Source organism: Thermochaetoides thermophila (genome assembly GCF_000221225.1).
Source record: "Thermochaetoides thermophila DSM 1495 unplaced genomic scaffold scf7180000011821, whole genome shotgun sequence".
Classification (NCBI taxonomy): Eukaryota; Fungi; Ascomycota; class Sordariomycetes; order Sordariales; family Chaetomiaceae; genus Thermochaetoides; species Thermochaetoides thermophila.
The window spans coordinates 221,549-326,997 of NW_006383037.1; the positions used below are offsets into that span (position 1 = coordinate 221,549).

Consider the following 105,449-nt stretch of genomic DNA (forward strand, 5'->3'; position numbering starts at 1 on the left):
CTGTTAGGGTTGAGATCCACGGATGAAGCCCGTGGCTTGCCCCCCCCCCCCAAAAAAAAATCCGAAACAGAGCAAGGTTCCTAGCTTATCGATAACTTCAGGGTTAGGGTTGAAATCGGGTAACAGCACGCGATAAGCTTATCGCACCTCAAATCTTTTTATCGCCGACTGCGATTGCGAACGACGGCAGCACGACACCACAGCACCGTCTGGGACAAGATGATGCGTCGAGGTGCCCAGAACTACGTCTGCTGGCGGTGTCTGTGCTCGGGCAGGTCCGAGAAGGCTGCCTTTCGCCGGGAAACCCTCGTGTCGCCCGCGTTACCGGGCTCTGGACCGTCGGCATCACGGCCGTCGATCTCTACTTTCTCGACACTTTCGAGGATATCGATATCGAGGACTGGGAGACTATTGAGGACCGGAAGGATATCCAGGGGCGTCTATGCTGCGACCGAGAGCCCTCTTGTGACCACTTCGTCTTCCCTCCGCCCCACGATCGTCTCAACACCAATCCTTCCCCTCCCCGCATCACGACTCCTCTCGACGACGAACCCCGTCCCCGCCCAGGTTCAAGAGCGCTCGCCCTCCCGCTTTCCCAGGAACAGCATCCGCGGACGTCTGCAAAAATGGGAAGAAGAGAACCCGGCGTCGACCTTCCAGGTTCCAACAGATGACTCGCCCGATACATCAGTTGGTAACATCATCACCAAGAATACCAGCGAGCTCAACTTCCGCCTTGACGTGCCGCAGGACGAAGACGTTCGCACACCGCAGTTCGATCCGGATGACATTATCGACCTGGGTTCCGTCGGCGCAGTGCTGCAGCCTGGCGACTTGGTCGAGCTGCGGGCCAGTACAACACGGCTGCGGCTGCTGGCCATCTGTCTCGGACTGTTCAACGGCCACTGGCACTTCTACACCAGCACGGGCAAATGGCTGACGACTCGCGACATGCGCTTCGGCTTCGTCGTGCGCGGCTTCGTCCAGGACCCGGCCGAGCTAAGAGCCGTCATTGACGCCATCCCGTCGACTTCATCGTCCACTGCCGTGCTCAACGAGCTGCAAGAGCTCAACATCGGCCCCTCGCGTGATCTCGCCGCCAGCCTGCTGCGCCGCATGTACGCGTTCCAGCTCAAGGCCCGCGAGATCCATCAGAGCTATGTTGAGCGTCTTAGCCGCCCACATCTGCTGCTGGGCGACGGTGAGCGCCTGTTGAGCCTGCGCGAGATTGCCGATGCCCTGCTGCCCTCTAGTCTGAAGCGCAACCAGGGCGTCTTCCCTCCCGAGGCCTTGTATGCTGTATACAGCGTCATCGAGCAGGATGATGTGGCCTTTCGGTCTCTGGACCGCACGGCTCGCGTTAACGAGGCATTCCTGTACCACTTCTACTCCTCCCGCGTGCAGAGAAGTGTCTACGAGGTCGAGGAGATGGTACGCAACTACTTCGAGTCCAAAAGATCAGGCTCGAAGTCCCAGACAAAGACTCAAGCGAACTCGGCCGCCCAGCTCGACCGTTTCTTGAAGGCAGCCCGTGAAGTCATTGACAAGACTCGGAAGACGCGCAAGTGGTCTCCTCACGGCATGATCGGAACCTGCTCTTCTGAGCCCTCGTCGGGCTCTTCTTCCTCTCCCATTCCTGCCCTTTGGTCTGATGCCGGCATGACTATCATCGAGTTCATGCACCACTGGGCCGCTTCGGGTGGTTTCAGGCCCGGTTCACGCTGCCACGCTATCGGCGCGTCAGTCCTGCGTGCCTTGGAGCGCTACGACGACGTGTTGTACGACACAACTACCGGCTGGACATTCCTGCAAGAGATCGGCTGGATCGCCCCCTGGGACGTGGCCGCGCGTCATCGTCTGCGCATCCCGGGCATCACGCTCGACCGTCACCCGGCCCTGCCGGCGCCGCCGGTGAGCCAAGAGCAAGCCAAGAAGCTTGCGCTGGGCGAAGACCGCCTGGCGGGCCTCCGCCAGGAGTTTGCCAGGTCGAGTGTTTTCTGCATCGACTCGGCTGACACGCTTGACGTCGACGACGGTGTTTCCCTCGAGCCGGGTCCTGTGTCGGGCCAGCATTGGGTCAATGTCCATGTGGCTGACCCAGCTTCGCGTATTACTCCTGACCACCCGCTCGCCGTACAGGCTGCCATGCGCGCCCAGACTTCCTATCTAGCCGGGTGGTACCAGCGCATGATCGACAGCGATGAGGTCCGCGAGACATTCTCTCTGCGTGCTAACGCGCCAACGCTGACCTTCAGCGCTCTGGTCGACGAGGAGGGCAAGATCCACGACTTCAAGATCACCCCGGGCGTTCTCCGGGACGTCGTCTACATGAGCTACGAGGAAGTCTCCCAGCTGTTCGACGAGGAGTCTACGCCGACTCAAGTGCCGTCCTACGAGCTAACCGTCGGCACCCCACCGCAGCCGAGCCCCCCCACCCGGCCGTTGGCCTCAGTTCGTGACCTCTCCCGTGCCCAGCGCAGCGATCTCCTCACCCTACATCGCCTCGCCAAGGCTCTTCAAAATGTGCGTCTCTCCAAGGGCGCCGTGCCAACTTACCTCCCCCAGCCGCAAGCAACCGTCCGTCTAGACGCGGTCGAGCACACCCTCTTAGAGGCCAACTCCCCCAAGGCTGGCGACAACCCAGGCCTCGTCCTGTACCGGGGCGACCCGTACATCCGTGTCGCGTACCAAAGCCAGCAGTCTCCCGCCTCAACCCTCGTCAGCTCCATGATGCAACTTGCCGGTGAGATCGGCGCGCGCTGGTGCTACGAGCGCGATATCCCCGTCCCGTACCGCGTCCAGCTGCTCGCAACGCAGAACCAGGAAGCCCTGAAGAACTTTACAGAGAACGTCCTCTATCCGAAGCTGCGAGCCGGCATCAAGCCGACCCTTGAGGACTTCCATACCCTTCGTACGTTGGTCGGCGGCTACGAGCTCTCCACAACCCCGACCCCCAACTACCTGATGGGCCTCGACATGTACACCAAAGTCACGTCTCCCCTGCGCCGCTACCCGGATCTCCTGGTCCACTGGCAGATCGAGGCCGCTCTGCTCGAAGAAGCCCGCTTGGGCAAGTCTCTCGCTGTTCGTAACTCTCTGAACCCAGATAACCCCCCTCCCCAAGCTGATCCTTCCCAAAAGCCCGATAAATCCTTTCTTCCCTTCTCCAAGCCCGACCTCGACCGACGGATCTTGCCTCGCCTACGCGCCCGCGAGCGCCACGGCAGGCTGACCGACAACGTAGATGGCAACAGCCAGTGGATCCTGCAGGCCCTCGTCAGGGCACACTTCTTTGGTGAGAACCCGGAGCAGGTGCCCAAGACGTTCCGGTTTACGACGCTAGACACGCTGGGAAGAGCGGCCATGTTCGGACGGCTGAATTACTTCGATTTGTCTGCGGTCGTGGAGCTGGCCGACTTCAATAACGTGATTCGGATCGGCGAGGTCAAGAGCGGGATGGTATTTGAGGTCGAGTTGGTGAGGGTGAATGTGCATCGTGGAAGGGTGTACGTAAGGCTGTTGAGGAAGATCGGGCAGGAGGAGAGGGAGGATATTAGGATCCGCGTGGACCAGATTAAACCTGTGGAGACGAGTCTATAGTATAGGGGGGAGAGGGGGAACGACGTTTTGTAACTATATATATGTGTGTGTGTGTGTGCGTGTGTATAGATGTATGCTGTCATGGAATTTTTTGTATTATAGGGTTATGGCAGTCTCATGGAACAGGACTCCGACTAATGAATCTTCTATTCTTGGAACTTTAACATCAGTTATGCTAATGACGCTCCAAAGATGTCCTGAAATATCAAGAAGCAACGGCCCTGGATTGTTATGATCCGAATCCTTTCCCCTTTTCTTTCCCAGAGCTGACATACCACTTCCGTTTACTGACCCATCTGTCTAACCAACTTGAATAGTCATCCTGCCTAAAACAAAACCCCAGCCAGTAGAACCCATTGCGGACCATATGACACCTGCGAGACTCAGCCATAGCAAAGCATGAGGCTCGGATAGGACATCAGTTCAATATAGTTTCCGTGGACGGGGCCCGTTGCCGCTGATATGGTCGGAAGACCGCAGGCTTCCGTTTATTTTGTCCACTCTTTCCCTCCCTCCACCATATGGTGCAACGGCTGCTCTATGATCCTGATCTTCTGTTTATCAATCTTTTCCCAGTCATGTAACGGAAAAGGAGACCCCCTTGGAGACAACCACGTACCATGATCCAACACAAATCATGCATTCTGGTTGGTTCCTAGCAGGCGTCAACACGATCCCTCCAGTCATATGCGGACTTCGGCAGAAAAAAAGGAACTAAGTAAAAGGGGCACTGCGCCGACTTCAGTAGGTTGGCATTCATAGAACCATCATCCAGCAAGAAGTCAACCACATCCGAGCCGATCTTTAGATTCCAGCAAGGTAACCTCTCCGACCTATCCCAGAATACGACCTCATCTACCGGGATCAACCAGCGTTCTAGATCGATATAGCCATCGAGGACTGGGCCACTTGTTGCCGATGTCATCAAGATGCATTGAACATCGAGGATTCCAGCAACCATAGTGTAACCATCCTCATTGTCTGTGTGAAGATATCCACCAGGTATTTGATATGCCTGCATCCAGTTGACACCGATGAACAGGTGCATGGACAGATGCCCATGACCAAGAAGGCGGTCGTGGGTGTTCCAATTGCTGTTTGAAACCACGACACAAAACTAACCGATCTCTGTCGATTCTCCAGCACAGATCCGTATGGAAGTTCTCCTTCCAAACTCCTGCCATATAGTTCCATTACATCGCTTTCTGAATCGCATCAGCCACGCCGGAAACGGCGACCAACTTTGTCTGACTGGAATGTAAGCCGTCGGAGGGAGTAGTCATCAACTATAGCCCTCCAGAGAGCAACGGGGTTGACCGGAATATCCTCCCACTTATCCTCCCACTTGGGTGACCTGTCCTCGTAGATAACTCTAGAGAAATACAGGTTTTCAATTGTTCAGTTTGTGGTCGCTCATAACTTTCTGTGAACCAAGCACCGTGACCCGGTACCCTCCACCCCAAGCAGTGACGCGGGGTACACTGGCAATTATACTGCTCTAAGCACTCCCAGATAACGTCATGCTTGATAAAGTGGACTACCACGGGGGCCGGCAAACGTTCTTCATAGGTCCGCGCTCGCAAAAAAACACGGGTAGCTGCTCGCGCACCTCTTCTCCTCGCCCTCAAACACATGCTTGATGCTTGAGCCTGCGGACAACAACCGGGCCGACCTGGACTGGCCTGGTCAAAGCTGTGTCTAGAGGTGTAAAGAGGCCGCAGTAAGGTGAGTCGTTCCAGGCTGAAGAGATAGTGAGGCAAGATTTTCAAAACACGTCGGCCATACGGACAGATTCGCGCTTCCAGTCGGCAAGGTCGATGTCGTGCTGGATAATGCAAAGGGCGTCTATCCATAGACAGCGAACCCCAAGACCCCGCGTAACGTGAACGGCGTCCCGAAAAGTTTGCGGTAGATCCTTCAATCTAATCCCTTTCTTAAACTGGTCGATTGTCTCCCTTGTGGTTTTTATAAGCTCTGGTTTGCCTCAACAGCACGAAAGACAGATATATTGTCCATGCATTCCTCTTGAGTCTATCAGGCTAATCTGGTCTGAGTTGCTGAGCCCAACGTCGAGAACCCTTGTTGGCAAAGGAGAATACCTTGATATGTCGGCATACGTTGTCGAACAAAGGTTATGATGATTCACGCATGTTGCGGGCATTGCTTTCACCCATTCAATGGAGATAGCACTGATGCTCTCATAGCACTGCAAAGGAGGAAGGTTCCATGGGTTTGGCAGACCTGTTGGTAGTATCATGAGAGTGAGAGGGCACTTTTATGACGTTGTCCATAGTATACACACGATATAACAAACCTTCAACATCGGAAAGTAACAAGACTGTGTCCAGATGATAGTCTGCTATCCCGATGGTTGCAAGTAGCATCTGTCTCATACATAGAATGAGAAAAAACCACGAAGTTGCTCCCCGTATCAAACGCTATCACAATGTCTGAAATTATCATACATCCCTGGCAACAGAGAACATAGTCCGCTGTACCGCGTGCTTCTGCGGCTAAAGAAGGTGGTCAGACGAGCAGGGACTTGCTGCCTTGACAAGTCCATACCCCCTTCTGCCAGACGTCCCATTTCTTGCAAAGCAAGCTTGTCACTCGCTTAGTTGATATGTAATGTGTTGTTTCAGCTGCCGAGCTGTTTTCCAAACATCGGTCTGATGCCTTTTCGCTGGATCTTGAGTCGTCATGTTGAGATGCGAAACTCTCCTCTAACTCCATGTCGGAATCTTCAGAAGAATGGTAGTTCAAAAAAAAAAAACTGCTTTGCATGGCGCTCCGGAGCAGTCAGAACCGCAATCATCCAAGAATTAGAACATCGTTACATTGGTTGAAAGTGATTCAAGGTCGTGCGACCCTTCCTCCATGGTTCCAGAGCAGTGTATATGAGACCGAGGGGATTTGATTGCTGGGGAAGGAGAGAGAGAGATGCAAAGAAAACAATAAAATCCAAAATACAATGGACAAGAAGAGACTCAGACTACACAGAAACCGCCGCATAACCTATATTCATTTAAGGTTCAGTCCAACTTGTTGGCAGCATTGCGACATCCATGCGGTCCGTGAATCATGCCATCGAGGTTAGGAACCACCCGATACGTAACAAATCCATGGTTTGTGGCGTGATGATAGGATAGAGGTGATCTTACAAGTCTGTATTGCAATGGAGAAGTTAGAGCTAGGAAAAGTACATAACACCCAAGTAAATATAAAATACTCAGTCTAAAACTAGGCATATGAATGCATTATATATGTTCAACACCCCTGGTATCATTATTCTCTACACAGGTTAAATGCGTAAGCAACATGGAAAAGAACATCAACCCAAAGCAAACCATCATCGCATCATCATGAACGAAACCACAGACAAGCCCAAGTATAATCCCATCTTCCCTCCCCTTACAAGCACATCGTTCCAGGACATATGCCGATTCCATATCTAGGTACCGAACATTTCGCTCTTCCAACACAATAAAATCCCCCCCCCCTTCCCTTCTTCAATCCCCTTAAAGCTCATCTCAACCCCCTTACAACGAGGCCAAAACCGCCTGCACAGCCGCACTCCCCGCGTCCTCTCTTCTCTGCACAAAAGCCTTAAAATCAGCCTTACTGAGCCTCGGCTCACCCGGGATAACCTCCACCTTGCCTGCCTTCTCACCTCCCTTGCCCCCTTGCTGACTACCCCCAACAAGCGTCTTCCCTCTCTCCTTGAGTGCCTCCGGCCCGATGATAAACAAGTACCCGACCTCGGTCAACACCTCCAGACTGGTCTCTACTTCCCTCGTGATGGGCCATGCGCGGAGGGTGTCCACGTATCGGGCAATGTCTTTTGTGACCATCAACGCGCCGGTCGCGTTAACCTGGAACTTTTTGAAGTGCTCCATCAGTAGTCTCCTGACAGCCCCAGCCAACTCGCAGGCGAAAATCTCGAGGTTGGCGCCGTCCAGCCCTGCATCCGAGCGGAGTGTCGGCAACAGCTTGGTGGATAGGAAAGTGCAGATAGCTTGGCAAGTGGGCGTCTGAAGGGCGTCGACGAGGTAATCCTCCAGTTCCGCGTCGCGAGGTCGGAAGTCTGTCTTCTTCTGTTGACTCAAGACGCGTGAGATCCAGTTGATGGCTACGTCGAGAGTGGAGCGCAGCACGGCGTTGGTCTTGCGCTCGATCGTATCGGTTGCTTGGCGCAGGGAGGATTCCATTGCCCGGCGGACTGTGGTGTTACCCTCTGCCAGGCGGATCAATACGGTCGTGACGAAGCGTGAGACGAGGTTGGTGATTGTCACTGCCGGACGGAGCGTAGGTAGGTAGGAAAGATCGGGCTCGGTCTTGGTTGATTCTTGGGAAGTGGACATGTCCAGAGCCGCGTCGAGCGCTGTCTCAACGTAGACTTGCCCGACGCTGGTGAGCAGCAGGTGTAGGAGGGTCTGGACGTCTTTGGGGGTGTCGGTGGCAGAGCCCATTTCCAGTGTCCGCCGGACGGACTCAGCCAGCCAGCCGATCATGCGCTTTGCATAGGCAACGTTGAGAGCGCCGTCCTGCTCGGAGAGTTCGATGTCGTTTTTGCTGTTGGATGTGTTGGATGACGGGCCGCTCTCTGAGATGCGAGCGACGCGCAGCATGATGCGCTTTTGGGTTGGGGTCAGGTCGGAGGACTCGAGACGCTCCATGTAGGCGTCTTTGGCGGATGCTAGGAGCTGGGTGCCTTGCTGAGCAATGGCAGCCATGAAGCCGGTAGGGGCCTTTTTGCGGCGGGAGTGATAGAGGGTGAACTTGAAGAGGAGAGAGTTGTACATTTCTTCGAGGCTCTTGCGCTCGCGCTCGATGTACGAGTTGCCCACGAGGTAGGGGATGAAGAGCTCTTCGAGTTGTTGGTCTAGGGTTTGGGCGATGTGTGCTGTGCATGGCTCTGGGTGCTCTGTTAGACCATGTGTCTTGAGGTCCTCGACCAGTGCTGCCAGGTAAGCACGCGATGAGTGCAAGGACCGCAAGAATGCCAGGGTTGAGATCGTAGTCGCCTTGTCCAGCACCATCTCCAGACGCTGCTGGATAGATTGCTGGAAGACACGCTGGATGAACTTGACTAGGACGGTCTCGTAGTAGGGGAAAGCCCGCTTGATGATGAAAGACTCCTCTTGCATGACAATCCGGACCTCGTCGACCAGCGACTGCAGGCTCGGCTCGACTCCTGGCGGCTCGGAGTCCGGATCGGCCAGGCGTTCCCACGTCTCATTGTCAGTGGTAACCTCATCGGCGAGCAGTTGGTCGCGGTCGATGAAGAACTGGTGCTGGTTGACGAATGCCGCAATGACGCTGGCACCGCCATTAAAGTCATGCAGCACGCGGGCGCAGTCCATCATGTCGTCGAAGTTCTGGCGGCGGTAGCTGTTGTTGAACTGCTTCAACAGGTCCTGCTCCAACAGCTCGCAAAACTTCTCGAGAGCCTCGCGTGTATTGTGCCTGGGGCGCACGGCGCCCGTCACGCCGTTGGTGATACCGCCATTGGTGAGGGCGGCAGTACGAGAGTTCGGGGTCGCCCACGATGCCGGGTCTAGGCGTTGGCTGATGCGCATCAGCTGCCGGGCGATGACCGCACAGCGCACTTTATTCTCAGGACCGCCCTGGCGCTGAATCTCCTCGAGGGATGTCAACTGGCCGGTCTCGCTGACCTCAATCCAGCACTGAATCAGAAAGTTGGCATCCTGGGCCTTGCGGCGCTTGCGGTCGAGCTCTTCAAGCTTCTCGCCGATCTGCACGGCAACATTGGCATTGGCGTTCGAGGTTGTGGAAGGACTGTTCGCACTGCTATTCAATGATAGGTCCAGGGCCTCAAACTGGGCCATGGACTGGTCCAGCTTGCGGCCCAGGGTCTCGAGGGTCTGGTCGTGCTGGATTTCGGCGCGGCGTACTTGCAACAGCAGCTCGGACTCCTTCTCCTGGAGCTCTTCGGTCAGGGCGGCTAGTTGCTGTAGAGCATTTTCGAAGGTCCGGATCAGCGGCTTCGGGTCGAAGGCGTGATGGGCGGGGCCGGACCGGCGGTTCGTGGGCAGAGCGGCATCGGTTAGGTGGTCGATGAAGTCGCTGACGATGAAGTCGGGGCTCGAGAAGTCCTCGAGCGTGAAGCTGGGGCCCGTGGGGAAGAGAGCGCGCGAGGCGCTGGACCCGCGGTCCATCGTGTCACCGTTGCAATGGGTGAGAGAGCATGGGACGAAGGTGTGGTGCGGAGCTGTATTGACGGCGTCGCCGGCAAGTCTGTCGATGTTAAAACTCTCGATGTTGATGTCGGACTACCGCTAGCTCCCTGGAGCTTGGGACCGGGCTCTGGACGTCAGAGGCGGAGCGTCGACAGCCTACAGGGGGACGTGGGGTGACTTGGCGGAACCGTAATTACGTTATCGATAAGCTTTCATGGCGAAATTTTGGACCCTACGTTACACAAAAATTACCGATGGGCCAAGTGCATGTGCATCTGACTGCTGCAAGTCAGACCCAACCAGCAAGCTCACCACTTGGCATTCGTCGTCGTTGTCCACACCCATCGCTTTCCAAAGGCCAGCTTACACCACACACGTCACGGCCTGGCTGGCGACACCACATTCTGGATCCGCGGCCCACAAAGAATAGCGACACAATAGCGTCGTCTGGCCGGTCCACATCGCAAACAAAGGGGATAATAATCTCCGACGAAGCACTCGCTGCAGCTAAAAGAAGCAGCTAAAAATACTGCCGAGGAAGCAAGACGCCTGACCATCAGCCGTTGGGCCGGTGCCCCCACGCCATGCCTCTCAACGCTAGGGACTTGGAGACATACCGTCGAGATGAGCACCTGGGCCACAAGCTCCTGACTCCAGAGGAAAGGGCCCGTCTGCTGAAGGTGTGTTCTTCAGAGGAACCCCTATCCCTACCAGTTAGTCTTCTTCCCCTATCCCATGCCCCATGCCCATGCCCATGCCCATGCCCATTCCCACGCCCATGCGAATCAAGTCTGTCCTATCCCTAGCCAGCTTTGCCTAGCCTCTAGCCAGCATGCTCTATCTCCTTTTTGCTCTTCTGCTAACGCCTCCTCGACGACAGCCCTATCTGCCGTCCCCCAGACGCTCGCGGGCCTCTTCACGAGCGCGCGATGCCGAAGTCAAGGGTCGGCTCGGCGTGCGCCGCTTCCTGCGGCGCCAGTTCCACCTCTTCGTCTACACGCTGATCCACGCCTTCTTCTCGCTGTACATGCGGCTGCGGCACGCCTACCATGCCGTGGCCAACCGCATGTACTCCATCGTCTACCACCATCACCGCACTCCCGAGTTGATTCGTCGGGATGTCCAGGGCTTGCGCCGTCTGCCCAGGCACTTGAGCGTCATTTTGACGCTGGAGGATGAGCGCCGCAGCGGGGCTGGGCTCGAGAAGTTGATTAATGAGGCCGCGGATGTTGCGGCGTGGTGTGCCAGTGCGGGCATCCCGCAGTTGAGCATCTACGAGAAGACGGGTATGTTGAGCGAGTAGCTCCCTAGGTATTAGAGCGAAGACTGACCGTCATCTAGGCATCCTGAAGGGCTATCTTCAGGAGACCCACCACGCCATCAACAAGCAGCTCCTGGCCTACTTTGGCCCAGTCAACTGCCCCTCCCTAACTGTCGGCGCCCCCCACACGCCTTCCATCGAAACTCCATCCCTCTCCCGCGGCCTAGAGCACGACCAAACCCCCTCCGACTCTGACACCGAGGTCAGCGTCGACGCGGGCATCCGTCCCACGGGCAGCAGCAAGCACCTCTCTGTGCTCCTTATCTCGGCCGAAGACGGCCGGGACTCGGTTGTCGACCTGACCAAGACGCTGGCCGAGATGGCGCAGCGCAAGAAGCTTCGCCCCGCCGACATTACGCTGGAGCTGGTCGACGCCGAGCTGTCGGAGAGCATCATGGGCGAGCCGGACCTGCTTGTGCTGTTCGGTCCGCATATTGAGCTGGAGGGGTACCCGCCGTGGCAGATCCGGCTGACGGAGATTTTCCATGTGCAGGATAACCATGGGGTTGGGTACCATGTGTTCATTCGGGCGCTCCAGCGGTATGCGCAGGCGCAGATGCGGAGGGGACGCTGAAGGGGTGATTGGGTTAATGGGGATGAGGAGGTTGTTTATTTGTTCCTCGGGGAGGGGGAAGGGGGGGAAGGGAAAGAGAGAGTTCATCAATGGTGATTGTAACTCTTAGACTCGAGCACTCAGCAGTTTTAGACGGCGGTCGGAGTTGGGTCGGGATTTGGGTTCGTTTGTGAGAGTGTTTCGTAGACTCTATTCATTCAGTATCTATGCGCCAGTTATTTCGTGTATGGATTGCTCAGTGGTTTCGACCAACATGGTAGTTGTGATTGTGATCATCTTCATGTCCTGACTTCGATGGTACTTGGAGGGGCTTCAGGAGAAATGTGGGGCCATAGAGCAATGCTCGTCCCTCATTGGCCGGGATCAATTTTCAAGAGACCTCACACAGAAACTGATCACCCCTCAACTCAGAGTGTGAGTGAGCAGGTGAGTTGAGTGAGTGAGTGAGTTGGCCTTCTCCTCCTCCCCCGTCCCTTCGACCTCGACGTTCTCAATATTTCCTCTCAGATCTAATCCAATGAGTAGCCGGATTAGAAGCCAGGCTAACATCAACAACCGAACTCTAGCCATGACTACTTCGCAGTCCACCTCTCATGCTGCGACAACCAATCCCTCATCAACAAGTCCCATCGACGACATTATGAGCAGCCTCTTCCGCCCACCCATAGTGCGCACCGGCACCGCCGCCCTCAACCGCGCGCTCTTCACGAAAAAGATCCCCCTCGCCGCCGCAGCGGTCCACGACGCTCGGCTGATTGCTGCCTATCGCAAGCGTCTTCATGCCTCGAAGGAGCTGCTGGACTTGGACAGGGTTTCGCCTATTGCGAAACATCCGGATCCCGTCCTCGCTGATCAGGGGAAGAAGTGCTTCTTGTTAGAGCCGAATGTGAGGCCGGAGAAGCCAGAGACTTGGGGGCCCGTGGTCAGGGAGGGTGTGCAGAAGGAGGAGCTGGGGGTTGTGAATTATGAGTTGGTGTTGGGGTATGAGTATTGGAGTTACCGTAAGTGATTCCTTGGTATTGAAGTTCTGTCGAAGGGCTGGGCTGACGGGCGTAGGGGATATTATGCTCTCGATTCTCCCGGAGGAACTGCATGGGGACATTCCGGCTGGGTTTAACGTCGCAGGGCATGTTGGTGAGTCTACCCCTGAACCCCTGAGTCACCCGACATTTTCCTAACCACCATCCAGCCCACTTGAACCTCCGTGAGGCATACCTCCCCTACAAGTACCTCGTCGCCGAGGTCCTGCTCGACAAGAACCCGCAAATTAGAACCGTCATCAACAAAGTTGACAACGTCGGCCGCGAGTCCGAGTTCCGCACCTTCGCCTACGAGGTGCTTGCCGGCCCGGATGACCTCAATGTGTCAGTAGCCGAGCACGGATGCACATTCGAGTTTGACTACTCCAAGGTATATTGGAACAGCAAGCTTGAGACGGAGCACAGGCGGATCGTTGGGCTATTCAAGCCCGGTGAGGTCGTGTGCGATGTGATGGCGGGTATTGGGCCGTTTGCTGTGCCCGCGGGCAAGAAGGGCGTTTTCGTGTGGGCGAATGATAAGAATCCCGAGAGCTACAGGTTCATGCAGGTGGCTATTAAAAGGAATAAGGTATGTCTTACTCCTCTCCCATCAAGAGTCTCTTCAGTCTGCTGACCTCACCAGGTCGCCCCCTTCGTCCGCCCCTTCTGCGAAGACGGGCGGACCTTCATTCGCCGAGCAGCCGCCGACATCCTCGCCGCCTCTCAGCGTGGCGAGCACGCCGTTGTCCCAATCAAGACCCCCAAAGACAAACAACAGCCCCCTCAAGATGACACCTCTGAATCCAAATCCCGCTCCCCCTCCCCCAAGCGCAAACCCCGACCCACCACTCAACGCATCCCACTCCCGCCCACAATCTCCCACTTCGTGATGAACCTCCCCGCCAGTGCGATCTCCTTCCTGTCCGCCTACCGCGGCGTCTACCATGCTCATGAATCATTGTTCACCTCCCATGAAGGTCCCCACAAACTCCCGCTCATCCACGTCCACTGCTTCGCAGTTAAACCCTCCGCCGTCGGCGACGACGAGTCCATCCCGCGGCAGGACATTCTCAATCGCATTCAAGAATCACTCAGGTACCCTGTCTACCTGGCCGAGGCAAATGAGGACGCAAACAAGAAATGGGCGGAGGATGTGGAGGTGATGGAGAAGGTTCTGGATGGGGAGAAGGCGAGGACGGGGAAAGAAGGGGCCGTGTTGGTGCATTATGTGCGGGATGTAGCGCCCGCGAAGAGCATGTATTGTGCTAGCTTTAGGCTACCGGCCGAGGTGGCGTTTGCGGAGCCGGGGGAGTTGAAGGAGGTTAGGGTTGATGGGCCGGGGGATGATGAAGAGGACTAAGGGGCAAGAGGGTGTGATGGCTTGTAGAGATGTGACTTGGAAATAGTAAATAAAAGCACAGATGACGGATGAGTGTTTTTTGTTCAGTGTCACAGTAACTGTGCGTCTGTACAATAGTTAGAAGCGTAGACGGAAGGGAGAGACAAAATAAAGGCTCATTGTCCACTCAACCTCTATGTAAGGCCGTGAACTTATATATAGCTCACCATCATATCTACTACACAAAGCCAAATTGTGATAATCTAGGACCATCCTTTTCCGTACGTGTACATGGTCAGTGGATAAGTAAAATGAAGAAGCCAGCCAAGGGTACTAACACTTCAAAACCTCCTCTGACCCTTGACTCCTGGCTGCCCCCTGTAACTTCCTAATAACATACAGATGGCTTTGGCAAGCTTGTACATAACATTTAATAAACTTCATCTCTCTTACAGATCGTGAGAAACATCGAGAACGAGGAGTGCGTTATCACGGGCCCTTCAATGATAGTCTACGCTATCTCAAGCGATGATGAGAAAGAGAGAAGAGACTTAGATGTTCGGACTAAGTCGTCGAAGTACGCATATCACCAACACACAGTACTCCTGAGACTTGTAGTATGTGGAAACACTAAGCGAATCCTCAAGGTACAAAAGCCTGGAGCAAGCAAAAGGTACAAAGTTTCAAGCTCTTTGCTTGGTAGAGCATTACGCGTTGCGACAAGAAACGACAAAAAGCAAGCACTAAATCTTGATAAGTTAAACAACCTTTCAGAGCCACCGATCAATCAATTTCCTGTCAGCACTCCCTAGGAAATTATTTTTGGGTCATATATGCATGGAAGGGGGTCTGAGGAAGATTGTTTCAGTTCAACAAAGTTCAAACTTTGCATCAACATCCACATCAGGATCAGATATCATGGTCTTTCCAAGTCTCAATCAAGCCTAGGAATAATCATGGTAGTTTCATCCACACATTGGGCCACTTACCAACTGCACCATTATCCTGTAGAATAGCCAAAGTAAGGATCAGAGAGCACTTGAGGCGCCAACCTTTCATCAGTTTCAATATCTTGAGGGTATCCATCCTCGTTCATTGTTCATACTATCGGTGAGGAACATGACACTGTTGTCACTCGTCGCGTAGTTTCCCTTTGCAGGAACCTGATAAAACTGAAAGCGCATCAACTACACACAATAGTCTGAGGAAGTATCACTCGTGTCTAACTTTCTCTACAGACAATGCCTTTTTCTCTCGTCCGCATGCAAGGAAGTGGGATCCCTACGTAAGAACCCCCCCAATACAGTCTGCCATCTATCGGCTCAATATCCTACCTAGGGACCTCTCAGACAGGCTGTGCATGCATAAACAAAACCCATGAAGGTATCATCAATCCGGTTAGGCTCGGCTGCTGCCGCAGTGCGTCCCGCGAGATGAGAGCGTGCACGGTGACAGCGGTCCCACAGCAGTGAGAGCATCTAGAAAAATTCTTTCTACAGGCCCTTGTTTGGAGGGAGGGCCTGTCGTTGATAGCAACACCCTTATTGGCATGAACTCTCTCAATCAACTGAGTCGCGTTATCAACATGAAAAGTTTTGTCGCCAGGGTGACGAAGCTTACTCTTTCACTGGGAGCCTGAACCGCTACTTACCCTCCTACCACGTAGGCTGGTCTAGATGACTCTATCACCGCGATTCACATAACGTCAGACTTACCCAGGCAGGCAACTGAAGCACCCTAACACACGATATCACATCACCGCCCTTGACGCTGAAAGAAAAACTTTTCAGCGCTACTGTCTGCTATCTCCAGAAGCGCACCAACAGCCTTGTAGAGACCGGGGTTTACGCCAAAGCGGGACCCGATGTCAACAACGTGGTCGACACTCATCACAGCACACTAATACACCGAGTGGCAGGTAAAACCTACCTGTCTCTCCATACCGCTGTGGCTGCGGCACGTCGACACCACACCTGTCGATCGGATGTGGGCATTGATAAGAGCCCTGGTAGGGCTAGTTGCGGACCGAGCCATACCAACTCAATTTGCGACAGGCGGCTCAAACCGCAACTTGGATAAAGACAGATAAGGATGGCCATCTAGTTCCAGCGTCGTAGCCGCGGTAGCCAGCTCGTCAGAACAACCCTTTTCATACTGGTGCATGATAGGTAGATTGCATAGTGGTGATGATGACAGAAGTCAGAGTTGCCAAGGCAGCGCCAGCGCTGCATACCGACAACATTTGACCGGCCCCATCGAGGGCCCGCAGCAGCAGCAGCAGCAGCAGCAGCAGCAGCAGCAGCAGGGCGATGTGCTTCAGCAGGCCGCCGAAAGCTTGCAGGATCGAGGCCGACAACGTTCAGTGGGTGGGTGGTTCACAGGCGGTAGAAACAACAAAAATTCAACGGCTAAAACATCCAACTTAAACACATTATGGCCTTCATATCATGGGAGGTTGTAGGACGGGTCGGCACAAGGCGGGTTTGTTGCGCGCCGGTCCGAAGGAGGGGGGATGCACCCTCGGTCAGGGCGGCCTGGAGCCGGTGAGAGCGCGGGCCCCTCGCTGTTTTTAGGAATCACAAAGAGGCCTTTTCATGGAGGGTCAGTGTAACTAAGTACGCGTGACCACGGTCTGGCAAACGAGCGCTGTGGAGATAAGGTGTTGAACCTGTGAAGGCACAGATCGCGGCCGAAAACAGGACAGACTCGGCAGAGCAGACAGGGAGATGCAGCATGAGCCTCCAAGAGCGTCCCAACACCGTTGCTCTGGGAAAGTTGGTTTGCCTGTTATGGTGTGTAACAAACAACGGGATCTGCCAAGTAGTTTCATAGCAGCAACCCTAGGTGTACAGTAGAGATTTCATGAAGACTTCATCCTCCCCACACGCTGCATTGCCGCCGGAAAAAGGCGAGGTGAAAATAGTGCGGCTACGTAGACCAGACTATCGGGAGACTCACCTAGGAGAAGCAGCTCTTTTTCCGCAAGGTGTCCACTCAAGATTTTCGCTGCCACGTTGTTCGGAGAAGACCGCCAGCGTGGCAACGGGCAGCAGCATGATGGAAATTCTCGAACATCACTCACCTTCCCAAACTTGATGAGAGACCACCAAACTGAGGCATCAAGACCTGGCCTTTGAGTCTCAAGGGTCTCAAGAGCTGCGGATCCGCTGACCCGCCGTTGATACCGAAACTCCGGCTCTAAACCTCCCTGTTTCGTTATTTGCCTTTTTTTGTTCGGATGCTTTGTCGCTAATTCGAACAACTGGCCTGCCCAGATCGGGCGAGGGGGCCGGGAATCCCACTTCTCACCGCGGGGCTGGATGCCGACGAGGGAAATTGTGTTGGGGCGGTGGCCAACCGCGGTGAACTGTTTGCAGCGTATGACCAAGCCACATCTCGAGGACCGCGGGATGAGACCGCAGAACCCGCTCCGCTGTTTCAAGCACCAGGCACAAAGAGGGAAGGGGAGGGGGGGGGGAAGGGGAACAAAAGCCGTGGATGGCTGGCTCAACGACCACAGTTTAGTCCAAGCAGCACAAGATGATGACATGAGAATTCTAATCCAGCACTTCAGATTAGCATTGTAATCCGTAGACCTTGAGTAGGTAAAAGGATGACTGGGATCCAGTGACGAAAACATGGCCAAGCTTGCGAATGTCCAGTACATCCTGAAATTTTCTTTGGCCAGGATCGGCGAGGCACGGCGTCATACACTAGGGAAAAAAAAAGCCTGCTTGGTGGGCTTGGACTTTGCAACCAGGTCAGTGCTTAGCTGCAACATCGCCGGGGCTTTGCAGAGCCCGCAAATCGCTCACACCGAGCAGTGGGCGCAATGGGCCGGCGCTGAGCCAGCGAGGAAGAGTCAGGTCAGAGACGCGTCAATGTCACTGCGGGAGAGGCGTGGTAGAGGCTACTAAAATGCCGTCGTCAGCGTTGTTGGTATTTTTGAACTTTCAACCGCAAGCGGGAAAAGAGAGAATCGCTAATTCCAGAAAATTGACCTGAGTGTAAGCGATGAGTGGTTAAGCGTTGGCTGTGGCATCGGTTTGTGCGTCGGCTGCCGAGAACAGCCAAGAAAGACTCAATACGCGACCTAGGGGTGGAAATCGATCGGAAATTTCCAGGTTGCCCCACGGGGAAGTGCGTGGCTGTCACAATTGGTCACCTAACGTCTGATTGTTTAAATCGTTTGCTGTTGGGATTGATGCCTGCAATTGCTGCTGCTTGCGCTTGCTTGTTGATCATGGCAATCTTGCGACTGTATGCCTGAAGCCAGATGCGCAATTGCCTTGGGAAATGGGATGACTGATGAAAGGCAATGCGATGACTGAGCGGTATGATCCATGGAAATCAAAATCATGTTGACTAAAGGGAACCGCGACGGACCAAGCAGAGGGCACAGAGCAGGTCACACGCCTCTGTGGGGCTGCCCCTGGCTGCAGGCGAGAGAGAGAGAGAGACGAGACGACGCGGCAAAGCAGGAGCAGAGCAAAGCCGCAAAGAGAGGGCTTGTAGACTGGTACAAAGACGTAAAGAGAGGCCAAGAGAGGCCACCGAAAGACCACAGAGAGTCTAGAAAGGGCCAGAGGTGACCATCCCGCCATTCCGTCTGCCTGTTGTGGTTGTCCAACCACGAAACCTGAAGGTGCTGCCTCGTCGCAACGTGCCAGTGGCCTTTCAACGTTGCCAGCGAAAAAAAGCCAGGTGCGGTCACGGGAACCACGGGCAATGCTGCGCTGCTGCTGCTTTGTGGGCGGATTGAAGCATGCAGTCCCTGCGCCAGTGCGCCCAGTTCGGCCCATGGCGACGCACTACTTGGGGCAGGCATAGTGGATCGCGCCAGGTTCATCGGACGCACTGGATCGAGGGGGGAATGGAATCAGTGGGTGCAATGGATAGATGGATGGTAGATGGATGGTGGATGGATGCGTTGATGGATGCACCCCACGCCTCAATTGTTGTAGAAAAGCTGCACACCTTCTTGGACATCTTTTGCACTCACTTGCCAGGGATTATGGCCACGCCCATGCCCGCGTCCACGGACACCCCCACACGCCCTAGCCCACTCTCACCGCGCCCACCGCGCCCACTGCAACTCCAGAAAGCATTCGCTGTCATCGCAGCGCCCACTGGAACCGCACTGCACCACTATTCCATCCAGTACTAATTGCTAGTCAGCCGACGGCAGCGCGGCAACCCCTCTCACGCGCTCGTTCCCAGATTGGCAGGCTCTCGGGCGCTGCAACACCGGTCTGCATGTCTGTACCGGTGACCTGCAGCTGAAGTCAGAGTGCTGCAACTGGGTGCTTGACCGCCTCCAAATTCTCGGCGCCGGCGTTGCAATTAGACTCGGCAAATCCCACAACTGGGGGCGCCAGGGCTGTCAGGGCTGTCAGGGTTGCCACAGCGCAGCCGGCCACGGCCACAAGGCCCAGATCTCCCACTCCAGAGGTCATTTGCCAGAACTCAATTTACAAACTCTCTGCGAACCCGCAAACTCAGGCTGCATCCGTGCAAACCATATACCGTCATGATCACTGACTACTGGCGAACGGCCAACCGCTTTACGCTCTTACGGCAAACCACAGGACCAGAAGCAACAGAAGCGCACACCTCGCTCTCTATCTGACTCTTACCTCATCTCAGCCTGGCGGTCGCTGCGCGGGTTCAAAACGAGCGCTGAGGTTCACAACGCTGGTCACCAGATCCCAGATCCCAGCACCAGATCCAATCCCAAACCCGAACCTGAAAAGCGAAACCCGCCATTCGAAACTCGGAAAGGCTGCTCCGGGAACAAACCTTGAGTGAAAGTCTCCATCACCCGCACGTTCCATGTCTTCGTTCTCTCAACAACATCTATTTTCCAAACTCCAAAAATTTTGACCTTTTCACTCTGACAACAACTGGCGAGTCTCTCGTTTTCAACCCCCACTGAACAACAGCAACCATGGATTGGGCCGGCGGACAGCTGGCCGACTCTCACTTCGACCGAGGCCGGTCGTATAATGACGGCTCTTACGACAATCTTTCGCATCTGGGAGGATTGCGCCGTTCTCAATCGCAGCCTCGACTGAGCACTGGAATGCGTTCGGGATTCCATCTCTCTTCTTCAACTTCGAACCTCAGCAACTTGCGCCTGGAGGTCGCCGACATGAGCAGCGACCTGCGTCTGGAAGCCTCTAAGAAAATGCGGGAGTCGAGGACGAAGTCGCCGCCGCCGCGCCGTCAGCGGGCCAGCTCCCCGCGCAACCACGGCGGATGGAAGCATTCAGACGACAGCCACAAGGCTCACAAGGGTGGCTTCGACCTTGACGGAGACCAGGATTCATCGGCCACGACCGAGTCAGACAGCGAGATAGAGATGAGGGGGCGCTCGAGGCAGCCGAAGCCCCAGAACGCCGGCAATTCGCCGCAGAGTGAGACGACGGATAATGAAGAGCGCACAACCTCCCCGGCGCCGGTGCCGATGCGAATCATGCCTTTAACCCCAGATCTTAAGGAGAGGGCTGAAGACGATATTGCCGTTCGCCCTCAGCCGTCGCGCCATGTGGACTACCTTTCTCACAATTGGCGTGAGGAGGAGCTGTGGATGTCGTGGAAGTTCATCGTGTCGAGAAGGGGTGACTACGCTAATGCCGCTCGGCTGGAGAACGCCTCCTGGAGGACGTGGTGGAAGAACAAGAACAATTTGAAGACGGTGAACCCGCTTGAGTTAAACTGGTAAGTTTTTGTTGGATGTTCCTTTTATTTTTTCTGCCTGGAGCAAGTGTTAAATTTTTTTTTTCTCAGGCTCAAGGAGGCCGATGTGGGCTGGCTCTACGGCCCCCTGCAAACCGGTACGTTCATGAACAGGAGGGATCCGCAGGAATCGAAGGAGCAGCAGTCATCGACAAGCTCAGCCAGTGCCCGCGAGTCGCAGTCGGGCCCGTTCATCACGAAGCCCATCCTGAAGAAGCGGAGCATGTCCGAAATCATTCTGCAGGAGTCTCTATCGAACTCTACGTTAGTGGCTAAGGCTGCCGCCGCGGCCAAGGCCCAGGGGAGGAAGGGCAAGAAGAGGCCCGGACTTGGACGCTCTACTACTGACTATGGCGCTTACCCCTTCTCGCCGAGTGATAGCCACGAAGGCACCAGTCCGTTCCCGTCGGCGCAGACCTCGGGCATCGCCTCGCCTGCAGGTGAGAAGAAGCACATCCACTTCAATGAGCAGGTCACACAGTGCATCGCAGTCGATATCAAGGGCGACGACGATGACGATTACTACGATTCGCGGTACTACGACTACGATTCCGACGACGAGCGTGAGGGTGGTCTCTTGATGAAGCGGCTCAACCCGAAGAAGCGCTGGCCGACTCCGAAACGCCGGTCTAGCCATCGCCCGCCCAACGGCGAGAGCAAGACCATCGCCATGCTGCCCTCGACCACGCTCAAGGACGAGGATGATTCCGAGCCGTCGGCTACAGTGCATCGTAGTCCGGTGTTGTCGCCCTCGTCTTCGCAGGAGACGCTCCGTCCGTCCAAGAAGTCAGGCATCTTTTTCGCCAACAGCGACGATGAAGACGATGTTGATTCCGTTGTCCTCAAGAAGAGCAGCTCGCGCTCCTCACTCAACCGTATCCCCAGCTCGTCGTCCCTGGCCGAGAGCTCCGGCTCGGGCCTGCGTCGCAGCTCATCTGCGCTTCGTCTTGACCGTGCTGCTGAGCCCCTGAACGGGGCTCGCGCTGGTCATTTGGTCCGTTCGTCATCTGCTGTCGGCCTGGCTGACGCCCGCGGTATGGGCGACATGGGCGGCGTGCGACGGTCGCAGTCGGGCATCATGCGGCCATTGTACAACTTTGAGCGTGACTCAGACGAGGAGAACAGGAATGATGGCGGCGGCTTCTTCCAGCGCATCACCAATATGGTAAATACTGCCCGGGATATCCTCTACATCATTTGGAACGTCGGTTGGGGCGGCGGAAATGATGCCTACGAAGAATACTATGAGTAGCTTATCTCCCCGCCCTCACTCTTCCCCTCCCTTTCCTCTTCTCTTTCTCCTCTTCCTCCTCCTCCTTCTTTTTCTTCACCGTTTTCCTTTCCTTCTCTCTCTCTCTCTCTCTCTCTCTCTCTCTCTCTCTCTCCCCCTCTCTATCTCTTTCTCCGAGTGGTTCGCGCATGGTGATTTTCTAACGTCCGACGGTTTTATTTCCAGCAGAAGGAGGATGCAGCCTTTGACTCCCCGCGACTACGGCGTAACCCGAGGAGTTTTTCTGGTGTTGTACAATCATGACAGCAGCTGAGTGATTAAGCAATGGGGACAAGGTGAAATGATGCCGACGGCTGAAAAGCGTCCTCTCCGGTTGACTACGTACCTAGTCGGCTGCATGCTTCCCCTTTGAGCTTGGACGATGTACTCGGCGGACGACAACACCCGCGACAGTTATTTACATTTTTTCCCGCGGAAGTCCCATTCTTATTCGAATCTTCTCCGAGGGCGTTCAGATCATCATTAAGGTCGTTTTCATTCACTCATTCATCGGCATGGCGGCGAACATAGGCCTCTGTCCGCCCTGGTTTTTGTTCGCATACTTTATTGGGGGACTGGACTGGACTGGTTGGCTGGGATGGCGGTTATCAAAAAAAGAACTTTGACTCACATCATGGATGGCGCGTTAGGGTCTGTTTTTTTATTATGGTTCTTTTCATGGACGGAATACTTGATGCATTGGCTGCGGTGTTTGGAACGGGTTTTGGTTGGCTTTCTCTTTTTCTGTGTTGTCTGTACTAATGATGAAACTGGTTTGCTGCTCTTTTTTTTTCTTCGATTCTTATTAGGCCTGGGTCTGGTCTGGTCTGGTCGGATCGGTCTGGTCAGGTACTCATTATCGGTATGGTTGGCTGGTTGGTGGCTTTTTTGGACTTTTTGAGACACTTATATTCTTGCTCGGATGGAACAGCCGGGTTGTTGTTTTATTAGGACGAGGACGGGTCTATGGCACGGTAATACCCACCGGTTTATCGGACTTGGTCTGTTATATTTTTTTTTTTCCTCTCAGGCTTTAAAGTCATTTTGTGATGGTGAGGCGAGGATTGCATTCGTCATGACACTACTTATTAGTGATTACTACCTTAGCTTGGTAGATAGTTTAATTGGTAGCATGGGCGGTAAGGAGAAAAAAAAAGGGGGGGGGGAATAAAAAGGTCACTGCCAGAGCGGCTCTTCCTCTGTTAAAACGTGATATGAAGTTATTGAGGCCCTGATGAGGGGCAGTGAGGTGATATTTCATCCAGGGTTAGGGTCAGCCCCTCCATCCTCCATCCTAATCAAAGTGGGGCACCCCTCCAGCTCAGGCAAGCAGGCGGCGGCTGAAAACGCGTTGCTGGGGCTGCCTGGCCAATCGACGAGGATCTCCAATCCAACGACCGACATCCATCCAACTCCAACCCAGACCTCTAACCCAAGCTCCTACTTTAACCTTACGGTCCCCTCTACCAACTCCCTGCCATCGCGGTCGCCGCCCGCACTCCAGCTCGAAATTTGAGAATTTACGGACTCGAGATCGGTGATCGTGAAAAACCGAAATCAAAATGGACAAGATCGTAGCGCAGTACAGCCGCCCTGCCTATCAACAGACCGAGCTCTTCGACGAGCTCGAACAGCAGGATCTGGTCACCACCAATCCGCCTCTGTCGCTCAAGTTTGCCATGCCTCCTGTCACTCACGTACGTTCTCCTCCCTCTCTCTCTTCGGCTCCCCTCAAGAAAGCAGTGGTGATACTAACGGCCTGTCCAGCCTTCAGCTTGGCTCCGCGCGGTCACCGACGACCGCTCGAACCCGTCCTGCCCCATCAAGATCGCGCACGGCACCACGACCCTCGCTTTCCGTTTCAAAGAGGGCATCATCGTTGCGACCGACTCGCGCGCCACGGCGGGTAACTGGATCGCCTCGCAGACGGTGAAAAAGGTCATCGAAATCAACTCCGAGCTCCTCGGCACCATGGCCGGCGGCGCCGCCGACTGCCAGTACTGGCTCGCGTGGCTGGGCATGCAGTGCCGGCTTCATGAGCTGAGGCATAAGAGGCGGATTTCGGTCGCCGCGGCGTCGAAGATTCTGGCGAATCTGGTGTATCAGTATAAGGGGATGGGGTTGAGCATGGGAACGATGTGCGCTGGTGTGACTAAAGAGGAGGGGCCGGCGTTGTATTATATTGACTCGGATGGGACGCGGTTGGCAGGGAATCTGTTCTGTGTTGGGTCGGGCCAGACGTTTGCGTATGGTGTGCTGGATGCGGAGTATAGGTACGATCTGACAACGGAGGAGGCGCTGGATCTGGCCAGCAGGAGTATCCTTGCCGCGACACACCGTGATGCGTATAGCGGTGGCTATATCAACTTGTACCATGTCAAGGAGAGCGGGTGGGTAAAGCATGGGTTTACCGATACGAACCCGGTGTTTTGGAAGACGAAGTTGGAGAAGGGGGAGTTTAGCAATGTTACAAGCGAGTTTTAGGGAGGGGGGGAAAGGGCGGGAAGAATGGGCGTGGGATCGGACATGAATGGGATCGGCTGGCGTCGGTAGGGATGGGAGAAATATACACTGGTTTGATGACCATCGTGATGACTTGAGTGCCGTAATGTACAGTGGGTATATATCATTCCTCTTATCTCTCTCTCTCTCTCACATACCTTACTCTACAATATCCTACAACCTCCTCACCCCCAACCCCCCTCCCCCTTCCTCCATATCCTCTACAACTCAACCCCTTGAGGCATCCACTCCATCCACCCGCCAATCTCCATGATCCCCCCTCCCGACTGCGCCGGATCAAACGGCCACTTCCTCACCGGCAATACATCCAACGCCGTCTGCCATCCCCGCTCATACATCTCCATGCCCGTCCACGCCACCATGGCCGCGTTATCGGTACACAGCTGCGGCGGTGGCGCAACAATCTCCACGTCGTCGAACCCCCGCGCGTCCAGCATATCCCGTAGCACTTTGCGCAGGAAGGCATTGCTCGCTACTCCTCCGGAAAGGACCAAGGTGCGGATATTACGCGCGCGGGTCGTGCCAATCTTTTTGGCCGCCTGAAGGTTACTCGGGTGTTGTTTGGACCTGTGCGGGACCGCGCCGCGCATGTCTTGCAGGGCGAAGAGCACGCGGGAAGCGAGGTGCTCAAAGGCGAGTTTCATTACCCCGCGGGCCAGCTCGCGGCGTTCTTCGATGGGGATGGATTCCAGCGGCCGGTTGGGGTCTTGGGTTAGGATCTTCTGCGCTTGGCCTCCCAAGCCGGAGAAGTCGAAGGCCATGTCACGGGATTGAGATAGGGGCGGGGTCAGGGACCATTTGTAGGGCTCAGGGGGGAAGAAGAGCTTGATCTCGTCGGCGCGGGTCGGGGGTACTTCGTACCAGGAGTAGTCTGGTTTAGGGGAGGGGTTGGAGGGGGTTGGGTCGGGGACGGGGAAGGCGAAGCGTTCGAGTTGCGCGGCGTACATCACGTCGTTGGCGGCGTCGAGGATGTCGGGGGGCAGGAGGGTCCGCCCGACTTTGTCCAGCATGTCGCCGACGGAAATGTTCAGGCTGTCAGCGAGGATGGTGTGGGAGGTTAGGCTGTTTGAGAGGACGAGTTGGGTATGCCCCCCGGAGGCGAGGAGCGTGAGGAAGGGGAAGTCGGGGTTGTAGGAAGGGGCTTTTGGTTGGGGTGGTTTTGGGCCAGGGCTGGCGGAGGGCGTGGACCAGGCGAGGGGTGAGAGCGTGGGCTTGCATGTGGTGGATGGCGACTAGGGGGACTTGCCAGGCGACGGCGAGGCCTTTGGCGATGGTCAGCCCGGCGGAGAGGGACGAGAGCATGCCTGGTCCCCGGGTAACTGTGACGAAGTCGGGTAGCCTCTTAAAGGCGATTATATCACCCGTGGTCATCTTTCTATACTGAAAGGACCGCTTGCCTGGCTGGCGGTTGGGAAGATATCGGATGGCCTCGCGAACGAGGGGCGCAACGGCGGCGGTGTGAGACTCGACGGCCGTAGCTGGGTGTACGCCGCCATAGATCTTGTTATCGGAAGTGACCTTCTTTTCGAAGAGTAGGCGCGCGGCCGAGCCACACTTCTCAAGTACGGCCACGCACGTATCGTCACATGAGGTTTCGATGGCCAGAGTAACGAGGGTCTCGGGCGCGGGAGGGTCGACAACTGGGGCCTTGTCAAACGGCCCGTACGGGTCGCGCGGGTCGGAGGAGTAATATCTCCTGGGTATACGGGTGGCTAGCCTGGGGGCAAGCCTGGTGATAAAGCTTCTCATGGTGAGTGTTTACTTGGCGGTCTCATGAGCGGTTCATGGACGACCAGGAGATGATGTTAGGAGTAAACCAGCTCTATTGCAATCAGGTTGGTGTTTATGGTAGTTGAGCTGCCTTAATAGACGCGTATATAGTTATAACATCACAGCTGGTAGCTCAACTGTAGGTGAGCTGAAGGCGGCGATAATTTATTAAATGAGCTGAGCGAGATGGGTGTTGATGGATGTGAGACCATCAAGGTGCTCCGGGCTCTTACCATCAGTCAAATTTGTCGTTGGTCACGACAGCTGTTGACAGCTGTCGCCGACTGTCTAGCTTGGCGTCTTTCGTGAGTACCTATTTCCCCTGACAACACTCCTGAAATAAACAAACAACACTCGAGCTGCAAGGCGTTCAAAGCTGCAAGGTGTCATATCTTTTGAACATTGTCGAGTATCTATTGCCTTCCATGCAGCCAGCTCGAAACCCACCACTCCAATGTGCCACATTGATATCCACAAAATTTTCCAGTGAACACGGCAGCCCTCTGTGATGAAACATCCATGTGCGTGAGTGATCATGGGTTAGTCATCAATAGGCAAAATGTGGTCGAAAGTTTGCGACTCACGTCGCTAGTATGGGAGCAAAAAACCGTGGTCCAGAAGCTATGCAGTGGCGACTATGTATATAAGTTATGTTTTCCGCCCTGCAAGCATACGACCCAAATGGCGAACGGGACGTAAAACAGGTGCATCGAATTGGGTTCCTAGCAAAACATAAAGTACTCGGAAGCTCCGAGGAGACGCGCTGGCCAGCTACCGCTTTGGTCGAGTTTTTAGCTACAAATTTATTTATTTCCCTCCTATCATCCAAACTCTGGCTGATTAATCAGGACGCTGCGCGTCACACCCTCTGGATAGGACAGAGATCCTCAACACAATGCCATTGGTCTCGATGGGGCTTAGTTAAGCAGACTCAAAGATTCTAACGAGGGCATTTTAGAATGAAAAATGAATGTAGTTCACCATCAGACCTATGGAACAAGTAAGTTTTATGGATGTCCTGTCATTAAACGTAGAGATCGTACAAGTGAAATGGCAAGTGCCCATTCCTCTTCCATTGATTCCCCAGGCATCCATCACGTGCTCAGTTTGCCTAAAGTTGCCAAGAAAAAAAAGGTTTCATACATAAGGGTTATGGCAGGTGCTACTTGAAAGAAAGATAAACGAAAACTCAAACCCCAGTTGGTGGAGGGGTTTCAAGGCCGCCTGCCTCATCTGGGGCCTCGAAACTCAAGGAAAGAGTGGACGATGAGCATCATGATATCTGCATTTCGTGATTAAATATTCTAATCTCGATCTTCTATGTACGTGCTTATCAATGCAATGGAGTGCCATCATGCAATCCCAAAGATATATGCACACGGTCTCTATATAGGTACTAATTCTTTTTTCTCAACCCTCGGAGCCCAGCTCCCAATATCATAATGGGGTCCTCCTCAGCTGCCATCAATTATCAATGAAATTCCTCCACGTACATCTGCACCCTCCAGTGCCGCCATCGAACCCTCCAAAGCTGGGGTTCGCATCCTCTGACGCGCCCGGGTTCACCAAATCCCCCGTATTATTCATCTCATTCCTGATCAGCTTCACCCCGCTCAGCTGAATCTTCAAGTCCTCACTAATCCTCCTCGCAAACACAATCTTCCGAGTTACCTCACCGCCATGCGTATCCAACGTTACTGTTACAGGATACGGCGCCGTGCCGGGCTGCGTACTCTCGATCTTCTCTACCTCCGTCTCGTTCAGAGTCGCCGGAAGTGGCGTGATGGACCCAACCCGCGCACCATTGACGAGTCTCGCAGTGGCGTTCCTCCGCGTCCAGATCTCGACTTTGATACGTACTTCGTGCCACGCGACAACCCACTTCGCTTCCTCACGGAGACACCCTCCGTTCAGGTCTGCGCGGTCAGGGCTCGGTCCGTTCTCGCCAATCTCACGGACGTAGATGGTTTTGTTGAAGTACGAATAGAATGCAAACCGCTCGGTCGGCAAACCACGATCAAAGAGACGAAGGGGTTGACGTTGGGGAGTTGGCAAGAAGATGGGAGGAGCGGCGGTCCCGTCGGGGTTGATGTGTGGAGGGGGCATCAGGGCGTCGATGACGTCGCCGAAGGAGGGGGACGAGGAGGTGGTTGCTTGGCGGCGGGCTAGGCGGGTAAGGGATGGAGAATCAGGGGTCGTGGTGTTAGGTCGGAGCAGGGTGATGTAAAAAGGGGTTGGCTCGCCGCCCTTGTCAGGGGAGACGACGCCGTCGGTGGTGTTGCCGAGGAAGAAGATTTCTTGGAAGGGCGGTGCCGGAGGGGAGGGGATGAAAGTTTCGCCTTCGCCGGGGGAGGTCGCTGTTTGCTGGCGCCGGACGAGGGAGCCGTTGTCGTCGGTGGCCGCGCTTGTTGAGGTAGCTCTCGTGCTGGAGCTGCTGAAACTTCTCGTCACGGTAGCGAAGCCGGTCGAAGAAATTCTCGATGTCGTGCTGGTGCTAGCAGGCAGCGGCACCGGCGTAGGCGTCTCGCCATTAGGCACGTTCCACGCCTGCTCCTCGCCCTCATCAACCTCAATCTCAAATACGAACGCCGGCTTGGTTGACTCAAACCCCAGTGCCAACCCCGCCTGTGCCTCCTCCTTGGGTATCGCACACGACCACAACGTCGATGGCTGCACACACCCTGTCCGAATCTCCTCCTCCGGTCCAACAACCGTCACCCTGCCGACAGGCATAGCCGGGAAATCCGTCAGGTTCACCCACCTCCACGGCCCAAACTCCTCCTCTTTCTCCCTCTTCTTGAACACCACCGTTCCCAATACAACCCCCAGAATAATCACCATTAACACCAGCAAGCAGCACAGCGCCCCGCAACAGCAAAACCTCCTTCTCTTCCTCCCCTCCCGTCCCGGCCTCCCGAGCCCGCAGCAACCCCCTAGAAGAGGGAAACACCCGCGTCCATGCCACATCCTCCCCGCCCGATACGCCACCGCATCCTCTTTCTCATGCCTCCTCCTCTTCCGCTCGGCGCTCTGCCATGGCCCGCGCCCATTGACACGCACATCTGCCAAAGGAGATTGCTCTGCCGGAACGAACGATCCCTGCGGACGGTCAGGCAACACACCTGGATAATAAGCCGCCCCCGGCGCCGTAGGCCCTGCGTTTGGTGTGAGGGGTATGTCGGAGAGATTGTCGGGCTGGCCGTTCCCGCCGCGCAGGCCGAGGCCGGGAGCGCGTTGAGAGGAGATTGTTTGGTCGGCGAGACCGGGGGAAGGGGAAGGGGAAGGGGAGGGGAGGGGGATGAGGCGGTAGCGGGGAATAGGATGTTGAGGGCGTGGGGGGGAGTACGGAGGGGGAAGGTCGGAGGGGGTTGGGGAGGGCACGGAGGGGGAGGCTGTTGTTGTGGGTGGTTTCTCTGGAGGATGGGAGAGAGCGGCGGTTTTTGCGAGTTCTGAGGACGAAGGCGGCTCTTGCATTGGCGTTGGGCCCGGTGTTGGGACACTAGACGAGTGGTCCTCTACGACGATCTGCGGCGGCGGACGGGCTTTCAGCGTCTCCTTCTCCAAGGACGGCGTCCCGGTCCTGCTCGATGAGCCCTCCTTGCGTTCAAACATTGTCGAAACTTGCTTCTTCTTGTCATCATCTTTCCACCACTCATCTTCTGCCCTCGTGTCTACTCCATTCCCGGTCACACTCACCGCCACCTGCGCCTGGACCTGTGCCGGCATCTGCGTCTGACTCGGGCCCTGCCCCGGAAAATACACCGGCGTTGGCGGTCCAAAGAAGGGGCTCCTAATCTGATCCCACCAGCCCTGCGGCGACCTCGCCGCCGTATCCGCACTCCCACTTGTGCCCGACCGCTGCCGGTTGATGTTGATGGTTAGGTTGTTATTAGCGGCCATTGCGCGCAGCGACCTGCGCCGCGTGGTTGCTGGACTTTGGCCATCCTCTTCGAAGAGTGTCACGGGGGTGTTCGTGTCGTCGTCTTCGTCGTAGATTGGTGAGCGAAGTGTTGCATTGTCATCAGGGGTTAGAGGAGAGATCTCTCCTGCGAGAGTCTTTGCGGCATTTTGCGTCGGTTGTGTGGTCGTCGCGGTTGTGGTGTTATTCGGAAAAGGGAAATTCCCAAACACCCTCTCCATCAACCCCTCCTGCGGCGACCTCTCCGTTACGACCGACTGAGGCGAAACCATATCCTCGGTATCCGGCGACCAGCACGACTTGGGCATCTCCTCAGGGCTCATCACTCCCCTCTGTTCCATGCCCATGCCCATTCCCATCCCCACTTGTCCCAGAACCACAACCCTCTGGTCCTTCACCTGCAGTTGAACCTGCTGTTGCTGCTGTTGCTGTCTAGCCTGTAGATACCGCGGAAACAAATCAGGTGGTGTCTCTACTACTGCCGTCTCCGGGCTGACGACTACTTCCTGGCCAGGGGGGATTTCAATGCCTATCGGAATCCTCCTCTCATATGGACTCAAATCAGCCGTCGCTGCGCTGGGTGTCCCCGTCGCAGGACTCGCCTCAACACCAAGGGATTTTTGTGAGCTCTTGTATGTAGGCCTTCGCTTCATCCAACTCGCATAACTTGCCCGCTTCGCGGAGTAGTCGCTCCCTGAGAGGGGAGAGCGCCGTCCCTCGAGGGCTTTCAGCGCAGCCAAATCCACAAACTTTCCCGTGCGCATGCCCTGTTGCTGTTGGGAAGGGGGTTGCAATTTGGAGAGGTCGGTGACAAGCTTGATCCCAGCCCGGGCATTCTGCGCCTTTTGGCGTTGTCTCGACCTTAGCCTCTTCAGAGTCGGATTATTTATCCCGCGGAGGGAGATTGGGGAGTTGGTGCCGTTGGTATTCCTTGAAGGGGAGGACATGATCGTTGGCCAGGGCGTAGTTGGTGTCGCGGGCAGCTCTTCTTGGACTTGCCCTTGTCCTTGTCCTCTAGTAGGGGGTAGAGGGGGTTGGGGAGTTTGGGGGCTGGTATTGTTGGTTCGGGGGCTGTTGACGGTGGTGATGATCTCGTTGTCGGTCCAGTCCTCCCAATCGGATTTGTCGTTGTTGTTGGAGTTGACGGAGGAGTTGTTTTCGTCGGGGTAGTTGGAGGGTGATGGCGGGGCGGGGGGGGCGCCCAGGATGTTTGGTGGTGGGGGGAGCATTGTCATGGGTGTCGCTGTTGACTGTAGGTATGTGTTGCTGTAGTTGTAGGCGCTCATCTTGATTATTTGGGTATCCAAGTGTGTAGGTAAATGAACCTTTTAGGAACCGTGGAGTTCTTAAAGGGAAATTTGGTAGGTAGAATGATAGAATTGGAGCCCAAACGAGCGAGCGAACGACTTCAAGCCTTCATTGCGTAAGGCAATGACATCGAAGTGTTGCGTCAGTTAATCAGTCAGACAGACAATCAGACAGTCAGTCAGTCAGCCAGCTGGTAGACGACGTGGTCGATCGATGGATGACTCGACTTCTGCGCGTGGCGACAGCAGCCCAATGAACTGGCTCTTTGCTGTGTGGCTCGAGGTCAAAGGAGTGGCGCCAAGTTAGAAGGATTGAAGGCAAAGTCGGTTCCCGCTCCGAAAATAGAGTTGTTCAGTTCAAGTTCTTTTGCAGCCTCGTGGAATGAGATCACAAAAAAAAGAAAAAAACAATGAACGACTGGATGAACGAGGGACAATAGACTCTTCCTCAGGTATTGAATAGTTTAAGGCTATTGAGAGCGAGCGAGCGACAATGACAATGACAATAGGATTACCAACTTTGCTGGCCTGACTGTCCCCGCGCCACGAGAACAAAGAAGGGAGAGGGGAGGGACAATAGTAGGACAGAACAAAAGTGATGAGTAGGAAAACACAATCCAGAGGAGAGGAGAGAAATCCGGCACCAGGTCGAAACACGCCTCTTGCTCGTGGCGTCGTGTCGTCCTTCTCCCCGAACCCGAATGGAATTCTCTCTTCACGACAAGCCGAAGAGCTCCCTCCTCTCGAATCGCCTCACACGGCCCGACTACATACAGGTACACATGATTTTAAACACCTTAATTCTCCAGCTAACACCAGACCCCTCTAACCGGCTTCCCCCGCCATCACCAATCACTTCGCTGCAGACATCCCCATCGTGGAGCAGTCGCCGTCCAAAGCAGACGATGAAGTTGGCCCGAAGTCAGATTAAGCGCTGGGAGGTCGGCACGCTCTGTGACATGATTGGCTGGGAGGGTGGGCTGCTGCGCATGCGGCCGGCCGTGTGTGTGGTGGGCGGGTAGCCAATGGGAGGGGGGGAGGTTCGATATGAGGGAGGGAAGGCAAGGTACTTTGGCTGGCTGACTTTGGGGGACGGGATCCAAAGGAAGAAGATTAGGAGAAAAACGGATATGTACGGAATTCTAGTTTTAATGGTCTTGCTTAACAGCCTTTCTTTGATTTTGAAGACAAACAAGACAGAGCTGTTGATCTTAGAGAGTGAAGACTGCGAAGCATAGAGCATATGTGGTACCAACTTAAGATGCCAAGCCCCACCTCCCAGCACAGCACGTGTCGTCGCGGCCCGCGTCTGACGGCCAGCCAGCGGCAGAGGACCCACCACGGCGGCTCGAGATGCGTGATGGGGTCTTGCGGGTGAGCTCTTGACGTTGACTCTGCCGACTACGATTTATTCTCTGGTCTGACATTTGAGATCGTCTGAGGCTGATTTGAGGACGGGGTGGCGTCTTCCGGGGAGAGTTTCATTTCTTATCTCCGATCTTGAGAGAGTCTAGGACCCTTAGGAAGGTTGACAGGAATGCTAGAACTGTGGGGGGCTTGCAACGGGTTTGTTCGGATTAATCCGTACGGATGTCGAGAATTTGGAATATTATGATTTTTTTTTGAAGGTGTACGGAATTCCGTACGGACAAACATTTTGATTTTTGAAGAAGCCTAAGCCTGCCCCTGCAACTACGTAAAGCACAAGAAAGCCGACGAAGTGGCTTTTCCGACCTCGATCCAATCCGATCCTTTGGGCTCTGTCCGCAGAATACCTCATTCGCTGCTGTGAAGAGCCATGAGAAAAGTCTTCACCGCCAAAGTTCTTGCGCTCCAACCAACAACACCAAAGAGAGCTGTTGTTAATGCCAAGCCCCTGCCCAAGCCTGCCAAGAATCGCTGACGTCGGCGCCGGGTCCTTGGACTGTTCGGCCTATTGATCTTGCAGGTTTGCAGCTGGCTGCTGTGCCCCCTTTCTGCGATAGTGGACAGCCTTCGGCTTCGGAGATAGTACTTGCTTACCATTGAGTGACTGGGAAACGGCAGTGTAGTAGTGAGGTGAAGGGGTTAGACAAAGAAGATTATGAAGGCAAGTTGCGGGTACCGTAGGTAATTTCAACCGCTGAAACGCAAAAGAAGTTCTTTGCGCACATACTTAGCCCTACTCCTTAGGTCTTTAGCCCAATGCTGCAGTGGGAACGTCACTTTTGGCATCAATATCTGAAAGGGAGTTTGTTATTATTTTTTTTTCGAAGCCTTGAAAAGATGAAAGCCTTCAACAAAAAATAAAACCCCGAAAAGGATTCAAGTGGGGGATCGCCATCAAGCAAAGAAATGAGACGAAGAGTTAGCTAGCTCCAACTCATGACTAGCTGAACTGGGCTATACTGGCCTTAGCAGATAAAGTCCTCTCCTATCAGCCTGTGTGTGCCAAGCTTCAGCCAAGCTGTTGAAGCTCTCACACCCAAGTCTGTCCACTGAGAGATGAAATCACCTACCTACAAAGCTATCATTCACAGTCTTTTGATACTTTTTGAAAATAATCGGACTCTGAAAAACTTTTGAGGCATGATGATGTTTTATAAGAGGGCTAGCTCGGTAGCCCCTGGATCTGGAGATTAGCCTCCACCCCCACGTCTTACAGCACAGTGCTGACTCCAGATCGGCACTGTTTAGATCAGCATAAAATGTTTTGAACAGACAAATTCCTGGAAGAAACACAATGCATTCTGTCGTCTGTCGTCTGTCCGTGTATGGATGTGCTACCCTCTCTCACCTTTAAAAGTTGCTCTCAAAGACAAAGGAAGAAACAAGGGCAGCAGTGACGTGATGCTGCTGGCGGCCCGGCCAAGTGTCAAATGGGGCATGTGGGGCACCCTATCAGACAGGGGGCAAACAAGGGGCCCTCCAAATCTTGGCGCAAACCCTTGACAAGGGCGTGGCTGCGGCGGGCGCTGGCTCCAACTGAATTGACCAGCAAAGTCGCTGCAGTCCAAACCATTGGGTTCTTTTTCAACACCTTTTTTATTTTCTTTTTTTTTTTCCTTCTTTATTGCGGGCACCGAACCTGAACCCATCTCAAAGCCCGCCGGGACAGATGGCTCACATTGGCCGGCACAGGTTGATGCAGCATCCAGATCCACTGTGATTTTTTTCCTTCCCAGCCTGAGACCGCTGGAGTTCAAGGGTCCACAGCCCACCCACATCGGACCTGCTTGCAGCTCAGGGCCTAGTCCGCTGTCCAATTGATCGTTGATCACAACAACAGCGTAGCAGACTCCCATCGCAGACTGCAGACTGTCATCCATATCATCCAAGTCACCAACCAACGGTTGCAGGAAACGCTGTGTTTCATCTTGTCCGTGTCCTTGATCCATTTTCCCGGTGCCAGGTCGTGCAGCCAGTAGTACCACGGGTCCGACGCGAGACAAGGCTCCGTCCGTCGTGAAAGTCGAATTCCATTTTTTGTCCAACCTAATCTATCCGTACACTTGACCACAACCACAGCCACTGCCGGTAAACCATTGTTTCGTCTCCTCTGGATCTGGTTCCGGCCGTGACACCCGCCTCTCACAACCAGCGATCAACTCTACCTATCCAAGGGTCTGCGACCTGCCACTTATCCTAGCGCCACCACCACCACCACCACCGCCAAGCTGGCCTTCTTCAGCCTCGGCGGCGGCTCTTCGTCGTTGTCTTCCCGTGACCGCGACCGACCGCGTCGACGCTCCTCTACCTCATCGCGCCCCCAAAACCTCCGCCTGGGCGACCTGCGGCCCCCCTCGGCCTGGCACCTGGGCCCGCAGACGCCGCAGTCCCACCAGCCGTCGGGATTGTTATCTCCTATTCCGGGTACGTGTCCTTTCATATCAGATACTAATTCGTTCAGTTCTTGTACGACAGAAAGACTGACAATTTTCTAGGCAGCCCCATGACCCTTTCGCGCAGCCCCTCCCCCCTACCCGGCGCAGGCGGTAGCGGAGGAGGGGGCTGGTCGAGTCCCGGTCTTGATCCGCGCACCAGCAGTCCGTCGTTGTCATCAGCCAGCAGGACGCCCGTGATGTGGGAGTCGTCGCGCTCAAAACGCTCCGCTGGTGCTGGCGCCAGTAATGGCAGCAGCGGGTATTCGTACCCGTCGTTCCAAACAAAAAAGCCAGGCTTCTTTGCGCGCCACCTGCGTAAGCTGTCGAATGGCTTGCCGCGGTTCGAGAACAGCAAGTATGCCGATAAAGAGAAGCTTGGACGGGGAAGGTGGTTGCCTGCACGACGATGTGCCCCTTGTCGGGAGGATACGCGGGATTTTGGCAAGGATGGGCAGGAGGAATAAGATTAGACTGTTGGTCGTGTTGCTGGTGCTGTTGTGCATATATATATTCTATCATTCTCGTGGGTGCCCCTCTCCTCCGTTTTTTACCTTCCCCCCTTTCCCCCCCCCCTTTTTTTTTTTTTTGCTCTTCAAGCTTGCCCCTACTAACCGACGCAGCACTGATATACTGGTGGCGCCGGACGTCCTGGCTGGGCGGCGGCTCCAAATTCGTCATTATCCTCGGCGCCAATGTGGGCGGCGGCGTCATGGAGTGGAAGGGCGCCCGCGAGTGGGCCATCGAGCGCGACTCGGTACGCAACAAGAAGCGCTACGTCGCGCGCTGGGGCTACGACCTTGAGATCGTCGACATGCGCACGCAGAAGCGCTACGCCCACGAGTGGCGCGAGAGCTGGGAGAAGGTTGATTTCATTCGCACCGCGCTGAGGAAATATCCTAATGCTGAGTGGTAAGCTCCCTCTGAGAAGAAGGAGGATTCGGAGCTCTCCTAAGCTGACTTTTCCCAGGTTCTGGTGGCTCGACCTCAACACCTACATCATGGAGCCGACCTACTCCCTCCAATCTCACATCTTCAACCACCTCGACCGCCACGTCTACCGCGATATCAACGTCTACAACCCCCTCAACATCACCCACCCCCCGCCCCAACCTTGGCTCGACCCAGAATCCCTCTCCCCTACCGGTGACGGCGACATCAACTCCGTCAACCTCCTCCTCTCACAGGACTGCTCCGGCTTCAACCTCGGCTCCTTCTTCGTGCGCCGCAGCGTCTGGCTCGACCGCCTGCTCGACGTCTGGTGGGACCCCGTCGCCTACGAGCAGAAACATATGGAGTGGGCGCATAAAGAGCAGGATGCTTTGGAGCGGCTCTACGTCGCACACCCGTGGATCAGGGCGCATGTCGGGTTCTTGCCGCAGAGGATGATTAATTCGTTCCCCGAGGGGGCGTGCAGCGATCATGGGAATGATACACGGATTCACTATGATACGAAGGATAGGGACTTTTTGGTAAATATGGCGGGGTGTGAGTGGGGACGGGATTGCTGGGGAGAGATGTATAAGTTCAGGGAGCTGAGTTATTGGTTGAATCGGACGTGGTGGGAGCGGTTTAAGGAGGACTTTTTGGCGGAGATTTGGTTTAGGCTTACGGGGAAGAGGGTTAAGTTCTAGATGGTCGGGTGGTATGGATCCGATGTGGGGGAGGTATACTGCATATGGTGATGGATTGTATACCTATACCTGCCTTAACTTTTTCCTTGTGGTGGATGTCGAGTTCGACTTACTTACCACCTATTGGGTTGTCGTTACATGGTGTGTCTTGCATATACAAGAATGGGCCTTGGGGCTATCTATCTACCTACTTATTACTGCATAGACAGATATATTTTTTTTCAAACTTCTTCATGTTTATGGTTATTTGTCAAGATGTGGAAGAATGAGGGGAAAGGGAAGGGAAGAGCCCCGCGGGGGAGGGGGGGGGTGGGAGGGGGGGAAATGGAGGATAGGAAGGTTGGAGGTTCTCTCCGTGGTGCAGGACTAGATATGTGTTGGATTAGGGGATAGTGAGATGTGTTAATGCATGGCCAGTATGGATTGATGTGTCGTACTTTCGGTTCCTGGGGTGATTTTTGTACAAAGTTCATCGTGCTGGTGTTACAATCTTGGATGATCATGGGTTCTTTATTTTTTTTGGGGGTTTTGGGGGGGGGAGGGAGGGGGAGGAAACGGGGTGTAAGGAGGACAATGTGTAATGTGTTGTTGTTACCTGTAGGAGTTGGGTGAAGCAGTGTTGGACGAGGAAGCAACAAAGCATAGTAGAGCATTTACATGATCTATTGTGCCAACATATCTTATTTGGATAGATAGAAAAGCTTCAATTGTATGAAACTCTCTAAATAAAACTCACAACCATATATCCTCAAGTCCTTTTGCCGACTGATTGTTCTGTCAAAGCTTGGTGCCGGAACAAGGACAACTCAGCAAGAGCAGCAATGAGGGACAGGACACACACACAAACCTGAAACATCCACATGGTCTTTATGATTGCTACACAATCAGTGACGGAGAAGCAACTCTGGGAACACAAGATCCAGTTTATTGAGGTTCAACAAACCACTCGCTGGGTGATAGGTGTGTGGTCATCGTGTACGGTAGTGCAAATTTGCAAATGCTTCATTGATGGAAGCACAGATGTAATCAGCTACCGTAGTCCAAATGTAGGTACATAAAGTTTGACACGCCGTAATCTAATATTTCACAGTACATCTCACAGTATGATAATGAAGTGGTATACTGTGCAATAACATCAGATGCGAAGGCATCAAGAATCACTTCATTCAGGGGCTGGTCTTCCTAGTCTGTCGTTGGCGCTTTGCCGCCCTCTTTGGTACATAATGTGCAGTTGTGATGACATTTGGGTGTCACACTCCATCAAGAATTGACATCTTCATTTAGAGGTATCACCGAAGTAACTGTTCGTCTCTGTCCTTCTGGTGATCACATCATTGACTAACAGGTCGTTCGTTCTGATTACCGACTTTTGTCACCCTCATATTCACATGTTAACACACTCTCTACCTAGGGTCTTATCCGTCACTGCTCTAGGAACTTTTCTTACAGTGTCAGTAAAGCAATCCGTACCAGTGAATATCTTTCTCGGAATGGGAGCAGTAAATCTTTGGCGTAGTACGGTCTTTCCTTTCCCCACACACATCACCAACTATGCTGCCAACAACTTGGACGCTTTTCGCTTGAACGTCCTGAGTCAGAGGAGATATGTTTAGGGCTGCTTCACAAGACGATTGACAATTTCGTCACCCATGAATTTATGTGAACATTTGATTCATTATCCTACAAGATGATTACGAATCCCTTGCTTTGGGTGCCATACGTGCTCCCTTCAAACGCTGACAAGTGCCGATGTCCAGGAACACTTCACGGGTGTATCCATGACTGTTTACTTGATGACTATCATTGTGTGCAATAATTGTTTTTGTTGTACTGTGTGCCGGGCCATCGTCGAGGTGATGGAAGAGTGCGAGCCTCAGGTTGGCTATTATCAGGCCTTCGCATGTCATTGATGGTTCGCGATGGGTATTGTCCGAAAACAATCACATCAATAGTTATAATTGCCTTATGAGGCTATGCAGGATACACCTACATAACAATCGCTTAATTTTCCACTTGCCAACTTTCTTCCTCTTCTCACACAGGACGGCTTCATTCCAAATCGTTACTATTCATCCCCGGAAATTGACCGACTTCAGTCACTCCTCAGCAGACATTGCACTCATCTCACCAGGAGCAGGCCCTTTACACAGTACACTTTAATCACACAGCAATCCATCCATTCATTCTAAGAAGACTGCCATCCAAACCGACCACAGCGATGCCTAAGAAGAGACTCCTCCGCCAAATGTCCCCAACAACCCTCCTCACCCTCCTCTCCCTGGTGACTCCCACCGCCGCAACCTACCGTCTCCTCGACCTCTACAACTCCACCAATTTCTTCAGCTCCTTTACATTCTTCACTTCCCCTGACCCCACCCATGGCTTCGTGACCTACCTCTCCGCAACGGAAGCCAGTGCCCGCGCCCTGGCCGGTTACTCCCAAGACGGCATCTACCTCGGGGTAGACTACACCAACGTCACCAACAGTACCACCGGTGGCCGCGCTTCCGTCCGCGTAACATCCCAAAAGTCATACACCCGGGGACTGTTACTGGCAGATATCACGCACATGCCAACAACACTCGAAGCCTACTCTGGTTGCGGCCTCTGGCCGGCCTACTGGACCTTCGGCCCGGACTGGCCCAACTCGGGTGAAATCGACATTCTCGAAGGCGTCAACTCCGCTGACACGAACAGCGTGACACTCCACACCTCCAAGGGATGCACCATCTCCAACTCCGGCTCTCTCTCCGGTACAACGCTCGTGCGAGCAGACTGCACCGGCAGCGAGGGCTGCTCGCAACAAACCTCTCTGGACGGGACGTACGGGCGGGGGTTCAACGACGCCGGCGGCGGGGTGTACGCGGTTGAGTGGACGGAGGAGTTTATTAAAGTTTGGTTCTTCCCGCGGGACCATGACCTCACGCCTTCGCTGACGGGCAACCCGCCCGAGGAGGCGCCGGATCCGGAGGAGTTTGGCACTCCGCTGGCGGCGTTCGTAACGGATACGAGCAGCAGTGCAAATTGTAGTATAGAGAGCCATTTCAAGGAGCACCAGATCGTGTTTGACACGACGTTTTGTGGGGACTGGGCGGGCGAGGCGTGGGGGGATGATGAAGCTTGCTCGGGACTGGCGGAAAAGTGTGAAGATTTTGTAGGGGAGGTGCCGGAGGCATTTGAGGAGGCGTATTGGATTGTCATGAGTGTTAGTGTGTGGGAGAAGGAGGAGTAAGCAACAAGGATGTTGTGTGAAGTCGGAAAGGGGGAGAGTTTAGGTAAAAGGAAGGCCTACGTGAGAGAAACAGGGTGATAGGAGTTACGGGCGTTCATGGAATGGGATTTATGGGATGGATTTTCAAGGAAGTACAACTGAGATACCCATGCATATAGCAGCGATAAACCAGAGGCGAGTTGATCAGCATCTACTATCCGTGAAAAAAATATCTCATGTTGAGTAGCTTCCTTGAGCTGAAGAAACAAGCCGGAACATCGCAATTCACTTCTTGCTGGCCCACATCCACTTGAGATCCTTGTGATACCATATGTGTGCTCGACATCCAGCAAAATGACCCCAATCCAGCAAATAATCCTCTCAGAAACAACCCTACTGGGGACTCGGAATCCGTACTAACGCCTCCCTAAACCTTCTCCAAGTCAGCCCCTTGTCAATCGTGATATACCTATACTTCTCCTTCTTCAGCCGTGTAGATTCCTTGCGCCTGGTCACATCGTGGGGCAGCAGCACAGCCAACGACTCCTGTACGTGGCGTGAAAGCTCTGGGTCGCGAATGGCTCTCAAGAACTGCCAAATAAAGGAGACGTCGTTCTTGGGTGGCTTGGCCTTATACCGGTCACGGAAGAAGAGGTAGAGAGAATGCAGGTCCTGCTGATGTTGGGTCGAAGGGGGATGTAGGAGCGGTTGGGACCGAGATTGCAGCTGAGACTGGATCTGGGGCTGGGCTTGGGGCTGATAGTTCGACAAAGGTATGCTATTGCGGGTTGGGCGTGGGTTGAATGGAGGTGTGCTGCTCCAATCGGTGGCAACCTCCATCGCTCCCCAATCTTGAGGGCTCGGCTCGGGAGCAAGCTGGGTTAAAACTGCGCGTGTGAGTAACTGGGCCTTTAGAAAACAGACAGGAGCCTTACCATGCTCATTTGCATCACCGTGCTCAACATCATCCAGCACCTTCATCAAGCTCTTTCGCCGCGAATGCATCAGCTGCAGGAAACCCATCACATCCTCTCCTAGTGGCTCTCTCTCCGCCAAGGCAGCGATCTTCAGTTCCAACGCAGCCAACTTCGACTCGACAGCCGCCTTTCCCTCTCTCAACTCCCTCACCTCCGCCTGCAGCATATCCATCTTGGTCATCAGCGTCCTGACCGTCTCATCCTCTACCCCAGCCCCCGAAGGTATTTGCCCGATCTTCTCCTGTAACGCATTCACTCTACCCTCTAGCTCCCTCACCTTCCCGTCATCCCTCCCATTACCCCTCCCAACCCCCTCCCTCTCAAGCTTAGCAACCCGCTCCTGCACCCCCCTCATCTGCTCTGCGATCTTAGCATTCTGCTCCTCAGCCTTAGTCTTCGCATCCGCTAAGGCAGAGGTGACCAGACCGTGGGTGTGAGCAACATCTCGCTGAACAGATGCGATAGCGACGTTGGCCTGGCGGACATGATCGTCGAGGGCGCGGCGAAGGGAACAGACTTCCTTGGTGCAGTGCTGGGCATTGAGGAAGCTTGACCAGGCGGAAGAGAGGGAGTGGTGGAGGCGGTCGTGTTTGGGGTCGAAGTCCATGTTAGGGAATAGAGATGCTGAGGATGGATATGGTTTGGCTGTTGGTTTAAGGTATTGGATGAGGGAGGAAACACGATGCCCGTATCGAGTAGAGACCCACGGCTGAGGATTTTCGAGCCAGAGAACCGCGAACCGTGGGCAATCCACTGGGCCATCGGGAAGGCATGCTGGACGCTTTTCCCCCCGCATCATCATACCCTAAAGTTCTTGTAAGTAGATAGTGATGACCAGCTGGGAAAGTATCAGCCACCATCGTCAAAGGGGAAGGAACAGCCCACTATCACCCTCTAGGGCATCCAGAAATTTTTCAAGCTGTGTAAGCCCTTATCGGCAAGCACACTCTCTAGAAATTTCGGGGTTCTTGAGTCTAGGCAAACTTTCAGGTTGTTCAGAACTGGGGCTGGCCGTCTCGGACATCCTCCTGTTCCGTCTCTGTCACCTTCGGATCCGCCTCGACAAAGAGCTCTCTTTTTTTTTTTTTTTTCGTTTGCTGTCTTTCAACATCAAGACACCCTGCGACAGGATTCAGAGGACAAATACAAGTATCTTTCACTTCTTTGTGTCGAGCTCTCCTCCATGCTGCTGACGCCCTCAGCGAACCCACCATCTTCTCGTTCCATCGAGAGCTGAGCCCATGAGGTGGATCGATAAGGGATTTAATAGAGGTGATTGAGACCAAGTAGTACGAGTTATAAGAAGTAGTGAGAAGTCATGTTGTAGGAAAGCAACAGTTTTCTCTTTCTCCAATCGTTGTAGTCAAGTTGAAACGGAAAGCCACCTCAGAAACGTTTGCGGACCTAACTCGATCCTAAGATGCTTTAAGGGCTGTAAACCCCGTCTTTCTGTTTCCTGCTTGCGAGCTGTATGCACGCTGGCTTTTGTTGCCTTGTCGTATGTTGCGGGGTGATGTCCAGCTTTGTTCTCGTTCTGGGGTGATATTCTCTCGTTGATTCGATAAACGACGTAACGACGAGATCGTGTCTGTTTTCATTGTGATATTTTTGGTTGTTTATACCAATGCAGGTCCGAATCAGTCCGGGATTATGCGCCCTTGTGATGATAATTGCTGTTTCTAGCTGCGTTTTCATTCGGTCGCGTGATACCGATGCGAGGGGCATCTCGAACTCGGAACTCATTATTCTGAAGTACAAAAGAGAGTTTTGGTTGTACTAACAATGTGAAGAGGAATAAACGGCTCGCAGTCTTGTCAAGGGAGGGTGGTGTCAATGCTGGCCTGGAGCCGTCCTCTCGCTTCCTTGGTGCGAGCATTCAAAACACCACACAGCATTCCCACTGCTTCCACAGCTTTCTCCTCCTGCAGCATCCGCGAACGGACCGCTCCACACTTCATCGTCACCATCCGAAGAAGCACACACACAATGGCTCCCGTCGTTGTCTTCCAGACCTTGGCCTACACCGGTCCAGACCAGCTGTCCGCATCGCTAGTTGACCAGATCAAGCAGCAAGATGGCTTCAAGCGGGCATTCTTTGGGCCGAAGATCGAGGATCGGACCAAGGGTGTGCTTGCTACCGGTACGTTAATCCCAGTACCTACCTTAACCACAACAACTAAGAAAGCAACAGAATGGTCCTCGACCGCCGCAGCCTTGGCCTATCGCTCCTCGAACCTCGTTGCGAGCGACGAGCAGCTCGCCATCGAGCTCGCCTCGCCCGGTCTCTCGGAGCCCTACGGCCAGACCCTGGACGCACCTTGCACCGAGTTGTTCACAGCGTACGGCATTGAGGATGTTTTCGTAGAGAACACGGGTAAGTTCTTGGGCCTTATCAAAGAGACAGAGGGCTTCCTCGGCGCCCAGTTCGGCGAGGCAGTCGGCCGCGGCGAGGGTGAGGAGAGGGCCGCCAGGGTTGTGATTGGCTGGAGACAGAAAGAAGACCATGATCGCAGCAAGGCGGATGCGGAGAGCGGTGAGTATCCCCCTTCAAGAGGGTTGGTGAGAGATGCTGATGATCGCAGCCATCATGAAGAACATCGGCCTGATCCGACAGGGCCGCAAGGCGGGGGATTTGTTCCATGTGGAATTCAAGCAGCTCTGAGCTCACCACTCTGTTATCCTACGAGACACATAGGACTACTATTAGCCAGCTTCACTCTCAATGGAACAATCCACCTCCAGTTTGCCGTCTCGTGATGCCAGGGCTCTGTTTTTTCTGCTCTACAACCCCACCCCCGCTCCATACTTTAACCTCCGAACGGGGGTTGCGGGACCGGCCTGCCGTAAAGCGGGGGAGGGGCCGTCCCCACCTAAGCTTCGCCGAGGCTTCTCTCTCCTCGTTGGAACCAAGACGTTCTTGGATGTGATCTGTTGCAGGGGCGAAACGTCCCCCGCGGGCCGGCGCCGGGTCATTGTTTTGCCTGTGGATGGTTGCGGCCCGTGGTGAGATGGTATGATGTACATTGCGTGGCCTGCATCGGGGATTGGACGATCAAGTGGTGTGGGAATTGAAGTAGTTTTCTTAACTTAATCCCTTGACTTGATATTGGCCTTAAACCTGGTTCAATATTCACCTTGATCTCGTTCTTCAACAACTGGCCTAGAATCCGAACTCCAACCCCTATCCAGCACCACAACCAACCGCAACACCATCCAAAGTATCCTGATTACTTTCACACCCCTTCAAGCAGCACAATGGCCGACGACAACCTGAGCGCCTTCCGCGCTCACCTCCCTGATCTTTCCCAGCCGCGCTTTACTACCATGAAGAAGCAGGATGCCCATGAGTATGCCAAAGCCTTCATAGAGGACGGCAACCCGCCGTGGCTGCACGGTCTGTGGCAACACTGGCGGCGTCTATATCAGGAGCCGTTCAAGGGGATTACGAATGATGGTAGGCCTCCCTGGTACAATCTTTCATCTTCCTACCCACCTATCTGCTATATACCACGGTACAGCGAGTGAATGTGTAAGTGTTGGAGCTAACGGAGGGTGCTCAGGCCGCGTCCGCAACGACCTCTTTCACCTCCGCGACGACGGCATCCTCATCTCTTCCATCGTCGCCGCAGCCAACAATCTCTTGTCCCTCCTAACCCCCGACCAACTCTCCAAAACCATCTTCCACATCGACGCCCCCGAATGGCGTACCTGGTCCAACCCCGAATTCCTCCTCTCCAACAAGGGCATCCGTCTCGACGAAGTCTCTGACTCCATCCGCTCTGCCGCCCTGAACCTCCTCAAAGAGACTTTGTCTCCCGAAGGCTATGAGAAGGCTTTGGGAGCGATGCGCATCAACGGGTTCCTTGGCGAATTGGTCGGCGCGCCGCAGATCTGCGGTGAGTTCAGCTACAACGTGTGTTTCTTCGGGACGCCGTCCGAACAACAGGCCTGGGGGTTCCAGTGGTATGGGCATCACTTGTGTCTCAACATCTTTCTTTACCGCAGCACCATTGTTGTCTCGCCGTTCTTCACGGGGGCTGAGCCGAATGGGATTGATGACGGCCCGTATAAGGGGACGAGGATATTACATGAGGAGGAGAGGCTGGGATTGGAGCTGATGAGGAGTTTGGAGGGGAGTGTGAGGGATAAGGTGCAGGTTTTTAAGGAACTGAAGGATCCGGGGATGGAGCATGGGAGGTGGAATCACGACGATCAGAGGCATTTGTGTGGTGCTTATAGGGATAACCGGGTTGTGCCGTATGAGGGGGTTGTTGTTTCTTCGTTCTCTCTTGAACAACAGGCCCTGGTGAAGGCAATCCTCAACCAATTCCTTCTCTACCTCCCCCAGCGGGCAAGGGAACTCCGGATCGAAGAATGCGAGCGCTGGTTCCACGAGACATACTTCTGCTGGATTGGGGGATACAGGGACGGGGATGCTTTCTATTACAGGATACAGAGCCCCGTGGTGATTGTCGAATTTGACCACCATTCGGGAGTGTTCTTGACGAATAAGGAGCCGAAGCGGTTCCATATACATACGCTGTTGAGGACGCCGAATGGGGGCGATTATGGGATGGCGTTGAGGAAGGAGTGTGAAGGGATTCGGCAGGAGTGGGTTTGGGAGGGGGATAAGGAGTAGGGAGGAGGTTGGTGGATTGGGGAGGAGGGGGAGGGGAAGGTGGGGGAAAGGGAGGGCAGAGGGAGAAGAGGAATCTGTAGGAATGATCATGTGCTCATGGTGTATTGGGGGTGTATGAATGGATGAAGTGAACATGAGACTAGTAATGTCGTTACCTAGTGTATTATTCCTCTGAAGCTATCTCGAATCGCCTTGAATATCGAAGATGGAATCATCGGTAATTCCAAAGTGGCTTTCCGTCTTGAAGACTTAGCCAACCCCTTTCTCCCAACTCCCTAAACTTCTCTTCTCATACGCAATCCCTTGGTATACCTAACCGGGGCTCCCTTTTTTTTTTTCCCCATCCACATCCGACATTTCTCTCTCTCTCACACACACACACACACACACACACAAAGTATTTTGTCCGCTAATCTCCTCTCGGAACCAACCCCCACCCCCCACCACAGGCACATCGTCTCTGCTGCGTCAACACAAACGTAAACCCCGGCCTCTGCCCCCACACATCCTCCATGACTGCCGCACACCTTACACACCTCCTCCACTGGCTGGCATTTACGGCCAGGTTAGCCGTCACGGGGACGAACCCTTGCAGCCCTGGAACACTACCACCTAAGGTATTGGCGTTCGTTCCCGTGTTGGGATTGGCATTGGCAGTATTGCCAGAGGAGTTAGGTGGCTGGGTCGGACCTGTAGGGGGGTTAAGTTGAGATATAGGGACGGAGGGAGTTGCGTTTGGAGCGGGGGTCGCGCCCTGTTGCTGTTGAGACTGCTGCCCTTGTGCCTGACTGGCAGCTTGGTGCGAGGACTGACTCTGTGAAGGCACCATCGGGACCGCCTCTGCTCTTTCTGTTTTCACAGAAGCCACAATCCTCCCCCTAGGCAGGACCTGCCCCCTTCCGCACAGCTCAACCCTCTTAAAAACATCCACATATCTCCCGCCTCCCTCGCGTCTTCTCTTCAACGTCCTCTCATCCTCAGCCACAATTTCCTCCAGCAAGGACCAATCCGCAAAGAACACGCTCCTCGGATCGACCGTGGCACGGAAAGCCGGGAAAATGTTGCCAAAAAAACAGGCCAGGACTTCTCTGAACCCTGGCGGCGGGTTCTGGCCTAGTAACATGTCCAACTCGACGTGGGATTGGGCTTTTTTAATGAACTGCTCGTTGCACTGCTGCTGCTGTTGTTCGGTGAGGGGCTGGCCGCCGGAGCCGGAGGCGTGCTGTCGGATCTGCGTGGCTACGCCAGAGAAGGTTTGGATGTAGGCGGTTTGAATGTCACGGCTGAGAGCGGTGAGGAGCTTGTCAAAGTCGGAGGCTTTGACGAGGGAGGCGGTCACGACTCGCTGCATTTTTACGTAGGCATGATATAATGGAGGGAGGGTCTTTTGTGCAGCAGCCGCCGGATCTACCGCGTACCGCGACTCGTAGTACACGGTAGCGCGGTGCGCCAGGCTCTCAACGACTTGGAGGCGGCGACAGACGGCAGAGAGAAGGCCTCTAGTAGAGGAACACAGAAGCAGGTGCAGGGAGACGTCGTTTTTGGAGTGTAAGTATCGCGCCAGGTCGGGGAAGCGTTTCTGGTCTGCGAGCATCGCCTTGATAGTCTGGTCCGTCGACAACGCCAGCAGACGATCTGTCAGCCAAGCAAGTAGATCAAACCCCCATTTTGCGCACGAGGCCAAAGCATCCACGACCTCGGGCTCATCAAGCGGGCTAAGCTTCTCCTTGATCGTATTTGGCGCATTAGACGCGATGGTGATCAACACAACAATGTTACGCACGGCCAACGCCAAGTTGGCGAATTTACCGCTGAAGGTGCGCGGCTGGAAGTCGCCGTTGAAGCCGAAATGGTTGAGGATGGAGAGGCAGAATTGGAGCAAGGAATTACGCATCAGCTGGTCGTGGTGGGCTTCTTCGGAGTAGTCGACGGTGATCTTGAACATGGTGACGAACTCGCGCACCCAAGCCGTGGGAAAGTCCTTGAACTTCTTGGCCAGGGGCCGAGCGATGGCCATGACGTCGTCGCAGTGGTTGTGGATGTTGGGGCCGGCGATGTTAGCGCCGACCGAGGCGACTGCTAGCGATGCGGCGACGGCTTTGAGCTTGGCTGCGAGAGGGGAGGGGGAGGGAGTGTTAGCTGTCTCTAGGTGTGTGCTGTGGGTTCTGGGGTACATACGGCCTTGCAGCGTCATGTTTGGATCATCAACTGGGTAGCGCAGCTTGACCCATTTGACGGAGCCATCTTCCGATACCTGGACGAAGGAACAGTTTGTGGGCGCGAATGCCATTTGCAGGCCTGTTGAGGTTAGCTTTAGCCCTCAAGAGTCTTCCCAAGGCAAAACATACATGGTCCTTCAGTCTCCCACTGGAAGCCCACCTGCAGGGGGCTGGTAATATTCGTCGTGGCCTGCTCGGTGTAGACCTCGTTCATGGTGAACCTATCCCGGTACTGTAATGTGCCGTCGCTGAACCCGAAGCACACGACGCGGCCAAACTGCAGCGTGTTGACCGTCACTACGACCTTCCCGGGGATCACGACGGGGTCCAGCTTGCGAAGGGTTTGCATGGCCTGGTCCGTCAGCTGCATTCAAGCTCACTGTTTTGGGGGGGGGGGGAGGGGGGGCAACTCCTAGAAACCTACCGATGGCTGTGAACTAGCGCTATTCTTCGCCCCCAGCTGCTCAAAAGCCGGGTGAAACGCCTTCGGCTGATCAGTGAACAGCTCCCAGCGATCGATCACCGTAAATGGCTCTTGGTGAGCAGCATACAGCGAACCCTCCTGCGGCAGGTAGGAACGCACAGCCAAAATCACCGGCGGCAGCACGGTCTGCGGCGTCTCGCCGAGTGGTGACGGCAGGATCTCGAGGTGAGTTAGCTGAGCAATGGGAGCATCGCCATCAGACTGCTGCTGCTCCGGGTCGAGCAGCGTCGTCACGGCCACGCGGCTTTCGCGCAGCGATGGACGCAGCGGTACGCTAGGGGGCATTTGCTGCTTATCGACCTGCGGCAGGCCCCATTGGATGCCGACACGCACGACGCGCAGTTGTTTGGAGCCCATGGCGAGGGCAATCAGCAGCGTGTCTAGACAAATCAGCTTCAATCCTTCATGCCTAAGACAAAACCGAGAGGACATACTCCTATCAGCTCCGATGGCCGCATGGGTGATGAGATCATCCGACGCGGTCACGCTCTCCAGTTCGATAGATGTCTCTTCGATGCGATTGTTATTCTGCGGAAAGAGCATCTTGAGCAGGCCGTTGGTGGTGACGCAGACCAGGGCGCTCTTGGTGTGGTTCGGGTGAATCGGGCCCCAGGCCGGCGACAGAATCGGCTCATAGCGGTAGTCTGTTTGCACCCAGTTGGCCACGTAGGAGACATTAAACTGCGTTATCAGCTTGAATCTACCCATAAGACACGGAAATACTCACTCCCTTGCTCAACTGGACCGGAAGTGGTAGCCAGTAGCACCCAACCACAGCGTGTAAATCATCAACCGGATCGGTATCCCACTTCCTCGACAGGTACGGCTTATTGATATTCTGCGTAAACAGGAAGATGGTGATCCGACCCAGCGCATCGATCGCGGCCAGCTCGAACGACGAGGTATGCACGCTCGGAGCCCACGCGAGATGAACGAACGGCGCGCCGGCCGAGATAACCGTCGTATTTGACGTCCCTGATCCAGAACTCGACGTCGCACTGGGCGATGAGGCGGGTACCAGTGCCACGGATAACGAGAGCGCCGCATCGGTCAGCTCCCAGTCGCCGTTTTCTGGGTTCGTGCGCAAGAACCTCAACTCGATGGACATCCCATCCGCCGAAATCGACGCGATAGTCCCCTGCCGCGACCACGCGATGCCCTGGCAGCAGCCGCGGGCACGCAGCTCAGCAATACGGCGCTGTAGGGCCCGACTGGGTGGAGGGTGCCCAGGCGCCGGGGGAAGAGCGTCGAGAGCGTTGTTCATGACGGCATCGCCGAAGAGGTCGACATCGTCGAGCGTCATGGGGGCGCCGGTGATGCCCATGTCGGGCATGACCCGCATGTGGGCTGGCATGGTGGAGGAGCCGTCCACGCTCATCGGGTCGCCGCCCTCCATTAGAAGGGCCATGTTGGGGGCCGTCATCAGGGAGGTATGGGCGATGATGATGAGATGGATGGACTTGATGAGGCTGTCTTGGGTTGTTGAAGCTCGAATGCGATAGTTTAGATATAGTTATGATGGTGCTAGAGAATGCTTGCAAGAAGTAGCAGATGGTATGGCTATATAAGGCAGCAATGCGAGGCTGCTTGTGGCACGGCAGCTCTGGATATACTGTATAAGTGGTTGTTGGTCTTATGTGAGTCGCAAGCCGGAAGATGTAAGCTGGACCCACCAGTATGATCTTGCAAGCCACAGATGTGGCGGTGCTGTGGATTTTTAAAAGAGTATTATCCCTGTAGCGTCGGAGACCCAGCTGCAGGGGGCTGTCTCCGAGCAACGCGCCAGTTTCACGCACATGAGGGACCGATTGGATTGGACATCATTCCAAGTGACTGAGCCCGTGACTCGGCCAGGCTTGAATATTGGTGTCGATAATATACCAATAGTAGCATGTTCTCTTACTATCTTGTTGGTAATTCTGTCTGCTTTCGTAGAGTAGATCCAGGCTTTTGCCAATTCACTTTTCTCTGAACTGAACATGCTGAGCACAAAGCAGATTGCACGCTATCAGCTTGATCGCCAGGGGCCAGAGCCCTTCTGTCCTGATAAAAGGAGCTGCACGCTCAGACAATAGACCTCCAAGAACGCTCGAACAGACTGTTCTCAATGATCACGTCAATCTGTCCTCTCTTGTTTGTCTATATCAAAGAGCCAGTCTCTAGAATGCCTGACCGTTCCCTTGGTATGTGAGTGAAGTGAACCTGATTCTCATGCGAGTAGGTTCATTAGGCTCTTGTTAGTCGCTCTATATCGCGGACCTGATCGCGATGAGGTGGGGAGCCACGCTGCCACCGCGTCTGAAACGGCCAATCATGACGCTCCCTCACGCGTCCACCCTGCCCACAGCGGCCCGGACCCCCGGGAATACAGCACGATACAAGACGCCAACTGCTCTTCGACTGAAAGCCCAGCCTGGCGGGACGGGGCACGGAGCAACCAGCCACAAGCAGCAGCAGCAACAGCGGCAGCCTGCACAGCGGCCAGCGGGAGAGGTGTGATTCGGCAACACAAGCAGCGACAGCAACGGCAAGAGAGTTCCCTGCGCCTTGCGCCCGTCCACAACTGAGCTCACATCAGCTCAACGCCCACAGTCCCCTTTTTCACAACTTCCATTTGACTTCATTTTCGACTCAGGGATCACACATCGCCCAGCCGCACGTGTCCCTTCCATTTAGTTCCAACTTCTGCCTTTCTTATTGTTCGCCAGAAATTTTTACCGTCCCTATTACGCGCAACCACACAATACCTACATAGTCCGAGCCAACTCTGCAAAACAGAAGGCGACAATAAAAACCAAAAACCAAGCCAAAAAAAAAAATAATAATCTCGACCGCAACAAGTCTCTGCAAGACATGGTCTAAAATCTCGCGCAACCTCCGCCTCTTCGTTACTAAAACGTCACTTCTTTCAAAAACCTAGTCTCTATTTGTCATGGAAATTTCCTCAGTCAACAGCTCAAGCCATCAACTCGCCATGGTATCCTCCCCCCCTTCGTCACCGCTCTCTGTCCTCTCCCAGTCGCCCGCTCCTCCGTCTCCCATTCCCTTGACCTTTTCCTCTTCCTCGCGCTATCCCTCGCCGACCGCCAGCTCTATGGCTTCTTCTACTTCATCTGGCCACGCCTCGCCCCGGAAGCGCGCCGACATGGCCGACTCGACCGAGGAGATTCGCGTTCGCACCGATGGCCCTCCCCCTACCAAGCGGCGCCGGGTCGCCGAACCCAAGCCCCGCACCACCACCTACATTGACCTCGAGAATCTGGGCAATGAGCCGAATGAGGGCCTTAATCGGCTGTTGACTGCCCTGCGCAAGAAGAAAAAGATTGTCGTCTTCGCTGGCGCCGGCATCTCCGTCTCCGCAGGCAGTACGTTCCCCCTTTTCGCTACCTAGTGCCCTCTATTTGTTTACACACCAATTAACCCAACCCCAGTCCCCGACTTCCGCTCCTCAACCGGCCTCTTCGCCAGCAACGGCAAGCATCTCTTTGACGCCTCTGTCTACAAGCACCCGCACCTCATCGCCGACTTCCATTCCATGGTACGCAAGCTTGCCGAGCTCACCTCCAAAGCCGAACCAACCCCCTTCCACCACATGCTGGCCTCGCTCGCGGCCGAAGGCCGCCTCATGCGCATGTACAGCCAGAACATCGACACGCTCGACACGAAAATGCCCCCTCTCTCTACCAACATCCCCCTCAACACCAAGGGCCCTTGGCCCACCACCATCCAGCTGCACGGAGGCCTGGAGAAGATGGTCTGCATATTGTGCGGGAACATCGAGCCTTTGCGGCCGGAGCTGTTTGATGGGCCAGAGTTGCCGCTATGTGAGAAATGTGAGGAGGCCGATCAGGTGCGGACAACCTTCGCCGGCAAGCGAAGTCATGGAATTGGGAAGTTGAGGCCGCGGATTGTGCTGTATAATGAGCCCAATCCGGACGAGGAAGCGATTGGGAATGTGTCCAAGGCGGATCTGCGCCGCGTCCCGGATGCAGTTATTGTTGTGGGCACAACGCTCAAGGTCCCTGGCGCACGAAGGCTTGTCAAAGAGATGTGCAAGATCGTGCGCAGCCGGCGGGACGGGCTGACTGTGTGGATCAACATCGATCCTGAGCCTCAGGGTGCGGATTTCAAGGATTGTTGGGACCTAGTGGTGCGGGGGCGCGCGGACGATGTCGCTCAGCTGGTCAATCTACCTAGGTGGGATCAACAAGATAATCTGGGTGATCGCGCTGATTATATGGTTTCGGGAGATGAAGAGAAGGAAAGGAAGGTCGAGGAGGCGGTCAGGAGGAGTAGCGTGGAGGTTGTTATTGAGGGGAGGGTTGTGCAGAAGGAAAAGGAGGCGGCGAAGACGCCTGCGAACAGGAAGTCCAAGCACGCAGAGCAGAATGGACCCATGCCTACGCCGAGCGCCAGCCCGAGGGTACGCAGCCCTATGCTTACGGGGAAGACACAACCTGCGAAGAAGCAAAGTACTCTATCCTTCGGTTCTGTTGCTCCGAAGGGTATGACCACCACTGCTGCAAAGACGACCTCGACGAAGGTTACCACAACAACGAAGCGCAAACCCCGCCAGACCAAGAAATCTGTAACTCAGTCCGTCAAACCCCTCAACCGCCTCGACAAGACTTTCAAAACTACCAAATCTGCCACGGTCTCCCTTACCAAAGACCTCAAAGATATGGAGAATATCAAGCTCGCCTCTCGCTCTGGCAGTTCTTCCCCCAGGAAATGTTCTGCCCCTCTGGAGGACGCAGACGACTCGGGATCGGACCTCTCTGAACCACTGGATCTGCCCAGTCCTGCTGGTCTGGATGCTAGCATGGCTTTCTCGTTTGACAGTAGGGATAATACGCTGCCTAGTTTGAGGCCTGTCGTTGGGGTGGGGGGGAAGTCGTGATTGAGTTTTGAGGGGGGTCGAAATTGAAAGCGTTCAAGTTGGGGTTCGAGGTCCGGTGAAGGATCGTTGACAACCAAAACGTCGTTTCCCACTAGACATAGAATTACCCCATCATACCATTCTTATCCCGCACTTACCCGATTACTCATATATTTGGCAGAACAGACGTACACCCTTTTTTTTTTTTTGCCCTTTAGGGTGCTCCCTGGGATGAGCAAAACGCTTACTGTAGGAGCAGAGGAGAGAAATAAGGCGTTAAGGCATGAAGACTTTTACTAGCAGTATACATAAGCGTTCCTAATAGACGGAGTGCGGTAATTCATTGAAAAAAAATAATGATTCAAAAATTTCGAAGCGTGCCTTTGATTTGAACATCATTACCTGTGTTATGCTAACCATTGGGATGTTGAGGGGCAAAACCTCTTGAGTCCCATTTCTATCGAATAGGACTCTTGGACTTGCTCCTGTCCAACCGTATCCATCCCACAGTCTATTGTTGCCGATGAGCCTCTTATATCCTCACTGTGTAAACCAGTGTAGTTTTATGAGCTGTCAGCCAGTCTAGTTCTATTCAATGTCACAAGCACAATCCCAGGAAAAGTAGGGCACCGATTTATAATCCAGACCCATTCCATTGCTCTGATCTAAAAAAAACACAGACGCCATCTATGTATCTGCTTGTTTCTCTGTGCTTCAGTATGCTGCGCATTCAGCGCAAACATCTCCCTACATATGGCCCAGCGTTATCATTGCGGGCATTTCTTGCGGTGGCTTCCCCCATATCCGTTTTATAAACCATTGCCATTCCTCGCTCTACGAGAAGTGATCAGCCCTCTTCTCAATGAAGAGAAACCGACCTAGCTCATGAAGATCATCCATCCATCATCCCTCCAAGAAAAAGATCGTTAAACCTAGAGCCTCTCCCAATAGAGCCAGCAATGGCGGGGGGTATCTATCAATCATAATCGATACGATAAACAAGACCACCGCTCATTCCCATAAAATGTCCGGATCGTCGTCCTCTGACCCGTCGCCCTCCAGCATCTCGGATACACCACCCCGTCCGCCCCGGGCGCCGCGGGATCTACCAGAACAACCCTTTTGGACGCCTAGAACGCCAGAAGAACCGGAGTACGAGGATGATGCATCGTCGTGGTGATGGCAGTGGTTGTCATGGTGATGGGTATGTTTATCCCTTTGAAAGGGAGGGGGAGGACGGCGGTTGTGCTGCTTGTAGTTGCCCTTGGCGACCGAGGGCTTTTCAAGACCGCTCCTTCTCCTTGTCGGGACCCTCTTCCAAGAAGAACTGTGGCGTGTTAGCAGATCATATGGCAAAGCTGGAGTGGAATTGACACGTACGTAGTTGCCGCTGAGCTTCTGCTCCTGGTCGAGCTGCGAGTTCAGCTTGTTGATACGAGGACGGAAGTTGGTAGGGTCGCGGCGGAAGGTGACATCCAGGTTCTTGAGGAAGGTGTTGCAGCCAGTGAGCAGCGACTCGGGCTTGTTGGCGTGGGCGTCGATACCCGGCTTGCCGTCGAAGACGATGACACGGTCGGCGAGGTAGGTGGCCATGATGAAGTCGTGCTCGACGATGAAGGCGGTCTTCTTGGCGTGCATGATGAAGCGCTTGATGACACGAGAGGCGACGATACGCTGCTCGGAATCGAGATCTGGACATCATTAGCAAGGCTCATTAACCTGAAGGATTGGGGGAACTCACAGGCAGAGGGCTCGTCGATGACGTAGATATCGGCAGGGATACCAAGAGCGAGGACAATTGCAACCTAAGTCACATTAGTAGGGTCCCAATAGGATTGTCAGGAGGAACTTACGCGCTGCAATTCACCACCAGACAAGTTCTTGACCTCCTGATCAATGAAGTCGTCCAGCTTGAGCGGTTTGACGACGTCGGTCTGGAACTGAGGAGATAGGAAGGCGGCCTTGATCTTCTTGAAGAAGAGCTGGCGGACGGTACCCTCGAACTTGGGCGTGATGGTCTGCGGCTTCATGCTGATGCGCATCTCGGGAACGCGGGTGGTGCCATCGGGCTTGAGAACACCAGCCAGGAGACGGCAGAAAGTAGTTTTGCCGGTACCATTCTCACCCATCATGACGATAATCTCAGAGTCGGAGAAGCTGCCAGCGTCAACACGCAGCTTGAAGTTACCCAGGGTCTTCTCCATAGCAGGGTACTTGAAGGCGCGCGACTTCTCGGCGACGAAATCCTCGGTACCCTCAACCATGCGGAAGGTCAAGCTCTCTTCACGGAAACGCAGGTTCTCGGTCGGGATGTGGCCGTCGAGGAAGATGTTGATACCTTCACGGACGGAGTGGGGGAGAGTGACGACACCATAGACGGCGGGCTGGCCATAGAGGACGCAGACGTAATCGGAAAGGTAGTCGAGGACAGACAAGTCGTGCTCGACGACGATCACGTAGTCGTCAGGGCGCAGCAGTGAGCGGATGATACGGGCAGCAGCCAATCTCTGCTTAACATCGAGGTACGAAGAGGGCTCGTCGAACATGTAACTGTCGGGGTCAGCCTGAGTCTTGGCAGAGAAAGTTCATAGCACTTACACATCGGCCTTCTGCACGCAGACGGTACCAATGGCGAAACGCTGCAGCTCACCACCAGAGAGATGGGTGACATCACGGTCGTAGATGTGGCGCAGCTCTGCTCCTGTTAGCAAAATTGGTCTGCAGCCCAACTTTTATACATGGAGCTTACCGAGAGTGTCCAGGACCTCGTCCAGGTTGTCCATGGACTTGCGGCTTTCAATCAAGAACTTGACAGTCTTGTCGGGGGTGCGGACCGCCTTGGGGATCTGGTCGACGTATTGAGGCTTGACAACGGCCCTCAGATCATCCTCCAGAATCTTGGTGAAGTAGTCTGAAACCGTCAGCCCTCAGCCCAACATCAACCAAGACAGACGTGCTTACTCTGCAGCTCAGAGCCACGGAAGTACTTGATGACCTCCTCCCAGTCAGGCGGGTTGTCGTAGCGGCCAAGGTTAGGTTTGAGCTTGCCGCTGAGAATCTTCAGGGCAGTACTCTTGCCAATACCGTTGGTACCGACCAGACCCAGGACGCTGCCAGGGCGGGGCATGGGAAGACGATGAAGCTTGAAACTGTTGGCTGCATAGCGGTGGGTAATCATGCTCTCAAGGTTGGTCGGCAAATTGATAATGGTAATGGCGCCGAACGGGCACCTCTTCGGGCAGATACCACAACCAATGCAGAGCTGCTCAGAGATGAAGGCGATGCGTGACTCGGGAGTCACCTGGGGACATTGTCAGGCGTCCTGACTGACAAAAATGCATGATTTCGGCGATATCTAACATACCTCGATCTACATATTGTTAGTTCAGGGGCTAAGGGGGTTATGAATAGGCAGGCAGGGACATACGCAGAGCTTGCCGGAGCGCACCACCGGGCAAGACTTCTTGCACTCCTGACGGCATTTCTGTCTTCTTGTGAGTACAAGCACTTATTTTGGGCCTCTGACATGTTCACGGACCTTTGGCTTGCACTATTTGAACCCATTGTCAGCCCATGTCCACGATTTGATTTTGCATTACTGCTTTTTTGTTCTGCACGCCGAGGGTAGAGAGAGCGGAGACATACCTTGTCGCTATTGACAATAGCGACACTATGTATGCACAGTTAGCACATCACATGGGCACGAAAGAGTCGCAATGCCAGATTCGCAGCAGAAAGGGCGTACCGAGTGAGCTTGTCGGCCATGGCTGATGCTGTCTATATTTTTTTTTTTTTTCGTAGTCTGAACACTTTTGTCGCGGGGCAGCGGGGCCAAGTCTCACGGTCCCTACTTTCCTCGATCTGGGAGCCCAAGCAAAAAGGTGTGCAAAATCACAAACCACCCTTCAAGGCAGGTGTATGGAGATATCAATACTGCAGTGCACCGTGCCAGCGAGAATGGAAGTGGAGGAACAGAAGGACGGGATGGTGATAACCGTGGATGCAAAGCCAGGGAGGGGCGCCGGTGGGTCGAGCTCGTGAAGGTGCTGCGAAAATGTTGCTGGCCGTTTGATTGTGGAGGGAGGGGCAGGGCAAAATTGCCATGGATCCACCATTGACACGTAGAGATCCAAAGCTTGGCGCCAGAAAGCCGTAAGCCCAAATCGGCCGCCAGTGATAGGCTAACACTGTGGCGCCAGGCTGAGCTCCGACACCAGCCCTGGGACTGAGGATAACATTCATCCAACATGACAACTTGGTGATCCTGAGGACGCAATGTGGCATAAGAGTTGATCGGTGTTTGAGGCACATACCAAAAATGAGAGACTACGAAATTTGTCCCACAAGTAAATATTGTCTGAACCATAAATTTAGGCATCACTGGCCTCATTTCAGCAACGGGACCATAAGGGGTATCACGCAGGTTTAATCCCTTTCCATATCAACGGCCACATCTGTGAAACAGATCTCAACACCTTAAGGATACTCTCTGTGGAGTGCACACCCGTTCCGGCCAAGCGTCATTGTCGGCGCTGTTGCCTCTAAGACTCGGCCCACCGGCGTGTTGAGATCACCCATCGGGAGTTTGCTGCGGACAGCAGCCCTCCCGGGCATGCCATCTGAAAACTCTGTGACGACACAGTATAGGACTTGTAAAATCATGAGTTTTCTTCTTATACGTCGAAAGAGTGCTTGGACAATCAATGCACACGTTGTTTATGGGCGTTTTTGACGTAGAGATCCGAGTATAAATCCAATGTGATAGGTCCTCGTCGCCGTCCCATCAAAGCAGCGCCGTGGTTGCTGCCGTAGCCCTGTTGTCCCAAACTGAGCCTGCGTCCTGGCGTCGTCCCGTCGTCATCCTCGACCACCTATTTGAGGCCCATTAACTGCTGTCGCCCTCGACTTTCTCCCGCTTTCGCCTTCTCAGTCAATCCTTCCAACTGCAACTGCCACTACACTGAAAGCTCACCGCCACAAGTTCAACTGCTCACTCCACACCGAGTTGATCATTGCTGTCGTTTCCAATTCTCTTAACTTCTGTACCGGGATCATCATCATTGTCGCATCTTTACTATCGACAACGAGGTAATTTCCCCTGAAATTTTTTTTCCAGCCAAGTCTTTGATACCTGGCATCTTCACTTGACTTTCCCATCCCAAGCACAATCCCTTTTTTCCAAGGGCATCTCTGCAGCATCCGCCTTGTCAGTGGTACGAGGCAAGCGGCCAACGGCAGCAACAGCAAGCAGCAAGTGAATTCACCCGTCCAATTGCACAGCGTGGCAGCAGCTCCAGGCTGAGCAGCAGCACACCCAGGTTTCAGCACCTCGCCCCGCCAGCTGCCAGCCTCGGTGAAACGGGTCCACATCGCCGACGGCAAGAGCCAATCGAGCCAATCCCCACTACCAACAGGCGCAGGGTGGGGCAAGTGCAGCAGGTCCCAGCTGGCGGACCCACTTCTCTGCACCGGGGGCAGGCAGCACAGGCCAACTGGGAGTGGGTGACTGGTTCCTGGCTGGGTCACTCACCATTTTCCAGTTCTTCTCCTCCGCGAACAAGCACGCACTGCGAAATTCCGCTACACCATCACTAAACCACGCTGGGGTCGCCCACCTCTAACCACCACCACCACTCCCCGCACCCCAGCGACTCTCGTTCATCCAGATCCTCGGAGCAGGTCTGGCTGCGGCCTGCTGCCAGCGGATATTTTTCTATTGTTGTGTAAGTGGGAGAAAGTTGTGTGCTGCCCTGATTTCTTCTGCTGCTGCACCTGCTGTCACGGTCGTGATCCGCCGCGTCTTGCCCATCAAGTCGGCCATCGAAACCTGGGCCCTGCTCATCGATATGCCCCCGTCCCGCCCATCTGGCGACCCAAGCCGCTCGAAGATTGATGGAAATCGCTGCTGGCGATGATGCCGATGTCATTTGACCCGTCGTTTGCGCGCTGGTGCCTGCTGGGCGGCTGCAATGCCCTCCTATCATCACTTACAGCCTTGTGCCCATCACTTACACGACCCCCGATGCGACAAGCATCATTGAGACGCGATTCTGCGTCGGTTCGGGCCCTCGCTGGCTGGTGTCGGGTCGCGCGCGCGTGTTCTACTGATTCCCCCAATTGGCGATCCAGTCCGATCATGAATGCTGTAACTGACATCGTCGTCCTCCCGCAGGCACAGCTGCAGAGCCGCGCTTCTCTCACAATGTCAACATCACCGGATCCCGGTTCGGCCGATGGCCATAATATCCCTAGCCCAGACGACTCTACTATTCATGCCACTCCCGTAATTCGAGTCCAAAACGACGCTTCAGATGCTCAGAGCCCACAAAATGACGCGCCGTCGCCCGCGTCGGCCGATGCCGTCGGCTCGCCGGACGAGGGTGCCGAACCCGAGCCGGCCCAGGAAGACGAAGAGATGTTGTCTGACTCGGCCAGCAACAATGACCGGGCCGACGATGGGGACTTCGTCGCCGAGCCCAGCCCAACATCTGAACACAGTAACAACAGCGGCGCCGCCCCGCGTCCTGCGTCCACATCGAGCCGGCCTGCTGCCAAGCGCAAGGCCACCTCGATCATGGATGACGAGTATATCCGGGAGAACCCCGAGCTATATGGTCTGAGGCGGAGTGTATGTTCATATCCCGCCGTTTGCGTATGTGTTGTTGGCTGACTTTCTGTCATCCAGTCTCGCCCTACACAAAGGCGGAAGATCGTGAGTCTTGCTGCCCCCAACTCTCTTGTCGTCCGTCCTGATGTTCTCGGGTTAACGTAGTATCCTATTATGACAGGTTGAGTCGGAGGATGACGACGAGTCCTCTGAATCCGATGCCGCCCCAGCCCGTAAGACGACGAAGAAACGCCGCGTGGAACGGTCCCAGCCTGGTGCGTTTCGATCCTCTTCCTATGAACATTGCTGTCGACGATCGTGGCTGACCGCATGCAGCTTCCAAGCGCGGCACCCCAGCTCGGCAACCATCTATCGACGATTCAGATTCAGATACCTATGGCGGTGCCAAGGCTCGCAGCTTCCAGAAAAAGGCCCGCCGGCAAGAACTGCAAGGCGTCCAAAGATGGTCTAGCCGTCGCGCTGCCCAAGTGTCGGCTGGTACCTATCAAGAAAGCGATCTTGAAGATGAGGAAGACGAAAATATGACCCCCGGCTACTGGGCCGCTGAGGTCGAGGATAATTCGCCCTACATCGAGAAGATCCTTCGTCATCGCCCCAAACCGGGCGTCGAGATCACGCCGGATGTTACCCGACATGATTTCGAGTACTTCATCAAGTGGCAGGGCAAGTCGCACCTCCATAACACCTGGGAGACAACCGAGTCCGTTGCCGGCTTCCGCGGCTTCCGGCGTCTGGAAAACTACTTCAAGAAGGTGGTTGAGTACGAGCTCGACCTGCAGTTTGGCGGTGACGAAATCACCCCTGAGCAGCGCGAGCAGTGGATGCTCGACCGGGAACGCGAAGAGGAAGCCCTCGAAGATTACACCAAGGTCGAGCGTATTGTTGCCGTCCGTGATGGCGATGACGGCCTTCAGTATTTCGTCAAGTGGAAGGGCCTCCAGTACGATGAGTGTACCTGGGAGGATGCTTCGCTCATCCAGAGTCAAGCCCAGGACAAGATCGACCAGTTTTACGATCGGTCGACGCGCTCCTGGCAGTCGGACCGCAAGCAGTCTAACCCGGAGACACGCACCCGCATGATGAAGTTGGAGAAGCAGCCCGACTACATCAAGGGCGGCGAGCTTCGCGAATTCCAGATGAAGGGTCTCAACTTCCTCGCCCTTAACTGGACGCGTGGCAACAATGTCATTCTGGCCGACGAAATGGGTCTCGGCAAAACTGTTCAGACGGTGTCATTCCTGAGCTGGCTGCGCAACGATCGTGGCCAGGAGGGTCCCTTCCTCGTTGTTGCCCCGCTCAGTGTGATTCCTGCTTGGTGTGATACCTTCAACAATTGGGCTCCAGACCTCAACTATGTCGTCTATCTCGGCCCGGAATCGGCTCGTTCGATCATTCGCCAGTACGAGCTCTTCATCGATGGTAACCCGAAGAAGACGAAGTTTAACGTCTTGCTCACCTCATATGATTACATCCTTGCCGACGCGGACCACTTGAAGCCCATCAAGTGGCAAGTCCTTGCTGTTGACGAGGCTCATCGCCTCAAGAACCGCGAGTCTCAACTATATATCAAGCTCAACAGTTTCGGGATCCCCTGTAAAGTTCTCATCACTGGTACCCCTATCCAAAACAATCTTGCCGAGCTGTCCGCTCTTTTGGACTTCCTGAATCCAGGTAAAGTTCTGATCGATGACGAACTCGAGGCCTTGTCGAGTGCGGACAACAAGGGAACTGGTGATGCTGAGCAGGACGAGGCCCGACGCCAGCGCACTCAGGAGAAGCTGCGCGAGCTTCACCAGGCCATTGCTCCGTATATCTTACGTCGTACTAAAGAAACTGTCGAGTCCGATCTTCCTCCCAAGACGGAGAAGATCATTCGTGTTGAGCTGTCGGACATTCAGCTCGAGTATTATAAGAACATCCTTACACGCAACTATGCCGCGCTTCGTGACGCCAGTGGTCACAAGCAATCTCTTCTCAACATCATGATGGAGCTGAAGAAGATCAGCAACCATCCTTACATGTTCCAAGGCGCCGAGGAGCGTGTGCTCAACGGCAGCACCCGTCGTGAGGACCAAATCAAGGGCCTCATTACCAGCAGCGGCAAGATGATGCTGCTCGATCAGCTTCTTGCCAAGCTCAAGCGCGATGGTCACCGCGTCTTGATTTTCAGTCAAATGGTCAAGATGCTCGACATTCTTGGCGATTACCTCCGCATTCGTGGTTACCAGTTCCAGCGGCTGGACGGTACTATTCCTGCCGGTCCTCGCCGTATGGCTATTCAACACTTCAATGCTGAAGACAGCGAGGACTTTTGCTTCCTGCTGTCGACTCGTGCTGGTGGTCTCGGCATCAATCTAATGACTGCTGACACTGTTATCATTTACGACTCCGATTGGAACCCCCAGGCCGATCTTCAGGCAATGGCACGTGCTCATCGTATCGGTCAGAAGAAGCCAGTCAACGTCTATCGGTTGGTCTCAAAGCAGACCATTGAGGAGGAAGTTGTCACCCGCGCGAGGAACAAGTTGTTCCTCGAGTACCTCACCATCCAAGCTGGTGTGACCGACGCCGAGGGTAAGGCCCTCCGCGAAAAATTCAAGGAGAAGGGTCTGAAGTTCGACGAGGCCAAGACGGCCGAAGATATCTCCATGATTCTCAAGATGCGGTCTCAGAACCTCTTCGAGCAGACGGGCAACCAGCAGAAGCTGGAACAGCTCGACATTGATGCCATTCTGGAGAACGCTGAGGTTACCAAGACGGACATTGACGACAAGATCAACCTCAGCACTGGTGGCATCGACTGGGATAACTGGATGCAGGTCACTGATGTCAAGCTCGACGAGAACGCGCTCGACTGGGACCAGATCATTCCTGCCGACCAGCTCGCAGCCATCAAGGCTGAGGAGGAGAAAAAGAAGCACGAGGAGTACCTTCAGAAGGCTATGGAAGAGGCTGCTCCTCGGAAGGCTGCTCTTAAGAGCGCCAAGAAGAGCGCTGAAATCGAGCGTCAGGAGCGCATCAAGAAGCGTTGGCGCGAAAGGGAGGCTGAAGACCTCGAGGAGCAGCGTGCTCTGCTCACTGATCCCCGTCGTCCTCTTGGCGAGAAGGAGACGCGCAACCTCATCCGGGCATTTTTCCGCTATGGCAACTTTGAGGAGCGCGAAGAGGAGATTGTTCATGATGCCCGTCTTACGGACCGCGATCGTGGCTACCTCAAGTCCATCATTGATGAGCTCATTGAGGTCAGCAAGAAGGCAATCGAGGCCAACAACGAGAAGCTCCGTGAGGAAGAGGCCAAGGCTGGCAAACCACTAGCCAAGAAGGACAAGAAGGCTGTTCTGGTCGATTTTGGTGAAGTCCGCAAGATAAATGCCGAGACGGTCATTGAGCGCCCGCCTCAGCTCAAGCTGCTGCGCCGTGTATTGAGGGAGCACGAAAAGGAGCACGGAGATGCTTTGTCCTTCCGTCTGCCAGAGGCCACAAAGGCCGCTTCTTACACTTGTGAATGGGGTGCCAGGGAAGACGCCATGCTCCTTGTCGGCATTGACAAGTACGGCTTTGGCGCTTGGACTCAGATCCGGGATGATCCGCAGCTGGGCATGAAAGACAAGTTCTTCCTGGAAGAGCACCGGGTTGACAAGAAGGAGGAGCGTCGTCGCACTGACGACAAGACCATCCAGTCTCCTGGCGCTGTCCACCTCGTCCGGCGCTCCGAATATCTCCTCTCGGTCTTGATGGCGAAATACTCTAATGACGAAAACGCCAAGAAGGCCGTGGAGAATCACCATCGAAGCAAGAAGCTCCTGACAAACGGCATCCGCCGCAGCGAGCAGAACTCTGTGTCGGCTTCTCCTGCGCCGTCTATGTCGAAGAAACCTTCCCAGAGGGATCGCGATCACCATCGGTCCTACAGCAACGCCAACGACCGCGGCACGCCTAGGCCCGATAAGCGTAAGTATAACGACGACTACGACGATCGCGATTCCAAGCAGAGGCGGCTTGACAGCGACGCCAAGCACGACAAGAAGGCGACCAGTGGCAAGGATCAGAAGGAGAAGCCCAAACTGGACCCCGAAACTATGGAGCGCCTTAAGCGGGAGCGTGCCAGGGCCGTCGAGCGGTTCCATGAGCTTACCAAGATCCCGGACGACAAGATCGATCCCAATGACAACGTCCAGGTCGTCTGGTCTATTCTGCGCCCGCTCCAGGAGAACATTGAGCGGATCATCTACTCCAAGGAACGCGTGCCCATTGCAAAGGAGCGTGCCAAGTTCTTGGGTGCCGAGATTCGTGCCTTTGGTAACTTCCTGCGCGGCCTGAAGGAGAAGAATGGGCCCAATTTTGAGGGGCTTGAGCAGCAGTTCTGGTAGGAACCCTCAAGACAGCCTACAGCATGATGACCTTCTAACGAAAACCAGGGAGTTCCTCTCCGACATCTGGCCGCTCGGTGACGTCAAGGTGTCAGGCAAGCGCCTGCAAAAGATGTACGTCAGCCTTGCCGAGGCCGATCGTCAGAAGGAGGAGGAAGAGAAGGCAAAGGCCAAGAACCCCGACCTCGAGGATGGCGAGATCCCAAGCGACCGTGACGAACCTCCCCGTGAACGCGATCGCGACCAACCATCTCGTCGTCCCCCACCCTCGCGTGACCCTTACCGTGACGACCGCCGCGAGCAGCGCCATGAGGAACGTCGCAATGACCTCGACCGCCGTGCCAGCGATGTGGGCTCCAGCGACGCGAAGCGGCGCGCCTACTACGATGATGACAGGCTCAGCTTCTACCGGCGCCGACCTGATCTGGCTAACAACAGTCGGGGGAGCTCCAACGGTGGTGGGGGTAGCGGGAGCAGTGTACCGTTGAGGCATCATTCGTCTTCATCGTGGCATCACAGTCATTCCCCGCCGGCTAGGAGGAGTCCGTACTAGAAGAGCCTGCTGGAGGATGATGAGTGATGTGGGGAATGTGGGTTGTGAGACAGAGCGTTGTGATTATGGTCATCATATGTCTTTGAAGTCTTTTAAAGACGAGGACAGTGTTTCGTGTTATTCTTCACTCGACACATCTCTTTTACTACTGATTGTTGATTGATTGCATGGCATCGGTTATGTGGCGCAAAAAATATTAGGTCTAGGGTTTTACCTACTTTACTGTTACTACTAGGATCGGAGGTTAGTGGTTATGGGGGGCTGGCTGGATGGAATGGAGGCTGTATGTGATCGATGGATGGGCAGGATTAGGTGTTGTGCTTGATGGATTGAAGTCAACTGGTTTGGGACTGGTTGATTTTGGTTGATGGATTGCGTGAGGTTAAGCTACAACAACAAGCATTCTTAGTATTATCTTATTTTACTGGCTGACTGGCGTTGCCGATTATTGCTATGCTACCTATGCTACACTATTGATCTGCTTGACTGGCTGTATTATGCGGTGATTCTTATGCTTGGAGGTGGACGGGGCGGGGTTTTGTCAAAGGGGGGGGGGGGGGGCCACGGGTTCTGACTGGAGTGGGCAGTGGGTATGCTGATTAGGGGTAGATGTGAATGTGATGATGTATGAGGAGTGAGAGGGTGACAGTTTACCTAGCTGTTACTTACAAGGGAGGTCTTATGACTTCTTTGCTATGCATGCATTACAGATGATCACACGTGAATTATGTGAAAGTGTGAAGGGAGTGAGAAGGTAGAGGAGTAGTTGTTAAGAGGGGACTAAGAGGTTTGTCACTTCATACAGCTGTGGATTCTTATGCCTTAGAGTATTCAGTAAGGCTGGAGTTGCGAGCAACACAATGTTGCTTTGCCATGGCTCATCCTCATCAATACCATCAGCAGAGAAGATCGCTCAACAAGGACTTAAATTCCGATGTCGAGGAATCATCCGTGCACTGTAATCCAAAGCAGAAGACAACAAGATAGATGAACTATAATTAATTCCATTACCAACTACCTCGCGTATACTGGCTCCAATCCGGGTATCGACCTGCGACCGACTGAAAAAAAAAAAAAAGAAAAAAGAAAAAAGAAAAGACATACCTACTCCCCCTGCATGCTCAACTTGACGAGACAAAAGGATCCATCCCTTCTTTATGTATCATGAAGCCCACAAAGCAGCCACGAAACAAAACAATGATCAGCTAAGGAGCAGAGTAGCCCATCGATCCCTTCACACCCAATCAAGTTCCCACTTGATCCATCCTCAGCAGAGGTCCGGGCTCAAGCTGCACGCTTCTCCCCGTCCCCATCCCCGTCACCTGTCCCGACGGAGGCTGCGGTCCTGACCCATCAATCGAAACCACACTCTTCATCGACGCCGTCCCCGGTCCTCCTCCTCCTCCCGCAGGACCCCCTAGCATCGCACTAGCCTCACTGCTCGGCGTAGCCGGCGGATCCACGACCCGATTTTTGATGGTCATGATCCATTCATGCTGCAACAGATCCATCGCCGTATCGCGCTTGGCAGGATCCCGCTCAAAACATCTCTTGAGGAAATCGATCCCCTGTGGCGAAAGCTGATCCGTTGTCGGCAGCGGCGGCGCATTCCCCTGCGCAATGTTATACATGATGGCCCATTCATTATCCAGGTTTGACCAGGGTCTACGGCCGGTAGCCATCTCGAGGATGACGCAGCCTAGGGACCAGATGTCGACGGCGCCGAAGTGACCCGTGTTCTCGCCCTTAACGGCCTCGGGCGACATGTACATCGGGGTGCCGGTCATGGACTTGTTGGGCTTAGTGGAGGTCAGGTCCTGGTTAATCATGGTGCGGCCCTGGCGGGCGATGAGCTTTGCTGCGCCGAAGTCGACGTATTTGATTACGCCGTCGTGGTCGAGGAGGATGTCTAGGGATGTTAGTAGGGAAACTAAAAGGGGTTGGGAAAGAGGGAACTTACTCTCCGGCTTTATATCCCGATGGGCAATCTTGACCTCATGCAAGTAGGCCAGACCCTCCAGCAACTGCAGCGCATAAACCATGATGACCTGCTCATCCTCAATGCGCCCATGCTCGAGCAAATTTGCCAACGACCCGCCTGAGCAGTACTCCATGAACATGTACACCCGATCGCGATGGACCTCAATCCCATAGTACGACACCACATTCGGATGATCCACCGCCTCCAGCACCCTCATCTCGTCCCTAATCTGCGTCGCGATTTGGGGGATCAACTTCGGATCCTGCAGCCGAATCTCCTTGACAGCCATCAACTGGCCCGTGTCGAGGTTCATAGCCGCATACACGTTGCCAAAGGTCCCGCCACCCACAAAATTGCCCTGCTGCCAGCGCATGGTAAAGTTCGTCGCCGTGGACGAGAGCCAGGCCAGCGTCCGATCAATCTCATTCGACACCTCCAGCACGCGGCCCATCGCTGAGCGCTCGAGCAGTATCTGCTTGCGTTTCTCCTCGATATCCGCGAGCTCCCCCAAACGGCGCTGCTCCACAATCTTGGCTGACATCTCGTCGTCCACAAACTGGCCTTGGCCGAGCCGCTCGAGCTGCGCCCTAAGCTCTCCCACGCGCTGACGCTCGGCCTGGGCCGCGACGATGGTAGACCGCGCGCCCATGATGTCGAAGTGCGAGATCAGAAGTGCCATGCACCCTGCCACGTTGGCACGCAGCCGGACCCACTCGTCGTCGCTGAGCATGAGGATATTCCGCCCGCTGGTCATGAGGTTGGCAAACTCAAGCGCCTGCACCGTCCAGCGGAACGTCTTCCTGTCACTAGCGATGCAATCCTCGCAAATAAAATTTACCCAGTCTAGCGCAAGCTTGGTCAGCTTCATGTTGTTCATCGTGCGCCGGTTGTTGTCCATGAGCAGCAGGGAGCGCTGGCCAAACTCGGTGGCGAAGATGAAGCAGGTCTGGATCAGCTCCTGGAGGTTCTGGCCCTTGGTCTGGCGGCGGATGGTCTCGACGCTGTCCATGTAGGCGTTGGACAGCTTGAAGGCGACTTTCCGGATCTCCATCATGCGCATATTGACCTTGTGAAGGTTAGACCGCTGCTCCACGACAAGATCGATGTGCATGTCGACGTTGTCGAGGAAGGCCTTCCTAGCGTTGGTGAGACGCGACTGTGAGCCTCCAGCGATGAGCCGGAGATGGCCAAGCTTGATATCTAGAGGTACTTCGCGGACAGGTAAGTGTAATCTAGGACCGAACCACGCAGGTTGCTGCTCGGCCTTGAGGATGAGAATGTAAGGGTCCGTCGGGTCCTCAGACACAGACTCATACGAGAAGGTGCTCATTAGCCGCTGAATCTCCGATTCACGATTCCGAAGCGACGGCGATGCAATAATCAGCACGCCATCATGCTCCGAATTGCCGGTAATGATCTGAAAATGCCCCGACTCAACCAGCCTTTCCAAAAGCTCCTGCAGCCTCTCCGGCCCAAACGCCACGGCAAAGTCACAAGCATTCTCATAATGATCGCTCAGCATCCTCGAGAAGCGCTGCAGCTTACGCTGGCGCAGCCGCACAGAGTCAAGCGTCTGCTTGTACCGCTTGCCCATTTCTGTCACGGACTCCTTAGCTCTCTTCTGAAGCTCCTTCTCGAACGTTTGGTTCAGGCGGTTGAAAGCCTTGTAGGTCAGCCCACTAAACTGCTCGGCTACCTCAACATCGCCGTAAGATAGGTGGCTTCCGATCTCGTTGCAGAAGCCCCATTCTTGAAGCAAAAGCTCAGCCTCTTTGAAGGTATTCTTGTTGGCGCTGAGCTTCCAGTTGAGCATTTTGAAGTAGTACTTGAGCGCATCGAGCACGACACGGTCAAAATCCTCGTCGATGCAGGGGGGCAGATCCCAGCCCGGCTCCGGCTGAGAAATAGTGGTGTACTCCGCCTTGATCTTGATAGCCAGCTTCAGCAGCACCTGAAACTGCGAGATCATCTGGCCCTGCATTAGGTGGTTATGCTGGACTGACTCCTTCATCTTCTTGGCATACTCCAGTCTGACCTTGATAATTTCCTCAATCAACCGCGACGGGAAGCTAATGAGGGTAAGCAATTCCTCGATGTACGGCGGCAAATGACGCTTCTGAAAGGCCTCTGCATTTTGAATCAGCGTGTCCTTAGCCTTAGCGATGACCATGGAGATGCCGTCCAGCATGCTTTTCCGCTTGAGATGCTTGCCGTCTTCGCCATTGTCTTCGTGCAGTGACTTGAGGCCCTCTTCCTTCATGAGGCGGTCGAGGAAAGATGTCTCGTCGCCCAGGCCATTGCCCTGGCGCGACGAGTCCTTTGGCCGCTGAAAATCGAGATCCTCGTTACCAACCCACTTCTTTAGGATAGCCAGGCGCGTGTTGATCATCTCGTTGACGTTGTACCACGAGATGAGTGCGTCGCACGTTTCCACGTAGGACTGGTAGGTTACGGGTTTGAGAGCCTCTTTGAGAGCCCTGTGTGACGGAAACATGGCCTCGATCTTGTCAATTTTGGCCAGGGCGTCACGAACCTGCTCAACGGGCGGTTTCCCGGCAACACGCTCACCGGCAATCGTGAAGTTGATGACCTCGTTCACGGCGGTATCCAGGCCTTGGCGAGCCTCCTCAATCACCTTCTTCTGTACATTTAGCCGACGACCGCAGGCACGGGCCCGGACGCCCATCCACAGCTCCTGTCTCTTCTGTGGACTATCGGGGGGCTCGCCGTCCGTAGAGTCTATGATGCGCTTCTTCTCCTGACGCACGACGTCGCCCGTTAATACGGTCTCTAGCATGCAATGCCACTCCAGGCGCTCGAGATTCGAGGGAATCCTCAGATCCTCCTCGGTGACCTGACCTCCATCGGTGGCAGCAAACATGATGTGAGCGTCCTCGTAGCTGTCAAATGGACCCTCAGACGAGGGGGTCTCTCCCTCCGAGTCTGAGTCGTGGTCTCCTGAGGTAAAGGTATCAAAGTAGTCGTTACGATATAATTGCTGCCGCAGTCTCCTGATGTATTCGCGCTCTTGGTTGCGAAAGGTAGCTGAGCCCATTCCGCGCGGGCGAAGCACTTCTTTACCATGCGAAACCCCGCTACTGCTCATGTAGCTCGGTTGAGATGACTGTTGAGGCCTACGTTGGGCATAGGGCTGATATGTGCTTGACGGTGTTCGAACAGGGCCAGTAGGACGCTGGGGCCGCGAGGTGTTGCTATTGCCGGTAGAGTATGAAGAGGACTCGCCTGAACTGCGCTGTCGGCTGCTGGGGCCATTCGGGGCTGAGGTGGTTTGAGGATGGGAGTGGGCGTTGGATGTCGACTCGACGTAGCGGCCTAGGGAAGCGAGGTCGTCGTCCTGGTCATCATCCTGGTCGTCATCTCCCGGATGTGGGCTTGAGAGCAGGTCACCTGTGGAACCCAGGGACCCGGTCGAAGCCGAGATGTCCGTGTCGGACGATATGGGGTTTTGCTGGCGGGTCCCGTTCACGGATCTGTCCGGGCGACCATGGTGGTCGTCGCCGTCGGGCTGGGAGAAGCGGACGGTTCGCGGGGAGGTTTCGGACGCCATTTCAGATCTCAAGCCAGGATAGGCCTAGGGTAGGACAAGACTAAACGCTTATGATGGAAGGGAGGGCTGGCGGCGCAACGGCAGAGTTCTGCGTCACCCTCTCGCTCCAGGACATGTGACTTGCTTCAGGTCTAGCCAGCGAGTAAAGTGTGCTTGTCCATCGGAAACTTGCATCGACGGATTGGTCGAGAATGGCAGCCAGCAAGCACCTGCGACCACGCACACAGCGGCAATCCCGACAAGCTGGGCGATGCTGGGCGATGGTGGGCGATGGTGGGCGATGGAATCTGCCAATTGCGATGATCGACGGGATGGGTTTTCTTTTAAAAGGTGGAATGCGATTTGTTGCCCATCCGCACGGTCGCTAGCTGACTCGATCAACGATCCAATTCGACACCAAGCGCTTGACGGACCCAAAGGATGGGTTTCCGTGGCAAGGAATTCAAGCTAGCCACGGTCCACGAGTTAGCGATGCACGGGACGCTGCCGTGTCGATATATCATATCATGTCTCTTGAGCTGTGCGGCAGGGAGCTTTGTGGTTGTCTTGGGACCTCCGACGGGTGTGGAGGATAAGAGCAAACTGTGCTGGCGAATGATTTGCCAGGCTAGCGGTGGACCCAAGCTCGCGCGGGGAGATGAAGATCACTGCTTGGACCCACTCCGATCAGACCCACAACTCAAATTATGCTCCACATGGTCTTGGTTATCGCATGCACTGACTTCAACCTGCCGGTTCTCAGCCTTCTTTCATTTTCAACGTCGAGTTTTCGAGTGTTGTCAAATTTGATAGCTGATAGCGACGATTGCTTGTCTGTAGTTTGACTTTCATGATCAGACAAGTCTCCTTACGGAATTGCCACTCCGAACCCTCCAGAAAGGAACACAAGCAGATGAGCTCTCTGTCCTGTCGAGCAGCAACGCGGAAGTTTTCAGGCCCAAGTTGCGGCTGCTCTTGAACCCGGGTTGAATAAGGTTGAATCATGAGCAGGATATCTGCTAAGAACGAGATGAAGGAGGCTATTTGTTGAAAGGTAATCCCATGGTTGACCTTGTTTTCTGAGTTATTTGGTCAGGTTTTGAAAAGTAGAGACTAGACTAGAATCATGGGAGCAAGACTTTACCACTGACTCTTGCCTACCTCTAAGCCGGACTGGCTCTCTCGACGAATGGACATGCGGTGCTTTCAAATCACCACTTTCTTCTCCTCTTTATAAGTGATTGTGCTCTCCCTTGCAAATGACCTACTTTAGCAACCCCTGACAGTCATGTCTGACACCCTCTTCTCCATCATTGCCCTCGCGGAAGCACGCAATATTATTCTTGCTCTAGAGTCCACCACGTACGCCGCAGCGCTCGGCATTAACTTCTACGGACCAAATCCCGACGACGCAGTCCGGGTTCGGCTCTTAGCCAATGGCGCGTAAATGACAGACGTCAACAAAAAAAAAGCAGAGATTGGGGATCTTGAGGAAGAACCTTTCATTGAGGTAGCGTAGCAGGGCACACGAGCAAATGCCTGGGCCAGGGTGCAGGATCGATTGTCGCTTATCGGTTTCACCAAGGACGGAGGACCTTGCCAATATTGGGGTCTCACTGTGACCTAAAAACAAGTGTATATTGGTCAGGAAGCCTTTGACCCGTGGTTGCCACCTGATCGTGACAACAGCCTATAGCTAACTTGTTGGCAAGCTTCATCAGTCAAGGGAAGAGTATCATAATCGACAATGTTGAGTACTTCAAGAGATACGCCACACCACCGCACGTGGTCTGTTGGCGCACGAGGGCGTATACCCAAAAAACCAAAAAAAACCAAAAACCAAAAAAACCAAAAAAAAAAAAAAAAAAAACAGATGACATGTTTTGCCGCGTGAGCTCCAAGTTGACTAGCAGTCAGAGTCTCCTGGATAATACAGTTCTAAACCACAACGAGAAGACTAAGACGGCCGTGATACTGATCAATCAATCTTTGTGATGCTTCTCGACGCCAGATCCAGAGGAGAGAAAGCCGTGGTACGTTGACCCATCTGACCCAGAAACGGTTGGCATAGCCCGGGAGATTACGACAGCCAATTCCATACAGGCTATGTTAACGACAAACTACAGTAAGCATCCTCAACAAAGCCTTAACTTACCTTCCCACAAAAAAAAAAAGATCAAACTGATTAACGCCCTGGTTGCACCAATGTAGGTCCACCTCTTGGTAGGAAAATGGAACTGTTTGCTGCTCATACATAGAAGATAAGCTATTGCACTACAAGAAATTGAGTCCCAACTTAGAGCAGATACATCAATAGACTTATTTAAGTTTCACATGAAGCTGTTGAGAACGGAGGGGAGGCTGGCTGCCCCGCTGTCCCACTTCATTGTGCATAAGAGCACCATGATTGGCTGAACTTTGGCGCGTCCATGTCCATCCGCCAATTAAACGCCACGACGCGTCCACGTCCGCGGCAGATGCAATTAACGAGAACACGCGCCGCGCTTGTACCTCTCCAGGCCCTGACCTCCCAGACCGACCAGACCAAACCGACAGAGTCCACTCTAAAAATATAGATACACCCCCCTTAACAAATGCTTTAACACCGTTTTATGTTATCCGAGTTTCCCTTGTTGTCATTGTTCATGATATGATCCCTCTCATCTCGACCATGCGCCACTGAAACCTCGCCGTCGTCTACCCTTCGCCATGTCTGCTGCCGCAGGGCCCGGTCCTGGAGCGTCGCGTCTTTCTTCACCTCCTCCTTCTCTTACTAGGCCGTCGAGCAGAGCTGGTCCTTCGTCTTCGTCTCAGCCCTCGACCTCAGCCGGCGTGCCAACGCCTGTTAGCAATGGCGATCTGAGCCGTCGCCAGGGCTTGCCTGACCCAGGCTCGTCTGGCTCGGCGTCTGGCAAGCGCAAGAGAAATGAACCTGTTTTGGGGATGGACAGCTTGTTGAAGGCTTCTATCGTGCTGAAAGTGAGTGTACTTACGATGTCCATGAACCGTTATGGTCGTTTATACTGACATGACTACCCAGCCCTATCCCTCAAGCCTGACCGTCAAACCCCGAATCCTGCACCCCCTCATGCTCCTCCCCCGCGAACATCTCCCTCTCTCTGCGCTCGACCTGTCCCAACCCCACGGCGACTTCCCCTCGAGCCGCCTCTTCGAGTCAAAGATTAAGATTCTCGACCTCGAAGGGCGCATGGGCTCGAGTGTGCTCCTCGCGCGCTCCGAAACAACAGGCCTGATCTATGCCATCGAACCCGCCAACAGTACCAACAACGGTAACGGCCTATACGTTCTGTGCAAACTTGGTGCCTGGGTGGACATCGGGCAGTTGAGCCAAAAAGCTCTTGTCGCCTGTCGCGAGCGCTTGAAGCCGAAGAAGCAAATGAAAGCCGAGGAAACCGATCTGCCCCTGACGACGCCACTCTTGTACAAGGAGAACAAGAGGCGTAGGTTGGCAATTGAGGAGATTCAGAGTATTGTGAGTAGTAAGAGGGCGGAGAGCCAGGCGGCGAGGAGTCGAGCGTCGAGTGTGGTTGGGGCGAGGCCGCCGAGTGTGCTGGGAGATGCGAGAGTTCCTCCTGAGGTGTCGTTACCGGAGAAGCAGGAGACTCAGGCCCCTGGTCAGTCGAGTTCACCTGCTCCTCCGCCGGCGCCGGCGGAGAGTGTTGCCCCGTCGTCGAGCCCGGCGAAGGCGAGTGCTCAGGATGCGGCGCAGGAAGATGATCCGTTTGCACAACCGAGCGCAGAGGAGCTGTTCCAGATTATCAGAACTCAGTATATGGAGGCCTTGTATCACTCCAAGGTATGCTTGCGATCTATTCTATTCCTTTTGACACAAAAGACGCTGACTTTGGCAGGGTTCACTGGCATACTTCGCAAAAGGCCCCCTTTCAAGGGCCAGAGCTGCCTTCCAGCACAGCACCGACTCGAGGTTTTCTTTGCAGGACCTCATTGATTTCCTCAGAAGCCTCATCATAAATACGGTGCTCATCGACAAGAAGTATCGCGAAACGATCCCTGAGATAGTAGCCAGGATCAAAACACTTGTCGATGACTCCGAGAAGGGCTCTAGGCCGAAGAAGAGGAAGAGGAAGAAGCCCAAGCTTGGGAAAGATGGTTTGTATCCTGGGGAGATCGAGCACATCAAAAAATGGTGGACCGCTCTCCAGCCTCAGCAGCGTGGAGTCGACGACGATGATGATAAGATCATGTCGGCAACGGAGACCAAGTTCCACATTTCCTGCTTGAGGAGAAGGGAGACTCAGCTGCAGATCATCCTCATTCTCGAGATCTTGGCCCTGGAGGCCCAGACTCAACCTCCTCAACAAAAAGATTCCTCTAACGAGGTTCAACAACAAGGCGGGGAGCCCCAGGCTGTTGACAGGGAGAACAGCCAGGAACCGCCGGCCAAGAAGCGCAACAAGCACAACCTGCCTGTGCTGCTCGACGTCCACGCTGACCGTCTCTGCATCTGGCAGACAACAGCCCTAGATGAGGTCAAAGCCTTAGCTGAGACGCAGGCCATCGCAGACGGTGAGGGTGCTGAGAAGCCGAAGAGTGCTCATTCAGACCCTCTGAGGGATTTCTGTGTTGATATTATCATCCCTTTGTAAGTCTCCTATCGGTTCCGGCATTTCACAAGACGAAAGATGCTGACAACCCAGCTTCTCCGCCCGTCTCCCCAGCCCCTGCGACGCCCTGAACCGCAAACTCGGCGGTCCCATCGCACAATCCCCTCCTAAACCCAAGGCTTCTGCCGCCGCAAAGCCAACCGGCATCACTAAAGCCAAGCCCGGCGCGCCCGTCAAGCGTGTATCCTCCGCCTCCAAGCGCGACAGCAGCCGCCGTTTGGAACGTGCCCTGTCAGTTGAACGCAGCCGACGTAGTGTGTCCCAGGGCCCTGCTACTGCCATTGCTTTGATGCGCTCGGCTAGCAACACCGTGGTTCCAGGGTTGAAGCGTGAGGCTAGTGAACCCAGGCTTCTGGGAATCATTTCATCTAGGCCGGAGACTGCAGGTGGGTCGTTGAAGGAGCGGCCGGTGAATATGTTCCCGGGTCGGTTGGGACCTAGTACCGGTAGCAGTACGACTGCGAGGTCTAGGGCTAATTCCAATGCCAATAACAACGCTGGAGCTGGCAATGAGACTAGTTCTGGGAATAGCGCAGAGGATCTCCGAGCCAAGCGCAAGGCCCAGGTCGAGGCTGAGCTTAGGGACGCCATCTCGACGCTGAAGAAGCCGAATCGTACGGCAGCTGTCAAGGAATACGTCGAAGCTGCCGAGAAGAGGGCCCAAGCGGCCGGTCAACTCAAGAGTACATACAACCCCCCCCCCTCCCTCCTCCTTTTTTTCGCCTTTCCTCCATATCACAACGTAACCCAACTAACTTGAGCAGAACTCAAAAAACTCGCCCGCCCCTCTTTATCATCAACAATAGTTAAAGCAACTCCCGCCAATAACCGCTTCAAAGACGCCCTCTCTGTCCCTCCCCAGCCGGCGGTCATCGCCCCGACCCCCCCACACAACTCCACAACCGCTGCTACCTCTACACAAGACGCAATTCCTCCCTCCAGTGCCTCGATCGTCCCCCAGTCTACCCTTCCCCGCAAGTTCACTAACAAGCTCTCTGCGGCGGGTGACCGGGTGCAGGCGACACCGTTGCGTTCTTCTCTGTTGAGTGGAAGAGTAGATGAAGAGGGGGATAATATCCCTCCGTCATCGCCTGCTGGCGGGATGTTTGGGAGTTTGTTTGAGACGCCTGTTGCGGCGAGGAGTCGGGCGGCTGCAAGGGGGTCTGCACTGGGGGTGATGCAGGATACGCCGGTTAAGGGGGGAGGGTCGGCGAGTAGGTTGTTGTTCCCGTCGGCGTCAACGTCATCGGGTGTGGCTGGAAAGAGAGGGGCTAGTGGGGGGTTGGGGTTGGGGGATGGGAATGCGGTTGCAAAGAGGGCTGAGGAGAAGAGCAGTGGGAACAATCAGCCTGCTGTGAAGAATGAGAAAGAGAATGATGGCGAGGGTAAGGGGCTGAGTATTTATCAGAGGCTGGGATGGGATCCGACGGATTTGGATGATATTGACATCCTTTCTTGACGGAACTCCATCTGTCACTGATAGTTTGGATCGGGTTGTCATTGAAATCAGGGGTTGTGCTTCATTCATTCACTCATTCACTAAGGGGTCGATTTGGCTGGTTGGTGGTTAGGCTTGGTGTTCACTTCGTTTAAAATACCCATCAAAAAGCACCGCTTGCTACGTACATAGATGACTCTTGGTATGGCATAGCATGTGTTGAGACGGGATTGCTATTGCTGTGAGGTTTCTTTATCAAAGGAAAGGAGCATGCATTAACTTGGCGGGTATCGGAGTACATGGCATTGATAGCATGGGACACATTCATTCACGGGATTTGTAGGTAATTTAGCCAGGTGAAAAAAAAAAAAAGGAGGTAAGCATGGGGTATCGGCAGGGAAATAGGGAATGAAAAGCAATATAAAGCTCCTTGTAAACAGCAAGTGACTGTGACACCCTGGCTGACAATGAGAGGAGTTAGGTTCCTTCACATCTGCATCATGATGGGAACAGCCTGTAAGTTCACGTATCTATCAACTTTTGTATTCCTTTCCCAGTCCAAGTTGCTAAGACACCTAAACGCCTGGAGTGTGCAGAGAAAATACTAGGTAGGTAGTCCCATAGCAACAGCACCATATACTTTTCCGGCTGAGCTAGGGCGGCATCATGTACCAACCAATAAACAGGAACAAACAACCCAGAAATCCTCCCTCCCTTTTATCACTAACCCCTCTCAAGCCTCCATCTTATCCCCCTCTTCTGTCTGTTCTTCATCCCCCCACAAACCCGCCAGCTTGAACTCCTTCGCCCACTCCGTCACAATAATCTTCTGATCAGGCGCGACCTCCTGATCCGCAATCTTCCTCACTACCTTACCCTCATTACCCTCCTTGACCCCCTCGACTGCAATCTTAGGCGGCTCCGTCCACCCTTGAATCCTCCCGTCCCTCCAATCCGTGACAACGGTCATCGCGGCCGCCTGGATATTCGGCACTCCTCCACGTCCCAGCCTGCCACGCTTGCGCGCGACTTGCACTAGGAAATCCATCGTCGCATCGCCGCCTTGGGAGGGGTCCTTCAGCAGGGGCGGGATGTCGTACACTTGCATGAGGCGGTCCATGAGTTCGGGGGTAGCCGACAGCCGCTTGAGCAGGAGTGTGACGGCTGGTACGGGGTCCTCGATTTGCTTTGGCGGGATGGCGTTGAGCAGCACAAGATGCGCATGCGCTTCGACGGGGTTTTTCGGGATAAAAGTTTGCGAGGAGGCTGTGCTGGGGAATACGATACCCGGCGAATCGAGCAGGGTCAGCTTGCTGTCGATCTTGACGGCGCGGATGGCGGTCGTGACGCCGGCCTCGGCGCCAGCTGGGCAGGGGGTGCGGCCGCCGCGGGCAGAGCCGGGAAGACGGGAGAGCAGGGCGTTGATCACGCTGGACTTGCCCACATTCGGGTAGCCGATCACGCCGACGGCAATGGCACGTTTGAGGTTGCGGGCTGCGGCGTAGGCTTTGAGCGCGCGGAAAAGGGCCGCGCTCGTGCTTTGAACGGTGATGTCGCGGTGACTGAAGGTGCGGGCGTTAGGGGCAGGGTTGGAGGCACGGAGAGGGAGGGTAGGGAAGAAGCGCCGGAGGTAGGTCAGCCAGCCTTTGAGGACGGGCGGAGGGACCAGGTCGACTTTATTGAGGATCAGCATGAGTCTCTTGCCACCTCCAGCTGCGGCCATTACGGCCTGTTCGACGTCGTGCGAGCGCGTGCCCTCGGGGTCGCGCGCGTCGAGCACGTACAGAATCACGTCGGCTTGCTCGACGACCTGCTTAAAAACCTTGTCGTAGGCCTTGCGAGAGGTAGCGCCACCGTGGACTTCGGTAATGACGCCGGCATCGGACCCGGCATCGCTGGCGTCGTCGCTGTCGTCTTCATCATCCTCGTCCATCTCCGACCCGCTCTGCAACTCCTTCTCATACTCCTCAGCCGCCTTACGAGCGCTACGCACAAGCGCCGCGAGAGGGTTGCTCTCGTCGACATCACTGCCATCCTCGTCCATCGCATCGTCCAGATCGAGCTCCTCCTCCCGAATCATGTGCTCATCGTCCTCCTGCATTTGCTCGTCATCCTTGTTGTCGCCGTCGGCACCCGTCTTGGCCGCTTTGGCCAGCTCCTTCTTGCGCAGCAGCTCCTCCTTGCGCCGGATGCGCTCCTCCTCGATCTGCTGCAGCAGGCGCTCCTTGTAAGGGAACAGGTTCGGGATGCCCGGGTCCTTCTTCAGCTTGCTGCGCCATTCTGGGTTTTTGCGAGCAAGCTTACGCTCTTTGCGCTTTTTCTCAGCCGCGCGTTTTGAGATCTTGGCCCGGAGTCGGGTCGTCTTCCTCTTAGAGGTGGGCTCTTAGATGAGGTCAGCCCGGAATTTCAAGTCGAATTTTAACGTGTATTTGCCATCGGAAGCAGGGCAACTCACTCTTTGGCTTGTTTATTGTTCCGGCCATTTTTGTAGATTTTTCTGTTTGCTAAACCCCAACACTTGAACACCACCACAGTCACGATGCTCATCGAGGACGTCGTGATTGATGTCGAAAAAAATGCAGTGGAACTGCTCTCTGCAAAAGTTTGTGCCGCTGCTCACCGCCCTGACAAGGCGGCTTATCAGCTTATCGCGGACCCATAATCCCTCCGTTAGTGACCCTGATTCCAGGGTCTGCTGGAGCCAGCCCTTCACTCGTTTTGGCTGTGCAACTGACCGCCTTTCTTTCTTCTGCACTTTGACAATTGCATCCTTGTCACTGGGAATTTTGCAGGCGGCGCTAGCGGAGAGAAAAGCGGAGTTGCCGAATTGACATCAGGGGAAGTCGGGGAACTGAGGGGAAGTAGGGCGGGCTCACTGGTGCTTGGGATGACTCCGCCATTGGACATGCGCTGGAATTCAGAGATTGGCTTGGAGGGACCCAACATGTCGGCCCGATCGGCGCTTTTATTATGGTTCTTGGATTTGAAATCTCGATGGCTTCTATCAGGACTTCATATTGGAGTTGAAACAGTGTTTAACTTGCAAGGTGTCATCTCCAGCCGTAACCAGACAAACCTCGATATATCTATTCTTAGAGCATCTCTGTTTTGTACCGTTAGCTCTCGGTTCGAGGGTAAACAGCAAGCCTCAAGACTTCGAGCATATCTGTAACCCTCAGTGTCTGAATAAGCAAAACGCAATCACCATGGGCAGCACGGAACATTCTTTTTCAGCCCCTGCCGAGACAGTCGTCTTCGACGGCCTGCTCTTCGACATGGACGGCACTATCATCGACTCGACCGATGCTGTCGTGAAGCATTGGGAAGCGTGAGTGACTCACCCTGGCTATCCAACCTTTCACCGATCCTTAAGTAATCCGATAATATAGAGTCGGCAAGGAGATTGGTGTCGACCACAAGGTCATCCTGGAGTAAGTGCACAATTTGAATCAACGCTTGCAAGCGTGATCAGAAACTGATAGGTTTAATCAGGACTTCCCACGGCCGCCGCTCCATCGACATGCTCAAGATACTGGCCCCTGAGAAGGCCAACTGGGAGTGTAAGCACACCTCATCCCCCTGGCTTACAAACTCTGGGCCATTCTCATGCTCCCGTTCACACCTCCTTATAACGATGAGCCCAGAAGTCGCATTACAGTTATGCTGACCTCACTCTACCCAGATGTGCAATACATGGAGGGTCTCCTCCCCAAGCTTTACGGCGCCGATGCGGTCGAAATTCCTGGTGCTCGTGCTCTGCTGGAGGATCTGGTTGCTCGGAATGCCCCCTGGGCTATCGTTACCTCGGGGACTGTGCCGCTTGTCACTGGGGTATGCTCCTTTTTTTTTCCATTACTTACCCCTGATGTGCTTGGTCTATGCGGCTTCCTCACCAAGAGCTCAAAACTAACTATCTCCCTAAAGTGGCTAACCGCCCTCACCCTCCCTTATCCCACCCATCTAATAACCGCCGAATCAGTCACCAACGGCAAGCCCGATCCAGCCTGCTATCTCCTCGGTCGGGAACGTCTGTCCCTCTCCTCGCCTGAAAAACAGGTCCTTGTGCTGGAGGACAGCCCGGCGGGTATCCGCGCGGGCAAGGCTGCGGGATGCAAGGTCCTTGCTGTGGTGACCAGCCACACGATCGAGCAGGTTCTGGCGGCGGAGCCGGACTGGGTAGTAAGGGATTTGAGGAGTTTGAAGGTTGAGGAGGTTGATGGGGGGAAGGTTAAGGTTGTTATTGAGGGAGCTCTGGTACGTCCTTGAACGAGAGGGAAGGTAGAGATGGTTGTTGGGGGTCAGTGGAGGAGAATATGGAAGTTAGCAGAGATGGGATAGAAGCAGGGTCGGTGATGAAGCTTAGTTGTTAGGTAGAAGGCTGGGTATTGTAAAATCTCACACTTTGTGGATAAACTTGGTTAGGAACTTACTGAAGGAGCACGGCCGGTCCGCGCTCATGAACAAGCTTCCTCAACCTTACTCTTGGTTTCTTCAAGGCATTTAGACATACATACTACAAATGCTTCCGTTCATCATACTGGAAGAAATCTGCTGCTTCCTTACCTACACTGCCTATGTTCCCCCACTAACACAGATGATTTATATGAGAAAGCGACAACCTTACAAACTTGCTCCAACCTAGCCCAGCTGAAAACCTGCGCTAGTGACGACGGCAAATCACTTAAGAAGCCGTCTTAAAGCCAGACTGGTAAACATTTAGCCGGGATTATTCTTGGTACCTCTAGTCTTCCAGAACTTTTCTTTCATCAAGAAGTTGTGAGAAGCTGTGCATTTTAGGAGGATGTTGAGGCTTGATAGGAGCAATACTATTAGCACATGTGCTCTTGTGCATGGCAAAAAAAAAAAAAACGGACCATTAACAGCCCCAGTCCCGATGCTATTTTTGCTCGTATGTAAACTGACACCAAATTTTACCTTCCAGAATGTGGCACTATTTTCCCTCTCCTCAACATTCCACTTCAAGCAAATTCTCATCATCAGATTAACCTGTTTGGCTATGGGCCGGGCCGATCGGTGCGGGTGCAATGCAGGTGACGAGGAAAATGTACATGTGAAAACGCATGCCCAGGCTTAAAATGGGCAACTAAGCTTATCGGCTATAATCTCAGACTATTGGAAATATATTGAAGCACATCCATGGGAACAAGGAAACCACAAACACGTGCTTGCTTGACAACGAACGAACACAGCGGGACGGGCCGCAGCGAGGCTGCATCCGCATCTGCATTTCATTTGATCGGCTTTTTTCCAAGGATGTGTTGTTTGTGGTTGTTGAGGTGATCAATGATTTGCATATGCTGTAGTTTTGGGGGCATGTTCCACTTGTGGCTAACGACCTTCCTACTTGGTTTAGGGTGTGCGAATGGGACGGATGATGCCCACATGGGGGATGATGTCATTGTTGGACTATTGATCAGCGATGGGGAATAGATGAAGGGAAGGGGGGAAGAGGGGAATTGGAGGAGACTGGTTCATGGTGATGGAAAGGGTATAAACTGGATGTTTACACAAGATGCAGACTTCGGGATCTTCATGGATGCCATGCATCAAATCGACATACCAACATTCACATCACATCCAAAGGATTGGATTCAAGGTTTTTAGCAGCACCAAAACAGGGTAGGCATTTCTCTGTTTTCACCCTCCTGCCTTCTCGCTTTTGGTCTTCGTAATACATGTTTCCAAAGAAAAAGTCAAATCAGAAACATACTATACACAGGAGTCTGTTCCAGACTTCCTACCCTGACTTCACTCTTCCATCGTTCACACCATATATCAAAAAGAGCCGGCTGTTCAAACCCGTCGCTCTGCGTTTCACTTTCAACTCAATGCAATGCTTATCCTCCAATCTGTCTCCTCCAAAGCTTCAATCGATCCTCGGCTGAGGCCTCGGAAAAACACGACCAGAGCAGCCAAGATAAAGCACCATGCCTCCCTCCAGAGATTTCGACCAAGCCTGCAACTTCGCCGATCTGTTCCTATCCAAACGATTCTCATTTCCTTTCCAACACATTTCCAATCCATCCGTCCATTCAAGAAAAATCCAACCCAACAAAGGGGTATATTGGTTTCAAATCAATCAGTCCAATCCAACGGGAGCTCCTGTCGAGTAAAACGGAATCCGTAACCAAGGTGAAGAATAAAGGGAAAAAGAGGAAAAGTCCAGGTCAGGTATGTCAAGTCGTTTCCGAGCTGCCGCCACGCTTTTGTGTGTACCCATTTATCATTACATTACCAAAGAGAAAGTACTGTCTTGTGTGTGCATGTGTTGTTTTCTTGTCGCTTGTCGCTCGCTTGCATGGTTTCGTTGAACTGTCGCCAGAAAAAAAAGGAAAAGAAAGATCCCTCTGGAGAACGCGGGTAAGAGTATGATATGAAACAAGGAAAAGACAGGTAGGTCAGAAAGCCATCCCAAGTGAGGGATCTTGCTCGCCGAACAAACTTCGGTGTTTGTTCTTGCACGGCTAGCTGCAACCGGTTCTCACAACCCCTCTATAACTCCTAACGTCATGACTTGCCAAAGTCTTGAGGAGTGACATTCTGCGCGAACTGGAACTGCTTTGTGGGCTGCTGCAATGTCACAGAACCCATCGGTCTAACAGGTGCGACAGGCGATGACTTTGCTGACGAGTCTGTCGGATACGTCGACTCCGGGAAAGGATGGTAGTCAACGCCCGAGGGGTTGCCGGTATAAAGGCTGGTAGTTGGGAACACAGAATCAACGGCCCCTGTCGTGGGCGGGAAAGAGGGTGTCTGCGGCTGGCTGGCGACATAGCCCGGAAGTTGCTGCTGCTGCAAGGGCGGGAAGTCGAGCTCAGAGCTGGTGTGGCTGACCAGACCAGGGGTTTGGAGGGGATCGTCTTGGGAAGTGGGCATGTACTTCCATGTGGGGTCGAGGGAGGAGCTGGCGGAGAAATATGGGTCGTTGGTTGTTGGGTTTGCAGGGGTAAAGCTCATCGGTAGGCCGGGAGTGTTAGGCGGGGAACGGACGGCGACATCGCCAGCGTTATAGAGAGGAGGCAGGCTGTGGATAACGGTGCTTGTACCGAGGGTTGTGAAGGGATAGGTCGACTTCTCATCATCAGTGGAGGAAAGGCTGGCCGTGGTGGCGCCCACAACGGAGTCGGTCAGGCTTTGACCTGGGAAACCCTCTGGGCTGAGAGGGGATATGGTGCCGTTAAGGGAGGGCATAAAGCCGGCTTGTGTGCTCTGAATGCTCTGCAGGAGGACCTCCTTTGTCCGATCCATGGCGAAAGGTGAGCGAGGGCCCGAACCAACATAAGATGTTTTCTGCACACGGCCGCAAAGGGGACCTGTCGCAGAGGAGATGCGCCTCAACGGGCTGGCCAAATCGCGCCTTTGGGCGTCAGGAGCTCCCGTCTTCGGGCCCGAACCGACCCGAAGGGCTGACAACCCGAGAGGGGCCGGGCGACGAATCTTACGCCGACCGGCAATATCAGCAGGCGGCGGGGGGGACTTAAAGCGTAATGAGGACACAGTGGAAGGCGAATCGGGGATCGCGCTCGGCGATACCCCTTCTGACTGCGCTAAGCTCTCAGTTGAAGGCTGGTGCCTGAGGAATTGGTTGTCAGGGTTGCTCGGGGCAACTGCAGAGATCATGTCACTTTGGAACTGCGATACAGTCGGAGTCGAGAAGTAGTCTGGTTCAGGGAACGGGCTGAATGCTGCTGCCTCGCTGATAGCGGTGTCGCTGTGCTGAGAAGTGACGTTTTCGAGGACTGGAGGGGGAAACCCATCCACAGAACCTCGGTCGGCTGGCTGGTAGTCATATGCGGTCGTTTGAGATTGCTGTAATGTCATTTGCTGCTGCATCGCAGAATGATTCTGGCTCTCACTATATGAGCCGTTGGTCATGGGCCGCGGCGTCAGCTCACCGGCTAGTTGAGACTGAGAAACTGGTGACACGGAGTTCTCAACTTTGACTTGAGAGAAGTTGTCACTGGTCGACTTGAAAGAATATTGGTTGGTCGGTGCACTCGCAGGCTGACTTGATGACGGTGAAACTTGATCTCCAGCCTTGCACTCAACGGCCGGCTCTTCAGCCTTTATCGTAGTGTTCGCCTCGCTCTGAGGGGCATTCGATGTCGAGGAAGAATCCTGCTGCTTATCCTCATCCTTCGAGTCACCCGCAGCTTCTTGATTCTGCTTTTCAGCAGCCGCTTTGGCAGCCGCTTCAGCAGCAGCCTTTTCCCTCTCTCGCGCTTGCTGTGCCTCAAACTCAGCAGTCTTCCGTAATTGCTTCTCCTTGGCCCGGCGATTCTGGAACCAGTTCTACCCCAAACCATGTCAGTACTCAAACATGCGCATGCAAGAAGGGGAAAAGGCGAGAGGGGAATCGCCTGTGCGCAAACCAACATTTATCCTGGGGACCTCAACGCCCATCTGCTCGGCCAGTTCCCGCTTCACACTGCTGCTGGGCTTGGGATTCTTTGCGAACTCGCTCTCGAGCAGCTCAACTTCGTCCTTCGCTAACCTCGGCTTGGGCTCCGTTGGCTTTGTGAGAATTGCTCCTTGAGGCAAATACATTCCACGTTGGTATGCATAGTAGGGTGCCGCAGTCCAGTAGGTGGGTTGGTAGGCCGGGTGTACTTGGTACTGAGGGATCGGGGGATGCACAACTGGCTGCGTAGGTCCATAAGTGGGCGGCATGGTGAGGGCCGGTGCTGCCGCATAGCGCCGGCCCAGGGGATCCAGATAGCTGTTGTAGTTCATATCCATCTTGTATGATCTGTATGACTTGCTGGACACAGGTCGTCCAGCTCACAAATGACGCGCCCCTGTCGGGTTCGCCGCTAAACGATCGGGCTCTTGGGCTTTGGTTGGCGCTTCTACGTCCTCCTAACGATGGGCCTCAGGTGACGGTCCTGGCGAAAGGACGTTCGAGTATGTCTCTCGATGATCGAGGACGAGGGAGTTGGCTGGTAGCAAAAGAACAACTGTGGTTGAGGTAGGCGGGCAAAACAGACAAAGACGACAGCCGCCACCGAGGGGATGGGTGGCTGCCAGGTTTAAGGAGACGGGGACGTTAAAAGAAGGTGTGGGCCCAAGCAGGGTGCCAGAGCCAAGAAGGGGAAGATGAGAGATGCGGCGCCGACAGGGCGACAGGGGGATGTTCAACAGATCGAAAGAGCGAGAGGCAGGGCAGGAGTGAGCGTGTGGGTGAAAAGCAAAGGGGGGGGGGGGAGAAAACGGTGAGACGCGGCTACAAGTATGTACCTAGGGCATTTTCTTATGCGATGCCGCCCATCTGCTGAGCAACAGAGCTGTGGACTGTAGTGCCGCTGGTGCGTGGTCTCAAATCAAAATCAGGGACGGGACAGCAGCAGGAACAGCAGGGCAGTCCAGGACACCAAAGGCGCGAAGGGGGATTAGGGGATTGGACCTTTGGACAACACAGGACCTGGGAACGATGCTGGGATGAATGGGGGTCGGGATGGCCCAGGTCGCCAGGTTGCCTGGTCTCCCGTCTCCAATTCAAGTCTCATCTTGTCGCCAGGATGGGGGTTCAGACACATCAGTGCCAACAACGCCAAACTGTGCGAATCGTGAAAGTGGGTGTGGAGCAGCAGCATCAGCAGCGCCAGCACCAGCACGGGCTGGGTCCAGATTGCTGTGCAGAACTGCTCTGGGGGATCATGGAACCTCTTTGCCATGCCATCTGCAAACTGCACATTGGTAATGCTGCCGTGATGTTGGATGTGCGGGCCCTGGACAACTCGCCGTACGGCGAGCGGCGACTCGATGCCGCGGCGCGTCGCTGTGTGAGAGCGAGTGAACAGGCACATCGCTGACGCCTGGCACCAGTGGGACAAGCCGGGGATTGGCCCCGGAGAGTGATGCGATGCTGGACAAGGGCTAGCGAGTCGTCAGGTGCCAAGGGTTGACGACCAGGGGCAGACAGGGGACACACCGTGGAACGACACACAAGAGACGGTTAGGAACCCAGATGTCCGTGGTACTGTTGTACACAGTGCGCTTGTGCCATATGGCTAACTCCCTTGTGGGGCAGTTGCCTGTCCTGTCGAACAGTGTGCGATTTCATTGGCCACTGCATCCGGCAGGCAACCGAGTGCCAAGCGAGCGGGGCATCGCGGGCTGACGGAGACAGTGCGCAGGGCGCAATGGAAACCCGTGGGTGAGATGGAATGGGACAAACGAGATCCCAAAAAGTCGACCTGCCCTGGTCTTGTCGACGCGTGCCCGCCCGGCCTGCCAAGCTCACTCCCCGCCAGGGCCTGGACCTTCAACCGGGGAAGCAAGCGAGCCCGAAAGCTGGCGGATACCGAGTGCCAGCAATGCCAGCAGCGTGTCGCAGGCTTTGCAGCACTCTCTGACAAAGCTCCAGGCGTGTCAAGCAGTCCCAGTGATGGACGATGTCGAGGCCTTGTTGTCCATATTGTTGTATGCTTTGCACTGCGTACTGAGGATGCCGCACAAGGAGGTCGAGGATTGGGGCGGTTGTGCAATTCGCTTTCTTGACGAACCCCCTGGGAATCTGTTACTTGGCTGTGGGGGAGCTGCTCAGCCTGGCCTGGATACCCTAGAAAACCTGGTTCTCCTGGCCTGCGCGAATTGCAGCCTCGGGTCCAGATCTGGTGAACCTGGAAGGGCACCACGCGGTCGGGTTAGCCTGATGAGTCGATGCAGGACTCAACCCGGCATCCTGCCGGCGCCAAGCGCACGAGAAACACTCGTCATCAGCTTGACGCTAGCACGGACGTTTTGGCGTTTGGGAGCTCTCGAATGCCAAAGAAGTCGACGGTTGTGCATGTCCAGCGCGTTGGCGATTTTTTCGCGCCTTCTTTTTGGCTCCGTTTTTTCGGCTTTTGGTGGGCGTAGTTAAAGTCCCAGACGCCTGTGGTGGATCTCTGCTCAACCGCCCAATCAGCGCCGGCCGGCGGCGGAGCATGTACAGGCTCCGAGCTGTGCTGGCCAATCAAACATGAGGGTTTAACCCGTCCCCCACTGTGTCCGCACAGTTAGCGCGCCTTTTTTTTCGACTTGGGCCTCGGTACTGGGTCCGAGTTCCAGGTTCCTGCATCTTTGTCAAAGTCTTAGGTGGGCAGCGGGCTGCGATCTTCTGATGTTCCCTCGCAGAATGCCATCCCATCCTTGTGCCGGCACCTAACCGTTCGATTTGACTGGATAACAAAGTGTTTGCAGCCTGCAAGGCCAAAGACTTTGTTCCTTGTACAACGGCCACTCCACAAGGGTCGGCCAAGGCAAAACACGTCTCTCTGCTGGCTCTTCCAGCGCGACCACCACTCATCAACAACCATACGAACGTGTCCCAAGCTCCCCCAGACCCTCAAGCCACGTTCGAAATCATTTGCGAAATTCCATTGCGGAGCCGTCAGATAACACCAACACGTTCGCCAAGAGGCTTCTCGCAAGCTTTGTGCAAATAGGAATGGCCGGTCCCAAACTCTCGGGCCTGCATGAGGGCACCGACTAACACCAACGTTACCTAGTGTATTGGAACGACGCCTGCTGAAAGAGCTCGCCTTCCATAGCTAAATACACTGCCATGGTAAACTTGACCTTTGGGTTTTCCGTTCATGCCGAATTCCATGATAATGTCTCCATCTTTCTGCTTGATGCCGCGTGTCTCGGGGTTGAGGAGTAACTCGATGTCAACTTTCCCAGCCCCTCAACGCTTTTCGCTGCTGCTGAAGCTCCAGCATCCTCTGACTTGCAGCGGCCAGCCCGAGCCTGCTCCACTGCGGCCGAGGTTGAGATACTGAGACTGTCTCACAGCTCGACGATGCGGCGAGCCAGAGCCATACGTACGAGTCTTCGCCCATCTCCGTTCTCTATAGACGTGAAGAGGCCAACGCACTCCAGATATCTATTATCTACCCGTTTTACATACTCACTCGGCAGTGATAGCCGCTCGCGCCGAACGCAACGGCCGATATTTCCCGTCAAGAAATCCTGGATTCAGGGTACAGACACGGCAGACAGGACATCCAGAAATGCCGTTTTGTGGTGGTCTGATGAGCATACGGAAGATATCCGTTCCTACGGAGTTAACCCGGCCTCACCTTTCCCCGGCGTTGCTACCGGTACTCTCTCTTCCAGCGTGAGAATCCTACCGCCAGCATGAAAACGTGGAGATGACCTCACCGGACTCCAGCTGCCATTGCTGTCATTAGTTATCCCCACGATCAAACCCTAGACAGCCCCTCCCGCTTTTCTTCTTCGAAGCCAAAGTGATGGGTTTGTTTTGATCGGATCCAGCCATCGTCCGATGACAGCCATTGGGCTCTCGCTGTTGACGCTAGCATCGCCAGATACTCTTCACCGTCAAGCGATCAAAACGGAGAAGGCAACCGGCAAACTTGCAAGCAGTATTGTTTGATTTTGTCAAAGACCGAAATTGTGAAACACTTCAACAACGGCCTACCTAACTTTTGGTTCAGAGCTAGGACGGCATGTACTGTCCCTAAGCTTGCAACCTGAACCAACTGATAGCTCTTCTTCGATAAGCCAGGAATTGTTCCACTGTCTACCTAGGAATCACACCAGGCACTTCTTCAGCATGCGCTGATCGCTTTTGCACCATCTCAACCATCCTCTTAACCGGGTTTTCGTTCACGGTGTGATGGAAATCTAGCTGTCAGCCTTCCCTCGTCTAACATAGCGCACTCCGACCGCCGTCCAATGCAACCGCTGAGGGCACCACACAGCTTCCGCAGGTTGAGTTGCTATTTATGGACAAAACTGCCACATCTGATTGGACTGTTGACTCAGCTGCGGCACATAGTGGTACATCGAGGTGCCAGCACAGAGGTCAGAGCCCGTGCAGCCCGACAGCGGTGACAACAAAAACATCCAGATCCGTCACTGTTCATCAGAGGACGAGTCGGGGAGTTTCCATCGAGCATTGGATGGCTGCTCAAAAAAGCTGCTTAAGACTAATAACAACCATCGTCCGATACATGAGCCTTCTTGAAGAAACGCCAAAGCGCGATACCATTTCACACAGCTGGGGATTCTCGTCATCGTGCAGACAAGCCAGCTTCCCCGCCAAGCCTAACACTTTCGACAAGCTTGCTGTGTGTCGAAAGGACCTTGTCGCATCGTCAGCCTGCTGAACGTCTGGGCAGGCGGGTTTGACGCGGGATGTCGTTCGATTCTCCGTCCCCCCTCTCCCCCCTCCCCACAGGGGTGGCTTCCAGGGTTGTGTGCGTGTGAGGCCCGGTCGGGCAACAGCGGATCGCTCGGGCCCGTCCAGAGCCAGTCGGCAAGCATGTCCCCACACGCGACACACTTGAGGCTCATTGGACGGCTTACGGTGATAAAATGTGACCCTCGGAGCTCTTGAAACTTTCTAGCTCGAGCACCGAAAATGACTTCTCGAAGAATATTGACGATATGGGAGCTGAATCCCCCAAAGCGGAAAGCTTGAGTTACGTACGATGAGGGTTTGCAGCCAGATTGCTGATGAACAGAGATGGAGCGATGTCACTACAAGAAGCCTGCGGATTACCGACCTGGGCGGTAGGGCTCTCACTAACATGCAGGTCGTTACCAAATGGGACAGGCACAGCAGTTGTCCCAGCGTCGGGGACATCTGCTCACCCCGCACCCGCCCGACACCAGCGTGAGTTAGCGGTCTACCCGTCGCCCGGCAGGCACAGGAAGAGGCTGACCGCCAGCACTCGCCTGCGATTTGACTGATCGAGAAAAAGTTTCCATGCCGAGGGTGCAACGAACCGTGGGTTTCAGCACACGGTGAGGTCAAGACAGAAGATAGACAGTGCCGCAAGTCTTGTCTGAACCGGAACCCGAGTGTAACCTCACCGTGAGGTCCAAGCTGGAGCTGAAGCAAGACACGGCTTTCGAGCCCGCGTCGAGGGAAGGCGAGCAGAACAACCCATCCAGGTTCTGATCTCATCTCACTGCTCCTGTCTTGGATTCCAGCATCAGTCCGACCGTTTGGATGACAGTTGCATGCAGCTGCCCACAAAGGACGCATCCTTTCCTATTTGGAGGGGGAATAAATCGATAGAGCAACGAAAGTGAGATTGGCTCTGAGATTGGCACGCTCTAAGCTTTTTAGCCAAATCCCAATGGGCTGGAAAGGCGACGAATGGGCCGGACGGAGACGTATCCAGGGACGGGAGATTGCCACTTTCATGTTCTGATCCCCGGCGGCCACGTGTTGCCGGAACGGGGAGCCCTGTCAGCATGACCTCCCCCTGGTTGGACGCACGCCGGTGGCCGGGCATGACACCGTGCGACTGCACCGTGAGCCGTGGGTAATGCCCTTCTTGGTGGTTGTCGCCCTGGGGTCGCCGCCGATTGGGCCAGCGCAAGACTTGCCATCCTTGCAGCAGATCCGCACTGATCGCTTTCCGAACCGTGTTGTTGCTGCGCTGGAGACAGTTGACGATGAACGACCGCAAAAGGGGGCTATTGAGACAACAGCACGATCAAAGTCAACAAATGTTGGTGGGAAACTCGGAGATCAAATGTCCTCGAAATAGACGGATAAGCTGGAAGAGATAACGGATAGCACGGCCCATGATGGTGAGCACTGTGGGTTACGTACATAAGCCGTGTCAAGCATTCGGAAATCTCGGGTTGTTACAGCATATCGCGACGCGGAGGGAGCAATCCAATATTTCGGGCTTTTTTCATTTCTTACCGCTCCGCATTAATTTGAGGTGCTGCATTTTTGAGCCGCATCGTGGACGGGCAGCATCAAGAGATCAAAAGATAGCAATGAAGGCTTTTTCTGTTTTCCCCCTTTTTTTTCATCGCTGACACGGCAAGCGCGCGCGCTCTGAAGAGAGTGTCTGATCGCGTTCCTGCAGGCTATCTGCGCGTTGCTGGCCCCAAGCCGAACATGCCGTGCAGCAGGTGGCTGATAAGGTCGCAGACTGGTTAGGCAAAAGGACTTTGCTCCCCCCTTGCTGCCACAGCACACAAAAAAGCATGTCTTTGACAATCTCGCTTCGGAATTTCTTGTCGGCAAAGAAGACAGCGCCTCGCCGTTGGCCGTTGGTCTGAAGCTCTCTGGGGCTGAGATGTGGCTTGAACTATCGCCCAGGCTCTCAGCTGTCATGTCAACCGCTTACTATTCTTACAGGATATCACATGAGCTGATATATTGTCATCGTTGACTGGCTGCAAGGGACAAAGGGAAGAGTAATATGCCGCATCCTTTCAATGTTCATCTCGATACGGATATCAGCTATGCAGGGCTTCAGGGTTCGGACGGGAGGGACTGGGTCGTCCTTGTTGAGCTTCTTGTCGACCAGTGCCTACGGATTACCTAAACCCGGGCTGTTTCTCCGCTGGTGAGAGACCCGGGTTCATCTGCAGGAACGGCAGCGCTCGTCAACCTAAAGGCTTTCAAGTTACGCAAATCGCCGACCAATTTGCGACTGGCAGCAAGATACATGCAAGCGACCGCGACTCTCATCAACTCAAATTCCTTGGCCTCTTCTTGTGAGAGTTCGAGTCTGCATTGCTTCTCCTCGCACGACGTATGCGAGCCGGGCTTCTTGTCCCTCTGTATCTGAGTGGGGAATGGATAGAGTTATGCAGCCTCCCCAAGACCAGATGATATGCTTACATGCTGATATGCGGGTAGTATGTCGCTTGTTTTGGGAACTTATGGCAGACGTGCAGCTAAGACTACTTAAGACTGCCGTGTGTCCTGCAATCGCTGCTGTGTCGCTCGGGAGTGGGGACCAGCCCGCAGAATCTGTCAATCGCGCCGGTGACGTTGTGTGAGGGTGCAGCCGTGATTACGAGTTGAGTCGCTGCGTTGTGTGATGAGTTCGGTGTTGCTCTCGCAGAGATGTGATGAGGGTTGTTGGCTTGATGTTTGTCCAACTGTTCAACTGGTTACGAAGGCGCCTGTTTACCTGAATCAATGGACAAGCCAATTGTGAAGCGACAACAAAAAATTCATTTGCGGAGGGGCTGAGGGAAAGAATCCCGAAGACGCTGGCCAGTCATGGTCTCTGGACGAACCAGGCCTTTCACTCAAGTAGCTCATTAGGTAAGGGCCTTAGGCGCCTGCCAGGCGGCAAGGCAAGGCTTTAGGCTCGCGCTTTTTGCCTGCTTGCACGGTTGCGAGTCACCTGAAGGAAACGGTGGTTCACGAGCCAAGTTTGCACCACCTACCACCAAGCCTACCTAACCTGCAGGTAGTGGTGTGCACTACTATTCACAACCCAGCCCAACCAAGACTGTGCTGAACTGGGCTGCACAACTCTGCGTATCATCCAGAAAAGCTTAACCCAAGTTCTGTGTGCTAACCTAACGGAGATCGTCGGTCGCCTCCGCCTCCGCCTCTGCCGCTTCACCCGCCCTCGCCTTGGCCGCTGTCAGGCGAGGCACGCCTCCTCGCTAAGACGTGCCAGCTGTTGGGTGGGAGAGAGACGCCGTGTCTCGGAGGAGGTGAGTTGGAAAGAACTGCCGTGCCGACATCCGTGCTCTTCTTTGACAGAGGAGAGAACACGAGGTTTTGTAATGGATGGGGGTTACGGACATCAGTCGCAGCAGTCAGACTGACGTTGTAGTGAAGAGTTACATGGGGATTACTGCTGGCGACGTCGGGCTTACTGAAAGCCTTCTGGCGGAAGAGGTCAATGGCACGGTAGTTTGCAACCCACGGCCCTGGGGCTTTTGCGCCGAGGGCTGTATCGACAGCAATCTGTATACGGAGCAAAACCTTGGGATTGGAGACGCGGGGAGTTGCTTTGGCCCGAGGTTTACTTCCCATAAGAAAGGGCAGACGGCATTTTAGGTATATTACTGCGACTTACACACGAGTTTGCAGCAACCAATTTACGCGACCCGTCGCGCAAGGTGACAGCTCTGAAAAAGACCCGAGAAAGCGGACGGCCAGGTCGGGTCAGATGCGGGGCAACCACTCGCAGAAGATGCCGTCCCTCTCATTCATCGTCAAGTACCTCGTCCTGAACCTGGACCCCAAATTGGGATGTCCCGTGTCTTGCACTGCAGTGGTTGGCTGATTGGTCTGTACTTCACCGGTGCGAATCAGGTTCCAGCCCAGCCCATCAGGCTGGTATGTGCCTGATGTTGCTGTTTGTTGCTTGCTTGCAGGGTGGCTTCTGTGTCAGCGCTGAGCTAATCTGCGTACATACATACAGCACAGGCCTGGCTGGATGAGTTGGGGGGCTGTATGAATTGCGTTTACACTGTGGTGTAGTATACCTACAAAACCCGCGATCTTGTAGGGAAAGAAGTTCGGCAGGCACACCTGTCCAGCTAAGAGCAATATCAAGCAACCTATTAGCCACATCTCATCGAGCGAGCAACAATCCCACAAGCACTCACGGAAGCGGAAAAGTCCCATTGAACACAGCAGCAAGGAAAGATATGCGGGGGGCAAATCACAGCACAGCACCACAATGGCCACATGCTTCCTCGATCGGGCCAATGCCAGCTTTGTAGACCCGGCTTCCTCGGCCGGCTCCGGAACCGCAACCGTTACTGCAGCCGTGTGGGACGCGGCGGCACGGGTTGCCTACCTAGCTGCGCTAAAGTGTCGGGATATGTGTGGGTAGGTAGACGGGAAGAGGAGATCAAGGCGACTAAAATGCGTTGAAGCACGCTAAGCCAAGCTGTTGCAGAGGCTTAGCTCTAGGTTGGGTTACTTATGTTCGCTGCCCACTCGGTGGGACGATCGGGAGGAATGAGGCGGGGCGGGGGTAAGGCGGACGGGAGGGGTCAGGTAGATACCTGGGCCAAGCTGGTGAGGCAAAGATCACGGGATGGAATTGCAAGCTCGTAAAAGCTTTTTGCTAGTGTGGTGGGGGAGGGGTAGCTAGGTTGAAGTCGTGACTGATCTTCAACGGGTTCGTCGGTGTAAGCTACCCCGACGAAAGGCCGATTTTGACTGGCTGCCTGAAAATCCAGCATTCCAGATCGACTTACACACAGCGAGCAAAACTGGCAAGGCAAGATGATGACCCAACCTCACCTGCAGCGGCGATCCGGATCCGGATGGATGCGGTGCGCCGTCGTGCCGCTCGCGGTGAGCCAAGAGAAGGAATCAAGCAGGCGTGGGGTACTCCCGCCTACCTAAGGCCCGCATTTGCATCTCACTGCCCGGGGAACTACACGAAGGAAAGGAAACCTTACCCACCACCTACACAGCGAATGCGATGTAATCCTCCTCTTTTGTTGCTACCCAAGCTGCAGAGGACCCTCGAAGACAGCCAGCCTTGCTGCCGGCAGAGTCACTACCGGTATTTGCACCACCAGCAGGAGCCATAGGGCATAAGGAACAAGGAATCGGTCCAGTCTAGGCATCCCTCTGAACGGTCCCAAAAGGCCCAGGGCCGGATGGATGGCTACGTACCCCGGTGCCCGTTTAGCCGGCGTCGAGCCGGTCGTCAAGATTTTAGCTAACCAGCTCGGTCCCCACCGAGACAGCCGCGCGAGGAATCCTTCAGCGGCTTCATCAACATCATGCTTGACTCGGACTCGTGCGGTGAATTCGATATCCATTGACGGCGCGGCGCCGGCGCCGCGTTTAGCTGGCATGCGGGATGCTGAGCTCTAGCATTGCCATGTTGGAGTCGATCACGATCTTGATTCGCATGAATGGGATGGAATTTTCTGCTGCGAACGAACTTCCCAATAGTCAAGTAAGCGGATTGGGTTTTTTTTTCAACTCCATGAGTCTGAAGGCTGCGTATGGACGGGATCCCCGATGCAGCAAAACAAGAATTGGTAGGTATGTGCGCGTAAGGAGAGCAGGCTTTCTGGCTTCCTCAACAGGAGGAGGAATATCTCGATTCTGAACACCTTCCCTCGGTGCCAGTGCGAAGGTACGGCACGACGGAGTGTTGAAGAGGTACGGGGAGGAGGGTAGAAGACAGAAAGGATATGTATCGTGCCGTGCTGTGCCGCAATCCTTCCTTTGCTCAGTCAAAAGTCGAGGGCCTTACTTTTGGTCTGTCCTCTGGCATCTTGTTTCCAATGGCTTTCTCCCACGTCATCTTCGTGCTGTGCCCGCGCCGCCCTGCTCCGCTCCATGCGGGTGGTTGTGCTTCATCTTTGCGTGACAAGGCGAAAGGAAGAGGGAGGAGGGTGGAAAGTGAGATGGGAGTCGGTTGAGCTGACCCAGGTCTTTCGGGTTTTGGTACCGTCTATCCCGATTAATTGCTCTAGAGGAGAGAAGATGGTGGTGAGTTGATTCCTTGAGATTAATCAGCCGCTTACATGGTTGAGAAGACGGCTTGTCCGGCTACAAGGCGGGGGAAAGGGGGAAAGGGGGAAAGTTCATGACAAGGTTGTGCCCCTGACCCCTGCCTGAGCAAGTGTTGTGTGTCTGTGTCTGTGTTAAGAGTAAAGTGGGGTCTGGAGAGAATTCTGCGATCTATTGCTCAGCGTTGCCTTTTCCTGACTGACTGATGAATGCCTTCATTCCGATAGAAGGACTACAACACTTATGGGAAGGGGATTTGGGGGCTTCTCCGCCTCTCGGCAGACGATTCAAGTTTAGTCTCAGTTTTGGGAGCCTCGGTAAGGGAAGGTAGATGTATCATTACAAGCTCCCTGACTAGGAAGTTCAGTCAACGATTATTGGCTCGGAATGGCAAATCCCTCCTTTCCATGAACCTGACCAATTTTGACTCCAGGAGAGGTTGCAGAGATTAAGGGGGCTGGGGTTGACAGCTGTTAGACTTGTGAAATCCCATGGTAAGGAGCTGGAGGGTATGTGACTGTGTCGAGGTGGCTAGAATGTAGACGTCGGTGGCGTTGACTGCTGAAGTTAGTTGTGATAGAACTGCTCCTTATCGAGGCTAATGTCACTCTCTACACCATTGACTTTCCATTAAGTCAACACTCCGTGTTGAGTGGTTGAAGAGAGTAAGGTTTAGTCCCCTTGGTAGCTAAAGCATTAAGCACCTAAACTTAGCTAACCTCTAAACTCTAAACAATCTTCCCTTATACAACCTTATATAACATCCGTTGTTTAGATAAAGACACTAGGCTGTGTTATATATCTGTGGAAGATCTTTGTTTTAAGGCTGGTCAATAGACTCCAGTCAAGCCTTATAGCCCTCCGACTTCTCTGGAAGATTGTCATGTTGCCTAAGTTCTTTTATACCACTACTACATGGCGGCTAACCGACTTGTAACCCTCTTTAGCTCGATTCATTGGCCGATAACGTAGAAAAGGAAGAGGGAGAAAGAGGTAGTGCTTTAGGTTGCAGGTAATCGTTAGCTTCCCTTCTGCTGGTGTCGCATCTAGGAAGATTCGTATGCTTAGCGAGACCCGAGTGTCAGAGAAATGTCACCATCGGTATCGGCGGGTTATCTCACTTACAAGTTGCAAGAACCGCGCGAAAGATCAGTCCTAGGCGCATCCCGCGTATCTGTCGCATGCGATATCGGTTAGCAGGCAGTTTCCCCAAGCACTGTGAGCTATTGGGAGGGAGAGTGTTGATGCCCGCCTAATGCAGGGCCGATGAATGGGAGAAAGACGAGAGTAGGAAATTGAGAATAAATCATCCGTGGCAAAAGGGAAGGATGTTCATCGTGTCAATGGGGAGAAGGACGAGGGGGACGGAAAGAGAGTGGAGAGGATATGGTCAAAATAGGAAGGTGTTGAAGAAGCTGGGTGAAGTGCTGAAGATTTGGGGCATAATTGAGCTTACTGAAAACGTTTAAGCACAGGAGTTGATTTAAGTATCCGGAGGTTTTCTCTCTCCCTCCTTCCTTAGTGGCCATGATATGTGAGATACGTGTTTCTACCTGAAATTTTACCCTGTTGAATGTGCACCTCTGTCTAGAGAGGCGATAGACCATGGGTCTCCCCTTTGAAGCCGTGGGGCAGTTTTCACCCAAGGATTTGGACCTAACAAGCAAAGAGCTGATCGCTCTTGGGTATTGGAAAGCTGTTAGCTAGTAGGATACATGATCGTTATCGAGGTGGTCCTGAAAAGGGGAGAGTGGGAAAAGTCATGAAAGCAAAGGAAAGAAAAGAAGGATGAATAAAGAGATAACGTATCAATCAAGGATACACTGAGTCATCGTTCATTATACCTCAATTTGCTCCAGTTCTTGAAAATATGGTAAAAGCCCAGTCTCATCAACCTGAGCCCGCTTGATGCTTTGCTCTGAGGGAAGATGAGGGCCAAATGCTGTAGCTGTCACATCCAACATAATACGGTGGACAATCAATATAGGCTGTACCATTTCCCATATCTGCTTCGTGTTGTTCTTCAAACTTGTAACCCAACATGAGCTTGATTCCCATGATAGTATGCTATACCCACGTCGTTCCAGCCACTGAAGATACTCCCATGATTGCCACTCCAAAAAGAATGGCTGGGGCAAATGCAAGTCGCAAGTCGCAAAATCCGATCTTGTAGAACATAGCTGCATTCGCAGGTTCGTGAAGCCGCGAGGATACCGAAGAGGTGGTATATGGTAAGGTTGTGAGCTCTAAACTGAGCGCAGGAAGTATTGGAATGTCTCTCTGCCGCAATGCTTTGATAGTATCGCCGGCGAGGTAGTTTTTAAGACAAAGGCGTCATGCAACTTCAATCTCTCCTGCTCTTGTGGCGGCAGGTACTTGCAGGCAAATTGCTTGAGCCTCTCCCGCCGATCTTTCATGGCCCGGATATATCGTAAGCGACACCGTTGCGAACTGTGGGATAGTAGCTCGTCAAAATTATCGCCTAGGGGAATAGCAGAATCTTTGTGTATGAGCATAGAAACATAGTCAGCACAAGTGCACCTATGGCACTTCGTCCGGGAAGTCTTGTTCTCGCAGCGATCACCACTAAGAAAAACTGCCAATTCAAGCGCGGAGAAACCATGGATATCGCGTTGGTTGAGGATCTCTTCGTCTGAATAGTCCAAAAGGACTTCTAAGCATGTGTGTTTGATGACCACCAGGTGTAGTGGGGTCAAGTTGCAGATAACTCGTTCCTTTAAGCAAGATGGCTTTTTCAATAGGTCGTACACCATCTGACGGTTGCCCATCAGAATGGCAATACTGAGGTCTCCGCATCCAAACGCTATGGATTAAATATTTATTAGCAAGTGCCAAAGTCGAAGGCAAGATTTACTATTAGAAAACCACTCTTTGCCAAAGGATCTTGAAGCAGGCAAATACCAAATTATCATGAACATTCATGGTTATATTTGAGACATACCTTTAGCGGTTCGATCTGAATAACTAAGATTTTTGGAGAGATCGGTGTATAGTTTAGGCAAAACCCTGTTAACATCTAAGGGTTCCAGGGTCATGTCCTGTAATGTAACCCGAACACCATCAGGAATCGACTGCACCAACAATTGGACAGGCCTCGTTATGATATCATGTATGTCTTTGATCTTGGTGTCTATCTGGGTTACAATCCAAAAGACGGGAAGTCTGATGATATTAAAGTTAGCGAGTTGAAAATCAGTGAATAATCATGGCAAAGTCTCTTGATTTGACCTCCCACATGGTCTGGAAGTTGCAGTCACAATACCATGGCGGAGCTAAAGTGCTTACTTTCCATACTGATCACATTCATGAAAGAGAACACAGTGCCTTGTCATGAAATGAAGTAGTGATAAGAGAGGCTCTACAAGTGAGACGAGAAAATCCTCATTAGCCCTTACAGACTGGTTCACGGTCATGATTATCTAACAATGACGTTACTGTCTGCTTTGGATTTATGACGATCTTCAAACAGTGTACACTACTTACACAGTCTGCCAGGTAATGACCTAATGTTTTGTGGTTGTGCCGTCCGATAACTGTTGGGACATTGGTTTCTGATTGAAATGACACCAAAAGCTTTGCTGTCGTTCTTGCAACGAGCTTCTTCCATTCTCGCTCGCAATTCCTGTCACTGCGATGATTCAATGTGTTGGATAGGGCAGCCTTAACCAGGAAGCGCATGATCCGGAATGCAGGCATCTCAAATTTATTGGTAAATACAATGGGACGGTAAGTGAGGACAGGGGACATCTCGTATCTTCTTCCAGAAGAGAAGATACATGAGAGTTGAACTGCTGAACTGAATAATATTCCCAGACCAGTAAGGTTGAGGGTTATTTTCTTTTGGATGTTATAGCAGAGGTCATGTTGGAGGCTGAACAGTCTGCCCTATGGCACTCGAAGATCGTATCAATCGTGACACTCATCAACAAAAGAAGAATGCTTTGGCGATGTCCCAACCATTTTCGGCGTACGGAACAGGTGCAGATGGCAACTTTGTTGCTTGTATAAGCCGAGATCAATTCCACAAACTCCTCGTCAATCATGTCGTTCCGTTGTTGTCCGGAGTTTAAGATTTGCGACTTCACAAGCCGAGTTGTTTGAGTTGCTGAGTTCGAGTTCGGTTTGTTCGTGCGAGTTTGGCTAGCATCATTTTGAGATTGCGTAAGCAGAAGTTCAATCTTTGACTCGTCTGTTCAGCTGAGTCATATCCTTGGTCATATCCTCCAAAGGCGATAACAGCGATGACACCTTTGTCTGAAGGGTGATGATCTCTTTTGCCCGTTGGGTATTGCCAAATGCTACGACTGTCTGCGAGGATCATCAGATACTTTCACTCTTATGACACGAATGAAGCAACTCTTACAGATTGAGTGTTTCGAGGGCGAGTTGGAGCCCCGAAGTCGCTTTCTCGACTCTTTCTTCCAGCTCCATGATCTTATCGCGCCTGAAGGGGTAAAGTGGTCGCTTTGTTGCCTTCCCCAGTTTTTTCGGACGCTTTTGCATTCTTGTCGCTGGTCAAGTTTGATATCAGCAGATTCAGTTCCTGAAGTTCTTGCCGACATGTTTTAATGTTATTATGGACACCGTCAACGACATCTTGGAAGCTGCTGGCCAGGCGAGAAACAACGGCATCGATGCATTTCAACGTATTTTCCAGGACCCTAACCTTCTCCCTCGCATGCCGGATATCTTCCGTCCTAGCGTTAAGGCGGGCAAGTTACTTGTATATAAGCTCGCACACCTGAAAACCTAGGGACACCGCTCCGACAGCGAAGCCCGGAGCAGAAAGAGGGTCGGCCATAACCAGGAGCTGATGGTTGTAGATAACCTATTTGATGGTAAAGGGCAAGAGTAAAGAGAAAATTCAATAAATAATAGCTAGCTCCAGTGTTAGTGTTGTGGAGAGTAGCGAGGAGGTATAGGATCAAAAGACGTCGGGCAGGAAGGGGAAAAGCCTGGGGAACGATCAAACTCAGCAAACGCTTATATTATGTTTCAGATGCGGGGCTAGCAGCTGTGTTAGCACCTACTTTGTAGATACTCCATGCAAGTCTATGCTTGAAGAAATGATTGGACCTCGTACAATCAGAAAGAGGCCAAACCAGTGGCGTAAGTTGATTACGCGCACTTCAGGGTAGTCGAGCCGACAGTTTTGGTAGGCCCGACGTATCGTAGGGGAAATCTGGGAACGACTTCTATAGGCTATGGGTGTTGTGGTGGAAGAATGAATAAGGCTGTGTGGTTTGGGCTGGAGAAAAAAGTCACAGGAGTGGATGCAAGGCAAGGCCCCCAGTCACTCTGACACGACGAGTAGCCAGCCCATCGCAAGTAGAAGTTATTGGCTCATTCCTTAAGTCGAAGGCAAATAACTTACCTGAACTTTGCTTTCTCCATCTAGGCAGGCAAAAAATTGAGTGCTCTGTTATCTTGAAAAAGCCTGAGACATCACGGTAATTATGAGGCGTCAAGAAGTACCTATCCATATCTGTCTAGGTAAGCTAGCTCTCCTGGAGGACGCGCCTGTCAGGGTCAAGAACTTGAGGGGAATCTTGCTCATGACCTTCTTCTGGAATATAACAGTTCTGGCGTTTTTCGCGGCCAGGCACATCACCGCCAGTGAGCGTCCTGCCACAAGGAATGAGGAACCAACACCAGGCCGGAGCAGCATAGAGACCAAGGCTATGATGGAAGAAGCTAGAGAACTGAGAGGGGTGTGCCCCTGGAATGAATATGGATAAGGATATAAGGCTGCAAGCCGGACAAAGCCACCAGCCTCGGCTTGCAATTTGCATCCATCTTCGCACTACTCGAATATAGTGTCATTATAGTACAGAATAGGGAATGCCGGTCAATTTGGTGGCAGGGAATGCCAATGGTACTGTGTTCCACGTTGAAAAGTAAGAGGAAGATGCAGGATGCAAGCTAACGGCGGGGTAATATGCCCGGCTTGCAGCCTTATCTCCTTTTCTGCACCCAAGAAACACCCTCCTGTGGTCCTCCAGCTTCTTCCATCAAGCAGTCCATCTCTTGAATATCTGCAAACTTGTTCAGTACCTAGTCAAAGTCTTAAACAATGAAGAGCTCCTCGAACTCCCCTTCTGGGTTATTATCAAACTCGTCACCCATGCTCAGGACATAGCAGCCTGATACCAAGGTAGCAAATTTGGTGTCGTGTCATCCTTAGACCTACGGAAAACCGTCATGCTGTCACAATGCTCTCATAGATACCACCGCCTTCTTGGAGATTTCTGGGTCATGCTCGAATATAGCCCTTCTCTGTCGCAAACCATGACCAATTCTCAAAGTGTGCCAGTGCCGATTTCTTGCCATCGTCGAACTTTTGGAGCTTGTACAATTGTGCCATCTTTCGATAGAACCATCGGCGCTATATCTTCCACGTCCTCATCTGGGAAGATGTCTCCGTCTAAGTACTGTAAGATGCGTATGTTCCGTAACGTTAGGATGGATAGTATCGTTGGTAGGATGATAGTCATAGAAAATTCCACTTCTGCCTCTTTTTTTCTCTTTGGTCACCTCTTTTATAAAGGATAACAAAAACCTTTCAACAATGATCAATCTCCTTCCATCTAGAGAAACCCTAGCAAATCATACCAGTAGACTCGAATAGCGAGGACTCAGTCTCGGCATCTCAATAGCAGTTGTATGATTTTGTCCACCGTAGTTCCCTCTCCTTTTTTTATTTTTTTTTTGCACTTGTCCACAGCTTCCTTCTTTCTGCAGAATTTGGCTACCCATCAGGCTTTCCTCTTTTCTTACTAGTATAGCTGAGGAGCTTCTGTGCCCAATGATGTATGTTATAAACATGTTATGAGTTGTTGCCTGTCTCTTTTCTGTTTGCTCTGAAGCCCTTGCTGCGTCCGCATTCACAGCTTTCACTGCTCTCGCATGTCCATGTAGCAGTGTTGAAGCAACATCGAGAGCAGACCACGAAACAATCGGAAGCATTTTGGACATGCGCAGTGTGCTAGTACTTCCGTACTCTGTCCAATGGAGATATTTCAATCATTTTTGCACCAGGACTTTCCAGAGTGATTGACCGGTTGGATGATGTTGTTGCCCGTTGTCTTAAAACACGTGCATAGGCCAAACATAGGATAGTCAGTTTTTGAAAAAAAGGCCTCCAGGAAAAGCGGGTTTTAAACTCGGACGTAGGACTAGTCAGAACCTAGTGAATCTATGTCCACGTACCTCCAATGCGCCAGTTGAATTGATACAGGAAATGGCATGTCGTCAGCCGTGTGCGAGTTGCTCTCCTCGGAGAAAGAGAATCAGAGCGCTCCATGAATTACGGCCAAGTGGGTTTATATGGTCGTACATCCCATCTTCTTCTGCCCTGTTAAAGAGATTCGGTACTCAAGCAGGTAGATCAAAGTTATTTGGATCACAATCAATGACATGACCAGTCCCTGCAAAGGTCAAGATGTTGAAACTACGCAGCTGGGTCAAAGCGCGGATTGTCCGATCGAGACACACCATCTCGAACGCCCAAAGTGCATTCTGGCTCGGTTCCATGGTTTGGTGATATCAAGTTTAGCTTTTCATAAACGATATCACGAGGGTCTGATGCTTTTTAATGTTGGCAAGATATAGAATGAAATCCAGACTTCGCTTACGTTCTGAAACAGCCCGGATTAGATATAGGCCCAGCAATATTTGGCATAAGCTACGGGAAAATTCGGATAATGACTTGTCAATTTGGCTCTTCTGAGCTGTGACGCATGGTTGCTGGGCCGCCAAATCTCTTTTTTCCCACTCCACCTTCTAGTTGTATCAAAAGGTGAGCAAGTTCTATCATGTGTGACCTTGGTACGATGAGTGGCTCACATGCACACATGGGAGACATGATTTGCAAGAAATAATTTCTTGTGTGATCCCTGCTCTCTTCCAGTATTAAGCTGACAAAAGCGTTCTTAAGCTGCTAATTGTTTCAAAATCCTCCCAGCACTTGATAACGTTATTGCACACACCAGTAGCACCAATGCTGTGATGATTGAAGGGTTCCTTCCATCATCTGGTGGTGTGTGAAGGTTTGATGGCTCTTCCAGTAAAACCCATATGAACAGTGACATAGGGAGTGTTGAATTGAACTGAATTGCATTTTCAACCGTATCATCCATGAGGGTTCTCGGTCGTGCTCACGACGCCGGCAGGCAAGAGGTACATATGCACTGACTAGTTTAACCTATGTACACGCAAGGAAAACCCAAGAGAGAAAAACCGGTGTCTTCTCGTGAGATAAGGGGTGGTGTTGGGGAAGGGAAAAAGTGTAGGGAAAGAGTGTAAAAAAAAATGGGTTAGGAGGGGATAGCGTAAGGTATGTAGATATCCAAACTAGAGGTCTCTGACTCTGCTTTTTTGTCATAAGGGGTGTGATACGAATCGCCCATGAGTCAAACTCGCTGATTGCGTTTGGAAACATCATCCTGATTGATATGCCATCGATCCATAGAGTTAATCACGGCATGGTTGCCGTAAGCCCGGATTTGCTGTCAGCAGGTTACAAGGAACTCTTAAGGTCTGGGATCATGCTTCTAAGTTAGGCCCGTCCCTTGCAATTCACGGTGCTGTTATCAGTGCCATGAATGAACATATCTCCAAATCACATACCTTAGCCGCACTCTCCGCAGACATTATCATCGATTTGCAATCATCGCATAATAACTTTCTAACCAGCCATCAGAAATGCATCAAATAGTCGTGCAGGTTCTGGCCAAGTTCGAGGTGGTGCCCATTGAGAAGTATATACGGATCAGTGTTGACGTCCAGACACTTGTCGTGGCGTGCTGTGTTGACCCAGCCAATGTCCGTTCTTCCTTCTTCCTCTCCTTCTCTTCATCAACCGTCTCTTGAGTGGGTCGCCCCAGGTATAAGAGAATGCAACGTATGGGTGGATTATCATCCAACAAGACCGTTGTGAGCTATCCAACGATGGGACCAGCCTAGTCAAATTCGTCCCTCGCTATTGTTAAGCTCATATCCAGGAGTAACAAGGGGTTTCTGGTCGCCATTGGTAGAAATTGTAGACTGCTCGGTGTTAGGATGTTGGCCTTTTTGGGATATTAGGCTTCAGGTTGACCGGGAGAAGATGGAACAAACGGATTTCCCGACGAGACAGGTTGAGCGGTTTGTAAAGGTCGTTGCGACAAGACTTCGGAGGCGGAACAGAACCGCTGGTCGCAATCTCTATCAGACACTGCGTAGGTAGTACGCATATGAGTCGCAGGGGATAAATCTGGCTGGGGTGTTGATGTGTTGGACGCACTAGATGAGGTTGTTCGGTCGAAAGTAAGGAAAACTCGTGTCCGTTCTTATAACTCTCTGGACAGTAGATGCCTGTAAGACTCGAGTAATCTCAAAATCAATCGTAGTGGGATGTACTAACTTGCAGCGAGGAGCAATAACTCGGTTCAGATAAGCAAGTCATGTTGTGATGGCCTTGTGGAATGCAGCAGCCGTATAAGTCTGGCCTACCGACCACAGGTTGTGGACGCTAAACTGTAGTCACGAGGACCGATTGT

At 53.7% G+C, this 105,449-nt stretch overlaps 22 protein-coding genes across 22 annotated transcripts; 12 read left to right on the top strand and 10 right to left on the bottom strand.

The window, feature by feature from the left end:
• Positions 1-219: 219 nt before the first annotated feature.
• On the top strand, positions 220-3,600 carry CTHT_0059740 (mitochondrial exoribonuclease II-like protein; the record flags this gene model as incomplete). Its single annotated transcript, XM_006696229.1, has 1 exon — positions 220-3,600. The coding sequence occupies one exon, from the start codon at positions 220-222 to the stop codon at positions 3,598-3,600; it is 3,381 nt and encodes a 1,126-aa protein (XP_006696292.1).
• Positions 3,601-7,139: 3,539 nt separating this feature from the next.
• CTHT_0059750 (putative exocyst complex component sec10 protein) lies at positions 7,140-9,779 on the bottom strand (the record flags this gene model as incomplete). Its single annotated transcript, XM_006696230.1, has 1 exon — positions 7,140-9,779. One exon carries the CDS (start codon positions 9,777-9,779, stop codon positions 7,140-7,142), a length of 2,640 nt encoding a protein of 879 aa, XP_006696293.1.
• Positions 9,780-10,384: 605 nt separating this feature from the next.
• Positions 10,385-14,074, top strand: CTHT_0059760 (putative undecaprenyl pyrophosphate protein; the record flags this gene model as incomplete). Its single annotated transcript, XM_006696231.1, has 7 exons — positions 10,385-10,480; positions 10,681-11,086; positions 11,142-11,661; positions 12,221-12,696; positions 12,752-12,829; positions 12,885-13,303; positions 13,358-14,074. 7 exons carry the CDS (start codon positions 10,385-10,387, stop codon positions 14,072-14,074), a joined length of 2,712 nt encoding a protein of 903 aa, XP_006696294.1.
• A 5,926-nt stretch (positions 14,075-20,000) lies between these two features.
• On the top strand, positions 20,001-22,043 carry CTHT_0059770 (uncharacterized protein; the record flags this gene model as incomplete). The annotated part of the gene is made up of 2 exons (XM_006696232.1): positions 20,001-20,773; positions 20,843-22,043. The coding sequence occupies 2 exons, from the start codon at positions 20,001-20,003 to the stop codon at positions 22,041-22,043; spliced, it is 1,974 nt and encodes a 657-aa protein (XP_006696295.1).
• A 1,580-nt stretch (positions 22,044-23,623) lies between these two features.
• Positions 23,624-24,545, top strand: CTHT_0059780 (uncharacterized protein; the record flags this gene model as incomplete). The annotated part of the gene is made up of 2 exons (XM_006696233.1): positions 23,624-23,758; positions 23,829-24,545. The coding sequence occupies 2 exons, from the start codon at positions 23,624-23,626 to the stop codon at positions 24,543-24,545; spliced, it is 852 nt and encodes a 283-aa protein (XP_006696296.1).
• A 239-nt stretch (positions 24,546-24,784) lies between these two features.
• Positions 24,785-26,333, bottom strand: CTHT_0059790 (uncharacterized protein; the record flags this gene model as incomplete). Its single annotated transcript, XM_006696234.1, has 2 exons — positions 24,785-25,816; positions 25,905-26,333. The coding sequence occupies 2 exons, from the start codon at positions 26,331-26,333 to the stop codon at positions 24,785-24,787; spliced, it is 1,461 nt and encodes a 486-aa protein (XP_006696297.1).
• Positions 26,334-27,818: 1,485 nt separating this feature from the next.
• CTHT_0059800 (metalloendopeptidase-like protein) lies at positions 27,819-31,502 on the bottom strand (the record flags this gene model as incomplete). The annotated part of the gene is made up of 1 exon (XM_006696235.1): positions 27,819-31,502. One exon carries the CDS (start codon positions 31,500-31,502, stop codon positions 27,819-27,821), a length of 3,684 nt encoding a protein of 1,227 aa, XP_006696298.1.
• A 2,800-nt stretch (positions 31,503-34,302) lies between these two features.
• CTHT_0059810 (alpha-1,6-mannosyltransferase-like protein) lies at positions 34,303-37,074 on the top strand (the record flags this gene model as incomplete). Its single annotated transcript, XM_006696236.1, has 5 exons — positions 34,303-34,331; positions 35,161-35,432; positions 35,504-35,758; positions 36,064-36,352; positions 36,411-37,074. 5 exons carry the CDS (start codon positions 34,303-34,305, stop codon positions 37,072-37,074), a joined length of 1,509 nt encoding a protein of 502 aa, XP_006696299.1.
• A 2,218-nt stretch (positions 37,075-39,292) lies between these two features.
• Positions 39,293-40,306, top strand: CTHT_0059820 (endo-1,3(4)-beta-glucanase-like protein; the record flags this gene model as incomplete). Its single annotated transcript, XM_006696237.1, has 1 exon — positions 39,293-40,306. One exon carries the CDS (start codon positions 39,293-39,295, stop codon positions 40,304-40,306), a length of 1,014 nt encoding a protein of 337 aa, XP_006696300.1.
• A 372-nt stretch (positions 40,307-40,678) lies between these two features.
• Positions 40,679-41,869, bottom strand: CTHT_0059830 (uncharacterized protein; the record flags this gene model as incomplete). Its single annotated transcript, XM_006696238.1, has 1 exon — positions 40,679-41,869. One exon carries the CDS (start codon positions 41,867-41,869, stop codon positions 40,679-40,681), a length of 1,191 nt encoding a protein of 396 aa, XP_006696301.1.
• Positions 41,870-43,248: 1,379 nt separating this feature from the next.
• CTHT_0059840 (uncharacterized protein) lies at positions 43,249-43,924 on the top strand (the record flags this gene model as incomplete). Its single annotated transcript, XM_006696239.1, has 3 exons — positions 43,249-43,402; positions 43,454-43,795; positions 43,845-43,924. The coding sequence occupies 3 exons, from the start codon at positions 43,249-43,251 to the stop codon at positions 43,922-43,924; spliced, it is 576 nt and encodes a 191-aa protein (XP_006696302.1).
• A 593-nt stretch (positions 43,925-44,517) lies between these two features.
• Positions 44,518-45,901, top strand: CTHT_0059850 (uncharacterized protein; the record flags this gene model as incomplete). The annotated part of the gene is made up of 2 exons (XM_006696240.1): positions 44,518-44,716; positions 44,823-45,901. The coding sequence occupies 2 exons, from the start codon at positions 44,518-44,520 to the stop codon at positions 45,899-45,901; spliced, it is 1,278 nt and encodes a 425-aa protein (XP_006696303.1).
• Positions 45,902-46,310: 409 nt separating this feature from the next.
• CTHT_0059860 (uncharacterized protein) lies at positions 46,311-50,012 on the bottom strand (the record flags this gene model as incomplete). The annotated part of the gene is made up of 6 exons (XM_006696241.1): positions 46,311-48,010; positions 48,080-48,199; positions 48,250-48,472; positions 48,545-48,984; positions 49,039-49,285; positions 49,350-50,012. The coding sequence occupies 6 exons, from the start codon at positions 50,010-50,012 to the stop codon at positions 46,311-46,313; spliced, it is 3,393 nt and encodes a 1,130-aa protein (XP_006696304.1).
• Positions 50,013-51,578: 1,566 nt separating this feature from the next.
• On the top strand, positions 51,579-53,504 carry CTHT_0059870 (NAD-dependent histone deacetylase-like protein; the record flags this gene model as incomplete). The annotated part of the gene is made up of 2 exons (XM_006696242.1): positions 51,579-51,969; positions 52,036-53,504. 2 exons carry the CDS (start codon positions 51,579-51,581, stop codon positions 53,502-53,504), a joined length of 1,860 nt encoding a protein of 619 aa, XP_006696305.1.
• A 990-nt stretch (positions 53,505-54,494) lies between these two features.
• Positions 54,495-57,248, bottom strand: CTHT_0059880 (uncharacterized protein; the record flags this gene model as incomplete). The annotated part of the gene is made up of 12 exons (XM_006696243.1): positions 54,495-54,797; positions 54,864-55,174; positions 55,225-55,288; positions 55,337-56,033; positions 56,082-56,178; positions 56,233-56,394; positions 56,445-56,784; positions 56,848-56,853; positions 56,911-56,955; positions 57,022-57,033; positions 57,129-57,153; positions 57,229-57,248. The coding sequence occupies 12 exons, from the start codon at positions 57,246-57,248 to the stop codon at positions 54,495-54,497; spliced, it is 2,082 nt and encodes a 693-aa protein (XP_006696306.1).
• Positions 57,249-59,619: 2,371 nt separating this feature from the next.
• On the top strand, positions 59,620-65,034 carry CTHT_0059890 (uncharacterized protein; the record flags this gene model as incomplete). Its single annotated transcript, XM_006696244.1, has 5 exons — positions 59,620-60,111; positions 60,169-60,195; positions 60,272-60,365; positions 60,427-64,477; positions 64,530-65,034. 5 exons carry the CDS (start codon positions 59,620-59,622, stop codon positions 65,032-65,034), a joined length of 5,169 nt encoding a protein of 1,722 aa, XP_006696307.1.
• A 1,244-nt stretch (positions 65,035-66,278) lies between these two features.
• Positions 66,279-70,583, bottom strand: CTHT_0059900 (MAP kinase kinase kinase-like protein; the record flags this gene model as incomplete). Its single annotated transcript, XM_006696245.1, has 2 exons — positions 66,279-66,943; positions 66,995-70,583. 2 exons carry the CDS (start codon positions 70,581-70,583, stop codon positions 66,279-66,281), a joined length of 4,254 nt encoding a protein of 1,417 aa, XP_006696308.1.
• Positions 70,584-73,271: 2,688 nt separating this feature from the next.
• On the top strand, positions 73,272-76,667 carry CTHT_0059910 (uncharacterized protein; the record flags this gene model as incomplete). Its single annotated transcript, XM_006696246.1, has 5 exons — positions 73,272-73,541; positions 73,603-74,379; positions 74,435-75,186; positions 75,242-75,891; positions 75,973-76,667. 5 exons carry the CDS (start codon positions 73,272-73,274, stop codon positions 76,665-76,667), a joined length of 3,144 nt encoding a protein of 1,047 aa, XP_006696309.1.
• Positions 76,668-77,379: 712 nt separating this feature from the next.
• CTHT_0059920 (putative GTP binding protein) lies at positions 77,380-79,129 on the bottom strand (the record flags this gene model as incomplete). Its single annotated transcript, XM_006696247.1, has 2 exons — positions 77,380-79,028; positions 79,102-79,129. 2 exons carry the CDS (start codon positions 79,127-79,129, stop codon positions 77,380-77,382), a joined length of 1,677 nt encoding a protein of 558 aa, XP_006696310.1.
• Positions 79,130-79,852: 723 nt separating this feature from the next.
• CTHT_0059930 (Dl-glycerol-3-phosphatase-like protein) lies at positions 79,853-81,344 on the top strand (the record flags this gene model as incomplete). The annotated part of the gene is made up of 6 exons (XM_006696248.1): positions 79,853-79,974; positions 80,036-80,077; positions 80,139-80,206; positions 80,329-80,477; positions 80,571-80,900; positions 81,294-81,344. 6 exons carry the CDS (start codon positions 79,853-79,855, stop codon positions 81,342-81,344), a joined length of 762 nt encoding a protein of 253 aa, XP_006696311.1.
• A 1,830-nt stretch (positions 81,345-83,174) lies between these two features.
• On the bottom strand, positions 83,175-85,406 carry CTHT_0059940 (putative homeobox protein; the record flags this gene model as incomplete). The annotated part of the gene is made up of 2 exons (XM_006696249.1): positions 83,175-84,959; positions 85,044-85,406. 2 exons carry the CDS (start codon positions 85,404-85,406, stop codon positions 83,175-83,177), a joined length of 2,148 nt encoding a protein of 715 aa, XP_006696312.1.
• Positions 85,407-93,009: 7,603 nt separating this feature from the next.
• Positions 93,010-93,432, bottom strand: CTHT_0059950 (uncharacterized protein; the record flags this gene model as incomplete). Its single annotated transcript, XM_006696250.1, has 1 exon — positions 93,010-93,432. The coding sequence occupies one exon, from the start codon at positions 93,430-93,432 to the stop codon at positions 93,010-93,012; it is 423 nt and encodes a 140-aa protein (XP_006696313.1).
• Between the last annotated feature and the right edge of the window lie 12,017 nt (positions 93,433-105,449).